At 36.4% G+C, this 144179-nt stretch overlaps 7 protein-coding genes across 7 annotated transcripts in view; 3 read left to right on the plus strand and 4 right to left on the minus strand.

Moving 5' to 3' along the window:
• Positions 1-9727: 9727 nt before the first annotated feature.
• On the plus strand, positions 9728-51841 carry LOC121319913 (metabotropic glutamate receptor 3). The gene is made up of 8 exons (XM_041257870.1): positions 9728-10122; positions 10357-10402; positions 11331-11444; positions 25909-26495; positions 28575-29430; positions 46342-47405; positions 50121-50295; positions 50765-51841. Exons 4-8 carry the CDS (start codon positions 25983-25985, stop codon positions 50839-50841), a joined length of 2685 nt encoding a protein of 894 aa, XP_041113804.1. The 5' UTR covers positions 9728-10122; positions 10357-10402; positions 11331-11444; positions 25909-25982; the 3' UTR covers positions 50842-51841.
• Positions 51842-53445: 1604 nt separating this feature from the next.
• LOC121319914 (endosome/lysosome-associated apoptosis and autophagy regulator family member 2-like) lies at positions 53446-84768 on the minus strand. The gene is made up of 22 exons (XM_041257871.1): positions 84467-84768; positions 76347-76467; positions 68251-68440; positions 67885-68032; positions 67482-67568; positions 65694-65799; positions 65200-65352; positions 64586-64674; positions 64057-64237; positions 62957-63085; positions 61633-61723; positions 61200-61302; positions 59922-60059; positions 58403-58666; positions 57966-58139; positions 56932-57121; positions 56284-56380; positions 56062-56163; positions 55304-55430; positions 54853-55031; positions 54089-54251; positions 53446-53513 (listed from the first exon to the last, which is right to left on the minus strand). Exons 1-22 carry the CDS (start codon positions 84614-84616, stop codon positions 53454-53456), a joined length of 3042 nt encoding a protein of 1013 aa, XP_041113805.1. The 5' UTR covers positions 84617-84768; the 3' UTR covers positions 53446-53453.
• A 7083-nt stretch (positions 84769-91851) lies between these two features.
• On the plus strand, positions 91852-108724 carry LOC121319915 (cyclin-D-binding Myb-like transcription factor 1). The gene is given in 18 exon segments (XM_041257873.1): positions 91852-91957; positions 98612-98727; positions 98910-99017; positions 99402-99496; positions 99653-99761; positions 100171-100247; positions 101506-101663; positions 102070-102102; positions 102247-102356; positions 102822-103050; positions 104393-104544; positions 104644-104841; positions 105127-105212; positions 105579-105737; positions 106045-106404; positions 106764-106908; positions 107159-107174; positions 107176-108724. Coding segments are annotated over 17 exon segments (2160 nt in total). The 5' UTR covers positions 91852-91957; positions 98612-98618; the 3' UTR covers positions 107192-108724.
• Positions 108725-109483: 759 nt separating this feature from the next.
• Positions 109484-120154, minus strand: LOC121319916 (transmembrane protein 243). The gene is made up of 6 exons (XM_041257874.1): positions 119325-120154; positions 118494-118648; positions 113995-114269; positions 113542-113592; positions 111766-111870; positions 109484-110414 (listed from the first exon to the last, which is right to left on the minus strand). Exons 3-6 carry the CDS (start codon positions 114070-114072, stop codon positions 110292-110294), a joined length of 357 nt encoding a protein of 118 aa, XP_041113808.1. The 5' UTR covers positions 114073-114269; positions 118494-118648; positions 119325-120154; the 3' UTR covers positions 109484-110291.
• Positions 120155-122791: 2637 nt separating this feature from the next.
• LOC121320264 (meiosis expressed gene 1 protein homolog) lies at positions 122792-125717 on the minus strand. Its single transcript, XM_041258516.1, has 3 exons — positions 125143-125717; positions 124587-124756; positions 122792-123305 (listed from the first exon to the last, which is right to left on the minus strand). Exons 2-3 carry the CDS (start codon positions 124737-124739, stop codon positions 123177-123179), a joined length of 282 nt encoding a protein of 93 aa, XP_041114450.1. The 5' UTR covers positions 124740-124756; positions 125143-125717; the 3' UTR covers positions 122792-123176.
• Positions 125718-134574: 8857 nt separating this feature from the next.
• LOC121319917 (heat shock 70 kDa protein 14-like) lies at positions 134575-140209 on the minus strand. The gene is made up of 14 exons (XM_041257875.1): positions 140129-140209; positions 139396-139476; positions 138978-139060; positions 138746-138794; positions 138415-138520; positions 137856-137946; positions 137615-137719; positions 136732-136893; positions 136345-136500; positions 136158-136260; positions 135725-135940; positions 135445-135618; positions 134947-135014; positions 134575-134690 (listed from the first exon to the last, which is right to left on the minus strand). Exons 1-14 carry the CDS (start codon positions 140183-140185, stop codon positions 134612-134614), a joined length of 1530 nt encoding a protein of 509 aa, XP_041113809.1. The 5' UTR covers positions 140186-140209; the 3' UTR covers positions 134575-134611.
• A 218-nt stretch (positions 140210-140427) lies between these two features.
• Positions 140428-144179, plus strand: part of LOC121319918 (mesencephalic astrocyte-derived neurotrophic factor-like) — a 5301-nt gene continuing 1549 nt past the window's right edge. Inside the window, exons 1-3 of the mRNA XM_041257876.1 lie at positions 140428-140578; positions 143293-143420; positions 143769-143910. Of these exons, the coding sequence (XP_041113810.1) occupies positions 140503-140578; positions 143293-143420; positions 143769-143910 (346 nt within the window). The 5' untranslated portion in view covers positions 140428-140502. The remainder of the gene's footprint in view (positions 140579-143292; positions 143421-143768; positions 143911-144179) is intronic.

Raw genomic sequence — 144179 nt, forward strand, 5'->3', positions numbered from 1 at the left:
GTACCAATAAAGTAGCAGTCAAGATGTATTGGCATTAAGGGAGCTTTTCTGCCTATCTAACTATTTACCCTTTGAGTACTTTTCAACAGTTTTATAATTTTCAATATTTCTTCTATGGTTATGGGGAAACACATCTCATAACAGGCCAGAACTGTCAGTGGGCAAATGACAGATGCCACCCTAATCTTTTTAAAGATGCATTTGTAACCAGCCAACCATTCAACAAGCACTGGCATCTAGTCATATACTAGTCTATTACAGACCTCTGGGTAAACAAATCTTGTGATTGATTTACTGTACAGTATTAGAAAAAGACACCAGAGAAAAAGATTCTCACTTCTTTTCAAAATGCTGTGAATTGTTGTAAACGTCTGTGTTGTTTGGGGGGGCATGAACAAGGGCTTTTCCCCCTACTTCCCTTCTACCAATAACATCTGATAATCCCCTATTTAAACCCCAAGCCCTGAGTTTGGTCTCTGTCTTGTTTTTCCACCATCTTCCCCTCCTCCCCCCACTACACCTTCTCTTCTGTTCGGCTCTCCACCTCTGCAACTGCACCATCCTTTGCAACGGTCTGCCTCTTGGGGGTAAGTGAAGCTCATTTCCCAACCTTAGAAGTCCAGCCGGTGCTTGATTTGTCCTCCGAGTGGAAAGTTCTCCGTGAGTCAAGGGGAACCCCCGGCCAAATTTAACTATCACTGTCATCTATCCATTCTCTCCTCTAGATCCCCCTTGGGGGAAGTATCGGTTGCTTCCCAGCCTTGGAAACCGAATGGTTCGGCCTCACCTCCGTGAGGGCAGCTCTCTGCGAGCCAAGGGGAATCTCCTTACTCTTCTTTAAGTTATAAGCACATATCTTCTATTATCAGTTCCGGAGGTCTCTTCCTCTACGCAGCCCTCAATCATGTCCAGTGAATGTCGGATGCTTAGTCGCACACTTTTTCCAGATCAGTTGCTCTCCAGTTTTACTTTGATCCATCAAAGACACCAGACACATGCTGAAAAAACAGGCAAGAGTTACCTAGGATGCATATTCCTGCATTAAAAATCTTCCATCTTCAAAGTGCCTTTCAGTCATATCATCAGTGAAGATTGACTTCTGAATTCATTAGTCTGATTATTTCCACTACTCTTTTAAATGGTGATTTTTCATATGATTCACAGATCTATACTTCCTGCTTTGTAGATGTTAAGCAGTTTGCCTGTGGTAAAACCTCAAAATCCATTTTTAGTCTGAGATTTTATGTTGCACACGTCAGAGGGCCAGTGTTGGGGTTTCCAGTGGTGGTTTTCTGCAAATGTTGCAATTCCAGAAACACTTGATGGACAAGGTTGTCAAAGCAGCCACTGTGTTGAGTTTTACGACCACCATGGCTACTGTGAAGTCGCATTTTTGGACTTTCCCATTATTATTGCATGGTAGTTCCTCACCCAATTTATATAAAGTAGGTTTAGACCCTAGAGGGTTACATGATGTGACAACCATGACCACATCAAGTTCAATATAAAACAGACTTGATGGACAAGGTTGTCAAAGCAGCCACTGTGTTGAGGGATGACGTTTTTTCACTTGTTTTACGACCACCATGGCTACTGTGAAGTCGCATTTTTGGACTTTCCCATTATTATTGCATGGTAGTTCCTCACCCAATTTATATAAAGTAGGTTTAGACCCTAGAGGGTTACATGATGTGACAACCATGACCACATCAAGTTCAATATAAAACAGACTTTCTCATTTACTTTTAATTTTATTTTGGCAGACTTTGTGGATACTTTTTCTTGAGCAAGATGCAGTCAAAAAACGTGACTGCTTTAGATAAGTTTCTAGGAAAGTCTCAATAAACATTGTATACAGACCTCCTCATTGAAATGCCAATCCTATAGCCTGCCCTCTGAACTGCAGATCTATTGTGATCATAGCTGAGTTCCTGAGTTGTTTGTAAACTAGGCAGAGTTCCAAAAAAGTCTCTCAGTAACACACTCATTAGATTTTAAAATACAAATATTCCCACCATGCATACTCTTTCTACAGATCAAAAAGATATAGATTTTTAATTGCACTGTAGTTCCTAAAAGTCTCTGACATAAAAGGTTTTCAGCCAACACAGAATCCTAGAAAGTCAAGCATTTCAGCCATTTTTGTGACTCTTAGTGATGAAAAAAAAGTGTTTGGACTTTCAAATGGTTCCCAAATAAGATGATGATCATATCATGTTTGACCACTATTGGACTGAACTGAACTTGGACATGAAAAGCTTCCTGTACTATTAAAATAAAGTTCCAAATTTTGTTAGTTCTTTCACACCAAGTAAAAAAATAAAAAAATCCTGTTTTCAACTCACCACTACCTGTAATCCTGTTTACCAGGTGTAAGTAATTTTAACAAACTCTCTACATGTTGTAGACAGCTGGGAAGGAGAGAAGATAAAAGAGAAAGTCAATCGAAGCTAAAAAGTCGTATTGTATTGATTGTGGCAGGTTCTATTATTTTATTGATGCAGTTTATTGTCAGATTGTCTGAACATCTGCTGTCTCTCATGGCATCATTAATCAATAATTCATGACTCTGCAATTAATATTTTATGAGGAAGACTGCTATGGTCAGTCATTAATGCATTGGCTGTGCTAAGCAGCTAGGTAGAAATCCAGAATGGAATGGTATATACAGATCAGTAGGATCTATAGTACAGAAAAGGTGTAAGTACGTACAATGCTTGGGTAAGGCTGTACGGTTCAGAGATCAGATATGGAGATACAGTATACAGAAGATAAACCGTTTCTCCTTAGGGTATAACATCTTCTAATACAATTGCTCCAGATTAGCGGTAACAAATTATTTAACAGCTTTCTTATTAGATTGCATTAGAATAATCCAGTTTAGGCAGGCCTTTTAGGTCCATCAAGGCAGTTTTTATGGCGCCCAGTGGCCTTATAGCTGATTTTAAAATGTACTAAATAATAAAAAAGAAAAAGAAAAACCCAACAACCGTGATAAAGTTAACTGGTTATTTTAGAAACTGTGTCCACCTGGTTTATCCAAGTCTCAAGTCCCTTAGAGAGCACATTATATAGGCTTAGAGAACACATTATATAGTTACTATCTTTTGACTGATAGTATTCTATGAATGACAGTAGAAAACTAGAAGGTGGTGGAAATATGTGAGAAAAAAATAGAAATTTAATATAAAGAGTAGACCACTTTGACTGCTTTTCTAATTTTAAAGTACATTATAGATCTTATGTATGGTTCTTTTGAAATTTAAAAGAACTACAGCATTATACAATTGAAAGTATAAGAAAGTATCTTGTTGAAATGATATTGCTTGTTATACACAGGTGTTGTGAATACACTATATACAGAAAGGTTGACACCATTTCTTCAATAGAACAATGAAAACAGGTTTTCCACTGAAATGTCAGTCAGCTCATTTTTCCTGGGAAAAATCATAGATGGCGGGTGTGACTTGCAAGTTTCCAGCCTGTGATCATACAGTTAAAGGCAACACATGAATCCACCGAACAAACTGCTTCCCCAAGGATGCCCTGGCTTATGAATACTCTGAAGAAGCCAGGCCTTATTGTGTGGGTCTACCTGTTATGAAACAGGCTTTGTTGGCTATTGCCTTACTACGTGATTTGCCTTTTAAAAGAATACTCGCACAAAGGTACAGTATATGGATATGTCTATATTTATGTTATATGGGAAGGGATGAGTTGCAGCTTGAAAGTCTTTATATACCTGAGGGAAATTATCTTCAAGTTAAACCACTTTGAGTACACACAGGCTGAAACCATTTCACTAATTTTGTGACCTTTCAAACAAATCATTTGCACCTGAGCTGATTTAGGGCTGCAGTAGCAAAGGGGTTGAATACCTATGCAACTGAGATAAATCTGTTTTTCTCTGTAAATCTGACTTATTTATATTCTATATGCATTTTTTAACTTTATCAATGTGGAGTAGTTTTTGTAGAGTCTACATGTAAAGTCTAATTTGAAAGCATCGTGGAGTACGCTCAGGTGTCAACAAAATTTGAAAACTTTGCAGGGGGGTGAATACTTCTGCAAACCACTGAATGTGTGTATGTATATATATATATATATATATATATATATATGAATACTTATGCATGCAAGATATTTCAGTTTTTTATTTTTCTTAAAAATATTTCCCAACATAAAATTGATTTTGAGTTTCAGTGTTTAAAAATAAAATATCAAACAGAACAAAATTTCAGTGTACCATTTGTAATTCAGTAATATGAGAGAATTGGTCAGGGGTCTGAATACTTTTGCAAGGCACTGTATATACATATACACACATGCACACACAAAAGGCTATGTGAGTTCAAATCTTACACAAAGTTTTTTTGTTCAATAGCTACACGTTGCTGAGTTTTGCATCATTCCCGATCAGATGAAGTAGTCTTGTCAGTTTGTGGACTAAATTATGGGATTGAAAAGGCCGTACAGGAAGTGAAATATAGTCTTGAATGTGGGAACTTTTGTTTCGATCTAAGGTTTGTGTCTTCACTGGTGTCTGAACCTTCTGTTGGCTTAAAAAAATCTTCTTTTATTGAAATGCTAATAGAATTGTTAAGTACCGTATTCAGCTGTGATGTGCAGAGCAAGAATTGAGATCCCACTGTGTACCTGAGGAGCCTTTTCGATTAATTGAAAATATTAGCATTTTAAGAGGAGCAGGATAAAGCACCACTGTGCCGTGTTTTTCATTCTCCCTAATTGCCTAAATATTAGGTATTGGGCTCTAAATAATTACTTAACCAGTATTTCCTTCTGAAGCAGGATCTGATCATTTAATTAGACTGTGTATTATTTCATGCTGAGCACTAATCTAATAAAATGGCTTAAACAATTGACAGTTTGTGCAGTTGAAACTTGAACTGCTACTGTATGATTATAGGGGTTTATATAAACTACTTTAATATATATTTTTTTATATTTGGTATTTTTTCGATCATTGCATGAACTGATGTTTTCACTAAAAGAACAACCTTTTATCTGTGCTTTACTGCTTAGGCACACCCACTAGTAGCATGACACCCACACAACTTGTACTTGAAAGACCAACTCCATGCTATATGCATGTGTGACAGGGTAAATTGAATTCCTGCACTGAAAAGTTCACCTTCCACCAGTAGGGGGGATAGGAGGCTGTGGCAACTATGGGGTTAATATTCTGTAGGGGTCAGTCTGTTAAGAGGCTTGGGGAGGGGAACGGAATAAGTGGCGGAATCCAGGTATACAAAAGGGCAGCCTCTCCACTGGTCGGAGCAGTGTTCCTGGGATCGGGGAAGTGCAGCCATGTATGTACTGACTAACGAAATACACTTTCTGTTTTCTTATCTCTCGCAGCCTAAGCAGGTATTTATTGCTTCAGAAGGTCACAGAGCAAATATTGTGGGCAGCAAGGATCCTGCATCCTGTCACCTACCTGAACTCGGTTCTAAATACTTTTGCAGATACATGAGTTTCTACCCGGGACCTGTGTATATACTGTAGATGCCGCCTATTAACAACTTCTCAGTTCCCAGCAAAAAGTTGTTTTCAAGTGTATTTACATGGAACAAAGATATATACTGTAGCTGTACAAATACGGCATTGAGATACATCACTTTTAAAAGCTGTAGTGTGAAAAAAATTAACATGAGAAACACAAATACCCAAACATAGAATTGTTTATTTCACGCATGTGTAAAACAAAAAAAAGAGAGTAGGCTTAAACTGTACTACACAACGATGTAAAGCAAACATAACAAATATGTGTTGCACTTATAATCAATTCTAAATAACACAATTTTAAAATAAGAAATTGTCCAACGTTGTCTGCTTTTTACAATGTACAACCTCCCGCTGTAAATCCATCTCAATTTTGCACGCTGTTTCATAGCCAGTTTCAAAGCACGATTCTGCCTCAGTCCACCAGAAGTACACAGTTACAAAGTCAGTGTGTTATAAAAGTGGCATGAAGTATGTGCATAAATCATGCAAGTTCGCTCTGTAGTTCTGGGAACTAGTAATAAAGTTGTCAATAAGCGGCGTGCAGTTGCTAATATCAGAATTCCATTAACATTAAAGTCTATGGGATGGGATTGGTTCCTGGGAAAATGTTGTTAATAACTGAAAATTGTCTTTATCAGGGTTGGTAATAACCAGCATCTACTGTACTGTCTCAATAGCTGTCTGTATTTAAAGGGGCAATACCCATTTTATTTTTGACCAGTGTTGTTTTGTTTGTTCTGTTGTAAATAAATTGTGGTTACCCTTTCGACTGCACTTTCTGTGTGTCATTTTGGGAACTTCCACAGCATGCTTCTTGTCATAAAATTCACTAATATTTCTCTCTCAATATACCAAAACACATTCACAGCTAGATTTTCTCTATTATACATTATTAAAACATATCAATTTTACTGATAACATGGGTCCTTATTTGACTGACAACAAGACATACAATCTGTCCCCAGGCTTTCCCTTTGTTTTATTGTGCTATACCTTGCCTACAATCTCCTCTCTCCACTGCTAATGTAGCCAATAACATCTCTTTTTGGTAAACCTTACAGCTTGTGATTTAATGAGGGTCATTTATATTACACATGAATACATAACAGGCTATTTTGTCATTTCTTCTAGTAGTCTCTAAAATGAAACTTGTTCTTATTAAGAAATACAACATCTGTATGCTCTTACATTTGTGGATCAGGTATTACAGTGTGTGTTTGAAATAAAGGACACCAAATATACATCATGGATTGCCCTGACAGAAACATTTTCCATGAGGTAAAATTGTTTTCAACTCCTGCCTCTAAAGGGATTATAGTGGGAAGCATATGCAGGGGAGTGATATGTAGTGTTGCCACGTATAATGTTTGTGTGAATGGGCCCTTAAGCCAAAACAACACAAGAAAAGCAGTCAGGAAAAAAAAAAAAAAAAAACTCAATGAGCTGCATCCAACCAAATAAATAAATATGTTTCTTATCAGCAACAACTTAAAATCTAATGGCATTTTTTTCTAATCAATGCAGAACATTCTGTGCATTTGTAGATAACACAATAAGGGGCCTGTTTCTGACTAGATGATGACCTCTGGCTCTTGTTTTTGTGACTCTCCACTCAGGTTTCAGGTTATTACATACCCTTTGGACTCATTTGTTAAGTAACCTGGGGGTGATTGATTGTGAATCTGTGATTAGTTTAGGATCCTTTTATGAAGTATAATTAGGGTATAGCAATAGGGTCTGACAAGCATATAAGGCAATACTATGACCCCTGTGGAGATGATCACCAAGACAGAATAACAAGATCAATAACCATTGAGAGTCATGTTATTGCTGATTTCCTTCATGTTATTGGATTCCTTACAATAACGACTTAGGAAGGTGCCTATATATATATATATATATATATATATATATTATATATATATATATGATAATATATACTAGATATATATTATATAAAGTTACATTGCACAAGCACAGTACTAAACTGTCTATAGGCCAAGGACTTCAAAATCACATAGAAATAGCTCACAATTTAGTATTGGTCACCGAACTGAACTACTTCATTGAATTAAATAGGAATGATAGTGTGCTAATAGTGAAGAATGTTTATTTGGAATTAACAACAAAATTACCTTTATAAATACAGCCTAATTGCATTCTTTCAATGTATGTCTTACAAACACTGTCCACATGACTGTCTGGTGTAATCCAAGAGTGGGGTGTGGGTTTGTTCTGAAAAGCTGCTTCTCACCAGGATGTTCTGATGGCTCTATACAGATGGATTCTCGGTATGAGGGGGAAGTCTGAAATCAACACACACCAACTTCTTAAACAGAGGAGCCAGTAGGGGACTTTGATTTGCAAAGTGGTGGCTCTATAGGGGTGTGACTGTTTCTTTCACATGAAATCCGAGACCCAAGTTAATGGGAAAATGTAGATCTTTTAGCCTCCCTCTGTATGTGGTAAGCCCAATAGAGAGTATGAGAGTACAAAAGAAGTTGTTCCGAGTGTCGCTGTCCCTGACAGGACTGAGCTGGTCTCTTTGGCTTACACGCTAGCTACAAGGCACAAAGGATCCATTATCCTGCAAGCCAACATTCCAGTAGTGTACAGCATAAGAGAGCTCTCTTTTGCCTAAAAGCAGGCTAAATTGTAAACATAGCATATAGAAACGTTAAGTAAGAGGAACAATGTGAACAACCAAAAAACAGCTTGCAGTGAACAATAAAGTAAGAGAACAATAAAAACTACTGGAAGTAAAGCAGTAATTTACCAGACAAAACTAGAGGCGAAGAGGTCGATTTTTTTAACCTACATTGAGACAATGAAATAATTGGACAGTGATATTTTACATCTGAAATTCTGAAAATCTGAAGTCATTTTTCGACAATTGTGTTGGCAAATAATTATTATTGCTCCTACATACATTTGAACCACAGACATTCACATTTCTCAAAATGTTCTTTTGATCACATTTGCACAAAATTGTAAACCCACAGTATCGTTCTTTTTTTTATCTAATTCATATTTGTACCAGTTTATCCAATAAAAACAAGAACTCTGATAATAATGTTGTCAATGTTTTAAATCCCAAAGGATAAAACCTAATCATTTGGTAAAGATATGGAAACATTTAAAAAAAAAAAAAGTATGTCTGATAGAATAAACAATATATGTATGTCCCAGTAAGGGGATTGCTGATATATTTTATAAGATTAGGGTACAATGCAATTGTGTTCATGTGGCTCAACTATTATCATCCTCCTCATGATCATCATTAATTGCTTGTGCTACTGCATTGTTCTCACTGTTTTACTGTTAATTAAATTAAATTGGGTTCACCACCTTCCAATAAGAACTGACAACAAAGGTATAAGTATAAGCTAGTGTGCCAACTAATGGACACTGTAGATAGGTAGACTAGGATAGACACATCAAGACTTACAGAAATGTATAACTTATGTTACTCTCAGTGGATTTTGTTCCCCCAAGACATTTGTGTGTTTTAAATGTGACTTTGATTTGGCCTTAGATACACGTTTTTATGTCTAAATAAATGAAAGTTAAATGAAAAATACTATGCAATCAAGTTACAGTAATATAATTAAACTAATAATGAAATGTAAGTATATACATATATAAGAACGAAGCCTAATTAAAACTTTAAAACAAGTCTTTTTGAGTGTTAACCAATTTCACATGAATGATTTCAATATTTTTACAAAATTACAAAAGCATAAACACACATTTATAAACAAACATATGTACAGTGCAAAGACAAAAAAACACATAGACCATTTGTATAAAATATGCACAAATAAATAAATAATACACTAACATTTCATTGCTGTACAGCACTAGTATATAGTGTCGGAATTGCTTACTTATTATAATTTCACTACTTAACTTCAAGTGATATAACATTTGTTTTTCTCTGTTTCTGCAATTTTGCCAAAATATGCCATTTACAACACATGGATACAAATAACTGTTTACACAACAAACATAAAGAATGTTGTGCTAATGTAGCAAGCTGGTCTTTGACTCTAAAACCTTAATATTTTGCTTAGTCTAATTGTAGGAGGGGCGCAATTTCCACATTGTCCAATAAGACATTAGATACTCCAGCAAAATTGATTGTTGTTGCTAGGATACAGAAGCATCCTCTAGATAGGCGCAAGCCTAGATCTGGGTGCTTTCTCACTTTCCTCTCAATCCTCTGTGAAGCTCATGCGAGAGGTAGCAGAGCTCTGATTTACGCGCCTGCCTCAGCACGGGTTTCAAAATGAAACTGCTAAACTGAGCAAGTAAATGGTGTACAGAACAAAAGAACAAATAAGAAAAAGAACAGCTTGTGGATAAAAAGAAACAAAGACAAGGTAGTCTATTGTATTGCACGTCCTGAAAATAAACAGCTATTTTTTAATTGTTTATATAAAGAAGAAATGCATTTGCTTGAATAAATGAAGAACCTGGTGGAAGCGCACGAGAAGTGTTGAGGTAGAAGGAATATAAAGAAAAATCCGTGCATTGAATACAGATCACCTGGAATACTAATCTACCGTTACTTGAAAACATAACTTCATTAAACAGGTAAACAAGGAATGAAATTGTGTAAGGCATTTAAATAAACTCCATTTCGAAATAGTAACAGCGAATAAATGCGTTTTTTCTTCATGGAATTGAATGATGTGTTAAAACTACTGATGGCAAATGACCTACTGACACTGCACACGATTACAAAACGTAATTAAACAGTTAGAATACAGAGGCTACCGCGTTTTCTTCAACTAAACTGTTTCTTTTTTTGATTGTTTGTTTTTTCAGAATCAAGGATGTATTATAGTGAAATATTCTACTGTCATTGATTCTGGTAAGTTAACTGGACGCATTTGTAACCTATTCGAGGGAAGTGTTTAAAATAGGAATATACAGTGCGTGCCCTGCTACCAAAATGCATTTGTTAAGTTGATGTTTTCTGGGATGTTTTACAATCTTGTTCCACGCGCGGAGACCACAGTTGCTCTTTCACTTGTCAATCAGTTCCTCTGGGGGCAGTGACCTGTAGCTGGACTACTATTGAACCTGATGTTACATTGGAGATGAGATGGTATATTGTATAAGTGCATTTTTTGTATCTTGTATCTGTAATGCATCTGTTCTACTGGTAGAATCAAATAATGATGTACTGATTTAGATTGTATAGCATTTTTACTGCAGAGGTAAAATGGTAAATCATTAAAATAATTCTACAGAAAATGTGCTCCAAGTCATGTTAACCCTGTTAATGAGATCTGTGTACAGCATTTAAAAGTATGCAGCATGTTTGCATTATAGCGTTTGTGATCTTATTCTGAACATAGGGTCTAGCACTCAAGGTATTTAGTCCTTTGTTGCTTTGTAAGTTACTTGACCAGTTTGTCTGTTCTTGTTGAAACAAGAAATGTAAATACAGTGACCTATACCTGGATTAATATGGTATTGTATGCATTAAACATAACTAGACCCAGCAATCCAGTCATTGCAGTATCTAAATTGAGAGATCTCTTAATACAAAAATCACATACAAACAAAAACAGTTGCATAATGAATCAAATAGGCAAAGTCACTATTTTAGGTTTGTATAGAATATGGACAGATAACTGTAATGCAATGGTGTGTATTTTGAATGCATCAGCAAACATCAATTACTTAGCAACAAATACAACACATGTTATTAATTTTAAAAAAAAAAGGAATATTATTAAGATATTCTAGACATTGGTCAAAATCATAATTGCCTTTACTTTGTTTTCTCTCAGTATCCTAGAACAATTTCTGGGTGCAACCTGCTTTGGATTGGAAAGATTAAAAAAAAAAAAAAAAAAGGAACTGGGAGAATCGCTCTGCATTAGAACATAAGAAATGAGCATGTGGTAAGTGTCACAGTTCTGTCATTAACATACCTTATTATTTAATAGACACAAAAACCCAAAAGAAAGAGTACATCATTGATTTAAATAGGGAGTACGTATATTTGTTTTTAAATATATAGTAAGTCTGGGCCATATCTTGTGTCAGTGTTAGTAACATGTGCACGGTATGGTGGCAATTACAGTATTTTATTTTGAATCAGTAAAATACTAAAAACAGACATACTGTGGCAAATAAATAAATAAATAAATCACATACACAATTAAAACATACAGCTTATTATTTTAGGATCTATAAAAAAAACGAAATAATACACACCCTGAAATGTTCTGTTTAAGATTAACCTGTGGTCTCACCTTTAATTTGGTCATAGCTAATTGGATACTAATATATATATATATATATATATATATATATATATATATATATATATATATACTTGCTGTCTGTCCCATCTCCACTCGGCTCTGAATGGCTGGGGGTCGCTGTCAGTCATCTCAGTGGTCCGTTAGTACTATAGTTTCACCGTGTTCTGACAGATCTCATTTACTGAAGCAGTGCTAGAATGTGCAGCACACAGGAATATCACCTAGAAAGTGTCCCGAGGGCATCAGATGATTCGTAATGGTTAGGTATTGGGTTTGAGGTTAGGCTTTAGAGCAGGGGTTGCTTAAGGTTAGGGTTGGGGTTGGGTTAGGGTCTGGGTGGCTTGATTTTGTAGAGTTGCCAAGCTCTGGAAGTGAAAGGTGGGAGTGTTTGGCAAATACTCGAGAATCATCTGATGCCCGCAGGACACTTTCTAGAGTATATTCCTTTTCGCTGCGCTAGGCAGCTCTCATTTGCCAGCTACACAGCACCTGTCATGCAAAGCGCCTTCTTTGAAATACATGGTGTATGTAAGCTTTTGCTTTAGGTATACGGTTACTAGTTTGATTTGAAAATGGGGCTCAAGAGAAAAGCACTTAATGAAGTCACCGCGGCAGGACCATGCGGGCCCGTCTGCCTTGCCTTCCAGTGACTCAGTCCGGCTGTACTGAAGCAGGAGAGGGGTGGAGCTCAGACTCCTAATAATAAGTGCAAATTAGTTCTGTTCAACTATCTGATGTTTTGTTCTGTGCATATTATTTTAAAATCTACGCTATAACGGTCTGTGTAATACACTTTTATATGCAGCATTTACTACGGTTTATTTGAGACCATTTTTAAATGTACAGCTCAGCTGTGACCAAATGTTTATTCAATTACCATAGTTTTGTTGCGTGTTGAATATGATAAATGGGGTTTTGCTAAATGAGACATTTTTCGATGGCATAAAAAGCCTGTTTATTTTAAAGCATAAAGGTCGATTTTACCCTTTCTCTGCTTGAATTAAAAAATAAAGATAGAAAAAAAAACTGTAAATTCTATTTAAAATAAACGTTGATATTAATCGTCGATTTGGCAATAAATAAATAAATCGACTAGTAGCAAGCATACAAAACTGATAATATTTAGCCTGTTAGTCATCCTGATAAGTAATGCATTCTATTTTCACAATATTCCCTGTATCCAATATTCATTTACAAATTGAGTTTGCAAACAGAAAGAGAGGTGCAGATTGAACATGTTTTTTTGATTGTGCTAAATGAACAATGAGCAATACTCTAAGGACTACATGCAGAAAACAGCTACCATGGAATCACCAATAAATATGTCTTATGCTGAGGTTTGATATTTTTCTTCTTTATGTTTAAAATTACAGTGTTTTTAATTTTGATTAAATGTATAATTTAAAGGTACAATAAAAGACTAAGGACCACATTCACAAAATATTTACCACTGTGCTAAGTTAACACAGGGGATCCTACATACACCTTAATTGTGTCTTGCTAGTAACATTACCATGTAACTGTAATCCCATGAGGACCTGAAACAGATTAGGAGTGCTATGTAACTATTCCTCAAAGAGGAATTAAGAATGAGGAATTACTTCTGCAAAGTGTTTTTGTTCAACTGTTATAGTTCAACTATTGCATAACCTAATATGTAATATAAGACCTAATATCTTCCTGAAATTCTGTCCAGAGTAAATTCTAACCTTGTACTTTGTGCCCTTTGGATGCAGTTAAACATCTTCACCATAGCTGCCTTTGGGTCTCAGGAGGTTGATGGTAAAGGCTTACGGTACAATATTTAAAATAGATATTAGAAAGATCATGCTTTGAGCATGCACCGTTCTTTTCCAAACCAATTACTTCTGCTGTCTGTGTATGGTTAGAAGAAGCCAGGGTCTTGAGGTTAGTGTCACTGTATGCTTTTGAGTTAAATTCACACACACACACACACACACTTCTCCAGGGAGATTGGTGATTGACTGAGTGTGCTCAAGAATGCCATTGTCCAAGAGAAACATTTCTTGGTGAACTGACATTATTTATCCTTTTCATGAAAATACTCAAGGTAAAAGTATATATGTATTCTGTAGATGAACACCACATTACACTGGTTTTAATTGTGGGAATTGCTGTACTCTAAAGTGCTAATGTAGCCCACATATTATTACACTAAGTATTTCCTGGATAATTTAAAAGCTTTTGGTTGTCAGCTTGCAGTTCATTAACACATACAAAAAGCCAGAAGTACAAGCTCCATAAATCATAGCTACTATTGCAGAGATGATGGAAATCATGTTACATATGGAAGGCTTACTCCAATTTATTTAACAGGCAAATGATCACAGGTGGTAAAAGATGTAGGTTGTTACAGTCATCAGCATATGTTTTCATGATGCGTATGCCATGTATCAGGTGACCCTTCAAGGTGACAAATCTTCTGAAGCCATCCAGCGTTGTTAGTGGAGATTTGAAACATCTGGATCTAAATGTTGATGAATACTTTTACTCACAAAATACTTTTTTTTCCATTTTTTTTTGCTTTGTTGAATAATTCACAAAATGAAGCTAGTGACAAACAAATACCAAATAATGCTTAATGAGTTTGAAATAGTCTCCTGCAGTATTTTCATTGCATTAGCCTCCCATTGGAAAACCTCTCAGCCAAGGCATCATAACTTGCTGACAGACATGGTTCAATGGCACATCACAGTTGGCTGTAGGAGAGACTCATCATAAGTAACTGAAGTGAATAGTCTATCTGCCTTGGCACATTTCAGCTGGTAGACGTGCTTAGTTAATTGAACACAGCAAGCGGATCTGGAAAGACTTTGCTTCACTGCCCTCTCTGCTGGACTTAGTAGCAAGATAAAAATAAATCAATAGCACACATACAAATATGTACCAGTATAAGATACTTTCTACAGTATAAAAGTCATCGTTCTGTTTTCTTATTGTTATTATTTTGTTATGGTACTGAATGTTCTTCGATGACCGGTTTGTGCAGAAGATGTACATACTTGTTGTATAACAGTGTTAGTAATGGATAAAAGTTATAGATCCCAGTGGGAGACTGATGTAGATATGAACTTGATGGATAAGTGCCTTTACAGTAATCTTGTATTTTCTCTAACAGGAATATGATCAGAATGCACCCAACATATTTCATTTTGGGTTTTTCCAAACAGTGCTATTAAAGGATGTTTAGAGAGGATTACAGAAATCTATTTTTTGTTAGCATTTTCTTCAACACTCATTTGATGTCACAGTGTTCAATTATATATGATGCTACACAAAGGACCGAGTCTTGAGTATATTACAGTTTCTTTTAAGTGTAAAACTAAAGGTTTACTAGGTATATTATTATGGGAAGTAGTGTCCAGCTGTAGGATCTTTAAGAACACTGAATACAAAGAGATTTATTTACAAATCAAACTAGGGAAGAAAGTATTGACTTTGTTCCAGCCTGTTCCTTATTTGGTATTGACCCTGCTGAGGATCAGTTGAATATGTACTAGCTACAGCTGTGGTCAACATTTTTGCAATACCATATAGAATTAACTCATTTTAAATGAAGCCTGCTGAATAAGGTCACTGTAGTTTCTTTGATTACATGATGCTAAACTTTTGGCCATAGTTGTAGTGTGAACAAAGTCTTGCCTTGCAATGGAATGAACAGAAAGAACGATGGTTGTGAACCACCAATAGAAGCTCCTTAGGATACCAGGGAGGCAGTGCCTCCTTAAAATTTCAATGTGAAAAAAAAGAAAATACAAATACATATACATATACTTATATATATATATATATATATATATATATATATATATATATATATATATATATATATATATATATATTGTTGTGTAGCATTATAATGTAATAATGTTCAATAAAACAAAAACAAAAATGGTCTAAAAGGCAAGAAAAAATGACATTTTAACTGTTACAAACTCCTATATGCTATAACCACACATGGTACAGTACTGGCAATGGCAGAGGACATACTCTGATCCCTGGTTTTAATTGGAGGAGCAACTCAAACCCTCCCACCCCCAATGCTGTAGGCCTGCTATGAGGGACTATGAGTGGATTGTTGAATAATGGAAATTGCATCATGATAAAATCTAATTAGATACGAATTTGTACGAGTATTATTACTAATACTGTACTCGTATTACACATACATGTAGTGTATACGTTTTGTTGATTTTAAATGCTTCTACCATTGAGTCATCTGAGGTTAGTTGTAGCGCATAATTCAAACCATATCAACGAAATGTAGACAGAACGGAAAGTAATAACTACTGTGTTCATTTAATCTGGTTTGTGTTTTGGTCTTTTAATACTGTTTTGATGTCTAAAAAAGTGCATTTAATTTATAATGCCAAAAGTTCACATTGGAACCATGACGATGAATAAATTAATATGCGCACATCTCAAAGTAATGCAAAATTTGGAATGTCTCGGGAAATGACAATAACATTTGCATGGTGGCGGATGTTAGCATGTTAGTGGTGTATCAACGTGATGTATCTTTACTATAGACTTTCCTACTGTTTTGTAGTTTGTGTATTTTATCCCCCAACCCCTATTGGAAATTTGACAAATCGCACTCTGTGACGTGGTCTTGAAATCTAAATGCTATATTAATGTTGTATGCAGTGCATTTTTAAATATACGCTGGCAGTGTGTAACAGTTACGTTTATTAGAATTAGCTATGATGGGCTAGTGTTTTATTTTCTCTGCCAAATTGGGGTCATATGTTAAGAAGATATTAACAGTGTTATCAATCAGAATACAACAATAATAAGATTCTACTGCTGCAGCCCAATGCCTTTTTTCTGCCTCCCCATTTTTTTTGCCTACCTGCCACCACTGTAAACTACTGAGAGGTTCTTTAAGCTGGGAGTGGTGTGACATGTTTTTTCTAGTATACTGTGATGCTGCAGAGATATTCCAGCATTTGGTGATAGTGTGGCATAAAGAGGCATTTAACTGATTATAGACAGACATGCAAATTAATGATTCCCTGACGAGTGAAAGCTAAAATGTTGCAAAACTTTCATATGCTGGCCCTTTCCCCGAGGAAAAAAAAAAAAAAATGGGAACATTTTACAATTGATTATAACAGATATTGTATGCAATTTTGAAAGATATGACTCCAAGCTGGAAAACAATACAAGCAATATGACTACATGTATTATTAGCTAAATTTCTCAAGATTTGCATTTACAAAATGGTGTTTCCTATTATCTCTCATAAACGAACAATTAGGTTACGCATGTAGGCTGAATATTTCATCAAATACTAAAGTGGTGTCACCACACAGGGATGAGAAATTAAAAATAAAACTTAAAATAAAAAATGCCACTTGAATGAAAAGAGGCAAATTTAAGTCTATGGGGTTAGTGGTCCATGACCCTCATCATCTTGTACATGAAAGTACCTATGAATAATATTTTGATGGCTGACATGTGTTAAGCTGAGAAAATGTGCATTATATTAGGTGTCACCTGGACCTGAACATTCTTAATTGTTAATGTCATGGTAGATTGCTTTTATACCTGGAGGTTTAACATAAAAATGCGGTTCCAGACAGAAGAAGAACCCCGAGGTTAGTTATAAACAGGAACTGTGGCCTATTTTGCCATGTAATTATAAAAAACAGTTTATCTGTACTGTGTACTGGATGCGCTCCAGAAATCTGCTGAGCAGGTCTTATTTTAGAGAAACTCAAGTAATGAAGTTTACATTCTTCATTAAAGGAAGAAAAAAAAGGCCTTGTAACAATTTTTGTACGGGTCAATTTGTTCAGATTGCGTTTTGGCTGAGTGTTTGTAGGCCAGTCTTATTGAAACGATTTATTAGACCTGATCCAAATACTGAATTATTTTGTATTTATTTAATTATCTTTTCATGATAGACACATGTATTTATTTTATAGAGTTTACACATTAATGTATATACACTGTGGTTAATTGTGAGTTCAGTGGTAGAGTATGTGGTCAAGTGACCCTTTTGATTTACTAAACAAGCACTGAAGAGATAAAAATAGCATGAACACTTTGTGTTCCATGAAAACAAAATAGTTAGGTAGACCATCATTGTCCTGTTACCATTAACTTATGTAGTACAGATGGTTCTTGAAGGAAATGTGAACCAGCAAGGAACTGGATGTAGAACATGAACACTTTGTGTTCCATGAAAACAAAATAGTTAGGTAGACCATCATTGTCCTGTTACCATTTACTTATGTAATACAGATGGTTCTTGAAGGAAATGTGAACCAGCAAGGAACTGGATGTAGAACACCACACTGTGGCATTAACATCATGCTGGGCGCTGATGCACACATGTTTGTGGGTTACCTCTACTTAAACAATTTCTCATGGACCTATGTTTCACATTCTACACCTGCTGTCTAACGAATTGCCCATTTAACTTAAGCATTTGTACATTTGGTAATTGCACAACAGAGGAAAATAGCACAAACACAGGAACAAAATAACAGTTTGAACAAAACCCTACACACAGAACTCTTCAAAATAAACAAAACAGCACCCAAGCCTAGCTATCCCAACTTAAAAAACATTATGCACTCAATGCAAACAACACGATATGAAAAGTACAATAATGTACAGTATATAACAGCCCGCACATAAACTTATTGTAATACAGAACAGTACGGTTAAACATAAACGTTAAACAGGTGTGTACGGGGGCTCCCGAGCGGCGCATCTAGTAAAGGCGCTCCGCGTGGAGTGCAGCATGTGCCCTATAGCCTGGAGATAACAGGTTCAAATCCAGGCTATGTCACTGCTGACCGTGACCAAGGGATCCTAGGGGGTGGCACACAATTTGTCAAACACCCCCCGGGTAGGGAGGGCTTAAGTCAGCACAGTCCAGCACACACCAGCGACCCCTGTGGCTGATAGGACACCTGCAGTTCTGCAGTGGAGCTATCGGATCTGTATTGTCCTCCTGCACTATAGGTCCGGTAGCCTTGCTGTGGATCAGCAGTACAAAAAATGATGGATTGGCGACAGCTAAAATAAAAAACAGGTGTGTACAGTACCTTACTATAGAACTTGTGACTACAATGTAGCAAAACAATATATGATGGAAGTCTGCACAGTATTCGGATTGTTGATAAAAAAAAAGACATTTCCATGGAGGTTCATAGTGTGCTGAGGCTTGAGTTTTACAGATTTGCTTTGCCATTTTCTGTTTTTCTTGCCGGCTCGAACATTGTTTGCATTATGCAATTATCCAAATTAAAATGCAATGTACAATGGACTTCAGGACTGTGCAGCTTCATGCAATTAAGTGATTTATGCATTTAACCGTATCATACAATCATAGAAAATGATGCACTAAAACACGGGATCAGCTGCATGCTAAGCAATTAAGCGATGTATGCAATTATCCAATACACAAATAAGTGGAGTCGACTGTGTGTGTGTGTGTGTGTGTATATATATATAAGTTCAATTACGGCAGATAAACCATTACAGATACCTACTGTATATTTTCAATCCGTCAGTGTTGATAGGAGGAAGGTGAGATGCTTTGTATTGCTAGGAGAGACTTGGACATTGATTAATCTGTTGATATGAAACATGTGCTGGAAAGAGCAGGTAATTTTTGATCAGTAATTTCATCAAGGCCTCCCAAGTAAACCACAGGGAAATCACTAATGAAACAACAGTGTTCACCCCTCACACACTCTGAGTTGGGAAATAAGATAGAGACATGTACCAAACTCAAAAGTAGAAAATGTTTTAGTCAGTCTTTCAGTTCCAAGTAGTGCAAGAGTGCAGGCAGCAAGCATATTGGTGTTTAAAATCATGAAATTCAATTTGAACACAATAAATAAATAAATGTATCTGTTGCAAGAATACTTTTATCAAGTGATATAATGGTTTTTGTTTTTTTTAATATATACTTGTATAAAGCATTATATAGATGTTATAGTTAAATATTGTGTGGTAAGGTAGTATAATGCTGAAATATAAATACATTTGTAGAGTACTACAGAAATACCCTTTTTTGAAAACATTTGCTTATAAGGTAAATATGCTTCGAACACTTTCAGGGTATTTACCCATGTTTTTTTTTATATTTTTTTTTTTTTTTTTTTATTATTTGTGTGCCAAAAACAGAATAATAAATATTATTATATTATTAATAATAATAATAATAATAATAATAATAATAATAATAATAGTGTTGGTGGGCAGGCCAACTTGTCTTTAAATTCTATGACCCCCCCCCCCCAAAAAAAAGCACACACATTAACAACTCCTCTAGAAATTGTATTTTGGAAAACACTTTACTATGGGCAGGGGTTAATTTATAAACCAGAAGTTACCAGATAAGCAAGAGGGACAGCATTATCTTTCTAGACCTAATGTACTGCCCTTGATTTGCAGTAGTTTCCACATATGCTTCAGGTTCTCATCTACTTGTGGTTTCATGCCTTATTGTTGGTGTCCTTATAGCTGCTTGCTGACCATTGCCTTGCCATGTTTTAACATAATAGTCAGGTTTGAACAATAGCAGTGGCGGGCTGACTAATCTGGTGAACAGGTTGTTGTATAAATGTGTTTTTTGGCATCCTAAAATATATCTTTACAGTATACTTTTTTATTCAGTTCATGGAACAGGAAAATCATGTTGTGTATATAGAGGTCTTTTTTACAACATTTTTTTTTTCTTTTTTTTTTCTTTAAATATGTTTAATTCTCACATGTCAGACAAAAGATATGGGGTCCATGGTGATCCGGCACAAACTAACCCTGGCTGTGGGTTTGAAGCATTCGATCAAAATGTACTACTTCAGTGTAAAAAGAAATCAAGTATTTGCAAACACCAATACCTTGTATTTTTAAGTTAAATTTGCTTTGTTTTTATGGAGATTATTCACAGTATTATCATTGTTCAACTTTATAGATTGTTGTTATACATCTGTAAGATTTTTTATTAAAGTTGGAAATTTAACTTCCAGTCCATCATTGTCAGAAGAACGGCATTGATGCCTGGTTATATGACTTCATTACAGAATGATGTCTACATCACTTTCTGTTACACAAAGCCACTTTTTGGGTTATTCTTGAAAGTACAGTAAGCACGATGGTCCTGTCATCTCTTAAGCTGCAAGTTATCTTGAGTCACACCAGCATTTATTAAAAACACCATTGTTCATGCAATTTAAGTTTACTGTTACATTTTCTAAGGTGAAAGATTCTCAGGAGAACCTTGTTATTTTTTATAATTAGATTTTTATGACAAAAGGATTTTTATATTGTGATGATCAAAACATTTTAGGTAAAACTACATATCCTTTTAACATTTATGATATGTGCTTAGTTGATTTGTTGTGATGTGTCCCTTAATAATAAGATACTGTGTAATTTGAATACTTAAATGGAAGGAGAGTGTCTACTAAGCCTACTATTCCTGCAAAATTATCATACTTAAATGACCACACCCTGCACTAGTACATGAAAAAGAGTTAGAGACATGTATATCTACGTGTCAAACTTCTATAACAGCTCATTGCCTGAAAATATTTGGAAAAAAGGGTTATTGATAGTATATCTTTTTAATACTTTAGCCATGATGCAATCCTATCAAAGCAGGGATGAGTTCATTTTTATACAGTACACAATCTGAACATTTCAGAGGGTTTTAGCACCTCATTGAGCTTTGTTCTCACTTCTGAAGACACCTACAGGTCATAAATAGTTCAAAATGAAATGGAAGGGAAAAGAACATGAATTACAAGAAAAGGGGATGCAACTGTGAATTTGTCTAACTTCAGTACATAAAAGGCAAGACTGTTTAACGTGCCGGGGTGTTATAAATACCCTGTATACCGTGCCTACAATGTACACCTTAGTTCCTGCATGTTATTTTGTTTTAAATGTTGACCTGGGGATTTAAATGTTCACCTGTGTGAAAATGCAGTGTTTTTAAAACAGTAGACATCAGGCATGACCTTAACTAAAGTACTGGTGATAGTGTTTAGTATTTTTAAAGAATTGATAACATGTCTGATATTTTTTCTGAATGTTGCAAACCTTATATGCTTTCTTTTTTATACCTTTCTAAAATAAGTCAATGTGTTTTTGTCACGCTGTGTAGAGAAATACTTGTTTTAGGCTGCTTTTTACTTAGCCACATCGATAGATGATCGGAAATGGGTCTCAAGATTTATAGAAAACATTGTATCACAAGGTTATATTTTATGGTGGCTCATTAAGATCATATAAAAAATATGGTTATGGTGGAGAGTTATTTTAGGATTTCGATATTTCAGATTGGTTTTATCGAGATCTTAAGATAATTAATCTCAGGATCTCAACGTTTTAGGATGAATTATTTTGTGATATGAACAAAAAACTATCTGAAATGTTGTAGGTTCTGGTGTCATTACAAATGTCTCCTCCCTGTTTCTTTTGAATACATTTGAACTAATTTTATCTCATACAGACACACCAATGGTGCTGGTTGATTTGTCGTTTTGGCGCATATTAATAAAGTTTGTAATATACTTTGCCATGACACCGCTGCATTGTTCAAGGAGAAAGAACCTTTCTGAAAAGGTTCTATGATTGAGGCTACTGTAACACATTGTGTCACAATGGGCCTTATTCATAAAAGTACTGGCCGACTGCCGTAATAAAGCAAATTTTGTTTAAAACTAACGAAAGTCGTCCATATTGCTATTCAAAAAACTCTCTATCTAAACAAGCTTGCGATTATCGCAAAGCACTTTATGAATGGGTATACAGTCGTTCAAGAATGAAAATCCGGCTAATTTGATGACATCATCAGCATTATTAATGTTCCCTGGGTAGCGTCAGGTCGCTGCTGCAAAAAGAAAACCGCAATCCACCGACAGTACTACCGAAACCTGCGTCAGCAGCTGCCAGTCACGGGCGGTTTGCAAAACCTGATTTCGATGCCCCTATCACGTCTGCCAAAAATTCAGGGCATGTCATAATTTAGAAAAAAAAAATTTAAAAAAAATTAATAAATACTTTGTATTTTCGTTTTGTTTGGCACCGCTGGTAAACACATTTTCATACGCACAAATAAGATTTCCATTCTTAACTGCAGGACCAAAATAATAATAATATAATAATAATAATAATAATAATAATAATAATAATAATAATAATAATAATAATAATAATAATAATAATAATAATAATAATAATATAATAATAATAATAATTTATTTACAAATAAAATGTAAAATTAATTACTAAGAATACGTCTTTAATATATCATATTATAATGATATTATTATTATTTATATTATATATTATTATTCTTATTCTTGTATTAATTATAATAATGAATAATAATAATAATAAACACTGCTTCAAGCAGGGAATCAATCAGGGGCAAGTTTCTGTATGAATCAGTGAAAGTTTCACGCTGTATTGCACACTGGACACAGAATGGATCGTTTTGGGGTGCGGGAAAAAAAAAAAAAGACTCCCATTCGATCAGCAGCACTGGTATACTGTATATTGTAACACATGAAAATAAACTGGTTCACACAGGCAGTATTTGTCCAGACTTTTTATTGTGAACACAGGTAAAAGAAATTAACAGAAAAGGACCACTGGCAGCCACGTTTCACGGCAAAGAAGTAATAATAATAAAATAACTGTCTATTCTCAGTCTCTCGCTTGCTCTCTGTTCACAGCGCTGTTTCAAAATGATTATGCCAGAGAATATGTTCTTGTGTGAGTATATATTTATGTTAAACATTTTCCTTCATATAAAGCTACAGATTTTTTTTTTTTTTTTTTTTTTTTTTTAAATAGGCAGTGTTAATCACAGGTATATCAAACTGTATAACAGTACAACAGTACAAGCGTAGTAATAAAATATGTCTTAAAATAGTCTGCCAAGGTTGTCATTAGTTTAGACTTGACTGTAGAAAGCGTTCAATGACTCCTAGTTATCGACATTTTGCTGTCGTTCACGCTCATGAATAGCAGGTTGATGCTCAGGACTGATGAAAACTTTATGCTAATGAGGTAATCATTAACCTTTCTCTCAATTCGTTAAAAACATGCCTTCGTAGACGAAAATCGCTGGGGCTTAACGACACATCTGAAATATCTCTTATGAATAGCAACTGGGTCGCTATGGATGAAATCCGATCATGTGCTCCTGTTTTCCCCTTACGACAGGCGTTAACCCTTTATGAATAGACCCCAGTATGTCAACCTCAATGGCTCAATCCATTATGAACAGATTGGGAGCAGAATGGTGGCGTTTTTTTGCCTTTTCAGGAACTCTGGGAATCTGGGAGACTTGATGGACACATTGGTCAATCCATGAAAATTGCATGAAAATGGTACTAAGAAAAAGTATGGGACAAATGGGAAGACAGAAAATAAAAACAAAATTGATCTCAATGTGGAGCTTTAAAATAATAGATAAAATAGATCTGGAGCAGGACCTCGTGGCATATATATATATATATATATTATATATATATATATATATATATATATATATATATATATATATATATATATATCTCATGAGACTTTTTACTGTTCTTTATGCACCACTCTAGAAACTCATAGGTTCTCCTCTGTTCAGAGTCAGGCAGTGACTTAAGTTAACACTGGCTAGCCATCTTAGCAGAGTTGCCAACATACCTTCTTATGGATTCCTATCTGTTGTTTGTCCTCTTTAAAATTAGCTGTCTCAAAGAGGCCATTTGTTTTGTCTCTTGAAATAGATATTATCAGTTTTTGGTTTAGAATTGCCTACTGAGACTTACTGTATGCCTTGGACAGATTCAATGTGCTGTGGCCAATACAGTGAACTGCATCTCTTTGAAAGACATGTAACTGCAACATGAACCAGTGAATGTGTGGAAAAGGATAAGAGATTAGGGAGCTGTGACAACTTCTAGATTCAAATACAAAACATCTATCAGATTCTGATCTGTGTTGATCCATGCTCCGCCACCACTCACAAAAACACTTTTTTTTTACATGAATTAATTTTGCCGGCATGTCAAAGTATTGAAGTATTCAATGAGCAAAAAAACATACTCCCTCATTAAATGAAAATAACATTTCTGTATGATGATCTGCTTTATAGATTGCTTAATTTTAAATGTGCATGCCTTTTTAAAAGTTTGAGTGAGGAAAAAGTCATTGAAGTGGATCGCTAATTGTTACCTTTTTTTTGCACTTTCGTGAATTATGCTGTGTCTCAGGCAGCAGCCGAAATGTTAAATTAATGAAACATGAACAAAAAAAATGTAGTTTTGTTTAAATTAAGACAGTTCTAATGTGAAAGATAGTAAATGTGATAAAATGTTTATTTGATTATATATATATATATATATATATATATATATATATATATATATATATATATATATATATATATATATATATATTTTTTTTTTTTTTTTTTTTTTTTTTTTTTTTTTTTTTTTTTTTCTAGTATGGCAAACTCTTTGGGTAAATGTGTCTCTTGATTGGGTCAAGACATAAAATCTACTTAAAAGTTTTCAAGTTCAATGATACTTTTTTTTTTTGTTTTTTTTTTTTTTTTTTGTAACAAATGTTCTGTAAACTGCCACCGGCATTTCAGGCAACATTAAACCAGCAGCCATGCATAGCACACCCGGATACACAGCAATTCCTAGTGGAATGCAATTAGCTCTTACCACTTAATTTTATATATTGTATTCATTATTATGAGGCATTGTGTTATAATTATGTGAGCTGCCCCATAAATCTTTTTTATATATATATTTATTTTTAAACTGAAAGTTATGAAAAGGTTCAAAGATGTATATTGTAGTATTCACTCTAATCATTGTAAGTCAATGGTTGTTTGTGTTTTAGTTCAAAGATAATAATAAAACAAAGTATTATTACAAGATATGTAATGTTTATGTTGACCTTGAAGACTCCCAAGGCACTTTAGTTTCCTGTTGATATCCCATGTTTTCTTAATTAAGTAAAGTATCTTATTTCCTTTTAAAGCCTTATTTGATTTTCAGAAATTCTGAACAGGTGTTATTGTTTTTCATAGGATTCTGGAGGAAACCTGTCTGGCCTACTTGCATATGCTCAGTTGGACTACACTTTCGTTTGACTTTCCAATGTATGACAAAAAGATTCAGTTCTTCTTCTGATGCCCTTCCAGGTCCAATGAAAATGTCAACCAACCTCCAGGCGCTTTCTTTGATTTTATTCTCAAGAGCCATTCTGCTTTCACTAAGTGACTCAAACTTTGTTAGAAAGGAAATCAAGATAGAGGGAGACCTTGTTTTGGGTGGTCTGTTTCCCATCCATGAAAAAGGTGCAGGGATGGATGAATGCGGACGAATAAATGAAGACCGAGGGATTCAGCGTTTAGAGGCTATGTTATTTGCTATTGATGAAATCAACAGAAACTCATACTTACTCCCTGGGATTGTGCTTGGTGTACACATTCTGGACACATGTTCACGGGATACATATGCTTTGGAGCAGTCATTGGAATTTGTAAGGGCATCGCTAACCAAAGTAGATGAAACAGAGTACATCTGCCCTGATGGGTCATACGCAATACAAGACAACAGCCCCTTAGTCATAGCGGGTGTGATTGGGGGATCCTACAGCAGTGTTTCTATACAGGTAAGCACGATTCATCTTTAAGTCTGTTTATGTAACTTTAAATATAGATTTACAAACAAAGAGAAACAATTACTTTTAAACGGAAGGTGCTATTATTGTTCCAATTTATATGCCATCATTGGAAATAAGGTGCAGATAGAAACAGTGCTTCTTACATTTTGTAATTGAGTGGTTACCAACACTTTAACACCTGTTTCTATATCGCAGTTGAATTGCAGTGTGTGCTGTGTTTGAATACCACAGGTACTTTACCTGTAAATTACCTGTGTAACTTTTTTATTTTCATAATATTTATTTACTTTTTTTTTTTTGAGGGACTAAAAGTGTAAACAAATTAGTTTTATTTCAATATTAGGTGTATTTAGAAATTTTCAATGACAAATTACACTATGTAACACAATTTTTGTTCCTGGGTAGTAAGTGTTATTTCCTAATTGCTTATGCCTCAAAAGTATAGAAAATGGCTATTATTCCCCACAAACTTTGCTTTTGTGACCAGGACAGTGATATTTACAGTATAATTGTAAATCTCGAAAAACTACTCACTTCTAAATCTTTTATAGTCATCTTTGTATTACTTTAGTATAAATACATGTTAATTTGAATTCATATGTTGTTTTTTTCTGACTTTATGTGAACAAAAAGACACACATTTGCCCATTTTCCCATTGGAAATAGTGATATTTTGAAATATCACTGTCCTGGTCACAAAAGCAAAGTTTGTGGGGAATAATAGCCATGTTCTATACTTTTGAGGCATAAGCAATTAGAAAATAACACTTACTACTCAGGAACAAAAAAAAAAAAAAAAATTTGTTACACAGTGTTATTTCTCAAGGTATCCAAGAGAAGGTACTTCTGGTCAAAACATTCGTCATTGAGTTTATTAGTTTATTTTAGTATTTCAAAATGTCTAAATTTAGCACTTTTTAGTATTTCATTGTTATGGATAACCTTACGTGTGTGTGTAGCATAGAGGGTATTGGGTGGAGATGGTATACTATCACTGTACTCCTCAAAACACCAATGTACAGTGTGATAAAACAGAGACAGCTATCTTAAAAAAAAGTACAACACAGCATTATAGCAATGTTCTATTACATTGCCACTTTCTGTGATAGACTTTCTAATTTATTTGCATATTTTAGTACAAAGCTTCTTACTCTGTTGGATGTGCTTCACAAAAGACTGATTTTCCTTTCTCTATTGGAATCCTAAATCCTTTTACTACTCAAGATTCTGGTTTCATTTCTGGAAGTAGGCCAAGCTGAATCTGACCTCAGCAGACTCTTTAGTTAGATAGCATTGTTATCTGTCATGTGCATTTCATTGCTCACAGTTATTCATTGTGGTTGCAGTTGTATAAAGTTGTGATTAGTTTCTTTGTTAAGAGTCTCTTTTTGACAAGTGATTTCTTAAAGGTGGTTATTAACCTGGAACATATGTAATTGTTAAATTATTATCTCACAATATCTATAAACCTTATAAACAGAATAATAAGTTATTTTCATTTCATTCAAGATGACAAAATGTTATGTACTATTGTTGTTTAGCAAGATGATGTACAAATATATTCTAAACCCATGTATTAACATTTTTAATAAATTAACTACTTCTGATAATGTGATTCTTAAAAAAAAAAAAAAACATTATACTGTATACCCATAAAGTTGATTTGTATGTTAGTGTGTTTTGTTCAACAGGATTTTACATACAAGTGTATGAAAAACGGACATGATTATAATAAAGGTTAACAAGTTATTTTGGTGACTATCAAAATAAAGTGCTTTTAGGGGGTTGATATTTTGTCATAAAACTGAAGTTCTGTGCCTACCGTTTAAGTCACTTGTACTGATGGCTTCAATAGTCGTTTCAATTAATATGCTCCTTTAGTTGAAATAATGACAATAAAAGTTAACTGTTGATTCAGATTCAAGCAAAAACACATTGTTATAGAAAAATTTCACGAGATTACAGAATTACTGTTAATAAAAGGAGCCATACAGCATGACATTGCTACAGAAATTAACTAGGTTTTACTGAAGGTTTGTATTAAAACTGAGTTTGTTTTTTCCTCAGGTTGCCAACTTGTTGAGATTGTTCCAGATCCCTCAGATAAGCTATGCCTCTACTAGTGCAAAACTGAGTGATAAATCCAGGTATGACTACTTTGCAAGGACAGTTCCACCTGATTTTTACCAGGCCAAGGCAATGGCTGAGATCCTGAGGGTGTTCAACTGGACGTATGTCTCCACAGTGGCCTCTGAAGGTGATTATGGAGAGACAGGGATTGAAGCTTTTGAACAAGAAGCAAGGCTTCGAAACATCTGTATTGCCACTTCAGAAAAAGTTGGTAGGTCCAATGTTAAAAAATCCTATGATACCGTAATTCGAGAACTGCTGCAGAAACCTACCGCAAAAGTGGTTGTGCTCTTCATGCGCAGTGATGATGCAAAGGAGTTACTGGCTGCTGCCAATAGGCTAAATGCATCCTTCACATGGATTGCCAGTGATGGGTGGGGAGCTCAAGAAAGCATTGTCAAGGGGAATGAGAATGTGGCAAATGGGGCAATAACCTTAGAACTTGCCGCCAGTCCTGTTAAGGAATTTGACAGATATTTCCAAACTCTTCACCCTGTGAACAACTTGCGCAACCCTTGGTTCAAGGATTTCTGGGAACAGAAATTTCAGTGTGCTTTACAAAATGGAAATGGCCAGTTGAAAGCTTGTGAAAAACACATGTCAATCGACAGCACTAATTATGAACAGGAATCCAAAATCATGTTTGTTATCAATGCTGTGTATGCAATGGCTCATGCCTTACACAAGTTGCAGCGGACCTTGTGCTCCAATACCACTAAGCTGTGTGATGCCATGAAACCCCTCGATGGGAAGAAACTTTACAAGGATTACTTACTAAAAATCAACTTCAGTGGTAAGTTTTTTTCTCTCTGATGTAATTCATTTTGACTATTATCTGGACTGATTACATTGCATTAAATTCAAATTAGAAGTGATTATCTATAGAAAAGCTATTGCATCTGAACGTGGGTATCTGAAAAACTCTTTTTCATGATATCTTGTAAACCCTTACACACAAATGCCATGGGGGTATCATTAGCTCCAGTGTAGTACCCTGCAGAAACAGTGGCAGATCAATCAGTAGCAGCATTTTGTGTTGGTTCCTACCATTCTACCATTGCAGCTGATCTTATGCTACCATTGTCATTGTAGTGCTGGTAAGTGAAGCACATCATGCACTGATCTCTGAGGTATGACTAGATCTGTAAATGTTAAACCATTTTGGAATACCTAATAACATAGCTATAGTTAATTAAACAAACAAATGTTTAGTGTGGTACATGACATGTTGCATTAGCCCATATTATGTATGTAAATACTTTTAAAAAATAGATTATATGATATATAACCAGATCAGAATTGAATAAGATACTTACCACATCTAATAGCAAACTATTGATAGTATAATAGTGCACACACCAAGTACTTTGTTCTACTTTTATTGTCACATAATGATTCCCAAGCAGGCTAATAGTGTGTTAAATTGAAAATATTTGATCTTGCACATTAAAGTCCACTACAAAAATATAAGAAGGGATTAGGCTGTTAGTATTTTGCTTTTTTACAAGCGATACTAAACCTGAAGTCTTTAGGGAAACATTATCAAAGTATTAATATGTTCTATTGCTCAATTACCTGACTATAAATAGACAGAGATGTTACACTGTTTTGTATACATTCAGATAAAGATAATACTGCCATTTATATATGTAAGGTATAAACCACGACGGGCCATGCGGTTCCCATGATATATACCAAGCCGAGGGCCTTTACCCTCCCCAGAAGTGGTATATATCATTGGAACCGCACGGCCTGAAGTGGTTTTTACTGCTTATAACATGACTACCTGTCATATGTGGGAAGAAAAATAATTAAAAAAATAATTAAAACATATTTTAATTTAATTCATTGTTCGCTTATTAAAAATAAATTGCACATGTTCGTTTATTGTGAATTTCTGCATCAAAAGTGCAATCTCACTAGAAATTAGAGGGCTGAGCACAAACTGTGATGATGGGCGGAGTTTCAGATGACACTAAGGAAGTAAGTAGAGCAGCTGCGATGGAGACTGAAGCCGGATCTTGAAGTGTGTACACAAATAAGCTTACTTGATTTGAAAAATGTCATGAATGATACAAGCAACTTCTTACTTTACTTGGTTTGAATAAATGAGTAGTACACAACAAAATATGAAAACTGAACATTAATTTCAACAAAACACAATGCCAACTTTTTAAGGAAAAAATAATATTGCAGCCTACTTCAGCAGAATCATTAGCTTACTATATTAAACCAAAACAATAAAAAACAACAACGATCTGGTTCTCTCTTGCCTTTTTCAATTAATATAATTTAATTAATAGAGAATGAAAACATAATATGATAACAACTACCTAGCCTAAGTTTAATGAATCATTTTTGTAATCTGTCAGCAGCTTCTGTTGCATACACATCGCTGATAATCATGCAGACTGTGTGTCAAACCAATGTTGTCCTTCTGGAGTCCTATGAATGCCTTTTAATTTTTTTTAAACCATTTAAATGCAAAACCACAACAAAACATGCATACAGGCTTTTTTTAAAAAATTACTATTTGTGCTGTGGTTGCCTTTAATTAATTTTTCTGCACGTACTACTACTTTGTATATGATTTAGAATACGTGAATGCAAACATCTAACACTAGTACATACAATACTCTTTCAAATAAACGTGTTATGATTTTGAATGTATGGTTCTTAGGGGGTTATTATTGTCATTGCTTGTCCCCTGGCACCACTTTCTTTACAAATTAAGCACTGGCGCTAGGGTTTATGACCATATTTCTCAATTCCTGTGAAACCTTTAGGTAGACTTTATCGTTTCAAACAGTACAACCTTGTGATCATCCATTTGATGATTTGAAAATATGATTATGATATATATATATATATATATATATATATATATATATATATATTATATATATATATAGATATATATATATCCCAACACTTTCCCAATGTTGTTTAACATACCTTTGTCAAGGGAAGGTGTGTTTGAAAACACACATTTATTTCTCTTTATATCTAATGTATTTGTGATGTCATTCACTATACAGTTGTAGTTAAAAGTTTACATACCCCAATGGAAATTTATTGCTAAAAATTTCTCAAAAATTTGTAAAAATTGTAACAAGAAACAATTCTTTATTCCAGCATTTTATTTATTTATTTATTTTTGCAAAACTGTTCATACCCTTTGATGCTATGACAGTATTGTCTACAAGTTGCTAGAAATTTCAATATGATAATGCAGAACCTAATTCTAGAAAAGTCTAGAAAATGCTGGATTGTAAAACTACAATTCTGGCATTAGTTCAGTCTCTTAGTATTGAAAGTAGGCTCTATAATATATGCTGGCTTGCTGTCCTTGTCTGGATGAGGCATGTCAATTGCAGAGAATGGAACCTTTAGCTTTGTCTCTGGCACTACAAAAATGTTAGTTTCCTGCAGTATTACACTGTTTAGTTTGTAGACTGAAATTATGCCCACAGTAACTATAGGGTATTCTACAAAAGCCAGCCAAAGTCATGTTCCCAGGTGTCATTTATTTCTTTACTTAAAAAATAGACTCGACCCAAGTGAAAGCAAAAATAAAAGGAAAAAATATCAGTAAACAAAAAGGGGCTGCTTTAAATTGCTATACTACTTGTGGTTAGAAAATGTGCCTTTAATTGAAATGGGTAAACAACATGATCTAAATGGAGAAAAGATATAGCATATGCAATATGTGAGACCAGAACATTTGAGAATCTTAAAATGCAATAAGAATTCAGTGACAGCCCAGGAACACGCATTTTTGCCTGAGGATGAAATTAGGCTAGGTTTTGTAAAATGGCACTGTTGGTGTTACTTTCATTGGGAAAAAGGAGTTTAATGTGTACAGAATAGAAGGCGAAGCATGGTTGTTTGTTGAGTATCTGGTACTGGACAGTGTAATGCTGCAGGAAACTGGCATTGTTGTGGGAACAATGAGTGTCAGAGACAAAGCTAAAGGTTTCATTCTCCGCAACTGACATGCCTCATCCAAACAAGCACAGACTGGATCTGATATAATTGGATGCAACCCAGCATATATTATAGACCCTCATTTCAATACTAGGGACTGAACTAATGCCAGAATTGTAATTTCAGTAGATTTTGTGGGGGGTTGAGGAGACTTTGAAGTGAAGTGAGCAGCTATATTTTTTTCCACGCAAAATGTTTATATTTTGCACCAAATTCCCTGATCAAATAGAGGCAGTTGAAAACATGTAAATCAACTTGAAATTCACAGCTGCTGGGTTCTTTTTGTTGTTCTTTCTTTTGCATGTTCATGTTGTTTGCATTTTAATAGTCATCCCAGAGCCTATAGATCTTAAGATTATAGATCTTGCATTGTATACACTTGAGCTTTTTATATGCAAAACTGTTATGGGTTTTAAAACCACCCATTTAAAATAATAAGGCAATTTCTATCTTTTTCTAATGATTCGTTCCAATATCTAAAATAAAATATTACTGTGGTCTGGGGTAACTGGGTAATAGTTAGCAGGAACTATTGTATATGTTACAGTTAATAAGACCATTATCTGTAATTTTCTAAACTTCAGACACAATGTTTGCGATATAAAATATCTACTGTTTTGTATAAATCTCCAGTCCAATTTAACACCCCTCAGTAGTGCCTGACATTTAAAACCTTTGGCCATTCCTAATAAACAAGAATAAAGCCATTCCAGGTTGCCTTGAATTAATTGTTTTCAAGTCACACTTCTAATGATTATCCATCAAGTAATTTTTTTAATTAAATTTCATTATAGAAGGCTTATCTAAGATATTGTGTATATATATATATATATATATATATATATATATATATATATATATATATATATCACATTTTTTTTTTTATTATTATTATTTCAAACAATAACTATAAAGTAATTGGCAAATACACATGATGGTGGTTATGCTATAACTGGGCTTGATACTTGTCGATATTTATCGGTAAAGCTTGTTAAACATTGAATTCGCAAAAAATGAGAGTTCGACTGAAATACATTTATATAGGATAAACGTCGGTAAAACCACTCGCTATTTTTTATTTTCGTACCAAAAATAACAATTTAGAAATAATCTATAATTTGTTTAGTTTTTATACTTCCTGTCTGTCCCTTCTCCAACCCACTCTGAATGGCTAGGGCTCGCTGTCAATCATCTCAGTGATCTGTTAGTATAGTTTCACTGTCACTGTCATTTCACCCAGTTCTGACAGATCTCGTTGACTGAAGCAGCGCCAGAATCTTCTCATTTGTTTAAATGACTGTAAATCATTGAGACTTGTACTGTGCACTTTCATTTGCTAGCTCAAGTGCTTCTCATTCAAAGCATCGACTTTTGAAATTAGCGGGTTAAGGTGTTGTGGCAGGCTGGTGAGTGGATAGAGGCCCAGAGTCTGCAGTTCAAAAAGATACTAATTTTATTATAAATAATACAAAATAAAAGTGCACAAGGGCAAAATAAAGGGATTTAAACACAAAAAAAAGAACAAAAAGCAAAACTTACAAAAAATAACAGTTTCCAGGCTGGGCAATGCCTTCACTGGATTCACAAATCACAAAAACCCACAAACACCAACCTGCTTCCTCAGCTCCCTCCCCCTAAATGAGAAGCAGAGGCCTCCTTTTATGTCAGGTGGCTGGGCGCTGATTGATCGTTAATTAACCTAATCAACTAATCAACCCCAGCCACCTGAACATAATAAACCCAGGCAGGTAGGGGAAATTAACCCCATCCCTGCCAATTTAAAAGGGCAGAGCTTTGCTCTGCCACACAACTCCCCCCATGTACAACGTACACCAGCCGCAATCGGCCAACTCCCCCCCCCCTCCCCCCAAGAGTCCAATTATGTCCCTTGGGTGGGCTGTTATGGTGGGTGGTGGTGGGCGGGGTTGATGTCGGAGCCCCCAAGCCTTCTTTGGTTGAGGGGGCCCCGGATGTCCAAGGTAGTACAGCGACGGCGGCCCGGCTCCCTCTGGTGGCGGAGGCGGCGACGGCGGCGGCTCCCTCACACGCCTCCGGGTGGCGGCGGCCCGGCTCCCTCTGGTGGCGGAGGCGGCAGTGGCGGCTCCGGCTCCCTCTGGTGGCCCGGCTCCCTCTGGTGGCGGCGGACCCTCGGCAACCCTAGAACTGAGCGCGGCGGCTCCTCCCTCTCGGGCTCTGAGACAGCAGGCAGCCCCAGGCGATGCGGAGCAGGCAGGCAACCCCAGGCGATGGAGGAGCAGCAGGCAACCCCAGGCGATGCAGATGTCCTCAGCTCTGCGAGCGTGGCATCCCTGGGCGGTAAATGTGTCATCCTCCTGATTGCGGAGAGGTGCGTGGCATCCATGTTGTCGTTCTCCACGGTTGACTTCCCCCTAAGCATCCATGGCTCACCCCTCTCTGGCTCTGGAGCGACGGCAGCTCCTCACCCCCCTCTGGCTCTGGAGGCTGCGTCGGGGCGCTACCGTGAAGAGGGAGAGCCGAACCCTCGGCCTCGCGAGGAGGAGGGAGAGACTACTGCCTCCCGCGAGGAATCCTTGGGCCACTCATCTCTCCCTCCTCTCGGGCTCTGCGCGTGGTGGCTCCTCCCTCTCGGGCTTATCAGTGGAAGGGTTGTATCGGCTTCCTCCCTCTTGGGCTCTGGGAGCGGCGGGTGTCATCCCTCTCGGGCTATGGGGACGACGGCAAGCGGCGGCTCCTCCCTCTCTGGCTCTGGGGAGCGACGGCAGCTCCTCACCCCTCTCTGGCTCTGGGAGCGACGGCAGCTCCTCACCCCTCTCTGGCTCTGGGAGCGACGGCAGCTCCTCACCCCTCTCTGGCTCTGGGAGCGACGGCAGCTCCTCACCCCTCTCTGGCTCTGGGGAGACGGCGGCCTCACCCCTCTCTGGCTCTGGCGACAGCAGACCCTCCTCCCTCTCTGGCTCTCGGGGAGGCGGCTCACCCCTCTTTATTGGAGTGACCGGGGGATCTCCCATGTCTACCGCCAGGTAATTAACCACCATGAGGGCAACCTCTGGGAAGGACGCTGGGTGGTGTTGTTCCTCCCATTGTTCCCACCTCTCCCCATCTCGACGCCACAGCATGTTGATAACTATGGGGAGATCGTGGACGAGGTCTGCCTCAGGGTGCATCAACCAGTCCCAGATCTCCTGGGAAGGTGGTGAAGGTCGTGGTGCTGGAGGTAGTGGGGTGGCCCCTGATGCCAGGGGTGAACATGGCACCTCATGTCTGGGCAGGACCGCCAACGATGGTCCTCCTTCCCGCACCAGGAACACCAGGGGAAGAGGCTGGCCGGGTCCTCCAGCGGTGGCTGCAGCAGCTTACATTTCTTCAGCTGCTGCTTGTCCTGCCTTTGCCGCGGTCTGCTCTTCTTTCCCATGTTTTTTTTTTTTTAAATTATCCCAAAAATTCCACAAAACAAAAAAAAAAAATACTGCTCTGAGTCTCTAGGTGGCACTATCCCACTGCTGACACCAAATGTGGCAGGCTGGTGAGTGGATAGAAGCCCAGAGACAGTCTGCAGTTCAAAAAAATACTAATTTTATTATAAATAACACAAAAAAGTGCACAAAGGCAAAATAAAGGGATTTAAACACAAAAAGAAAGACAAAAAGCAAAATGTACAAAATAGAGGTTTCCAGGCTGGGCAATGCGTTTACTGGATTCACAAAGCACAAAAACCACAAACACCAACCTGCTTCCTCAGCTCCCTCCCCCTAAATGAGAAGCAGAGGCCTCCTTTTATGTCAGGTGGCTGGGCGCTGATTGATCGTTAATTAACCTAATCAACTAATCAACCCCAGCCACCTGAACATAATAAACCCAGGCAGGTAGGGGAAATTAACCCCTTCCCTGCCAATTTAAAAAGGGCAGAGCTTTGCTCTGCCACAGGTGTATATACAGTGCCTATAGGAAGTGTTTACCCCATTGGATGTTTTGACAGTTTGTTGTCTTACAACCTGAAATCTTGATGCATTTAAATGGGATTGTTTTTCCTTTGACAACCTACTCAACACGTTCAATGTGTGAAAAAAGAGGGGGGGGGGGGGGGGGAAAAAACAAGTCAATTAAAAATAAAAACCTGAAAAGTGTTCATTAGATAATATTCACCCCCTTTGCTATGACACCTTTCTCTGTAAGGCCCCACAGTTGGGTAGTGCATTCAAAGCAAAGATACTACCATGAAGACCAAGGAGCTTTCAAAACAACTCCGGGATAAAGTTGTGGAAAGGCACAGATCAGGGGAGGGGTATAAAAATATTTCAAAGGCATTGAATATCCCTTGGAGCAAAGTCAAGTTGATCATTAAGAAGTAGAAGATATGTTGCACCACCCAGAATCTGCTTAGAACAGGCCATCCTCCCAAACTGAGCAGCCGGGTAAGAAGGGCATTGGTCAGAAAAGCCACCAAGTGACCAAAGACAGCTCTGAAAGACCTACAGTGTTCCATGGCTGAGATGGGAGAAACTGTCCATGTGTCAACAAATCTGGCCTGTATGGAAGAGTGGCAAGAAGGAAGCCATTTCTGAAAAAAGCCCATTAAAATCCAGCTTGGAATTTGGCCTAAATACAAAGCGTTATATCTGGCACAAACCCAACACAGCACATCACCCAGGTAACACCATCCCTACTGTGAAGCATGGTGGTGGCAGTATCATGCTATGTGGATCCTTTTCATCAGCAGGGACTGGGAAGCTTGTCTTGTAGAAGGCAAAATGAATGGAGCTAAATACAGGAAAACCTGCTTCAGTTTGCAAAAGACCTAACACTGGAACAGAGAGTCACCTTTCAGCAGGACAGTGACCCCAAGCACACAGCCAAAGTGACAATGGAGTGGCTTAAAAACAAGAAAGTGAATGTCCTAGAGTGGCCCAGTCAAAGCACAGACTTGAATCCGATTGAGAATCTGTGTTAAGACTTAATGGGTATTGTGCACAATACCCTGACTGACGTCTCCGTGGCAGAACAAAGTAGGTCTGTCTACCTTACCTTCCAGTGACTCCAGCTGTGCTAAGGAATAAGTGCTAGTTAGTTCTATTGTCTATTGTTTTGTTGCATATTGAATATGATAAAGGGGCTTCGCTAAATTAGACGTTTCTCAATGGCATAAAAAGTTAGGGTTTTTTTTTTTTTTTTTTTTTAAAAGGCTAAAGGTCGACATCACCCATTCTCTGCTTGAATTGAAAAGTAAAGATTGAAAAAAAGTTAATTATTTCTAAAATAAATGTCTGTATTAATCTTCGATTTGGCAGAAAAATACAAATCTAATAATAACAAGCCTATTTATAACCCCCCTAATATTTCTTAATTATATAATAATATGTTAACAAAATAACTATCATCACAAAGGGCAGAGTTGAAGCTGTTGACATCGATGTTTTAATTTACTTTTTAATAGCAATTTAATTGGGAGTATAATTTTCCTTGTATGCTCTGTAAATTGTTCGGCATGAATCTCCCAGACATGCTAACAAACTAAGATTAAGGCCTTAATTTAAAAATAAAAAGAAAGAATGTGTATGTTATTCTCCTTATATTGCAACCAAAATGTGTACCACCCCATCTCTCCTTATGCAACATATGCTAGACATGTCTGCTTTTATCAAACAGCAGTTATTGCGGATATTTTCCCCTGGGAATGGGCTATGAAGCCATCAGAGCAATTGCTTGCAAGTTGCTTTAAAAGTCAATTTTTTTAAAACTATACATTGTGGTATTGTTCTAGACAGGAACATGTTTTTGCTCTGACTAGGGGGGGAAGTTATTCAGTGACAAGCTGCAGGGAATTTCAGTGAGGTACAAAATATGCAAATTGGATGGGGTTTGGAAATGGTGGAGAACAGCCAATTGCTGTGCAATTTTTTCTTCAAATGACCACTGGATAAACCGAATGCTGTGCATTCAATTTGCTGTAGTAAAAACTGAGTTTTTTTTTTTTTTTTTTTACCTCTCAAAACCAGCTGTTACACAGTACAAATACATACATAAATAAATAAATAAATAAACAAACAAACAAACAGATACGTAACGATAAACAGATAAATACATATCCCACTGAAATGTCTGTGAAAAGGGAAGCGCATACCCTTTACCATCAATGTGACATAAACATATTATTAAAAAAATAGTACTGTACAAAGAAGGCCGGAGTGGGTGCGGGCACTTGGCTACATGTACCTCCCTTGTGCAAAGTACACATGGCCTCAATGGCCACCCCCCCTTAAAATCCCAAAGTCTCGCTCAAAGTCCTGGGCCAAGAACAGGGACTTTAAGAGGTTGATGGGCGGCAATGTTGCCAATAGCCAGGCTGCTACTGGCCATGCTGTCAGCAGACGTGCTGACAGTGGGGCAAATCTCTCCTCTCGCTGTACCACTGGCAGTGGAAATGCTGCCAATGGTGCAGCTGTCAGCAGACGTGCTGACAGCTCCCAGACTGACTCCTTCAGCCAGGGCAAGTCCAGCAGCAGAAAAGCTGCTGGGGTTGGTGGTCTCCAGACCTCCCCCAAGATCTCCGGCAGCGAAATTGCTGTGGGAGAAGGTAGTTTCCTGACCTCTCCCACCTTTTTCATAGCCGGCAGCTCCCTCTGGGGAGACTCCAGCCACACTGACCCCTACGGCCAAGCAGAGCAGACTGCGACCCCTGGCGAAGCAGTTCCAGCGACCCCAGGCAATGCGGAGCGGCTGGCAACCCCAGGCGATGCGGAGCGACAGGCAATCCCAGGCGATGCAGAGCAACAGGCAACCCCAGGCGATGCCAGGCAGGCACCCTTGGGCGAAGCGTGGCAGGCATCCTTGGGCGAAGCGAGGCAGGGAGTCAGGACAAGCTGGGGTGCGGGCGTTGGCCCTCTTCTCGGCCACTGCGGCCGGGCGGTTATTCCCTGTGCTTCCCTCAGCAGCCTATGCAACTAGTCCTGGTCGTTCTGGTGAAGGGAGAGACAGCTCCTGCTCCTCTCCCCCTGATGGTGATGGAGGCAGAGGCAGCTCCAGCTCCTCTCCTCGTGATGGTGGGGGAAGTGATACCAGCAAGCAATCATCCTCTACTGGTGGGGAAACTGATACCAGCAGGTATTCATCCTCTGCTGGGACGGGAACCCAGCAGGCATTTACCCTCATGGTGGTGGACAGGGACCAAGCAGGCATTCACCCTCTGCTGGTGGACAGGGAGCCAGCAGGCATTCACCCTCTGCTGGTGGACAGGGACCCAGCAGGCATTCATAAGAACATAAGAACATAAGAAAGTTTACAAACGAGAGGAGGCCATTCGGCCCATCTTGCTCGTTTGGTTGTTAGTAGCTTATTGATCCCAAAATCTCATCAAGCAGCTTCTTGAAGGATCCCAGGGTGTCAGCTTCAACAACATTACTGGGGAGTTGATTCCAGACCCTCACAATTCTCTGTGTAAAAAAGTGTCTCCTATTTTCTGTTCTGAATGCCCCTTTTTCTAAACTCCATTTGTGACCCCTGGTCCTTGTATCTTTTTTCAGGCTGAAAAAGTCCCTTGGGTCGACACTGTCACAAGTCCCCGTCCATTCACCCTCTGCTGGTGGACGGGGACCCAGCAGGCATTCACCCTCTGCTGGTGGAGGAGGCAGAGGCAGCTCCTGCTGCTCTGCTCCTGGCGGTGGAGGTGGCAGAGGCAGAGGCAGCTCCTGCTACTCTGCTCCTGCCGGTAGAGGTGGCGGAGGCTGTGGCAGCTCCTGCTGCTCTGCTCCTGGTGGTGGAGGAGGCAGAGGCAGCTCCTGCTACTCTGCTCCTGCCAATGGAGGTGGCGGAGGCGTGTAATCTCCTGGCAGCGGAGGTGGGAGTGGCATGTAGTCTCCTGGTGGCGGAGGTGGGATCGGCGTGTAGTCTCCTGGTGGCGGAGGTGGGAGCGGTGTGTAGTCTACCCTTATTACAGGGGACTGGTGCGGCTCTCTCTCACTTGCAGGTGACTGGTGTGGCTCTCCCTCATTTGCAGGGGAAGGTGATGGAGGCAGAGGAAGCACCTGCTCCTCTCCTCCAGGTGGTGATGGTAGGGGAAGTGATACCAGCAAGCACTCACCCTCTGCTGGTGGAGATGGGAACAACTCCCTATCGGGCTTTGGATCCCCGCGGTCCCCTTGTCTGGGCGCTGGACTCTCGTGGTCCCCCTGTCTGGGCGCTGGACTCTCGCTGACCCCCGGCCTGGACTCTGCAGACCCTGCTACCTGGGCTGCTGTTCTGTTTATAGCAGCCCCCAGGTAGCAGAGGACAAACTCCACACCTTCCTCCAGGGAGTTTGGGGTGTGTTCCTTCTCGTACGCCTCCCATCACTCCCTGTCCATCAGCCACAGGACCCGGATGGCTATGGGCATGGACTGTGCCTCCAGTCCAGCATTGTCCCGGATCCAGTCCCTCAGCCTGATGGCATCTTCTGACATTTTTTTTTTGGTTGTTGTTTTTTGTTTTGTTTTTTTTTTTAAACAAGAAATTGCAGTTCCTGCTCTGGTCTGCGTCTAGGGGGCGCTGGTAATCTGACTTCTGACACCACATGTCGCAAAGACAGCCGGAGTGGGTGACGTCAGACAATAACCAGGAAATAAACAACAAGAGAGATGGAGTTTGGTGGAGCTGAGCGAATGGTCTCGCTCAGCATTTAATGAATGAACAAACAGACAGAAAATAAACGGTTACAACAAACAAAAACAGGACACGACACATTCGCCAAAATAAGCAGACAAACAAAACGGACTAAACAAAACACGGTGAGCAGATATTTTACTACTACAACTATGACTACTATTATTATTATTCGTATTACCTCCGTCTCCAATCCCGTTCTCCACTCACCGAACACACAACCCTGAGTATGTGAAAACATGTTGCTTTTATGCATCTGTACCGAGACTCGACTGCTAATCAATCACTCAGTTGGAGTCGCGGTACAACTGCACATGAATTAATAAAGTGCAATTCTTCGTGCTCACATATTATTACTTTTTTTACTTGCACATGAAGTGCTGTGCAATCCTCATGCCTAAATACAAATATACATTTTAAACACTCGTGTTACACAGACCAGTTTATATCCCATGTACCAATGACTATACACCAACATTAACACACAACACAAAATACACACAGGGGTGGGCACTTTGCCACAGGGACATAAAGCCATTCGTACAAAAAGGCAAAATGAACACTGTACCAAAACTATCAAAGAAAAGGTGCCGTGATGACGGTTCACGCTACTTCACTAAGAAATGGAGGTCCTACTTAGAAACCTGTCTGCTGTACTGTGTGGGATCTACAAAACTAATTCCCTGTCCCTCAGGCAGTTCACTCAACTCCAACATTGGAATATACACACGATCATTGGTTCATCTCCGTTAGAGCAGCCTAGATCTGTGTAATGAGGACCCTTTTATTCCTGGTGCTCTGCTGTGAGGCACCGTTTCAGACAAAAGCGTGTCAAATACGGCGAGTGAAGGGTCACACTGTGGCCAGCAAGGAATCATGTTGAGGTGCGATGGGTCAAAACATGACCCTTGCGCAACATAACCTGACCCCTCCCTCGCCAACCGTGACCCATTGCTCCGGACCCTGATTACTTGCATTCTGAAAATGACCCTCCAATTGTGGTATTTGACATTATTTTGTCTGAAACAGCACCTCATATTCTGCTGCACCATGCCTACCTGCTGATTAAACACACAAACAGACACACACACACACACACACACACAGACACACACACACTGCTCATTCCCACATTCACGGTGTAGAAATGTTTATTTCACAAGTTTTAAACCGGGAAAGAAAAGAACGATGAGTTTCACTTCTACGTTTATTGTTTAAAATATGGTGATGATAACAATTGCATTAGACAATGTTTCACACTCACCTGGAACTATCTTATCAATGTTTCAATTGCAGCACTCTCAAAAATGAAACGCAGCTAACGCTGACGACAGTGATATGATATGAATGCATGTTAGTTTAACATTTTGGAAATAACAATCAAAAGGGCCTTAACTAGCTTCCCAGGGGAAGTTATCTGTTGCCTGTTAATAAAAAATAAGGTTTACTGTTGACCCCAATGTAAAATGAATGACTTCTGATTGCTCTCTAGTCTCTACAGTAAGTTTTGAGCTTGTGCAAGTGGGAGAAATTCAGCATATTACATAAACAATGCATGCCCATGATTTGTTCCTACTAACATATGCTTGCTGAATAATCTGGCAACATTTGACATGGTAATTTCGCCTTGCAGCCTTTTTTGTGCTTGTGCTTGCCCTGCTGTCAGAACTCGGCATTGACGTTTGTGTTGCAAAATGCCTTGATGCGCAGTTATGCTGGGTTTGATCATTATTATTTCTTCCTTCATTGTTGTTTCCATTTTGTTTTAAATTTAGATCAGCTTCTTGCTTGTCGGTCACAAAACCGTAGTATCACCAGGGGTAGAAACCTGACTATATCAAGAAACAGTATAACTGTAATTATGCCTATGTATAACTGAGCAGGATTTACAGTGTGTACTGTATATGGAGACAACGGAGATGATAATTAAAATATGTATGTGAGATCATGGGTCTATAATTACTAGTGTACACACACAGTATTGATACACTAAGTGAATACAATGCAAAAGCCTGCAGTTTGAGCTCAGGGAACCAAGGATTATATAACACAAACCTGAATGTTTATTTGTTACTAGTCCATTTTTAACTTGAGCTGTTATAAAACCAAATTAGCTTCTGGCATTCCAATACCCTTAAAGAAGCCATTAGCTTTAGTGTTAAAGTTATCTCTTAATTGCTGCAAAAGACACAAACACACACACACACACACACACACACACACACACACACACACACACACACACACACACACACACACACACAAATAATTCTACAGAATTTACAGAGAGTGTATATAATTGTATTTCTTACAAATTATTATTATTACCTAAATATACCTGGCATTAGTTATTTTTCTGTAGTTCGTTTTTGTGGTTCATTTACAAAATGATGCAGTACTTCTAGGTACAAGTCTTCCACCTAGTGGTGTCATGTCAAATTGCACATAATTGTAATGCTTGGAAAACAAAATATGATTATGATCAATCAAGTATTTGTTTTTATCATGGCTAATTGTTTGTACTGTTTCACATTACTGTGCAGTATTTATCTATTTGGCAAATGTCCACAAGTTCATTGTGCTAATATTAATGTTGGTCCTATTTCTAAATTGTTTTCTACCTTTTTAGTGCTGTTTAGTCCTTCTGATTGTTATATGTCAATACTGTAATTATATTTTATGTTGTACTGGTGTGGAATTTTCAGTATTCTCAGATATAGTTTCTTTGTTTTAGAGACAGTGTCGTCACCCATATATCTATATATATATATATATATATATATATATATATATATATATATATATATATATATATATATATATATATATAATTAGAGATGTACAGTAAACATGTTTAAAATATATGAAAGATTTTCCAATTCTATAATAAGAAGAAATGACATAAAAGAACATGATCGGAATTGAGCAAAAACATAAATGTGTATTATAGGTTCCCAGGAAGCATACTCAATGACTAATGATGCTGTGAGTTACAGAGATAATAAACCTGCCACACTAACATTCTGCAGACCTTTTTTTTTACCTCAACTGATGGTGTTTATCTACCTTACCGTGTTATGCTGATCATTTTAAGAGTACATTTATATGCCCCTACAGGGAAATGGAATTTAGGTCCCTCCTGAAATTTCATTTATTTTTATTGATACACCTTTAAAAAAAAAATTAAGAACACATTACTACACAGTTTGGTAAGACATGCTTATAATTTAAATCATTGGAATAGTATGAGAGCATCAGTACCAAGATAAAGTAAATTTCTATTAGCTGGCTTTTTTAAAATTATTTTACACACTTTTTTTCATGTTATTTTGTGTGCACAGTATAGTTACTTAATGTATTTGATACATCTCAATTTAACAGAGCTCTGCTGATGAACATACCAGGAAACACATGTTGTTAATTTTTCATCATTATGACAACAGATGCTGCCCAAGGGGAAAGAAAATCGTGTTCATTTGTTAATGTGTTGGAGAAAATTGAGGACATTACATAGCTATCACTTTGCCTTTTTATCTAGTTGCCTTATTATTTGCTGCTCTCTGACAAAATTAAACCTGAGTATAATGGCATCAGGTACGCTGCCAGCAATTACTCCCACTGATGCCAAACAGATCCGTGGTTTGCATACATGGACATAAATGGACAATGCAACTGAGACACTTTAAAATACTGTATTGTTATCCAGAGATTAGAGACAGAAGAGCCTGTTAGGTCAAAAAAATCATGAAAAACTAGCACTGATTTGGGATTTCGGTCACCCCCTCATTTAAGTTACCTACACATAAACATATGACGAAACAGATACTCTTGACAATTTTATATCTAAGTAAACTCCCTGTTTGGCAATATAAGCCCAGCCTCAAGTCCTAAAACATCCCCCTTCATTTTGAAATCTCTCCCAATGTGGTGTTGTTGCTGGTTTTGCTTTCTCGCTCGCACTTGGCTACGTATATAAAATAAAAAATAAAAAAGATTGAACAGACACTTGCACACTTGGATAATCAGTTTAGAAATGCATATAATCACCTTGTGTTTTAGTGCTAATAAAGAATTGCTACATTTTCTCAATGATTTATGGAGCTTATAAACAGAAAGCTCCACAATAATGCCATGGGGTAGGATGGTTGCTTGTCATTTATGAAGTTAATCTGAATATAAATCAGAAATAGTTAAATCTCATAAAACTGCCAGGTGAAATATTATGAGAGACAGTTATTATAACCATCTTGCCTATAGAACAATCAGGTCTGAAAATTCAGCCCTTGGTTGACTGCTAAGGTTAATGTGACTTAATGAATTTAACATTTTAACCCAGGAACAAAAAGAGAAGCTGGTTAACTTTCATACCTGCTGGCTGATTGAGTAACTTCAGGCAATTAAATACATTAGAACAAGTTTAAACTAATTTGAAATTTCATACAACATATAACACTGGTTATATTACAGTGATGATGCTATTCTTGCTCAAAGGTAGGTTATGTATTAGTAGACTACAAACATATTACAGTATACTTTGCTACTACACTTACATAGAAATAACCTACTCATTTTGTATCAGCCTTCAATGGTGTATTGATTAGGGGTGTGCCCAAGTATGAGTATAAACGAGTCCTCGTTAGTCAGAGAAGAAGTACATGTAAAAAAAATGCATTGAACCAGCTCCTGGCTCCAGTAGGGCAGTGATGACTGTCTAAGGGGGAAGGAGGAGGGAGCAATGTGACTCAGTCTGTAATACAGTGGTGCTAAACTTCATTATGTGTTGTGTGAGTTTGTAAGTCAGACAGACTGAATGTGCGTCTCTGAATAAAACTTTTTTCAGAGATATATTACTTTCACTTAAAAAAAGGAAGAATATCATGTATTATCATTTACTTGATCATTGTGGCAATCCAGTCTGTGCTCTATCTTTGAGTCCACAACAAGGAAGGTGCCAGTTGGTATTAAGTGTGAGGGTCATTAAGTGTGTATTATAGGGACATTTAGCACAGAATGTTTTGATTATACTTTGATGGAGTTTTGAATACATTCATATAAAACTAAATTGCATATTCATTTAACCTTTATTTATTTATTTTTTTTACAGCCCCTTACTGGCCTCCTGATGCAGACAACATTGTGAAGTTTGATGCTTATGGAGATGGAATTGGCCGCTATAATATATTTAATTTCCAGAAAACTTCTGGAAAATACTCCTATGTTAAGGTTGGCCATTGGGCAGAGACTCTGTCCCTGGAAAATGAACTGATCCACTGGCCCAGATACTCAGTCCCCACCTCCCAGTGCAGTGAGCCATGTGCCAGAAACGAGATGAAGAACATGCAGGCAGGGGACTACTGCTGTTGGATTTGTATCCCCTGTGAGGCTTATGAATACTTAGCTGATGAGTTCACATGCATGGCCTGCAACCCAGGCCAGTGGCCCTCCGAAGATCTGACAGGCTGCTATGATCTCCCTGAAGACTCTATCATGTGGGAGGATGTCTGGGCCATTGGACCCATCAGCATTGCCTGCGTTGGCTTCATCTGCACCTTTATGGTTTTGGCAGTCTTCATCAAACATGACAACACACCACTGGTTAAAGCCTCAGGCCGTGAACTTTGCTACATTTTACTATTTGGTGTCTTTATGTCCTACTGCATGACTTTCTTCTTCATCGCCAAGCCTTCTCCTGCGATCTGCACCTTGCGCCGCCTAGGCCTTGGAACCTCCTTTGCTGTGTGCTATTCAGCTCTTCTCACAAAAACAAATCGCATTGCCAGGATATTCAATGGTGTGAAGGAGGGGACCCAGCGGCCCAAGTTTATCAGTCCTAGTTCTCAAGTCTTTATCTGCATGAGCCTGATCTCAGTCCAGATTGTGTTGGTATCTGTATGGCTCATGTTGGAAATTCCTGGCACTAGAAGGTTTACTCTGCCTGAAAAGAGGGAGACTGTTATATTGAAATGTAATGTCAGAGACTCGAGTATGTTAATTTCATTGACATATGACGTAGTGCTGGTAATCCTGTGTACTGTGTATGCCTTTAAGACCAGGAAGTGTCCCGAAAACTTTAATGAGGCCAAATTCATTGGCTTTACAATGTACACCACCTGCATCATCTGGCTGGCTTTCCTTCCTATCTTTTATGTGACCTCTAGTGATTACAGGGTAAGTAGTGAGATTATTAGACATGTTTATAGTCATCACGTAAAATAAAGTAAGTATATTACATTCTAATTGACAGCACACAGGCATATATACATTCACTTTGACCTACCCTTTTCAGGAATTGTAACATTTATTCTGGATGTTATGGCCACACGTACAAGCTAAGATTAGGGATCAAAGACACTTTTCTAATTGTGTAATACAATGTACCTTTTGTTAATGCACAAATAACCTTGGAATCATGTTGTTTATTCAGGAAATAGTAAAAGTACTAGCTGCTTGAAATAGTTAGGATAGAATAATACAATATGTTGATTATATATATATATATATATATATATATATATATATATATATATATATATATATATATATATATATATATATATATGGGGGACAAATATCAGAATATTTGAACAAATATTTTTTGACATGTTTTCGGATACAAAAATCAGTTGCACTTATTTACCACCTCACCAGAAGTTGGGAACAGCTTAAAAAATGGTAAATGAAAAAGATGTGATATGTGAGATTAATGTATAAAAAAATACAGAGTTTTGCCGTTTCCGTCGGACAAGTGCTTTTTGTTTCTTTATTTGTCCTATGTTCATTCTGTTGCTAGAAAGATGCTCTGAAGCTGAGTTGTGGAAGTCTAGCACCGAAGCACACACATTTCAGTGGAAAAAAAAACAGGCAGAAGCTATTTTTATATTTGAATAACTTCCAGGTGTTGCTTATTATAGTTGTACTCTTATTATGTTACTTAAATGTACTAGCCAATGTGTTCTAAATTGCAATAAAATGAACATTTCCTTAAAGTATGTTATACATTTGTTGAGGTGAGGTGGGGTCACAGGAAATCTTTTGTGTATCTTGAAGAATTTAGTGAACCATTCAAGCTACAAGGCTAGATCCACCACTGTTAATCAATAATGGATTGATTGCTTTGACTGTTAAATAAAAAATTGTGTGTTTTGCAGGACGGGTAGTGGGCAAGTAGATTTTTAAAAAGGCCAAGTAGATTTTTCAAGCATTTTGTCTTAGATAACAATTTTTTTTTCAAAGATTGCACACCTGTTTTTATTATGCGCAATAAAACATTGCATATTTCGAAAGGTACGTCTTAATTTAGTAAAAAGTTTAATACAGTAATATAGTATATGCAGCATATAAGGCAACCAACTGAATATAACAAAAAAATGTGTGGGCTTACCTGAAAGATTGATGAATTGAGTGATGTAATTTGTAGAAAAAAACACCCATCTGTCTTTCTGTCCAGCAAAATGGATACGTTCAGCTTAAGTCTTATTATGGGTGGTGGAGTTTAGCCACAAACTTATATAATGTAGCCAAAAGAAATGCAATAAAACAGAGGGTGATTGAAGGTGGAATACACACAAAATCCCACCCATTTTGAGGCTACAGAAAACTCAAAATGGGTGGGATTCTGTCATGTTAGCCAATAGCAATACACTAGACCTTGGAAAACATGACTTAAGGGTCTAAAATATATGAAACAGAGGCTAAAGGAAACCTACCCACAATACATGACTATCACAGATCAGTATGGTTATTGCTCTGCGATTACTGTTAAAGTAAAATATTGTTTTTTACTTTTACGAAATTACACGTAGGCTTAGCCTCCGAAGCCTCTTATGACGACCCTATTAAGAGAGTACGTTTGTATTAAAATACTTTCCATTAGTGAAATTCAATGCTGCAATCTTAAAAATCACAAGCAAAGGCATTACTGATTGAACTACATGGAGAGTTCACTCACTGTTGAGATTTCAGTGCTTAATATCAGTCTGGTGGTGTGCATATCTCAACTACATAACATATTTGTAATTTTTATTTATAAATAAATCTATATACAGATTAAATAGTTTGAGGCTACTCTGGGAAGCCTGTTGTAAAATTCCTGTTTGTTTTATTGGCTCTTGGGTTATATGTTCTGAAGTTGTACTATAAGCATTTTTAAACAAAAGATTTGCAGTGGGATTGTGGGAGATAAGGAAGTGTATTTCTGTCTCAGTAAGATGAGGATTCTTCCATTTGTCCCTGAAATTGTATGCATTATGACCCATGGAACAATGTATTCAAACCAAATTTCACTGACCTAACCCCTGCCAGTGTTCCACGTTGGCAAATCTCATCAACAAAAACTAGAAAAGTATAGTTCAATGATGATATGATGATGTCAAGAAATCTAGAAAAATCCATTCTTGGTGCCTAAAGTCAGTGTAAACATAGCCAGTGTTTGTTTTGTTTTGTTTAAAACTCATATTTAACTGAATTACATACAATTACAGTTTTCCCAAGTTCAAGATAAAATAGAGCCTTGCAAGAATTACACTAGGCTAGCCTTTTCAAAACATAGAGGATGGGCATTTGTCAGTTTTAATTAATTCAATTTCCAGCTGTGCTATCCAGTTTTTTTCTACACAAAACTTAAGTAGATTATAAAACCAAGAGACTTTTTAAAGTATGATCCTGCCTCCTTCTGTAAGAACCCTGAATTTCTCTTAAGGGATCAGCAAGCTTTGTTGAATTCTACGGGGTCTGTTGAATTTCAATGTACCTGATCCTGTTCTTATCATGTAGGGAAAAGGGCCAGAGCTAAAGATTATGTAAATCTGTGCAGTTGGTGTTTCTGTGCAATATATATGTTTTATATTCAAGGATTTTAATATGCGCTTTATTTTATCTTTCTAGGTCCAGACCACTACCATGTGCATCTCTGTCAGCCTGAGTGGGTTTGTCGTCCTGGGCTGCATGTTTGCCCCAAAGGTGCACATCATCATGTTTCAGCCACAAAAGAATGTAACCAGTCATAGACTACATCTGAACAGATTCAGTGTTAGTGGTACAGCCACCACATACTCACATTGTAAGTACCATATGCACAAACATAATTAATCTAATGTGCACCCTGACATGGTTTGTTTTGGAGTGCACACTTATTTGCAACATGATATGATATTATAAAGCTCTTGAGCTTTTGACTGTAAAACCGCAAGAAAAAGTATCATATAGCAGAATTGATACTCAAAGCTTTGGAAAACAAATATTGAGGCGGTTACTGGGTTTAAAGAGACCCATTAACTTTCAGTACAAAGAACGAACTTTGGGTCTGTTTTAATTATCTAACAGTGGTGGAACTTAATACCTCTGTCCCAAGAAAGTATACACCAGGATTTTCAATGTGTTTTTTATTGTATGCAGTAATGTTATTAGGTGGATGAATAAATCCCAATATTTAGATCCACTGCTGTTTAGATCTCTGAGATTCTGCAAATAATTTTTGTTTTAAGTGTGCCTTTTCCAAATTTTCCAAATGTTTTACTCCTTTCTTTCAGCAACTGTGAGTACTCATTACGTCCCAACCATCTGTAATGGGAGAGAAATCGTGGACTCCACCACTTCATCTCTGTGACTCGCATTAAACCACCTGATCTCACTTTCAAACTGTTAAGACTGTTAGAAAACATATGCACATATTGTGCATTTCAAGTGGACTAGTATCATTTATGTAGAAATTGTGTATTAAATTATTTAAGCAGTGTACATATAACTGACGTTGTAGAAACCTGTATAGAATGTTTTTAGCATTTTGTGTTTTTGATAGTTTTATTATACTGTGTAAATAACCATGAGTTGCTTTGTCAGTTTTACTTAGCAGTAAAGGAATGATCTATTGCATTTGCAATATTAGTTTTCATCCCCTCTTTTTTTATAGGCTTCCTTGATGTAATTTATTTAGCATTATACACATGAGGTTCATTACCGTAAGTTGGTTGTTTAAACAGCACAGTGTTACAGTATTACAGCGATACTATTAATAAAGATTGAATAGATTAGTATTCAATTAACATGATTTTTAAAAAATAGGGTTCTTGTGTTAAATATATTTTTTGCTACTTCATGCAGAATTTTAGTTGATGCTTACTGTAACCGTAGAATTAATAACCACAGGTAACAGTTTCAAGTTTAAATGAATCCGTAATATTAAACACTTAAATCATAAACTACATAATAAGAAACTCAATTACACATGATTAATAAAATGTGCATTGTATTCGTGTGCCTGAATTCACTCAATATTGTTTGTTACAAATGTGGTTATGTGGATCCTTGTTGACTGCATGAAGAGCAGAGAGTGGTATTATGACAAGCTAGCAATTTTCACCTTTTCACAATTGACTGATATTTGGACATGAGCAAGTAGCAAGCAGAGTTATGTGAACATGAATAGGTCTCCGAATTACTCTGATATGTACTTACCAGTCCAATGTACTACCGTAAGCAAGAAATAAACCTCTTTGATTGATGCTTGCTTGATTAAATTGCAGATACCCAAAGCTGTAAATGTTTATATTCAAGGCAGTAGTTACGCTTTTGTCAACTGATAATATGAACTATGATAATAATAATAATAAAAAACTTTGTAACAATGACTTAAGTATTCCCAAAGCCATTCACTTTTATTAAAGAAACATGACACCAATAACAATGGACAATTTGATTTATATATATATATATATATATATATATATATATATATATATATATATATATATATATATATATATATATATATATATACACACACACACACACACACACACACCACATACATATATATATTATTTTAACAATACATTTTTACAATTCAGCAGAAAATATTCACCACAATACAAAATATACAAAAAGTATATTCACATAAAGCCATATCAGCGTACAAGGATATCTTTAGAAATTACTTTTCCTCTATCTATTGCTTTTCAGTGTAGGAATAAAATCAGAAGAGTTAATTTTGTAACCACATACCTTTAAAGATTTGTTTAAAGATAAAAATAAAAACACACGTTTCACATAGGTTTCTTCTCCCCCCAAAAAATGTATACAATTACAATAAAGAAAAGACCCCCATGTCCCAACATACTATAGAACAGGAAGCAGTGTGTTGTCATCTCAAGCCTCTAATACATTTTTTTATGTCAACACACATTCACTTTTTTTTCCCCGTATATTTGGTTAATCAAGTTTGTGTGCTCCTCGTTCATATAGCTCCCTGAGGGTACAATCTACAATCCACATTATTAACTTAAATATCTACTTGGTTTTACTGAAAAATATCAGTAAGGAGTACGCAGTGCACTGTTGACTCAAATATGTCAGTATCATAATTTCAAACTATATGTACACATTTACTAAGGTACATTTACAATAACTAGTAAAAACCTAAATCTTTTTTTTTCCCAATTTCTTTTTTTTGGGAATATGTCTTAGTGCGGGACATAACATAAAAATGGTGCTTTTGTATCAGAGATGAATGAACACAAAATAGATCCAGTAAGAATACACCTTACACAATACATTCAGCAATCTTGATACAATATAAGGGACTATTGAGGGGAAGAAAAGAAGCATGGCTCCATTCTCAACCACCGCCCGAGATGAGCGTCTGTAGTGAAGCCAAGAGGAGAGAAGCATACAGAGCTGCTGATGACTAGACTAAGAAGCCCATCTTTCAGACAGACTACTGCAGAACAGCTAAAACCAGGCATAATTTCAAATAAGTGAGAAAAGAGAAACATGTCAATCAATCTGCAGCCCTTATGTCATGTTCACTGTAGCTGATATATATTTATGTTAATAGTGAATTGTAATATAGTAAAACATCACTTGAGGTAAAAAGCTGATTTTACAGAATGAGCATTATTCCAATTTACTAGCAGACCATATAAAAGTAACCAATATGCAAACAAAAATTAAAATTAGAGCAGTCAAATCTCGAATTACTTCACATCACAGATCTCTTCCTGAGTTGAACTTATCACCAGACTGGCAACCATGTGTCCAAATCATCTGGAAAGGTATGCATTCCCAGTAATAAGGCAACCAAGCATGTATTTATATATCTGTAGCAATCCTGCTAAAGATCCCGGTTCACAGATCCTCCAGAACACAGTAAACTTCTAGGTGGTTTTGTGCACGTGTTTCTTAATATTCATTTCGTAGGGGGGGGGACTTTTTTAAAAGTCTTCATATATTGTGGGATCTAGAGGACTTCAGCTGAAGAGATTCAAAAATGTCTCCATTTCCCTAAAAAAGTGAATACATGAGTTTATTATTCAAATCCGAGTCAAAACCAACAAAAAGCCCACAATACAAGACTATAATGAACGATTGTGTCTGTTCTCTACTTGATCAGGAATGGGTTGGGGGATTTGTCATTTAATAGCATGCTACAAGCAATGGTACTGCATCTTATAAACATGTATTTGTGTTGCCTTAAAATCATACTGATGATTAAAATGTCTTGTTTAAGAGAGCAATGTGAAATCAGAAAAGTTCATTTGGGAGAACAAGGAAGAACTTTGAGAATAAATAAGGAACAAAAGATTTTGCCAGATATTTTAACTTACAATGGGGATTGACAGGATGTTATATTGACATATATATATATATATATATATTTATATATATATATATATATAATATATATATATATATATATATATATATATATATATATATATATATACATACATACATACACACACACACACACACACACACACACCAGAGAGAGAGAGAGAGGGGGGGAGATTAGCATTTTTAGAAGGGGAAAAAAGCAATTAAAATGTTCTTGAACCTATTAATCTGTGATAACTTACCTTTGTGGCTATTGACTTCAGCTTTCCTAGTAAGGATGGCTTAGTGGAATAAACCACATCTTCTTCATTATCCTCCCCTTCCATTATAGCACAGCTGTCTGCAGCAGGGAGCTCGCATTCTTTATTTGCAGTCATCACGAGTCTTGAATACTTGTATTCCAACCTGTGTTACAAACACAGCAATATAATTCTGGCTTCAAAACATTTCTAAATTAAAATCTGGTTTTGCATAAGCATTTCAACCTACTTGATGTTATACAACTTTGCTTATTATATAACTCTCACATATAAAGCATTGTGTAATAATTTTTGATCACTCTATATATATTTGGTCTAGGAGATCTGCTTGTCTCAAATAAATGATGTAACCATTCAAAAATAATACAATCCTTTTCTTCTAGGCACAATAAAAATAAACGTTAAGAATGACAGTAGACAGAGTTAATGAAAAGTGATTATGAAATATGTTGGTCTGTTTACTGTAAAACAGAATGCAATGTAAGCCTTCAACTGAGTACGGCCTCACAAGCAGGTCAATTTATTTAAAAAAAAATGAGAGGTTACGAAAAAGACCAGATAAAAAAAAATTTTAGATTAATTATTCTTTTTACATTTTACATGCAACTGAGCAGAGAAATGCATGCTAACCTTTGACCTCCTGGACTTTTGTTTAGAAATCCTGAACTTGTCAGACAATACTACTTTTTTTTTTTTTTTTAGGAAGATATTCTCCAAACAAAGACACATCCCAATATGTAACTTACTTCTTGTTCTTCTTCCAGAAGTAACAGGTTAGGGAAATCAGTAGCACCGCAGTGAATGCCCCAATCCCTGCACCCACTTTTAACCAGAAATCGACAGCCTCGCAAACAGAGCTCTTTCTTTCAGGGAGGCTGACACCTTTAGTGCAAAGTTTTGGCTCATTCCACACATACAACGTGTCCTTAAACAGAATGCAAAATGTGTAAGCGTGTGTCATACCACTTAAACACAGGGATGGATAAGACTCCCACTGCATAGCAGAGACATTCCACTTTCTAGTGGGAGCTTGGTTAGGCTGTATGGTTTCCCTTGTTAAAGCACAGGTATGACTAATTAAGCTCACAGTAAAACCTGAAACCGTTCAAACGGCTAGCCAATTGGAATCTTACTTCCATTAAATGTAAAATTTATATAAAATAATTGTAAAATAATTTACAAAATCTATGCAGGTACCTGGATTCCGTTTTTGCATGCTCCCTCTATTTCATGGTAGTCCTTTTCTGTACACAGGGGGCAGGCTTCTGCACTTTCCCACATAAAGTTGAAAGCACAGCCATCACAGGTTCCTGCTGGGCATTTGCTAACAGCCAGAAAAAGAGAAATAATAATAAAGCAATTGCTGAAAATTATTATATTAGCTAGACCCCAAGGAAAAGGGATAGTGATGTTAGAGCGCATGCACATGTTACCTGGAATTGCATTTAATGCTGCAGGCTCTTATTTTATTGTCATGAGACCAAATCTCATTCTAACCCGTTATCAGCAACACCTATTTAAACAGTCATACCTAGATTAAAAGGTCACCTGCATTTTTCTTCTGCAATGGAACAATTCCATAAAACTTAAAAAATAGCTATAATAATGTATCTGACAACTTCCCTTCTGTATGATGGACTTATTGACCTGTTTACAAAGTATTGGCTGCTGCCAAATCAGCCACCTACAACAACACAATAAGAATCACAGGGGCCAAGAGAGAATTTTACTGTGAAGCATGTCACGGTTGTTTTTCTGTTTGATATTTCTCTTTTTTAAAAGCAACTAGAAGGCGCAGCGTATCACAGTCCATCCTTCTACCAAGTAATAAAGTGGAATAGTTGTATGCCTTTGTCTTATGTAGGTATTCACTTCAATTCAGCCAATAAGATTTCAGTTTACAAAAGCTCCCTCATTTTGAAAACTCAATGTTGACAGGTATGAAGACCTAATACCTTGGTACTGTAAGTTCTCCTGGGTAACTCTTCTCTGGGTTACAGCGCAATGATATGACAGAAGTGCGGCCTGGGTCACAGGAGGAGGTGGCTTGAGGAGACCTGGGGATAAAGAGAAGTCAGAGCTGCAGACATGGTCCAGTCACAAAAATAAAACCTTTTTCTGATAGAGCCATGCTTAAAACCACCAAATATACTGTTACAGCAATGCACTTCACTTACCTATAAAAGAAATGGACATCTGGTAATTTTTTGGATGTGTCAGGGAACAGATCAGGTTTGGCAGTGATGCCATCAAGGGCGGTGTCAATGGTGGCCCCTGGAAATTAAATTGTCAACGTTTTATAAGTGACACACAGTAAATATACTTAAAATGTGTTGATTTTGTTGAAATTCTGAAACAATTACGAATATTAAGAAGGATAGTGAGAACTGTTAAACATCCATGAAAGACTCAGTTTGGGAATTGATGATATATATACTTACTCAGAGACCATTACGGTCCACAAACCCAGCCTTCTCCTGTTGTATTCTATATGCGCCCCTTTAACACAACACTGTACTCTTTACCCTTTTATCCTGGACACACATGTACATTTCTTTTGTAGCAACAGGATATTTCATATTAATTTTCTATTTGTAGTGTTGATTGATGCACTAAAAAATAGTAACAGAACAGCCACTTCAACCACTGGGGGTGTCAGGAAAGAAAAGGATTAATGGATGAAACAAGCACTAGATTTGCTCTAATATGAATTCAAAACCTTCTAATCTTAGAGGTGAGGGTGTTAGGACTCACTGAAAAATAAATGCTGTAAAGTATTGAAATAAACCCTGAACTGTGGTCAGGCTCAAAATAAGTGTCCTCACCTATGAATATATCAGCAAGGCTGATGGATTGAGAGGATAAGGCAGTCCTGAATCCCCTCCCATCTGATGGTATGATCGTTGATTGGCAGATGAAGGTTTCCACAAAGTTAGTATCCTCATTTGATTCGTTCTGCAGATCCTTTACTGCCATATCGGTTACATTGTCTGTACAAACAGCTTTCTTTTTTCCCTAAAAATAATACATCTTCATAAAAACTGTACCTAAAACAATCACTGGATCTGAAATACAATTAACTCAAACATATAAAGTATAGGTTTGTAAAGAGTCTCTTTTTTGGGGGGGGGGGGGGGGGGGGGGGTTGTTTTAGAATTATAATTTAATTTTTTCCCCAAAAAACAATACTATTGACACTTTGGAGTAAATTGCTTTTAGAATTTGATCTTCAATTATTTGATTTAATTTCATACCAGTACATATCACAACATTTATTTTTGGAAATATGGGGCATGCCTAAAGTTAATAAATAGTCAAAAAAGAAATCGAATAACTAATATCCCTAAATAACACAGAGACCACAGAGTAATAATGTCTTCTGTATACCCTGGAGTCCTTGGCTACTAGCCTCCAATACCTACTACCCAGTCATTGTCTTCAACAACTTGACTTCAATAAAGGCCTCTTTTTATCCATCTTAAGTTCAGCATGGGCCCATAGAACAGAACAGAACAGCCTTATGTGGATAGAACTGGAATTTAAATACATCCAAAGCCTCATATTAGCACTGTATAAAGCATTACTGAGACGAGTCAGTCACTGAACATTTTCACCAAGTTTGTGGGCATCGATTACAAACATCCTCTGACAGTACACAATAGAACTTCACAGTGTGCCTTTATCTATCCTCATAATGTTTCATTGTAGGCCGCCTCGGTTTATCAAGCAGCTGAGACACTTGAAAAGGTAATCTTCAACACTTTCATGCTTGTGAAAGAGTACAGCAGTTACACTTGGGCAGAGATTGTTTTTCTTCTATTGAATGATTCACACAAGGGGGCCATAACTTCAGTCTTACCTCATCCCCACACAAGCTTATGTTGAAGAAATGGTAATATTTAGTTCCTCTGGATGTGAAGCTTGGTCCATTCATTATTGATCCCACAGGGCTTAGCTGACTAAAATCATACGACAAGGTCTGATTTTCACTGGCATGGTTGAAGATGCAGTCACTGAAGCAAAATGAGTGGTCCTGGGGAAAAATAATAATAAATTAAGAATACATCAAACATGAGCTACACTTTACTTGGTAGTAAATCCATTATTCTCTATATAAGACCCAAAAGCACCAACAGTGTAACAAAAAACTTAACAATGCAAACTGCAATATTCTTTTGCCACTTGGTGGTGCTGTTGGGGGCTCTTGGTGTAAAATGGTCTCCTTCATATAAAGAACAGAGACAGTAAGACACAATAAAATGACTTCAAGTTTAACCTGATGGACACTTAACATACCTTATTGCTTCTGCTTCCAGGCCCACAGGGGATACAGGCCTCCTTGCCAGAAAGCTGATGTACAGAGAGGTAAGTGTTGGCTGGGCACTCTTTACACTGGTTGCTGTCCTTATCAATGTAGTTGCCAGGTGGGCAGGGCACACAGGATGATCCAGACTGCTGGGGTCCCAGGGCACAGGCAGTGCAGGAAGAGGCAACTCCATCCAGGACATTCGATACAGTTATGGAGTATATCTTCACAATGTCATTAACAAACCTTCTCGTCTGAAATAGTAAGGATAACGAAAGTGAACGCAGGGGTTGAATTATGGGAAAAATGGGAGCGACAACCATAATATTTATGTTATAAACAGAATAATCATGATTATAAAACAAACGTTAAAAGCACTTTTAATATCAGGAAAAATGACTCAAGAACATTTCCAGGTAGTTACAGAGACTCCAATTAGCACCAATCCTGCACTACTTTAAAGTACTTAATAAGTAAGTAGCTGAGTTACGAAAAAAATAGCTTTACATGTCCCCAGGTGTTGCTATAACTACTTAAATAACAATGAAAAGAAAAATTACAGGTACGTAGACATCTTGACAACTTCTTACACTTGTAACTTTAAAGTCTGATTCAAAGCTCTTTTCAAAATGGCTGCTCTAGTGCACGGATAGTGCAAGGATTATAGCCAACATTGTCAAACAGGTTATACAGCAATAACAATCCATGATGTGGTACGGAACAGAAAAGCCAGAGCATTGTTGTTATGTTTTTTTTTTTTCTCCCTGCAGGGATTTTAAAGACAGATCTCAAACCCCAGTGCACTAGAGCGGCCATTTTGAAAAGAGCTTTGAAACAGATTTTATTATAAGAGTTGAAAGCTGTCAGGATGTTAATAATGAAAATGAACAGGTGCATTATTTAAACACATGAGGATGTATAAAGCTAGATATTTCTGAACTCCACTTTAAAGTAATGTAGGGCCAGGATTAGTGCCAGACGGGGTCTGTGAAACCAATTACTACACTGTGGACTTTGCTTAATCTACAGCAACTGCAAGTGATTTATATTCGTGGGTGTGGCAGGATACGTCGGGAATGAGACTTTGATATAAGAAAAGCTGCAGTTTAAGTGATGTTACACATGTTTATTAAAGAAACACAAATACAACAGGAACAAACAAACAGGGCACAAGGCCCAAAATAAAAGATTTAAACAAAACAATACTGACTGCAAACAAATGTCAGGCTGGGCATTTGCCTTCACTGACAAGCACAAAGTACAGCGCGCACTCACGCACATGCACACATCTCCCTACTCTCCCAGACAAAAATGTTCTCCTCCCTTAAATACATGTGGCCACTCCCCAATTAGCACTCTATTACAAAAATGGGGAATGGCCACACCTGTGATTGTGACAGATTTAACCCCACTCTTGACAAACTTACATTACCACACCCACACTATTTACATTAAGGGCTTTAAAATGGTCTTGTGAGATTGAAATACTTTACAGGGATTTGCACTTACCTCTTGTGCCTGGTTTGTCCTCTGGAACGCCCAGGTGAAAGACACAGAAGAATTTTTTGTCACAATGTGAGTGTACGACTGTTTTTCTTTGGTCCCTTCCCATGATTCCACCACACTGGTGCTCTTTCTGTTCACATCCTGAGAAAAAAAGCAGATAAAAGATTTATAAATAATAATAATAATAATAATAATAATAATAATAATAATAATAATAATAATACTGTATACACTGTATCTAAATAACAACAGTTTCGATCCAGTGTTTAAAATGTGCTCCCTTTTGTAGATACCATGGTGGATCCCTTTATCTCTTGGCTACTTCTGTGAATGCAAAATACTTTGTCAGATTTTATTTTTTTTCATGCTTTGTTGCAATCTAAGTTACTTAAAAAATCCTGGGATTTGAACCTATACCTTCTGGCGAGATTAATACCTGGACACATGTCCTAAGATCACAAGACCATCCACATTTCCTACATGTTATGCATACTTGGCTTGAGTGACTAATGTGGATTCTGTCCCTTCATAACGAGTCTAGTGGCAATGATGGATACTAAACATTTAACCAAATGTTGTTTTGCAGGTGGTGTTGAGAGTCTGTATCTGTACAGAAACATGCGTAGAATTGCTTTAACACAATTAGGATAGTTGAGTGGACATACCCTATATTACTCTTTTGACTTTGGTTATGAATCATTTTAAAACGTGCTCACTTGCTGGTCTACATCATATTGTACAGGGTTCTACAGTGTTTTTATGTCCTTACATTTCTCCAAGTCAGCAGTTCTATAACTACTTGATGTATTTTTCCCCTCGCAAAGCAGTAGGTATATAAGGGACCCATACAAAAAAGAAATCTAAATCTAAATATTACTGCTGTATTGCCACTACTAAGAGTCAAATACATGACAGTAACATGTTTATTAAGTAGAACTTCAAAAAATGACTGCATTTACCACCTGAGGCTGTCTAATTTATCAGCAACAGTTAAGTAATACCCCAGTGGCAATCAGTAATATCAAAGTAGTGCTACTGGGTACTAGAGCACACCGCTTATTTTTGACTACTTAGATACTCTTAAGTTGCACTAGCACTTAGTAGGAGAACAATGTATACACTGCAGACACTGAAGAAAACCACTGACCTGTTGCTTACATTAGTTGGTCTAATGAGGTCATTGCATCAATATCACGTTTAATTTTACAACCCTCAAGTTTATTCTGCTACTTGTGAGATGTACATAAACATGCATGTTTCAGATGACATTGATGAACTTACCATCATGAAATAGAGTTCACAGTCTGCAGAACAGATGGTCTCAAAAACAAAGGTAACCCGACCTACTTCATTGCCAGAAGCCGCTGTCAGTGAAGTTGGAGGTCTAATACATGGAACAAAGACAGCAACTATTACTTTCCACAATGCACAAGAAGCATGAAATCCAAAACGTGTACTTAAATCTAAACTGGGAACAAACTGGATGAAAAAAAAAATCCACTATTTTGAAGGCAGCCAAAAATATTAATAAATAAATAAATACTCTATATGTAATCCATCAGGAATAAAGTTTTAATTTGGACATTCTGATTGGAAATTAGGTAAATATCTGAGATATAAATGAGACTATTATGAAAAATCATCACTTTGTTTTTTTTTTTTTTGCCAGATAAAGCAGAGGATAAAATTGATTCTTTCACAAAAGCAGCCTTACTTAAAACCAGGGACTTGAAGGTTTAGAATGAGGTAGTCGTTGTCAGAGCCACCTGATCCACTATGGATGTGATCCCCTGCTACTCCCCAGCCTAAGAGATAAAAGGAAAAAGCACTCAATAGTAGTTTAATACTTGATAATACAAATGGTACTATTAGGTGCAATTTACATTGAAAATAGGATGGACTTTAGGATTCTGCACACTGCACTACCAATGTGACCAAACACTGCCCTCTAGTGTCTACGTGATAGTTATGCAGTGGTTTGATTAGGTGGACACCAAATCATAAAGAATTATGCTAATTGCATGTATGTGCCTAAAGGTAAATTTACTTCAGCAACAACAGTTAAAAATCTCTATAACTGACTGTCAAGACATTCAGCTCACATTTTTTGACAGGATGAAGCCAAATCGGGTACAATGAAGCTTCCACTAAGACATGTTGTGCTGTATAACGATTGCTGATGTGCCCAGAGAGCACGACTTATTTTTAAACAAATTGTAAGAACTTCAGTAACATGCTGAACCCCTAAGGTGCACATTTTAATCTAAAGTACTCGTTTCCTGCTGCTGCTGTGCATAATCCATTATTGCAAGTAAATGAACATACCCAAGCATGCCAAAACACTGTAAAGCCTGCCCAAATACATTCAAGCCCTGTAATTCACATTTCAATATGCTGTCCTTCTCTCCCTCCTACACCAAAAAAATGTAAAGGGATATAAAATTCAGTGGCAGACTCCAGCAACTTTTTAAGAAAGAAATTCAACTTGAGGTGCCCCAAGTGGCTCACCTAGTAAAAGCACTACCACTGGGGTACTTCACAAGAACGTTACCCAAATATTGCCCACACTACATTGCCTTTGCATGCCCATGGGTTACATTGGAGAAAAAAAAATGATATATATTATTTGTGTTTTTATATATATCACAAAATCTGCAAGAGGTCACATCATGTTGATTAAGCGACCCCTACTGGTTATGCACTTGATGGGTCCAGGAGGAGACTTTCCAGGCAACACCCAAGACTTAGGTTTGGCAGGTGAAAATAAACGATTGGTTTAAGAGCAAGAATGAAGGCTGTCTGGCTTCAGTCCCCCTGATCGGTTAATGAATTACAGTGACGAAATGACATTTGAATAAACCATTTCAAATTGGGTAGAAAACCAGGTAAAATATGGTAAAAAAAAAAAAAAAAAAAAAACTTTATGTAAATTAAGAAATAGAATTTTACATGAATTTCAAGCAACTATGTTAGCACTAGCAGTCGCTGTGTTTGTAATGGCATGGAGTCGAGCTCATTTAGAAGAAGACTGCGCTCACCACTCATTCCATCACACTTCGTGTTGCCAACGTTGAAACAGGAAGTCTTCATGTTAGCAGGCAAAACATTCCACCACTTGAACTCGTAACCTATAGCTGGTTCTGTTCCAGCAGGGCAGGTCTTGCATTCTTGAAAGGAGGAAAAGGAAATACACTGATATACGTCAAGGTTCACCGTCTATTCCATTTTCATCATAAATCTTGCATAAATATGTTTTCCTATTGATAAAAACATTTAATTCTTCATAAATCTTGTGTTTGGTATATATTATCTGTTTACAAATGCATTATTTATTTTATTGTTCATTGCAGGTGTTGCTATTTACCATATTTTATATATATATATATACACATACATACATACATACATACACACACACTATATATGAAAACACATGTTACAATATACAAAATAAAACATAAGGAGTATCAAAGCAATGTTCAAGAAAATTGAAATTTGTCTCTAAATCTTGGATTCCTCAAAATAGCCACCCTTTGTCTTAATAACAGCCTCACAAACACAAGGCATTCGGTTAACAAGTTTCATCAGGAAATCACCGGACATGTTTTCCCAGCTCTTCTGCAGCAATTCCCAAAGATGTAGGGCACTTGTGGGTAGCTTTGCTTTGACTCTTCTGTCCAGTTCATCCCATACAAGTTCTATGGGATTGAGGTCTGGAGACTGGGCAGGCCAGGTCATTAGATTGAGTTGTTCTTCACGTTCCTTCTTCGCCAAATAGTTCTTGCACAACTTTGAGGTGTGTTTCGGGTGCTGAAGAATGAAGGACTGCCCAACTAGCTGTAATCCTGATGGAATGGCATGCCTCTGAAGTATGCTATGATAGCCATGCTGGTTGAGCTTGTGATGGACTTGGTAAAGATCATCAACTCTGTCACCAGCAAAGCAACCCCAGACCATGACACTGCCTCCTCCATGCTTGACAGTGGGAACCACACATGCAGAACTCATGCGCTCACCCTCTCTGCGTCTTACAAATACTTGGAGGTTGGACCCAATCAGAACATAATGTAAAGATTAGATCCAGCCTTGTCAGACGCCTGTATACTGACTGCACTGATGAAGGTGTAGGGTTGCATACCTGTCATTCCATCCGAGTATGTACCAGGTGGGCAGGGAGTGCAGGTGGCCATGTCATTGTTAAAGAATCCAGGGTTACACGGCGGGCAAGCTTTCTTCTCCCCAGAGGGAGGGAGCTTCACTGCATTCTGTACATCCTCTCTGCAGATCTTGGGTTCTATCCACTTGTACATGATCTGGGTCTATAAAAAAAATAAAAAACTGGGGTTCTACAGTGAACGTTTACTAAAATGTCAGGTGATCAATTAAACAGAAAATGAAACAAAGTTCATTTAAACAAAAAAAAGAATGCATTAGTAGGGTTGGACAATATAAAAAAAATATTAAATTATCGTCTAAAGCTTAAATCATTTTTAACTTCACGAAAGAGCGACATCACGTTCATATAAGTTATAACAATACCTGTAAGATGTATTGGACCGTGCTGTGCTACATCCTATCATCACAGATCACTGCTTCCAGCAACTCCAATCTATCCTAAAGATTGGTGGTATGTCTACATTCTTATAATATTTGTGTTCAGATCTTACCTTTCCATCCTTATCACAAGGTGTATGAATCTGGAAATAATCTTTGACTGTACAAACTGGTCTTTCTGTGCAACCTGCTGATCCCTCTTCTAATGAATGCAGACAAAAAATTACAATTAAAAATTGTATAAAATGTTTTGAACATATTTACTAAAAAATTACAACAGTGGGGAAAAAAAATATCAAAAAAGACAAAACTGTATAAAAACCTTTATATATTCTTACTTCTCAGGTGTGATATCTTAATTCAGGATAATAGAACACAAATGGACTTCTATTCACCTGTAAATAAGCTCAAAGCAATGTTGTTCCTATGTAATTGTCAAGCAGAATACTACTACCGGTACTAATAAATCACAGTTCATTATTGAGGAACTGGTAACGCTTTTGACCCAAAGCAGAACTAGGACTTGGAGATTTCTCCCACTGGTTGCTGAACAGGTGCTGACTTTGGGAGTGTCTGCATATTTGCTGAAGTATGGCCCTGAGTATGTTATAAATATGAATGCCATTGAAGCCAATGACAACTTGTATTCACACAGTCTCTTTAAACCATAATAGTCTGCTCCTGAGGAAAAAAAAAATATATAAAATAATGTTTTCTGGAGTCTCACCTGCATACACTAGATTATCAATACACTGTGTACATGAGCTCGCCCCTTTCCCAGAGAAGGTGTTCCGAGGACAAACCTCACAAGACTTCGAGCCAGGCATTTTACTGAAGGTGCCGGGTTTGCATGGAAAACACTCCGATGTGTAAGCAACTCCTGAAATAGAATGAGACAATCACCAGAAAACAAAAACAAATAGCACTGGTCAAAGCCACCATGTGCCTTTAGAACTTGGAACATTTTTATAAAGATTGTAATTTTGTTTTCTAAAAAATATTTTTCACAATTAATGACAATAACTAATGCTGACTCAAATGATTGTTTGTTAATGAAGAATCAATGTATGAAATGCATAACAAATACATTTTCATAGGTCTTCTAAAATTGGATGTTTAAATTCAGAGAGCCAGATTCAATAGATCCAAAGTTTAATAAAGATTATACTATAAATGTCAGGGTTAATAATGGCAGCTGTGCAATGCTCATTTGTTTATTACCTTCAATGTGTATATTCTTCAATAGGACTGGCTTCACTATTTTAGACCCAAGAAGGATTCCTGTAGTCCGCCAGTAAAGGATATTTGTGCCGGTCTTCAAGTTTACCTTTAGAAACAAAAAGGTGTTCATTGAGGTTTATAAAACACTGAAATGCAAAGATTTACTTGTAGCGAAAAGTTGTGTTTAATTAAAAGCACAGCACACTTATTGCTATGGTGCACTACTATAGGTAGGGTGACCAGACATCCCGGTTTTCCATCAGAGGTCCCAGTGTCCTGACATTTTGCACAAAAGCCCAGTTTTCAGCCACTTCATGTAGCATGACACACTCTAAATCCATCAGGTTAAGTCACATCAACAACGTCAATAAACAGAGCCTGACGTGGTGAGTAAAGAAAGGAAGAAAGAAAGAAAGAAAGATGCCAAAACATAAATGTATTTTTAATGATTAAAATTTTGTTTAATTTATCAACATAAAAGTTTGCAATAAGAATAACACAATATGGCTACTTAAACTAATTAGCCACAAATTATACACAGAGGAGTGTACTGAAATTAGGTAGCTGCTTAAAAAAAAACACAAAAAATGTAGTTTGGTATTACAGCATCCACACTTCTGACAAACCGCACTACCTGACGCGATCTAACTTAGAATCCCGAGGTGGTCTCGAGTCTGGTTCTTGAGTACGGTATTAAACACTGCATATTGCAGACACCAACCATATTTAGCACTTTTAAGCCAGTTAAAAAGGCAACTAATACGGTCTAAAGGCATAGTGTGGACAGGGCCTAAGTTAATCCCCACATGGAAATATTAGGTCAAAAGTTCAACAACATATTTTTGGTAAACCTTGTACGTTTTATTGTGTGCGGCAAAAGTTACACTGCTCTTCTTTGATATGCACATGACACCCAACCTGGAACCTGTCTTATCACATGGGGTTCAAACATCGCACCCTAGAGCCTCCAGGTATGTGTCTTCTGACCCAGATAATTTGTTGTAAAAAAGTTTGTTGCTGAAACTTTCATTATTTTACTGTATTTTGTGGTAATACAATACTGTAATGTATATGGGTACATGAAACAATCTCTGCACATTATACTGGACGAGTAGTCTTTTTGGTTTTTATTTTCAAATGTTTTTTTTTTTTTTTTCAAGATAATGGCATTACAAATACCAGTATTCTCACACTAAGCACTTCAATTAAAATCAGCAGTCAAACAGTTAACAGGTACCACAGCATCAGAGAAACAGGGCGGGGTTCAGATACCTGTAGAACAGTAGACCTTTGTAGGAAACTTTGACCTTGAGGAAGTACTTTTATTGATTTATTTTACTAGTGTCGATGTCTTTAGTTGGAAATAAAAGGAAAATCCATCTGACGACACCTCAACACTTATACTGAAGCGGATAAATATATATATTTACACTAGTGAAGCACTAGAGGGCATGGTGAGATCTTGAATTGCCTTCAGTTTCCATTGTAGAGTTGGTAGTATTTTAATTGTGGGCAACTCTATTAGTGTCACACAAGATAAAACTATTGATCAATAGACAATATAGAAAGACATAGATGCAGTAGACAAAGAAAAGAAATGATAATCCATTCAGAGAATCATCATTATGTTCATTTCAATGGTAACTTTTAGAACAGTTAGTGCACTGAATTTTATACGGTTATAAGTTCTGAATGTTATATTGCATAACGTAACAAAATATACTTGCTGCATAAAAATGTACCCCAATTACAAAAACAGTATATTAATTAGGGTACGTGAAAACTTACAGTGTGTGTTTCCCATTCCCCGTGGTCTGTAAGCTTTATCCATTTTTGATCAGATGTGTCCAGTTCTTGACATTGATCATTTTGAATCTGTACCCAAAAAAATGTTACGATCATTAATATTATTGAGGGATTGCTTTTTTCTTTTCTTTTCTTTACTTATGATGATTCTGCAACACAATAATCCAATACTGTATTACCTGTATTTTCCACAGCAGGCAAATTGCCCAATCCATAGTAAAGTGTGACTTGGGGTTTTAAAATCAATAATTTGAAACACAGAATCAAAGCGCTGCTCAGCACTGACTATATTTTTATCTTCAAATATAGCAACATTATACTGCAGAGGGAAGCTCTTACTCATACTTGTTAGGTAATAAAAAAAAATGTGAATAGGAAAACTTACAAAGAACTCAAATAGGACATTGCTGTCCACATACTGATATGAAAATGAGACGGAGCCTTGTTTCTTCAGGTGTACCGCATAGATTAAAGACACGGTACAATCATCTCGGTTAGACTCCAAATAATTTCCTTTGGGGACCCAGGTAGAGCTGCAGAAACAAAAGAAAGTGTTTTAGGTAGAAAAGTAGAAAAGGTGCAAAACACACACACACACACACACACACAAACACATACACACACTCTATTTGTATTTATAGTTTGCCTTATAATTAATTTTAAATAAACTAAGAAGACTGCTTGTTCAATATAATGTGCAGAGATTGTTTCATGTGTCCATATACATGATTTGAGGGTAGTAAACACTCACTTGTCACAAGAGACTGTCTCTTCAGACCCAGGTCCATTGTCCATATAGGTTGCCAGATTGGTGAATCCAGGTGGCAGGTCATCCCACTCATCAAACAAGATGCCACTGCCCAGAGAATAGGTGCCAGCAGCACATGGTGTACACTGCTGGGTGGACATTTCCAAGAATTCACCCACTGCACAAGAGAATGCTGAGGGGAAAAAAATGCACAGTTAATATTTCAAGAAAAGAAATGTAGCGTTCAACACTTGGGGAACCAGTCTACTTGGAGAAAAAATCCTCGAGCAGGTTCAGAAGCATTTAAACTAGAAAGGAAGGGGGGAGAAATCAACAAAAAAACAGAAGGGAGACCGTATCAAAACAAGAACAACAACTCAGGTAAGACAACCATTAAATGTATTTATCTAAATGCTAGAAGTATCAGAAACAAAATTCTAGAAGTTGAAGCTACTGCACTAACAAGTAACTATGATGTGATAGGTGTTACTGAAACTTGGTTGTCAGAGTGATGGGACGAATATAATATTTGTGGGTATACACTGTATAGGAAAGACAGGCAGGACAGAAGAGGAGGAGGGGTAGCGCTATACATAAGAAACAGTCTTGAAGCCCAGGTGTTAAACCTGGACAAAGAAAATAAAGCCGAATCAATATGGGTCAGAATAACAGACAAAAATTCAAAAGGCATAATAATAGGAGCATGCTATAGACCGCCAGATTCAGACAGTGAGCACAATAATCTGTTATACAATGACATTAGAAATGCGTGTAGCAAAGGAGAAGCCATACTAATGGGGGATTTCAACTTCCCCCATATAAAATGGGAAAACCCGGTGGGTAGCAAGAAGGATGAAATAGAAATGGTGGAAATGACAAATGACTGCTTCCTAACACAATTTGTCAAGGCACCGACTAGAGGGGAGGCTTGCCTTGATTTAGTCTTTTCAAATAACGAAGACAAAACGGAGGTCAGAGAACCACTGGCAAACTCAGACCACAACATGGTCTCATTTTAAGCGTTTTCTAAAACCCCAAAAGTAATGACTAAAGCTAAGGTTTACAATTTTAGAAAAGCAAACTATGAAGGTATGAAACAGAGACTAACAGAAGTAGATTGGAGTAAAATAGAGAAAACACCCACAGAAGAAGGATGGTTGTTCTTCAAAAATGTAGTACTAGAGGAGCAAAACAATTACATCCCTAAAGTAGACAAATCTAAATGTAAAACTAAATTGCCAAAATGGTTTAATAGATCAATTAAAAAAAATATTCAGCGAAAAAAGGCACTTTACAGAGCATTAAAAAAGGACCAAAAAGAAAGTACGCAGAAAGAGTACACGGAACTGCAAACGCAAGTCAAAAAGGAAGTTAGAAAGGCCAAGAGAGAAATAGAAATGAACATTGCTAAGGGAGCTAAAACCAATTCCAAAATGTTTTTCCAATATTACAACAGCAAGAGAACATTCAAAGAGGAGATTAAATGTTTAAGAGATACAAATGGCAAAATCATAGATGAAGAAAAAAAATAGCAAATATATTAAATGATTACTTTTCACAAGTTTTTACAAAGGAAGATACTGACAACATGCCCCACATGTCATCCAGTTCCTATCCAGTTTTAAATAACTTTAGCATAACTGAGGCAGAAGTGTTAAAGGGACTAGGAGCTCTTAAAATAAACAAATCCCCTGGGCCGGATGAGATCCTCCCAGTAGTACTCAAAGAAATGAAAGAAGTAATTTACAAACCGCTAACCAAGATCATGCAGCAGTCTCTTGACACAGGGGTGGTACCGACAGACTGGAAAATTGCAAACGTAATACCGATCCACAAAAAGGGAAACAAAACTGAACCAGGTAACTACAGACCAGTAAGCCTGACTTCTATTATATGCAAACTTATGGAAACTATAATAAGATCCAAAATGGAAAATTACCTATATGGTAACAGGGTCCTGGGAGACAGTCAACATGGTTTTAGGAAAGGGAGATTGTGTCTAACTAAACTGCCTGATTTTTTTGAGGATGCAACATCGATAATGGATAATTGCAAAGCATATGACATGGTTTATTTAGATTTCCAGAAAGCTTTTGACAAAGTCCCAAACAAAAGATTAATTCTCAAACTGAACGCAGTTGGGATTCAAGGAAACACATGTACATGGATTAGGGAGTGGTTAACATGTAGAAAACAGAAAGTACTGATTAGAGGAAAAACCTCAGAATGGAGTGTGGTAACCAGTGGAGTACCACAGGGATCAGTATTAGGTCCTCTGCTATTCCTAATCTACATTAATGATTTAGATTATGGTATAGTAAGCAAACTTGTTAAATTTGCAGACGACACAAAAGTAGGAGGAGTGGCAAACACTGTTGCAGCAGCAAAGGTCATTCAAAATGATCTAGACAAGATTCAGAACTGGGCAGACACATGGCAAATGACATTTAATAGAGAAAGGTGTAAGGTACTGCACGCAGGAAATAAAAATGTACATTATAAATATCATATGGGAGATACTGAAATTGGAGAAGGAATCTATGAAAAAGACCTAGGAGTTTTTGTTGACTCAGAAATGTCTTCATCTAGACAATGTGGGGAAGCTATAAAAAAGGCTAACAAGATGCTCGGATACATTGTGAAAAGTGTTGAATTTAAATCAAGGGAAGTAATGTTAAAACTGTACAATGCACTAGTAAGACCTCATCTTGAATATTGTGTGCAGTTCTGGTCACCTCGCTATAAAAAAGATATTGCTGCTCTAGAAAGAGTGCAAAGAAGAGCGACCAGAATTATTCCGGGCTTAAAAGGCATGTCATATGCAGACAGGCTAAAAGAATTGAATCTATTTAGTCTTGAACAAAGAAGACTACGCGGCGACCTAATTCAAGCATTCAAAATTCTAAAAGGTATTGACAGTGTCGACCTAAGGGACTTTTTCAGCCTGAAAAAAAGACCAGGGGTCACAAATGGAGATTAGACAAAGGGGCATTCAGAACAGAAAATAGGAGACACTTTTTTACACAGAGAATCGTGAGGGTCTGGAATCAACTCCCCAGTAATGTTGTTGAAGCTGACACCCTGGGATCCTTCAAGAAGCTGCTTGATGAGATTCCGGGATCAATAAGCTACTAACAACCAAATGAGCAAGATGGGCCGAATGGCCTCCTCCCGTTTGTAAACTTTCTTATGTTCTTATGTTCTTATGATTACAAAAATGACATTGAAACAAATGGTTTTCACTTTAATTGGAGGCAATGTTATAAGTTGGTAGATATGTATTTCAAAAGAGTAGGTTCTTAGAACATTTACTGGTAAGTACAATGCAGATCTATATACTTTTCCAGTCTTATGAATATGACCCCATAACGTCAAACATAGTATAACCTCCGGTTAATGTGAGCTGTATTCTTTCAGAAGATTCCTTTATCTGAAAGCAACGTGTTCAGAAGACAAGCAGCTGGTATCTGACAAGTCTCTATGTAACTTCCAAAACAGGGAGTCTGCAAAGCTTATTTTGGCACAGTGTCTGATGAGCTAGTGAGAGCTGGCTTGTTTTATTTACCCCTTACAAGGTTAAAGGAAATGATTGTTGGCAGCAGCCACACAGCATCAAAACCATCATTCATCAAGAAAGGAAATACACGCCTGCCAAAAGAAACAAGGTATATCTACAAGACAATAATGTGGATGTCACAGAAGCAACGGGACTGGCAATGGCATGTAAATGCTGATCAGTTTTTATGATACAGCAAAGTCAAATACACACATTAATAAAATATTGTTTCTAAAATGTGTTCAGTCAGTTTCTCCAAGTTATCATTATCTTCATACCAGCAAGCTTGTAAACTTGTACACTACTAACTTGTACACTTAAGCAGAGGGGCCGGGGATCTTGTTAGCCAGTAGAGACCAGATCATTAAAGTTTGTTACTAGCTGTACATGTCAGTGAATAGTGGGTTTGAAAAACTAAGCGCTCTCTCAAAGTAAATGCTAACATTTCTGGGCAAAGTGGGCAGCAAAGGGCAAACCTTACTTCCATGTTTCAAAATATTTAGCCTAAAATCTTAGAATATCCTCATGTATCTTCTGACTTGGTCATTTGTAATATTCTGACATTTCAATAGATGTCACCATGTCACCATTTTGTCACCGACTAATTCAGCTATAAGCTCCACAGGGAAAAGTCCATGCTAGTTAAATGACTAGCATAAATCTTTTTCGGTAAGCTGCAAAACTGAGCTCGATTTCAAATGTACCATTCCAACATCAGAAATAAAATGCACAATGACAGTGAAATACAGGAAAGATATATTAACTATCCTGGATTAAATCACATACTGTATTTAGCAGATCCAGCTTTGCAAAAACTGCTATGGGGCTAATGCCAGTAACAAAGCCAAAAAAATAAATACATTTGAAGTGACTCTCAGCCCACTTCTCCTGCAGCACAGAGCTGGTCTAGATGTATTGACTTTGCCATCTGGTGTAGACCACCTACTGCCACAATCTGTCACTTTCACCAGTGCTTTTTTGACAAGATTCTGGAAATCTTTACCAGAGCTCTAAATAGACCCAGACCATAGCAGAAGCTCGTATTTGACAATGCTAGCACACATTCAGTCATTCATACTCTGCAACTTTATATGATTTTTGTTGAATAATGTATTAATTGATTGCGTTTTTACATTCCTTTCTTAGTCCTCAAATAAGCAATTTGGACAGTTTTCAAAACAATTTTTGCTGTACTTTTTTAAATACACACTTTTTATTGTAATTATGAGAAGCAGAAATGCAGCATTTTAATAGAACTTAAATAACAAAACAATGTGTTTACAATTATAGCATTATAATATAGATCACAACATTTTTTTTTTTCAATGGCAGCATTATATAAGTATATATAATAACATTTTTTTTTTTTTTTTACAATGGCAGCATCATTATAACATTATAATACTTGTGCAGGCATATCATTTTTTTAAATGTATTTTTTGTTCGATAGATTTCAAAGCAAACGCACTTCAAACCCTCATCAATGCTAACGTCTTTATCTAGCACATATACATCAGAAAACTAGTGTCGCAAATTTTCACTCACATCATATACAATATCTTCCCCAGTTTCAGGCACGAGTGTATAGCTCTGTTATATGAATTATCTGTGAAATGCAGGTACAATAAATAAACAGGTCATTTTGACCAGTACCAAACCGGACAAGGCTAACACCAACAAATAAATAAAGAAATCTCCTTGTTTTATTCTCTGTAGACAAACAGGCATCCATTTATCACTCTCAGCTGTGTATATACAGATGACCCGGTCTGTCAAGCACATTTTTTAGGGGCTGCCGCTATCTGCCAGGAAAAAACAAAACTGCATACACTTTTACAATAGTTTTCTTACTTTTTCATTGAAGCATGTTAAAAGGGCGTACTAAACTTTGCAGATGCACTTATAAGCACCCGAACGCAAATTTGGGCTGGCATGTGCTCCACGTGGAAATCATGGGATAAGCAGCTGGGTGCTTAAGGGAAGGGTACTGGGTGATACATATATTGTGAAATGTAATAACCGACAAGGTATTGCCAAGTTTGCTTGTTACAAGTCAAGAGAGTTAAGGCTGCCACACACCAGACTCCCATGTGATTTTTTAATTGGCAACTAGATACTCTCGCAGTGGCATGACCACACACCAGAAGCGAAACAGAGGCGATGCGCAAGGTTTGAAAACTGCCAGATCTATACAACTGTTAAAAATTGCTATTGACAAAACTATGATCAAGACCGGTGCATATTCATCAACATGCTGTGGAAATTATGAGCGTCTTCTCTATGCGGTATTTCAACACATGGCAATAAATAATCCTTACCAGGCTTATGCAGTTCCTTCAAATGGACTCCAATATATTGTCTTGCAAATCTGTATCTTTAGAATTGTGATGTCCTTTGTCATAAAGCTCTGGGTATTTTTTTGACAGGAAGTATTATTGTTTCCTCCGTCATTTTGGATACTGCTTCACCCTGCTGGACCACGTGCATTGAAGCTGTTCTCCGATTACTCAATGTCCTAGTTGATACGTGACAAATCTCACAAAATCAGATTGAATCCTATTTATTTTGCTGTACCATGGTGCCGCTCCCACGTCGCCTCTGGCGTGAAAGATACTTATCAGAAGTACAGGTTCTATTTATTTTGTTGCACTACTGCACAGTTCCACTTGCTGCATCGCATCTGGTGGGTAGCATCCTTTAGAGTTAATGTTGGAGAAGATGAGAGTTGAATTGATGTTGGTGTTCGTGGGGTATAGTTGGTGTTAAGGTGAGTGTTGGGCTGCGTTTACATGAAAGTGGTGGCTCAGTCTTAAACCACACTGTATTTAAAGTGTTTAACAGTTTATGTTGGCCACCGTACCTCTTATTTTGTTCCGATGTTTGTCGTTTTATTAGTTATTAAATGTGAACACTAGTGCTTAAAATTGCAGCTTCTGTATCGGAGTCTCACTTCCTGGTAGTAACAGCCTTGCCAGTGATACTGCCCTGTTCACAGATGGTCACCGGAAATAAATTAAAAGCAGTTTAGTATTTAAAGCTAACATACAGCACAGAAACATTAGCTTGCTGATACAACTGGGGTGCTGTTTATCTTCATAGCTACAGAGATGTTAGTGTGTGGGTTTTTTTTGTTTTTCTTTTATAACACCTGCCATGCACTTACAAACACCATGTGAACTTAATTGCAGAATTGGATGCTGTGAGAATGTTAACTGTTTTTTTTATTATTATTATTTTGGTAAATATCATTTTTATAATAAAAATTCCACCTTCAAGTCAGTGATAAGTGCGATTACTGAAAAAAAAAAAAAATGGATGGTGGGTGTATATGTTCAATTAAATGTTTTACATAGAGTATTCTATTATAGATTAAATTGTAGCCGTATTAGTCCAGAGACGACAGCCAAAGAGAAGGAGATGTGATCCGTTTTATTGGTCTAACTAAACAATAATTATTCACAAGCTTGCAAGACTTCAAAGGTCTCTTAGGTATTCTATAAAGCCGTTCTCTCAAAAAGGTTTAAGTGATAAATAATGATAAATACAATATTTTAAATGTGTAATTCCCACAATTTTAATATATACTGCATAATGACAATACATATTTAGACTCCGGTTTGTACCACTCCTCCATTTCAAACTTATAAATAAGCATTTGTTTGACATCACATTTAGATTTCTCCCTGATATTGTTTTTTTTATACAACAGATAAATGTTTTTAGCATTCAGAGTAATGTGTATATGCTAAAACAAAATATCTTCTATAGTAATACCGTATAGCACGTCCTAAAGAGGCACAGTCAAGGGAGCTATCTTAAAAGATGTTTGTTGTTGTATAATTGTAAAAAGTTTCAAATCTATACATTAAACTGAGCTGTTTAGTTTGTTAGTTTTTGCACACCTATCAGATACAAAGTGAAACGGAAATACTAAGACTAGCCCATAACTTTTGATAATTATAACTGTATAGATTATTTGGTTGGGGTATAAACAGCCATGATAGTTGCATTCTTGTTAGCTCAAATTTTATGAAGATTTGGAGTCTGTGCCCGAAGATTTTGGGCATTCTGTTACCCTGATTTCATCTTTATTTGCATGAAGAGAACAGACAGGTGAACAGAAAATACAGATATAAGCAGGTATCAATGATTTACGTTTACAGATCAGCTTCAGACAATTCTCATTTCAATCTGAGAGACAAGAGGTGCCACATTTCCTGAATACAATGGACAAAGCAGATGATTTAAGCTTAAAATGTAAATACAGCTGAAAATACTTCATCCCTGTAGCAGATTTCTGTTTGACATCAAAATTAATTATACATCCTAAGAATGAATGAAATAGTCCAAAGGTGAACCAAGACGACCTTAAGTGATGCCAATAATCTGACGTACATTCAATTTTCAGAACTGAACATCTATGTACCAAAAATGCATTTTGACAGTTGGATTATTTTTGTCAATTAAATAGCCATTTACAAAATCAGAAGGATAAGGGTAATCAAAGGGTTGTTTATATTGAGACCTTAAAACATTCACTTACTGCATTTTGTGCCTTTGACTGGATCAGGTAATCCTGAACAAGACCCCTCATTTATGGGTATAGCAACCCTCCACCGAGATCCTGTGATGTCACACTCTGTGTACTCAAAATAATAATCTGTCTGCAAAACACAATCGGGGAAAATGTCAGGGATATTTGTCAAATGTAGGAAAGGTGATTATAACCACGGGTTCACATAACTGGTAAAAAAATGCAGGCTTCCACATTGTTCTTTAAGACACAAAGGCATACCATCAGTAAATTTTTAACAGAAAAGCGTTTTTCTTAAAGGCAGCGGCGGTGCTCATGCTTTATCTTCATGTGTGCGTTGCACAAGGGGGAGGTGTGTGGCAGGGCAGAAGCCCTACTGTTGAAAATAGTGTGTGTGTGAGAGGATATAAGGTTGGCAGGGATGGGTTTAAATCTGTCCCTGCCAACAATCACAAGTGTGGCCAATCCCATTACGCCGGGAGCCAGAAATCGTGTGCATGTACGTGCATGTGTACTTTTTTGAGATAAAATGCCCAGCATATATTGTTTGGTGTAAACCTTTTGTTTTGGCCTTTCTGCCTTTCTCTGTGTTTGTTTCTTGAATAAATATGTGCTTTGAGCTTTAAACTGCAGCTTCTGTCTCCGAGTCTCTAATTCCTGCTGGTAAAAGCTTGGGCCTTGGTGCTATCCTATCACACACACAGGAGATCACCTAAGCAGTACCTTTTTAGCAATCCTTGTTGATCCAGGTGTTTCACTACAAGTGTGTCTCTAAATCACACAATCACATTTGGTGTTGTCACGTTTAATGCACTTCGAACAGTTTTACTGTACAAAATAATCTGTAGATATTATTCACTGAATGTTTAGAAAGGGTGTTAATTGTTACTGTGTGTGCCAAAGTGATAACCTTTAAGGTGCAGCAGTTTAAAATAAAAGGACTTTCTTAAAATCAGGAAATGAAAGTTCACACAATGCATTTGTACTTATCAAGCCAAAGAGCTGAATGCACAGAAAACATTTTTGAAATACAATTCTTAATTAGATTTGAATAACTGCTGTATGTAACCTGTAAAGAAATTTCCCTGAATACTCGTTTTTATGTTGAAGAGCATTTTTAGATTATAAATATGGGAGCTGGTATTGATAAAACTGTAAAAGCTGTTAAAAGGAACTTTGTTACAGACCGAGTTATCAATTTTCCAGATACATCACTTTTTTCTTTTTTGGACCTTTTTGGAAGCTGGTGTAAATCCATGAGTGCCACCAGCTGAGTGAGGGGATTGCTTTAGTTTCATATACATTGCAAAGACGCTATGAAGAAGAATGCTTTCCTGAAGTCTAATCTTTTCTTACAACCCATGAGGAATGCATTTCAGCTGTGTCAACGGCAACGACTCACTCAAACATAACCACAAGAAAAATACTCACAAGCTTATTCTCTTCTGAAACTAAAGTATCAGAAATTTAACTCCGCACTTGATTTGCATTTGATTTTCCCCAAATGTTTTGCATTTATCCATGTACAAAATGCAAAACAGCTTTATCTTACTTTGATTACTTGGGGAATCATTTAGGTTGTTTTGAAATAAGAAAATCCTTTTAGACTCTGAATTCTAGAATCCACTATCGTTTGTTTAAATAATACTGAATTACAGTGCAGTTCTGATTTTACTGTGGAAACATAAGATATGATTAGGCTTTTCGTATGACCCTATAACCCCTAAAATTGTACCCATGATGACATTCATTAGAAACCCTACTTTATTTTTCCATTTTTAAAAATCAAAAACATAAACTAGAAAGAATAAACTGTAATACCTTGCACTATGTTTATAAGAATCACTGATATACGAATCAACCGCATATAGTGATCAAAGCCACTGGGACAAAATCATTCCTATACTAACCAATGTAAAATACTTTGCTTGTAAGAATCATTTCGGGAGAAAAAGACTACATGTAATATGTATATAAAGCTGTTTTTGAAATTGAATTTGATCATATCTCATGTGATTAGGCACATATGAAGCACGGATCGTACAATGATGTAAGAAACACTGCATTGTTTGTAATCAAACATATGTAGATATGTTTTTTGTGTTCTCTGTTAGTGAAAAGTGAATACACAGTCATTGAATACATACTGAATACAGCAGTGTTATTGTGTGATATGCATGTAAAGGAAGGGGGATTATGGAGCGGTGAGGGGAGGGGAGGGGGGGAGAGAGAGGGGGATTGCAGAGCTTTGCATCTCTGCTTAATGAAAAACTGTGAGATTTACATAGCAACAGAAAAAAAGTAAGCCACAGATGGTTAAATGTAATGGTAGTCCGGACAGTAAAATACAGTACTACAATGTCTAGGGCTCCAACGAACGGTACATTTTGACCTTCGAAGGTTCGGAATACATTACCGAAGGAAGGGTCAGACCTTCGATGGTACTAATTTGCATAATTTATTGGTGACGTCACCATAGCTACTAGTTTATATTTGATGTAAAATCCTATTATTTTACAGGAAAGCCCTATAAATGGAATAAAACATCCACATGTAGTTTAAAAATAAGTTGTAAAAAATAACAAGTATGTAGAACAGTAATTATGTTTTCATAATTTAAATAAAAACACATGTTGTTTATTTACACATAATTGAGGCTGCTTGCAAGTTTATCAATCACTGCTACTAAAGATATTAATAATTCTACTAAAGATATTAATAATAATAATAATAATAATAATAATAATAATAATAATAATAATAATAATAATAATAATATGAACTTACGCTTGTCAAGTGACCCCAGAGATTGGTTATGCCTCCATGATATGAGTCACTTGCAGTTTGCATTCAACTTTGCTTTTGGTCGTCTGGGCATTTAACAAAAGAATCCCAAACAGCAGCAGAGGGTTTCGAGACATTTCTTTTAATACAGATTACGCTATAAAATGCTTTGCTGTCGAGATGGAGAATGAAGAAATTAAAGCTCTGCCTCTGGATAACACAAGCTGGGGGGGACAGTGCTCAGTTTTCAAAATTAAAATTATTATAACACATTCTACCATAGCACTTCTTTTATACTGTCCTGTACACTAGGTATTCAGTACACATTTTACTGAAGCACTACAACTAAGCTTCTAATAAGCACTTAATTGGTCCAATTAAGTAATTTAAGGTACAGTTGGAACAAAAACCAGGAGGATGTGGCTATTATTTTCTCATCTCATTATATCATTTTTTTCTTCCAAATGGCCTCTAACCCTTCTTTCTACATGATATCGTTCCTTACAATACTGCTCTTGTGTTCTAGTTTTAAAGGCAAAACCTATTTTCCTAAACAGATTTTCAGCATGGAATAAACCAAACCTTGTTACTTTTGAACACTGTCTGCTGACGCAGTGTTCACCAGAGATTGGTATTTTACCCCAAACGTTTTTTTAAAAAAGCAAAGAATGTTCCCATTTATCAACTAAAAATGAAGAGGTCAATATAGGAGGAAGGAAATGGGAGACTTAAGCAGGATGCTGATGATAATAGACTCAAAGTGCTAATGAGGCAAACGGATTTTGTGAGCTGGTTAAAAAAAAAACACTCTTCATAGAAAAAGTGAATTAAAGCTTTTTTTTATATTTTATGTAAAAATGGTACTGTCAGTAAGCATGGTGAGAGGTTGTACCACAGCTCTGCGAGTTACAATCCTGATTTGAACACTAGAGGCTGGTTTCCCACACACAGATTAGCACTAGTCTTTAATTTCTTACCTAATCAGGGTCTGTGAAACCAGCCGTAGACCTGCTAGTTGTACTAAACCGTGTGTTGGTTTTAGTTATGTGTACTACGCTGGGTTAGGTTAAAACCGCTATTAAACAGCTATTTCAGGTGTCTACTGTAAAACTGGCATGTCTTGTTGGTTGTTATAGTCTATGTTGAAACACAGTTAAAACTGATTCATAGGAGTGTTTCTTAACCAAAAAAAAGTCAGTTATTTCCAGTTAAGGTTTGAGCTATATAATTTGAACTAACGCAATAAGCATCAAGTTGCCTGTTGTAAATCAAAAGACCTGAAGCATGTCCACAGGCTGCTTATGAATATTCTGTTTTCCTGTCTGTTAAGAATCCGTAAATTGTGAAGATAAAACATATGTTATGTTATACACAGTGTGTGACATCTTCACAACTACATGTGGGATCCTTAGACGTGACTACACAAGCTAGTATTAAATGTACTTGAAAGATGGGAAATAACCCATTAGAACAGAAGTTGCATCCTATCCCTACCAAAGTGATATTGTTGTAGATCAATTACACATTCTAAATTTGTGTAGAGACAATCACTGTGCTGATCCAATCTACTTTCAATGGAGGTAGAGGGAAATACATTGTTATACATTCATTATCAAATGAGCTTGCTAAAGTTCCACCATTTATTAATTATTCTCCCTGGCCACTACTATGCTGTAGCTTTGTGATGAGTGTATGGAATGGGCTAGTGGTAGTTTTAGGTAGAAACACTTGGATCCTTTAAGACAAAGTTCTCAGATCAATCAGCTGCTAAGAACCAGACTAGCTTGGATGGTCCAAATGGCCTCCTTTTGTTCGTAAATTTTCTTCTATGTTGATATGTTCTGCTAATACACACAATCCTACACAAGCAGTGTCTACAGACAACCATTAACCAAGGACAAACGTCCTTTCCTCACACAAACACACATAATGGAAGTACCAATCCACACCCTTTTCTGTAAATACTACTTCAATTACAATTTACTTGATTATTCAAGATACAATATTGTCATATGTCTGTTTATTTGTGGTAACTGAAGGTCAAACTTGTGTAGCAAGCTGGTTACTTTTCAGTTTTCATAGTTTTGACCTGCACAAACAATCTTAATAAAATCCACTTGTTTGTGTATTATCATATACTATATATGTTATGCAATGAATTAAGATTAATAACTGGGTTTGTTTAATGTTTACTTTCTGTTTTCATATGTATTTATTTTTCAAAATTATTTAACCAGGGCTCACTTGTACTAGCAGTCCTCATCTGAACACTGGAAAAAGGGGATTCTTAATTAAAACCAATGGGGATAAAGGTTCAGTTTCTGATCTTACAATATCCTGATGTGCTGTCATCACTTAAACTATACTTCCAATTAATAAGATGACTTACCATCTATGCTACATGTTCCTGGGTATAGAATTCTACATCTACAGTAAGCACATGCATGAATATGAAATGAATAAGGAACGAGTGGGTTGTTTACCTCACAAGGGAAATAACCAAAACACTCTACGGAGGTTCTGGTACAAGTATAATGTATGGAAAAGAAGGTGTCATTAAACCTATATTTTACAGCTCTGAGAGTTACCTTTATATGCATCTGTTAGCAATGTGGTGAAATTTGGAACAGTGAAAGTGAAATGAAATTCGGTAAAAGCAAAAAGATTAACATTGGCAAAATAAAAGGGTTTGTGAGAGACGAAAAATGGAAATCCAGAGGCTCACCTAGTAAAAGCACTACCCTTCTGGAGTGCAGGGTTCAAGAACGCTTGAATCCTGGACGTGAATGGCCATTTGTAACACTGAATATTAGGTTTCTTCATTACAAACCATTTTGAAGGTTCAAATGTGTTGACTAATTTCTAAATGTACAACCAGGATGCATGTGAGCCAAAGAACAACAACATTACTAAAATGCTAACTTTCTTTTCTAATTTCCCCTACCTAAGCAACTTGTCATGGAAATGCACTCACTTCTAGAAAAAGGAAAGTTGATTGTTATATAATCTGACAAATAAAGATGCTTTTGGCCAACAGAAAAAAAATAAAAATACAATGACAAAGATGATTAAATGACTTCATGTTCAGAAGGCTCTGTAGCCTCAGTCATTTCTACCATTGAAGAATGGCTCTGTGACGCCAGCTGTAATCAAGTCTACTTTCACTGAGCTCTGTTTAATATAACCAGTATCACTTGGACACCCTCCTCCCTTGTGGCCTTGCATTCTTTGCTGCTTGAATGCCCTGGATTTACATACACACGAAATAACCTCCGTCGTACAGATAATCACAAGGCTCTATTAAAACCATGGCTTCCTAACTGTCCTGTTTAGATTCGCCAATACAAATAAGCAGTCCAAATGAAGAATGCCTTTTTCAGCAGTTCCCAGTGTTAACTTTTCAAAAACAGCTTCTGTAGGTAATTGTGTCCAAGCTTGACATAACTGGCAAAATTGAATCTAGGTTAAAAATAATCTACATAGTAAAAGGTAATTTTGGAAATAATTATATCTACAATAGTAAAATGCAGTGGTACAGGAGCGGGGTGAATAATTACATCTCAATACCCTGTGGCTTACCTTACATTTCAGTTCAGTTATCTGTCCTATGCAGAATTCATAAACAAAAGAAGCAACTGTGTTTTTTAGGTTTTTAGCTTTGGTACGCTGTATGGAGATATTATTCACAGATATTAAGACAGCGTTTGGTTTCAGTACAGTGGCACACAGATAACACTAAAAGAAACCATAATATCCAGTTGCTTATAGTGCGCAGCAGTTGGCACTCCTCTCAAAAAACAGGTGCGTCCACTTTGCTTTCATGCTTCATGTAAAAATGGTCCCGATTTAAACAAACACCAACAGACAATGAAAAAAAAATAACAAAAAAGTGGGCAACATAAAAGGAGGAAATTCTATCAGATATTAAAACAACATGGCAATGAAAGGATTAATTATCACTGAGCAACAGTACTTAGTGTAAATGTTGAAAATATATTTTTTCTTTGGAAGTTATCTATAAAACAAAACACCATGGAGATCTTTCTAAATGTCTGTTTTACTTTGTAAGCTTAAAATATCATAAGCAACCCCTACAGCTGCAGGTTGTGGCAGATGAATGTCTGGATCACACCAAAACTGCTAAGCAGGTTGTGTGTGTGTTGCGTGTGCATGTGTGTGTGCAGAGGATGGGTGACTTCCGAACTTGACACACAGAGCTGAAATGTAACCAAACTGGATCGTCAACTGGGAATTAAAATCATTAAAAGAGATCTGTTTTTGTGGAGCACAGCCACTTTGCCAATACCTCATAGTGTCTGATGCTACCAGATAAGCTTTAATAATCCTTACTTTAAATTTTAGATATTTAACCTGTAAAACAGGAGCTCATGTGTTAATGTGGTGTCTCTACCATACCCTTCTGTGTGTCATGACATCAGGAGAAAAAAACAAGTAACCAGAGAAGGCGATAATGTCATCTGCTGATGCAGCCAGTTTAAATCCATAAAAGAAGAGATCAAATAACCCCCAAGGTACAGCATCATCTGTGAATTTGATATTGGTTACCCCCAGCCCCAGAACCTTAATGTCATGCTTTAGATCCAGAAACAGGGACAGACTTACTTTCGATCAATGTTTCTTAGTTTTTTCCCCCCAATATAATGTTTATACAGTAACACGTACTGTAATAATGTACCAGTATATATTTGCAGTATTCTTTAATACCTGACTTATTTTGTGTACTTCTTTTGTCAAAGCTAAAGCCATCCCCCATTAGTGAAGTGCCATCTTGAGTAAGAAAACGTACCATTGGGTATGGGTTTAAAAAGCACCCAGACAAATCTGAAGAAGTAATTGCCATGCAGTCCTGGGACTATAGTGAAGTCACTTATTAATTAACGAGCCTTCATTTGGGAACCCAACACCTAGTTTTATTACAAAGACCATCATAGGACGCTATTGACTTTTATGTCACCCTCAACACAATGGGCGGAAAAAGCTACACCTGTATTCGTAATTCTTACTTCCTAGACTAGAGCGAGTTAAACTTTTGTATCGGATTACGGCTTTTACACTTCAATGTAATGTGGCAATATCCGATATCACAGTTTCTACAAATTTAGCATAACAAAAAAAACGTACTTCAGATACATGGACAAATTCATGTACCATGATAATAAAAATAATATTGTTCAGATTGCATATTGTATCACGGCTTTAAATATATACGTGTACCACTACCTTTTCTGATTTATTGACTAAATCCCTGCATGCAAGTTTACACGCATTTAACACATGAAAATAAACAATAATGACAGATTGGAATTGCTATTATTAAGGTTTACCTCTTTGCACTGAGGCAGGTCCTTCGCTTCCACAATCACCCAATGGAGCAGCAGAGAGCTAAGCAGTGCCCAGCAAATCCCGGCGGAAAAAGGCATTAAATAAAAGGCTGGGAAAGAACTGTGCCTCTTCATATTTTGCTTCTGTTCCATTACACCACGGACAAATAATAGCTATTTTAAGAATACATTAACGAAATGTGTCTTTATCAACGTTTTTATTTCTATTGTATTGTATTCTGTATTTCATCCACCTTCCTTCATCCACTCCCCTGCTGCGCAGTTCTGCCTTCTACACAGCAGGCTTTGACACGCACTGGTCGTGACGTCACTGGGATTAGCCAGGAGCAAGCGCATCTGTGTTTAGTATTATGCCTGATTGCAGCAGGTGTATTGAAATAACTACAGGTTGTCAACCACTTCAATACATATAAAAAGCGTTGCGCTGCACGCTGAACCCCATAGCCAAGTAATGCATTGCACTGATGTCTGTACAACTTCCTCACAATCAGCCTTTTCAAGAAGAATTTCTGCGTTCTTAGTGTACATAAATGCACTAGAGACAAGAAACTATCAAGTGATCTTTAGCAGACATGAAGTGCAGCAGTAATTTGTTTTAATTTTTCCAAAGGGAGAGCCAGTAACAAGAGTCCAGCAGCAAAGCATGCCCCCTTAAATGGGATTTCCCTGGATGCATTACACCTCATCTAACTAAATAAGCAGTTTTCTTCATAAATACCAGCTCAGTCAACTACACAGAATTTACTTTGTGGAGCCCCAGTATTAAAGGACCAGACCACGGCAGGCCCCAAATCCATAGGGCCTGATCTATAAATAGATTTAGAAAACTGCAAAGACAATCAAGGCTGTAAGCAGGGATCTTAGCGCCTCTTTCAAGAAGATACCATGTGCCTTAGTTATTTTTATAAACTATATATATATATATATATATATATATATATATATATATATATATATATATATATATATATATATATAGTACATTTTAAAAACAAATGATGACCAACACCAATAACTTCTGACATATTTCTGAACAGGATTATGAATTTGCATGTGGCATGGGTTGATGTTATTACCCAGTATTGAGCCAGTTACTGTACTGTTCATATTAACGTAAGAGCCAATCCACTTCATACATGCTTGAGCAAAGGAATAAGGTGTCAGAAATCTGAACCTCAACCAGGGTCTGTCTGCTGTCTTAATCACACATGGTAGAGCATTTAAATCATTGATGAAACTATTTTGAAATGGTTTGTTATTGTAATTGTGAAATTACTGTGCTAGGTTTGAAAAGACTGGAGCACTGCTGTGAACAGAATTTTAAATTGCTGAATCTAATTTTTGTTGCACAAGCTATTTGTGTATACATTTGTTACTTGTACAAGAGGAAAATAAGGAGACTTCAGAATTCAGTTGACATGCCCTCAGTTTGTGATAGATAATTGGCTTGTGCAGAGCTGTTTATTATGACACAAATTTAGTGTCTCTCTAGTATGAATTCCATTGCACTACAAAACTCCAGAACATTATATAACTGATTATCCAAATAGATAATCCTCTGGGGTTTCTGCTACTGTCACTGGTGGATAATGCACCCATGACAACAAAGAATATGTTTAAACGAGGCACTACCTGAATATTTATTGGTCAGCAGTATGCTGACATGACGTGGTAGTGTTCGCGGGAAAGTCACTCTCAGTGAGAGAGCAGATGTACAGTACACCCTGTTGGGGTCCAAGCCTTTGTTCGTTATATCGAGAACTTAAAACTCATTACAAAAAGCAAAAATCCCAAATTGAAGCTGAACTTTTATTCAAGATCAGTCTGACATGAATCGTTTCAAAGTGTACCAAATCTTAATCCAACATGCAAGACTCCCAAACTGAGTTTTTATTCCAAATCAACCTGACATGAAAAGTTTGACATGAAAGAGAAGTTATTAAGATCCTCAAGTTTTTTTGTTTGTTTGTTTTTGTTTGTTTGTTTGTTCTTTGTTTGGTTTTGTTATTTAACGATCAATATAGTTTCCAAATTTGTTGCAACATAAAATGATGTGCGTTTCAGAGGAATAGTTACAGACACACTCTTATTAAAGCAAGAGAGTTGACTTCACTGTCCGGCGTCATCACGTGCGTACAGACCAAGATGTTGACAGTATGGATATATTGTAACAAAAATCCTTAACGCTGTAGGAATGAGCCTTCAGTCGATTAAGGGCCAAACTCGATATTTATTACACTAATACATGATCAAAGATAATTTGCCAATTGACAATTAACAGGTCGCTGTGGAATTATTCTGTCTGTTTGTTCGCTTCACAACAACAACAAACACTGCCCCTGTTTTTAGACCCAGCTAGTCCCGCCTCGTCCCACTCACTGCCAATCATCAGCAGCTCCTCTGGTCCATGCCTGTCCCCCATAGGCTTTTCGACCGTTGTGACACAGCCGCTCCTACTGCAAGTGTCCTGCACTTCACACAGTATAAGTTACAATATAATCATATTATTATTATTAGGTTTGTTTTAATGAAGGGCGTTATAGCGAGGGTTCCTGTATGTTCAACAACTGACAGGTAGCTACAACGCAATCATTTTAAATTGGTCAGAACGGACATTAAATGGTCTTGTTTTTAACATTAATGTTAATTTGATTTTCCTTTCCGTTGTTGATGTGCTTCAATTTTGACTTATGTTGTCGAGTCTTACGATAAAAATCTATATGTGGCGTTGTGGCTACAATAAATAAATGATATACAATCTTTCTATATTTATAATAATTATCCAGTCTACATAATTCACTACATAAACTCAAGCATCATCACAGCATTTTATGCAGGAGTTGGTGAGAGAGAGAGAGAGAGAGAGAGAGAGAGAGAGAGAGAGAGAGAGAGAGAGAGAGAGAGAGAGAGAGAGACAGAAATTTAAGAGTAAAAGCAAGAAATTAACTTAAAGGTGAAATATTCACTCAACAGGATAGGCAAGATTAACATGTACAACTGGTTCACCTTTGCGATGCAAGGCTGGCAAGATTGCTTTTAAGCATTAATGAAAACTAGCTAAAGGAAACTAAACATTTATTTTGCCAACATTAGAAAATAAAGTGAAACCACGATTTGCATTGTGTTCAATGTTACACTGATACATAATTTTGGTCAACATATTTTTTACTTATGTAAAATAGTTGAACAAATAGCTAGTGTGCTCCTGGCTGACAGGTGGGGTGCTAAGCCATTGTTATTTTAGTGACTCGTTTCATTCCTGCCTCAGTGGCTCTTAGCTCCCTGAGGGTACTGTACTTTGGGTGATACAAGGCAAAATGGCAATTGATTTAAAACTTGTTTGCGGACAGGTCTTGATTGATTAGAAAACTCTCCAAAACTGTATCTAACTTATTTTTCTACTGGGTGGCTGTAAAGCCATGCTGTGCTCCTGCTATGGAAAAGTGGTGTGTATTGATGTGAAAATTCTGAAGTTTTGAAAATGAATTTACTTGCAACAAATGGTGGCCATTTTGGCAGTTAATGCAAAAGCACTTCCACCAATGACCTGTGGTGCTTATCCCTGAATCATGTTGCCCATCTGCTTCCTTTTGCTGAGTTATCTTGCTCTGTATTCCACCACTGTAATTATTTTGAAAAAATGTAAACCGTGTTATAGCACTCCATATTCTATGAGCATTCAATAATGAACCAACATATACAAGAGATCCAGAAATTACCCTGCAGAGAATGTTAACAATTCAAAATAATTTTACAAAGACTTTATGTGATTTATAGAATGTTAGGTTACTTACCGTAACCCTGATTCCCTGAAAGAGAAGAAGACCACCAAAACATTACATATGGGAAATGCATACCAGAGCCGTCACGAGGGAGAAGGAACGGCAGAAAGGTTAGCGGTGTGAGCATGCAATATCAAGGACTCTAATGAAGGCAAGGAAGGACCTATCACGTTAAGGCGATAGAACATAGAGAATCTATGTGGTGTAGCCAAGCTAGCTACATTACATATATCAAAATACTTCCACTTGTAGGTGTACAACAACCTAGTGAAATCCGCCCTAGCATTCTGCAACGTACTCACAACCGCATCTGACCAGTGTGGCCAGACCCAGAGCTAGAACTTGCCCAGTTCCAGGTGCCAGAGAATGCTTCTTGTCTGACTGAGGAGATCCAGGCGAAGTGGGCTCTCCCAATGCTGGCCTTGTAAGAGCTGGCACAGGGCCGAGAATCAGATTATCCTAGGCCACCTGGGGCCACTAGGAGAACTGTCACCTTCTCTAACCTGACCTTTCCCAGAAAGGCTGGGAGCAACAGTAATGGCGGGAATGCATATAGCAGCGCTCTGGGCCACTCGTGGGCTAGGGTGTCTACGCCGAGTGGACCGCCTAAGCAGTGGAGGGAGTACCATAGGGTGCAGTGTGTCATCTCCACCGAGGCGAAGAGATCGACCTGTGCCTTCCCGAACCGTTCCCAAATGCGCTCCACCACCTGAGGGTGAAGCCGCCACTCTGACTGATGCTCACCCTCCCTCGAGAGGAGGTCCGCTGGCCAGTTCACCACTCAAGGGATACGAGTCGCCCATAGGGATAGCAGGTTCCTTTGAGCCCATGTCAAAAGCCGGAAGGCAATGCGATGCAACCCCGGCTACAATAGGCCACCCTGGTGGTTGACATACGCCACCACTGCTTTGTTGTACGTCCAGATCAACACGTGTTCCCTCAGCACCGAGAGGAAGTGCTGGAGGGCAAGGAAAACAGCCTGCAACTCCAGCATGTTTATGTGCAAGGACATCTGGCGGCCTAACCAGGATCCACGGACACCTCTGCTTTCCCAAACTGCCTCCCAACCCAAGTTGGAGGTGTTCATCGTCACCTCTTGCCGGTTTAACACCACTCCTATCCGCACACCTTCACGCAGGTGAGAGGTCGTTCTCCACCACCGCAGGGCTGCCGAGCACGTGCGAGACACTGTCAGCCGATGGTGTCTGTCGCACTTGGGATGCAATTGAAAAGCACTGAGCCACGGTTGCAGCGGGCGCATGTAGAGTAAACTGTAAAAAGTAAATAGAGTGGCTGCCCTGGAATTGCCTCCTGGAAAGCTGCTGCGTGGGCTCGCTGCTAACAGTTCAACCAACCCCACACCAGAGTGCGATGAGGGAGTAGCGTGGCCACTTGCGTTCTCGTTGGGATCGCTGCAGGATCTCCCCCACAGTTGGCCCAAAAGTATGCCCCAAGGATATCGGTGCATCTAGCAGCTCAGCCTTATCTGCGTAGCGAACCCTAGCTTGCAACAGCCACAGCAGTCTACGAGACACTATAACACTTGCCAGGCTCTGGCCCAGGGCTTGCCCTTGAAGACTCTATGGCTCTTTCTAGCTGCTTTTGATGCACCCGAGACTGAAAAGCCGCACAGATGTGGCAGGCCACCTCACTTCCATGGGCCAAGGTGGTGTGTTGGATGCCCAAGCATCACGCACACAGGATATGCCTGTCTTCCTGAGGGATATTAGCCCTGCAGGACGTGCATGGAACCTGGCCTTGCCCATCATTATGGTAAAGTATCGCATGCACCGAGTGCTGCATTACTAGGCACTGAAGACATACCAAGAGCCTCGACCGCGAAGCAAGTCGAGGTGGTGGACTTCTCTCACAACAAACACAGTGCACACTTAGTGCAATAAGCACCGCATGCACCAAGTGTGTACCATGCTCCCTTACACTGAGTGCTGCGTGCAGCAAGTGCCGTGTGCACCAAGCAGCATGCGCGTTTAACCCTGTGCGCACTGAGCAGGATGCGCACCAGGCACTATTTGAACCACATACCATGTGCACCGCATGCACCGACTACGGCGTGCACCAGGCTTACCTATGCACACCAAGACACTAGCACTGTTTGTGTTGGGTGCCATGGGCACCAGGCACCGTGTGCGCCAAGTGTCGCATACACTACGTGCAGCAAGTATCGTGCAGAAGTTTATGCATGTGCACCGATTGCCGCGAGCAATGCATGCACTGAGCAGTGCGTGCACCACAAGCACTATGTGCACCGAGCACCGTGTGCAATGAGCACCATGTGCACCATGCACCAAAGTACCGGGGGCTGAGCGTGCACTGAGGTACAGAAGCACCAGGGGGGAAGCTATGCAGCGGTGCCTACCCTAATCACGTGTGGTCACACACCTGGGGTCAGCGTGCAGTGTACACCAGCGAGACACAAGGGCCGAAGCCGCGGCGGACGAGCTGAAAAACAAAACGCAGCCAAAACACAGCAAGGGGAGCACACTGTTGTTTACTGTTATGAAGGCCCAACACACCGAGGTGGGCAGGCTGACGCAGTTGGAGAGGTCTACTCTACAGCGAGGTATATGTAAATACACGGCCCAGTAGAGGAATACACAACTGGTTGGCTGTTGTTGTATATAACAACTGCGCTGCAGCTAATCCACAGCACGACCCAAACAAGCAGGGTTGTGCAGTCTGGTATACAGACAGGAGGACGTGCAGCAACAGCCAAAAACAAACAAGGTCCAGTCCAGCTGCCCAGAAGGCAGCGAGGCCTAGTCCCGGTGGAGGAACTGTTTTCTCCCAAGAGTGTTGGCTAGAAAAGACGTACACACGCACTCCTTTAAATTAATACTGCACAAGCAGTCGCTCACACACGGCAAACAGTAAGGAAAGGCAAGCTGCAATGCAAGTAAGCAGACTGCTGAAAGAAGGAAAGAAAAAGAGGCTTCCATTTTGGAGCCACTGATTCCAGGAAAGCGGCAAGCCAGATTTAAGCACGAATGCAGGGGAACTGCAGTCGACTCAGAAAAGCTCTTTTTCACAAAACGCTTAGTTCAACACAGGTCTTACCTTACCGTCTTGAGAGGCAAAAAGAGAAATGGCTTCTGTGGAATGCCAGTTTTAACCCCTCGGTAGACAGGACCGAGGTTTCCATTCAAGATGGGGCCTATCGGCAGCTCTGGTATAGACAGCTCAGTGACTACCTACCAATAGGCAGGAATATCCAATACGTAATGTTTTGGTGGTCGTCTTCGAATTGAAAGGGAACAGTATTTAGGCCTGTAGACTTTGGTTTGTTAATAAAGCAATTTAATTTAAAAGTTTGCATAGTGTATTTTGCTGTCAAATAATAATAACAAAAAAAAAAAGATACAACATAAAAAAAGATATTACTAAGAGTATTTAACCGCTTAGCATTTTTTATCTCAGTTTTTTAGTGAATATATATTTACCAATGTCAACATGTAATGTTACTACATGCACAAAAATAACAGAAACAGTAGTTCATTGGGGGGGGGGGGTTATGAACAAATGAAATATTTGAATGCAGAACGGAAGTGTCCAAAGAAGGGCTTATAGCCGTTCATTTCCTGTAGCTTGTGAAGCGGTAGGTTTGTGTTCCTCCATCCTGGTATTTAGCGTCTCCATCCTGGTCTCTCCGAAGTGCCCGGACTTAAAACAGGAAGTAAGTAACAAAATCAAACCTAAAAATTCACCCTCTCAATGGGAGACACACAGCAATAGTGACCCCGGGGAGATTCGAAACTTTACCGGACTGACATGAAACTATGAGACGAAAATACCGAGCTACATAAACAGCAGCAACAACAGCTGCGCGAATATGGCGTCTAAGGGTTTTTACATTTAGAAAGAGAAAAAATGGCGACTTTGACGAATCAAAATATTTCCATCTTGTTCGTGTTTATATAATACACACACACACACACACATATATATATATATATATATATATATATATATATATATATATATATATATATATTATATGTGAGTGATTTTGGGGGGTGGGAACGACCGTTTAAAAAACTCAACAACTACAAAAGTAAATAAAAATTTAAAAAAAGGAATCAACAAAAGTACTTTTTAAATGAATGTCTGCAGTTTATTCCATCCGGCGTATGCATAGAGGACATTGAGCCTGTGTTGTAATTCATAAGGACATTCTGCGAATAAAAGACGACGTTTGTTTTGCAAATATCGTAAATGTGAACAGTTGACGCAATACTGTATCTGACTATTACGAAAACAAAAAAGCCTAAAAGCATATAACAAACATGAAAAGTCTGCTCTGTAAACCTCTGATGTGCAAATTAAAGCACTTTTTATACTACTTTAAATTTATTGGCAATGATATTTTTTAAATGAAATTTCCCGGTATTGTTCATAATGAAACCTTAAGGGTAATAAAAAAAATATTATTATTATTATGATAACAGCAGTTTTGTATTTAGTAGCGTCAAGGCGATCATTTTCTAAAAACTTTGCATAATCCATAATTTCAGTGTGAAAAAGATTTGTACAGTAAGGAAAATAGGCCTACTGTATGGGTATATAAAATATATACAAAATCCACCCAAATCTTAACTACAGTCTGCTGGAAATTGCCAGATTAATATAATACATTTGATTACATTTTTACAAGTGATAACAGTTATAATGACCAGGTAGTACTTAACATATATCTGGTTAAACCGCTTTTAGAAAGACAATATTTTACATAGTAGTTACTTGCAATAAAATGGACACCTAATACTGTGTAAGTGTTTATTATTAGATGTGTCTGTTGCTTATATTTAATAATGCTGGGACAAATGTTTTCAAGCAAACATTAACTGACCCGAAATAAATAAATACATCAATTCTATTCTTTGTAGTATAATTTGTTGTGGTACAGGCTGTAATTTACTGAGTAAGATATTCTATCAATGATAGTATTATAATAAAAAGCACAATAATGTGTTTATAAATTAGCTAAAATGTGAAAAGGCTTGAAACAGCAAGGTTAAGCATCCAAAAAACATTAACTAGCAATTACCAACTCTGTCATAAAGCTGTATTGTGAACATTTACTAGACTTTTTGTCTATTATTTGTTTAAGATTTGTCTTCAAGTGTAGTCAAAGCCAACTTTAATGGGTTAAAAAAATACCTATAGTTCAATTTGTTATATATTTTGCATTCTCACAACCTGGGAAAACGTGTTAGATTTTACCTACAGACTTCCTTTTTTATCATTTATGTTGCGCTAAAACTCATTTGTAATGGTTTAGCATTAATCTAGCATGACAGGCATTTGGGTATATGGACCATATACACCTTCAGATCTAAGAAGATTTAATGCCTTGAGTGTTTATTCAGGAAAGACAACAACATACATTACCACACCCTCCCCTCCCCCCATTCACATTTTAATATGGCCACCTGTTCAACATGAACTAATCTGGGACCACGTGTCTCATTAATACAAATTAAATCTTTCTGATTCATTGCTGTGTTGGTTTCCATTTTGCCAAGACTTTGTGCAAAACATTCAGTAATCATGTAACCATGGGACCTCATAAACTGATAACGCCATTTTGAAATCCAAAATATCTAAGCTATTTACTCAAAATGGTCATTAGGGCATTTTTTTCTGAAAGAAAAAAACACACCCGATAATGTTACTGAACCAGAAATAAACATCTTAGACATTTCATTTTGGGCTTGCAAGCAGTTGTATGTTTTTTTCTTTCTATTGATTAAAACACTTAGATAATCTAGTTCGAGTTTGCTCTTAGCCCTTAAAGTAAGGCCTTGTGGTTATCTGTTAAATAGGCAGCAAAATTAGGATGATGCAAACACAATCATGATGAACATGACCTTTTCTGTTTGAGCTGCCTGTGCCAAATTACAGATTGTAACACCACCCCTCCTTGGAAATACTGTTTTAGTTTATTAATTACACAAAGAGAAGGAGAGGTGATACGTTTTAACAGTAATTAATTATAAGCTTTCAAGACTTTATAGGCCTCTTTAGGTTGCAGCAGAAACGAGAGATTGATGTTTACAATTACGTTTATTAATTGGAAGACAGAAGTAGTTGTTCTACATTATGACTAACTTAAGAAATACTTTTTTTTCCATTTTTCTGAATTATGTAAAATCTGCAAGTGTTTCCAAACTATCTCAGAAATACTAGGCAGAAGTTTAGAGTAAATCATTACTAATGGGACTCTCCTGACCTTTTTATATCTATTTTTATAATCTAGTAAATCATCTCATTTTAGTTTATCCACTTTTCTTAATTCTGTCTCTATAATGCTGTCTTTATATCTTTTTTTTTTAAGATTTGTTTTTAATACATTTCTTTGTGTTACATAGTCACTTTCTTTTGAGCGTATTCTTATTCCCTTTGGGATTGCCCTTTTAGTGTGTATTGGATATGCAGAGGGCATGTGTAAATACTGGTGCATGTCAGTAAATTTACAGAAGAGGTCAGTCTCAATTGAACCTTCAAGTTTTACTATGGTATCAAAAAATGATTTTTCTTTTCTTGTCCATCGTAGGTCCACCTTAATATTACTGTGTATTGCATTTGCCATTTTATGAAACTGGAAAGTAAATATCATCTACAACCGAATGTATTTTATAGGTTCTGTTTCTGATTTTCTAAGTAATTGTTCTTCCCATTTCCCCATGTATGTATTGGCAGAATGCATTCTTAATTTAGATCCTATTGCTCTACCATCGTTTTGTTTGTAATTCTTATCAACAAATGTAAAATTGTTTTGTTTTCTAAAACTGCATAGATCATGTTCAGCCCTCTGCTGTTGGTACTGATTTATCTAGTCTATTATCTAGTGCTTTTTGACAAGCTTCTAAAGTTTCTTTACGAGGGACACATGGGTACAAGGATTTTACATCCATGCAAAATAAAATTGTATTCTCTGGAAGGTTGTGCTTTAGTGATTCAAGTCTTTTTAAAAATTCTGTTTTGTCCTTAACATAGCTTGGTAATTTCTCAAGTTGTTTTTCTGCTATTTCAGATATTTTGTGTTGGATTATCAATCATGCTGTCTGTCATTCACATAGGGTGCATTTTAGGATTTCCTCCTGCTAGGACTGTTCTTGCATTATGTGGCTGCATGTATTTTTTAAATTATTTTGATATAATGCCTTTACTGTATAGTCTCTTCTCAATTTCATTAACCTCTTTTACTGATTTAATGATCTTATTGCTTTTAACTTCTTCATGTGTATCCATATTATTTAATTCACATTCTAAAGATTTCATATAGCCATCTGTGTTCATTATCACTATTCCCAAACCTTTATCTGCTGGTCTTATACATCATTTAACAACTCAGTCATAGCTTGTTCTTCACTATTGGTTCAATTAAGTTTACATTTTTTCTTTAGGCCTACTATAATTCCTTGTTTAATTACTTCAATATACATATCTTACCATTTATCTCTTCCATCTGGAGGAGCCCAAGTGCTTGTACTATTAACCTTAATCCAATTGCTCTTAATTACTCTTTGAATCTGAGATATTTTCACTGAAAAAAATATTCTTCTAATCTCATGCATCTCTTCTACTCTTAATTTGTTGGCCAGTTTATCTTTATCAATGTATTTTTTAGTCAGTATAAACTTGTCCTTTTCTCAATACTGCTTTTTGGGGTGTGGTTAAAGTTTTACTTGATAAATTAAATACTATGTTTTCTGTCTTTAGTGTATTTGGTACAATTTCCATTTTTGGGTCTGCTGTCTTTCTGTTTTGAATTCTCTGCCCCAGTCATGTTTAATTCTCTATTTTGCATTTTATTATTTACTTTAAACTGGTTTATTTTTACTGTTTTAGATTTATTTTGTTTATCTTTATTATGCCACAGCATTCGGATTTTCTTCTGGTTTCGTTGTCTTTAAATGTCAACTATTGTACTCGCATTGCTCAAACAATCTAATCGAAAGTGTTTCAGCAGTGTTTTCCTTATTCTCGGATTTGTTTTGATTTTAAATTTAAATTTTTTCCAGACCTATTTCGTAACCCCGGCTGACCTATTAATTTCTGTAATTTCATTAACTTTTTGTTGTGCAAATGTTCTAGTTTTTTGTTCTCAAGGTTTTCTACTTTACAGAGTAACTGGCTAATTTCTGATGGAGGGAACATACAATTTACGTCATTTATAACTATCTCTATTTCATTATTTATTTCTCTAATTCGTCTTGCTGATGTCAGTTTAGCTTTCATGTCTGATTTACATTTAATCGGGGTTCGAAATTAACCATGGCCCGGTAGCCCGGTGGCCCAGGGACGGTAGAAAGCGCAGTTTGGCCGGTAGTTATGAAGCACCACAGGCCCAACTGGGCCGGTTACATTTAACTAGTGTGTGTGTGTGTGTGTGTGTGTGTGTGTATAGTGCATATGACTTCCATTTCATGAATCCAGGAAAACGGGCTAGTGTGTCAAAAAGCTGAAAATTAATTTACAAACCATTTTTTTAGAAACATAACTACGAACTAATCCTAACTTTCCCGCCGCGCGTATATTTGCTGTACAGTCAGTCAGAATCTGAGATTGCATACCGAAGTGCTGTGTTGGTACTCGTTCCGCTGCAAATCTTTTACAAATCGGGTTTTCTACAACTGAGCAACCAATAAGCCAATAGGAAAGCGCTGAAATCAGTAAATCATAGAGAATGTAATTATGAAAAAAGATGAAGACGAACATTTAGAGTGGAGGCTTCATTATGAGAGGAAAAAAAGTAACGTTCTGCCTTGTTTGGTGTCAGTTTCCCAGACTTGCAGATAAAACAGCAGCTTTGTTGTGAATTCAACATTTTGTTTACGTCATATCCAGTCTCACAGTAAGATGAACCGATGGATACCCAGATAAGCAATCGGGTCAAAAATGCCGTTCAGAATCTTTCCAGGACTCGTTGGTATCACTCAGCAGGATTGGCGCTGACTTGGGAGAGGCTACACAAGCGACAACGCCCTGAGAAGGATTGTTATTATTTTGTATTATGAGTATTGTTTTGTGTATTATTAGAATTAGAGATGGGAATTTTGAATAGTTTCCTATTTGAATACACAGGGTGCAACCTCTTTGTGTATTCGATTACCTGAACTCTGGTCCCTTACGCTCCCAAGAATAAAAGGCAAATGCGTGTGCACAAGCAGACACCATACAGTTTAAGCCGGTTAAGTTTAGCCGGGTTCACAAAGTGTTCAAACAATGTCCAAGACGAGATTTCTTCACTCTGTACCCTATTTCCTTGGGCACAAGTTTTTTCTTTTGTTTACTGAATTAAAATACACTGAACTCAATGAGCAGCAACGTCACAGCGCGTATCTCTTCCAATTAAAGCAAAAGTAGCATAATTTTGTGCAAACCACCAAATAATAATTTTTGCAGCAGTGTATTCAGAATAAAATAACACCTATCTTATAGCAACCTAAATATTCTACATCTGTTTACAATCTTAGTGTAAATAGTGTTACCTGGCCAAAATAGAAAATTCATTCCAACATTACAATAGTTTAACATTACTAATTACAACTAGCCATCATGTACTGACATCAGATGAAGCGAAGTCAAGCTACTTTGTTTATTCAATAACCTGTGTATAATTCAAAACAAGGATCCCTGGTTGTACTTTAGTGGTCAGTGCAAATGTTGCCGTTACTCCTTCTATTCACAGAAAGTCAACGGTGGATGTTTTACACTGAACTGCAGACCAGAGTTAAAAAATAAATAAATAATTAATAACTCCTTTCCAACTCCAAGTATCTTGCATTTTCTTATAGTTACTGTGTTTTTTTGCTTAACATTTAGTATGTTCTTATATTCATCATGATGTTAAATTACCTTTCTAATTTCAATGTTACCCAAGTTTGGATTACCGTACTTCTTTTAGCACTTTCTATATACATGTTAAATGGCTGAAGTAACATATATTGAAGGGCTTTGTTTAGCCACTTTCTTTTGAGACGTGGGCTCTCTTTGGTTACCAAACAGTTAGAAACATACTGAAAATAAAAACCATCATGAAAAAAATATATAAATATACTGGACCAGATAAAATTGTACCCAGGCTAGTAAAAAATCAAAAATCTAAACGCAGAGCCCTGTTAATCTTTCATCTTCATTAGCCTTCATGTTTACGCTTAGTTTTATCTTAAAATGGTTGTACACACAATACATTGGCTTCCAAGAATTTCAAACTTGTAGTCTTGGTTATTGTTGAATTACATTGTAATATTAATGTTTATGATTTTAAAGCAAAAACAAATAAAAAAATGAAAGAAAATGTTGAATTTTTTGTGTTCTTTAGATTGAGTATGAACACAATTGAGGATGAGTCTGGCACAGTGACTTTGGAAACAGTAAACTCTGTTACATTAACTCAAGACACAGACGGGAACATTATCCTTCACTGCCCTCAAAATGGTGAGAGAATATCTTTAATTACTACAATTAGAAGCATCAGAGAACTGGATAACAATCAGTGATTACAGGGTTAATAGAAACATATACAAGTCTCATCGGATAATCCTGACAAACTAATGTGCTGAGACAGTATGTGAAATTCTTAAAACGTAAAACTAATAAAATGGTTGTTTTTCACTTAGCAGATACTGAAGAACTGGGGTCGGATGAATGTTTAGACCCGGCTCACAAGAGATTGAGGTTATCTACTGAAGATGACACGTCAAGGATTTCTGTTGTCACACTCCCAAGTAAGAAAACACAAAGAAAGAACATACCTGCTTTGACGCAAAATTACCTTACCTGCTCATCTAAGCATATCACGACTTTATTACAGCACCTTATTTTGTCAAGCTAATTTGGATGAATTGTAAAAAAACAACATTCAAATAGCTTAATGTCAACATATCCAAATGTCCTTTAAAATATCTTCAGGGTAACATTTTTGGGGGGGGGTTGTGCTAATTTGCGTGTCATAAAATGTTTTATAATCAGATCTAATCAAAATAGTTGCTCTGAAGATTAAATGTTAGTTCTCAATTTACTTGAGTGTATATCAGTATTTGTCACTGTGCTTTACTTAAATGCACATTTCTGACAGTAACTGGAGCTTGGGAAACCTTTGTGTTCTTAAGTTTCAGAAAATGATGACAGTTTTGAGGTGACAATGACTGCCACCACAGAGATGACAGAAAATGAAATCGGCGAAGGGGCTGTTGCACAGATTCAGGTACATGTTAGCATGTTGTTTTTTTTTTGTTCATTAAATACTCATGCATAGAATATAGATGTATTTAAAATTCAATGTAGGTTTAAAAATAAATAAATAAAAAAAATACCTTACATCTACAATAATGATTTTATTTCAATTCATGTTGCTGTCCAGATTATCCAGAATGATGGGTCCTTATCTCCCAACACCACTGATGATGTGTCCCCAGTTAGCCAAGCTTGGTTTACAACAAAGGAAGATAAAGATTCCTTAGTGAACAAAGGTAGGAAACATCTTGTGTATAAGTAAGTATATAAGTACTGTTGTATTTATATATGGCTATTTTATTATAAACTTTTGAGAATACAGTATCATGGTTGCCAAAAAAAAAAAAAAAAAAAGTATGTACTACATTTGGCTTCCGAGCATTTCAAACTTGGAGTCTGATTATTGTTGAATTGCATTGTAAAACTTTTAATCTTTTGTATTCTTTAGACTGAGTGAACTTGCCTTCAAAACTGCCTGTTAATTTAAATAATGGAGGAGTTGTGCACAGATCCAAAGCAGAAACACGCTTTGTAGGTACATAAAAAAAAGTTACAGAGCCAAAGCAGAAACACGCTTTGTAGGTACATAAAAAAAAATTGCATTTATATTTTCATAAAGTCAACTGCTGCTTTTTTATTTTAAAGGCCACAAGTGGAAACAGGGAATGTGGTCCAAAGAAGAAATAGACATTCTTATGAGCAATATTGATTGTTACTTAAAGGTATGTAGTGATATTAGTGACATTACATTTACCAGAGTAATTGTACAGTAGACAATTGTAAACTCCCCACCCCAACTGTATGTATATGACATAGATATATATATGATATATATTATAATATATATAGAACTACTATAACTATATATATAATATAATATTTATTCACACGCGCGTATCTATGTTTGACATAAAATGATGGACATAACCAATTGTCGTCAGGAGACTTGTAGTTATATGTATGTTCGTGTAACGAACTAAACTTATCTCAAGCGTTACGTTCGGATCTTGACCTAGAAATCGCAAGTATACCTAAACGTTGTTAAACTTGTTGACACATTTCATAACATAACGGGACTGAGTATAAAACTTGTTTTAGACGAAGTTTTCATAAACCGTGGTTTTACTTCAGTAAGTGCTTCAAAAGTATTTGGCACCAAAAATGACCCTGTTCATATTCATTCATGGAACATAATTTATAAATGACTGATTTATCAAAAAGATAGAACGCGTAGAAAACCAATGCATGAATGACGTCTGAAATAAGTAACACACATTCCACTGTAGAAAAGAGTGCATTTTCTCTCCTCTCTAATAATTATTTTACTTCTGAGCTAATCTGGGATTATCGTACTGTTCCAGCTAATTCAAAATGAATTAATATTTTTATATTCATAAACATTTTGAAGAATGTTCAAACCTGAGAAACCAATGTTCGTCCCATCACTAGTTCTAGTAGTGTAAGGTTGTGGTTGAAAGAATTAAATGGGGAAGTCATGAGTCCAGTTAAAATATATTTAATTATATCCCTTTTTAGTTACAGAACCATAATCGTAATAGGGCTGAATTTAACTATATAATAACCAGATATTTGCCATTTTCTTGCAGCAAATCTCTAAACTAGTAAATAAGTAGAAACGGAACGCTTATCTGAATAAGGCAGGACTCCTCAGACTCGCATGCGGCACCATGTGGCTTTCAAGAATTATTACAGCTGTAACTGGCTGATAAATATCATGTTGTACTGTTAATAATAATAATAATAATAATAATAATAATAATAATAATAATTTGAAGCACCCACAGGATTTAGTACAGTGGACTGAAGAAAGAACAATGCAGAATTTTAAAAAAGTTTAAACTCTTGAGGGAAAATAGATTGATATTGATAGATTGATAATACTGTTGACTTGCTGATGTAATAAAGAATTTAACATAATATAAAAAAAATAAATAAAAAAAATGATGTGTGTTTCTGTAGAATCGTGGGATCCAGGACCCGACAGAGATTATCTTTGAAATGTCTAAGGATGAGAGAAAGGATTTCTACAGGAGTATTGCATGGGGCCTCAACCGCCCCCTGTTTGCTGTTTACAGAAGGGTCCTCCGCATGTATGACAACAGGAACCATGTTGGAAAGTAAGATGAAGGCATTCCTGTAACTCTTGCTACACCATTATCATGTTAAATCGTTTATGTAATTACTTTATCTGCACTAATTGCTTAATATTATAAATCTTTCAGTGTTATAATGGTTGGCGAATTCACTGTACATGTCTGGAGTGAGGACTCCACCCCTGATTGGTAGAAATGTGGCCTCTTAATGGTTACATTAAGATAGGTGGGTGTGAGCTAATTATCCACAAATGGGACATTAAGCTTGCAGAGGTGTGATTGGCTAATTAGTCAAATAGGCAAAAGGCAAGTAGAAATAGACAACAAAAAGGTAAAAGTAGATAATATAAAATAAAGATATTTGAAATAAAAAGATGAGAGGGTGGGGGAGGACTTTAAATAACTAGATGTTCTTCCCATTGTTACACAGGTACACCCCTGAAGAAATTGACAAGCTAAAAGAGTAAGTATTGTGTTTTATAATGATAAGCTCTGCAGAAAATAACTGCTTACCAGTATGGAAACTGCATTTGCATTAACCTTGCAATGTTTGATGTTGAAATACAGAATCGAAAGGAACCAGTTAAAGACAGCTTTTTCTTTCCAGACTTAGAGAGAAGCATGGCAATGATTGGGCTACCATTGGTTCAGCACTGGGAAGAAGTGCATCCTCTGTGAAGGACAGGTGCAGACTAATGAAAGATACCTGCAATACAGGTAAAACAAATGCACACTTTTATTAATATCAAAAGCCACATAAAAATAGTAACTAAGGCCTCAGATTTCCACATCCCTTATTAAGTTGTGTTGAAAATGCCCCTTCATTACAGATAAACATTCCAGTAAAAGGGACGTGCAATAAGAAAATGTAAGGAAAAATAAGAATATGTAGGAGGAAAATACGAGATGTGTAATTATAGAATGTGTGATAACAGCTTATTTTTTTACCTTGCTAAATAAATCAAATAAAAAAGACATATATTATTATTATTATTATTATTATTATTATTATTATTATTATTATTATTATTATTATTATTATTCTATTAATTAAAGATGTAGTAAAATTGTTCCTATTTGAGGCAAAACACAGTTTAAAATCTTTCCAGTGTAATGTAAGGGTGACAGGCTTGCAGTGTTACGTATATTCTGTTGAGGACCTTAATACTGCTCTGGTGCTAGGAAAATGGACAGAAGAAGAGGAGCGGAGGCTAGCTGAGGTGGTGCATGAACTCACGGGTACAGAGCCTGGTCACACAGTCACCCAGGGGGTATCCTGGGCCTCTGTTGCTGAGCTGGTGGGCACCCGCTCCGAGAAGCAGTGCCGGTCTAAGTGGCTCAACTACCTCAACTGGAAACAGAGTGGTGGCACAGAGTGGACAAAGGAAGATGACAATAATCTGATCAAAAGGTACAGCCTTTTATGAGATACTGTACTGATTCCAGGCTATTAGGTACGATATGTATCTAATAAATGCAAATACCAGCAAAGATGGTCACTTACAACGTCTCACCCAAAAGTCGGAGCACAAGGAGGTGACTTGCTCAGGGTCACACAGTGAGTCAGTGAGTGAGCCGGGATTTGAACCCGGGACCTAGGTTATAAGGCCTTTTCTTTATCTACCAGACCACACACAATACCCAACAAATATCATGCTGGTCCAAAGCTTATCACCTACCAGCACCCATCCTGAGTGGCTGATGTGCTCTTTATATGTTCGTGGCCATCTGCAAATTGCACATGTTCAGCTGGATGAGGAATGTTAACCCCATCCATGCTGCAAAACAACAACAATGCCCGGTCACAGGTTCTCACAGGTTGGAAGTTTGGAGAAAGAAAGTTTCACGGAAAGAGCCTCAAAAGAAGAAGGTGCTAAATCATACCACTCATTCAAATCATTCAGCAAAATTTTGTTTTTAGTGTAAACGGAAAACAAATAACGTTAAGAAACTATACACAGAGAGAGAGAGAGAGAGAGAGAGAGAGAGAGAGAGAGAGAGAGAGAGAGAATTCTGTTTATATAACAAGTATAATTATGGACAAGAAAGTATGTGTAAACCTAAATTAAACAACTGAATTTGGATAATTATTTTCTTCAGATGAAGCTCTGCATGAGCTTATCAATTGAAACAATGTGATTCGCCAAGTCACTCTGTTAGATTTGAAGGACATCTGGTTAAAAAAAAATTAAAAATCACTTAGGACTACCGAATATGAAAACATGCATTCAGTGCTGGATATCTCAACGTTTGTTGTATACAGAAATGTAGAATATCTGATTCCAGACTATTATGTGCAGTATTCATCTACTAAATGATGTCGGGTATGTTGGACAAGTTAGATGTCCTGCATAATAGAAATATTATCTTATTTAAAGTAGAAACAATTGATTTAACTGTAACTTAATCTAAACCAGGAAACTGGTGGGGATTGTTTTTAAGGCTCAAATGCTTACACAGTTTATAATTCAGTGTAACCTAGCAACTGCTGTTCTGTGTGTTCTATGGAAAATCCATTGATATAGTTTTTAATTGATATCATTCTGATAGTGAGCGAGAGCAGTATTTTTAAAAGAACATTTGTGGTATAGAATTATTGAGGAAGCTAGGGGGTAATGTGGGTTTTATTACCACTTATTCTATTTTTTTATTGCCTCAAACATATTATAATTATAACAGAATTGTTCCATTCCGGGAAAAAAAAAAAAAGTTCCCTGTTTTTTGCAGGTTACTGTACTTTGTGTTTCATTCAGAATTGCAGAACTGGGAGTGGATGATGAGAATGACATCAACTGGGACATCCTGGCTGGGGGCTGGAGCAGCGTCCGCTCTCCACAGTGGTTAAGAAGTAAATGGTGGACCATCAAAAGACAAGTGACCAACCACAAAGATCTTGCCTTCTCCGGTAAGAAGCTGTCACTTAATGCACAATGCACATCTTCACCAGCTAGCGACTTTCCCAGCCACAGCACAGATATTTTGTGACATCCATTATATTTCCCAGTGCTCCTGAAAGGTCTCCAGGATCTGATGGAAAACCAGTTGCCAGATAATAAGTTTGGGGTGGGGCCCAGGACTGGCTGCAGCTCCCCCTCTACAGTTCAACAAGTTCAGATCAGAGTTGCTCGACTGGAAGAGACCAGCAGTGCGTCTCAAAACCCAATGACAGCCCTGCAGATACCTGTGCAGATCACACATGTCTGTAAGTTTTGAAGGATAATAATGCAAAAAGATAACTATATATTTAGAATGTTTGTTGTAGTTTTAAATCAGAAAATGTATTTCTTCACAACTTAGGCATAAAGCCTTTTTTTGTTGTGGGATGAAACTTTTTTAAACTATACATACAGTATAGATCAAATTCTAAGTTTCCTTATTCAAAAGTTTTTTTTTTTTTTTTGCTCTGATAAGCATTTTTATTAAAGAGGCATCTTAAATTCAGTACAATGAATTACACCTAATGCTTCCTTTGTCTCTCTATGTGCAGCCTCTAATGATTCATCTACTGCTGCCACTGACACAGATACAATAACTCTAAATTCTGGGACACTACAGACATTTGAAATCCTACCCGTAAGTATTGCTGTTAACTAACCTAATCGTAAGGTGGTTAGATAGTTTGCATCAACCTGTATGGTTGCGATTGGCAATTCCAATATAGGAAGCCCTTACTTAATTTGCATAAGATTGTGATCATGGGCAATCTGATATTATATAGATGTTGTTATTGTTTTATTTATTTATTATTATTATTATTATTATTATTATTATTATTGTTATTGTTATTATTATTTAAGAATAGTGTATTTTATGTTATGTGAATCATTTGTAAATGAAAATCTTGACATGTATTTAAATAGATATAGATATGGAGGAGCATCTCTAAAGGCAGATGGTGTTATATTAATATTATTTTATATTTATAATTTTTTCCTTCAGTCATTCCACTTGCAGCCTACGGGAACCCCAGGCACCTATTTCATACAAACGGGGTCAAACCAAGGTCTTCCTTTAACACTGTCGACTAGTCCAACGGTTACACTGACAGCAGCAGCATCACCATCGTCTCCAGATCAGATCATTGTACATGCACTGTCTGTAAGTTACGCTTATATTATTATATTTATTTTGCTGCTACGGCAAGTAGTAAGTAGATAGAAACAATACACTCTATATCAGTGGTTCAAAACTGTTACTAATATGGCTTGAAATCTACCATGTGGTGCTGTTGTACAAAATATATCAGTATAAAAAAATAACGCCAACCAAAACAATCCAGAGCTTAACCCTTTTTTAGTTCTAGGTTTGTCAAGCACCTATGAATAGAATCATGAAACCCGATGTTCAACCCCACAGTAAAATTTTTAATTGTTTGTAACACACTTTTTTCTTTATCTTACCATAGCCAGATAATTTGCTTAACTCAAGCGACAATGTTACTGTCCAGATGTCCCATCCCAGTGTCATTATCCGTGCTGTAGCGTCAGACGATATTGGTTCCCCAGGAACCCAGGCAGATTTGACTGTGGACCACCCTGACATGACTGACCCCCAACAAACACTGGAAGTGAATTCCTTCAGCAGTGACATCCACCAGGACAAGTTAGATGAAGATCAAGACAGCCCCCCTACAGATCCTGGAAATGGGTCAGAGCTCAGACACACCAATCAAAGAAAATTTCTATATAGCACTACATCGGAACCAGAGATTGGTCTCGGACAGGAAGAAGAAGTGCAAACAGAACTGACTGCATACACAGATGAGGTATTGGGGAGCTGTGATCACATATTTAGAAAACATAGGGATGACAAATGACACAGATTCCAGCTGAAAAAGGGCTTGTAGTCCAAAACGTCCTAATTATTTCTTGTTACGTTACTTTTTTCTTTCTGATTTTGCTCCTTTAGGTACACAACATTTTTTCCTTTTTCAAATGCATGTATGTATATGTATGTGGGTAAATTTATAATAGACAACAGCAAAAGAAACTGCATTTTACTAAAAGGCTCAATATACTTAAGGTAGGAAGGTGATTAAATGTTCAGCCGAGATGTATTTGGAGGATTATACTCTATATCGGAGGGGTTATAGATAAAAATATATAAAAAAAAATATTTTCTTAGGCACTTGGATCTCCAACTATGGAAGAACAAGTTGGTGAGTCAACAATAGCAGAAGGAACTATTCTTGTTATTCCATCCCCCGATGGATTTATGCAGACAACTGATCTCGACAATGACTCTGTCTTACCCTTGACAACACTAACAGGTAATTTGTTATAGATTTTTGAATGTATTTATATTAATATGCAGAAATATAAAAGCTGCTTTGTTTCTCTAGCATAGCTTTTATCTGTAATTAGAGTTCAAGAAATCAAGCAGCATGGTACTAAATGGTGTATTAATTGATTAATACAAAACTGTCCTTTTATTTCTTTGAGTTTAGTATTTTAATAAACGCTGGTAAATGCAAATAAGGATTGGATGGCTTGTTTAAAATGTATTTTATTTAATTTCAGATCCTATACTAGATCATCAGGGAGAAGTCTTAGACATTTAATCCATCACTTGACAGCCCTGATCCAGAGGACTCAAAGGATTTGTTGACTGTCAGAGTTAAATCACTAGTGTAGCTTAAGATCTGTACTTGCTTACATTAGGTGGTTTCAGTAGTTCTTGACCAGCCTAGTAATTTAGTGTTAAAAGCTTAGCTTTGTGAGAGGTTTAGAAGTACCTTCATATGCATGGTTTTGGTAAATGGTCGTTGTATGTTGAGCAAAATTCTCAGTCTGCTCCCTTTTGGTTCACTTTTGTAAGTTTTATAAGTGTAGACCACATTATTGGGATCAAACACAAAACAGTAGAATATGGGCAAAAAAATGCACTGTACGCATATTTTTCTCAAAGGTTTCATATTTCTTTTTCAATGGAGTATACAAAAGAGTACATAATATGAATAGTATTATTAATATAGATAGTACTATGTTTACTCAATATATGTAATTCACTCCAGATTATTCACATTCATGTCCCTTTGTCAAAATTTTCTATGATTTAAAAAACAAATACCATGGCTTGGACCCTTAAATACCCCCCTTGCTTATTACTTGATGTTTAAAGAGGTGTTAGCCAGTTCCCACAGCCAACATTTCCACTGCACAGGCTTTCTTTACTGATGCAGGACAATTAAAGATCACGCAACCCTTAGCACATGGCAGCACATGAAGATTAAAAAAAATATATGATTTTACTAGCGCAACCACCAGTGTATTTTTGGTAATCGCCACATCAGGGATAGGTGTTCTTTATTATAGGTTTGGGTATATTTTGAGAATAATTTTAAATTGGGGGGGGGGGGCAGCTTTCCAGTGTAAAACTTAAAAGCAACAGTTATCTAATGATGAAAGACTATTTCTACAGTGTCTTATGAAACATAAGTAATGCAATGTCATTTGTGCAGCCATTCTTCTTGCTCTGTGCTCTTCACCAGAAGATTTTGGGTTGCATCAAAAAGCTATTCAGCAGGTTTGAAGCCTGACTGAGTAACATGATGTAGTTATTATTGATAGGAGCTGCTATGTTAATTTATTGCTTTATCTCACCAGTTCATGGAGTAAAAATACCTCAATGTGCACTTTTGGTTTTTTTTAATGTTTTTTTAACCACAGATTATTTCAGGTGTACTGCTGTGCACATCTAACTTTTTATTCATACAGGTTTGCTTTTTAAGCCACATTACATCCTTGTCCATTTGTAATATTAAAAATAGATGATGACATCCCACATAGCAAAGATGCGGATTACTTCAGTTAGCATTTTATTTTTAAACATATATACAAAGCTTCTTAATTTGAAAGTCACAAGAGAACAGGGAAATAATACAGTTTACTAGTGTGTGTTATTACTATTATTTTTCTTTTTGCATTCTGTCAAATGGATTTACTGTTTCATGTAGAAACAGTAAGTGGATAACAGGAGCACATGAATCAATATTTATTGTTCGTATATTACATTTTTTAAACAGGATTCAGATCCAAGTGTTTTTGGAAATACTAGATTAAGTTAACTGTATACAAGTGTTTTTTTTTTTTTTGTTTGAATGGGTTTATATATATATACTATATTTTATATATATATATATATATATATATATATATATATATATATATCTCACACACATACACAGTAAATAGTGTAGTCCAAAAGTATTGTGTCCCTATTTAATATGTTTTATCAGGGATCCAAATCTTGCACCAGTCCTGTGACTGTTACAGGATTTTACTGCCAGTCAGCTACATCCAAATGCTCATTTTGAGTCGAGTAGCTCTTTATTTAGGAGCAAAATGTCTCATTTTTTTATGTATTTTGTGTTTATTTATTAAACAAGACTTTGCAAAACTGAACTGTCTACTTTTGTATCAACTCAGTTGATGTTTTTAAAAATGTAATGCCTCCCTTTTTATACTGTATGGTAGTTTTAATGCAATTCTAAAATTTGTCTTTAAACAATTGTTGCAACCTGGAATTTAGTGAACATGTTAGAAAAAACAAAGGTCTAGGACAGGGATTTTGCCTACAAGTGATGGCCTAAAATGAAATATTTATTGATAACCATCTTAGTGGACTAATCGCAATCTCTCTACATAAATGCACTATACTAGCACTTGACTTGTTTGAAGCAATTTGGCTTACATTGCTGTGGATAGACATGTACACCGATAATATTTCAATACTATTTAGTTCTGCGAGTACTAATTTAAATTGTGATTTTTGTTTTTCACAGCTTCATTGCTATTTTGGCTCATAAACCAGATCTAACTCTTAACAATTGGTGCAGAGTGCAATGATTTCAAAACATTTATTTCAACTAAACAAATCCAAGACTTGTAATTCACATTTTCAAAGCATATTTATGAAATTTATAATAAAAGGAATGTGAAGTTTTATTTCCAAAAATGCAAAAAAGAATACACCACCTTAAAAACACTGGCAAGGTTGGAATGTACACTTGCATATTTATTTTTTTTAATTTTTTTTGTGGTTCATGCCTTTCGTTAAACTTTGAACAAATCTTCTTGTTTACATGTATATCACAAAAAATTATTTCTGATGCAAGCAGAATAGCGTTGGCCTATTATTAATGCAGAATCACAATGTAATTAAAAATCAGAAATAAGAGTATACAGCATGGTCATGACCAAAAGCAGAGGTATCTTTGCTGGCTTGCAAGGTAGATAAAGCATAAGCATCATTTCAAAGCAAGTGTCCAAGTTTTAATTATTTGGATCAGATGCTTCCTTCTACCCAAAACTGTATTACAACTCTGCTACATGCTGGAAAAACAATACCTATGACAAATGAGTCCATTTTTTTTTCCTTTGTAAATAATAAGCAATTAAAGCATATGTTACCACTTACGTAATTAACCTTTTCAAGTTTACTATAACAGTTATATACTTTAATTGGTATAGGCATTTTAAAAAGGTCATCCTTTCCCACATCAACTTAAATTAAATGTCAAATCATTTTTGATATCAGGAAACTATTCTTCTATAGCCTTCTTTGCTTGTATAAGGTATGTTCCTGTTGACCTCCTTCAGGCCCTTGTGTTTATTTCTTCAGTGCATTAGCTATAAGACATAGTGCTGTCAGTCATTTCCCCACATCATGGAAGTATAAATTGGCACATATACACAGCAGGACAATTGAAAATAAAATATAGTAAATTAGATTTCGGAATTTAGGCTCCAGATCTCCTTGACGATACCAAACAATCTGTAAAGAATGGGAGAAAAAAAAGATACTGAAAAAGTTGCCAGGGAATTTCACTGACAGAAGGGTTTGGGTTTACACTGGGTTTCTACAAGTACACACTTAACATTAAAGCTAAAGTGAGGCTGCAAGTGAAACGTGCAAGGATACATTTCTACTTGAAAGAATGACGCAACACCTATGATTCAAGTCAACAAAACTGACCATCTAGATATTAAGGATGAGTGTGATGGATTAGTATGCTGATCTTAAAACATCTTCCTATAAAGTTATCTTCTGAACGCTAAACTTTATATCTGTAGCCAGTTACACATTAAACAAAGTACTCAGTTCAGGAAAGAGAACAACTTAAATTTAAAAATAAAACACAGTTAAGTAAAACACCTAACAGACAAGAAAATGTGGGTATATCAATTATGTAGTATACAACATAAAAATAGATAAATACAAATAGTTTATTCCACCATCTCAGAACACTGATGTTAAGCTCCTATGTACACTTCAGTCAACCACAGAGACTGGGAGTTTGACTAAAATCAGACTTTGAAAATTTGATATATAAATATTTCTATATATATATATATATATATATATCGTATATATATATATTTATATATATATATATAGTATATAGCAAAGTATGCGTCTATGATATAAATGCTATTTGTTTGTATTTGTTTTGTATATTGTTTGTGATTGTGCAGTACGAAATATTATGCATAATCTATATAGATATTATGTATATATATATTATATATATATATATATATATATAGTATATATATACGATATATATATATTATATATATTGGGATATACATATATACCATATATAAAACTATGGGGATTAATTTAAAAATAATCTTAACTGGAAATGCAGGCCCAAGTACTGGACTAAGAAGTGCAAACTAATTAGACCTTTTTATTGTTAAACTGAACTTTAAAACCCTTTGACAATGCTTTCAATTTTTAGTTAGAAAGCATTTTAGTAACTGGCAACTCTGTTAGCTTTTGATGTTAAGCAGAAAACATTATAGAAAAGGTTATAAGAATAAGCAATTAGTGGTTAAGCTTCAAGTATTAATATCCCAGGATAATATTTTTTTTCCCAGGAATTAAGCAAATTATTAGTTCAGTTAAGGGTCTAGTAAAGTAATTAAGAGCTCAGTTGGAATGAAAAGGACTAGGGTTGGGAAGCCCTGATGTATATCATGATAGGTAGAATCTAATGCCACTTAGTTAAGTGACAATACACCAACAGTTATACGATTATTAAAATAGTGGACATTACAAATATGTTAAGTTAAGTAATTAAAATACAAGATGTGTTTTATCCATATCCCCATATACTTACAAGTATAACAACTGAGATGCAACTCATAATGATACAAACAGCGAAGAATGCATTCACAGGTTTCGGAGGTAAGTTAGGGAAGACAAAAGCACTAATAATTGTTACCTGTATAAAATAAATAATAACAGGGGAAAAGATAAGAATATTATGACATCACAAAAAGAGTGAGATAGTCTTATATATAATGAGATAGTCTTGGCAACAGAATAAAGCGTTAGGGATCAGGAGAAAACTTTGAAACAGATGTCTGGAATGCATGTGGAAAAAATGCTGCAGGACAGACAATAAATGAAATCTCAAAATTTCATTAATATAAAATAGAAAAGCATAAGTTAGATTAATGCTAAACAAAGTTATACTGCAGCATAGCTCTGACACCCTAAGTATCGATTCATTATAAGTACTGATTTTGGCCCGATGTCGTAATCAAATGCCAACGAGAATACAAATTGTGGTATCCCAAAACCTTGTTTGGACACCCTCTATTAATTTCTATGTTATTTTGCAAAATCACCAACTATATGGATCAATCCTGTGTGTAAAAAGCATTTAAAAAAAAAAAAGACTAAGCATCAAATATTTCAATAATAAATGTTCCAGAAATATTTTTAAATTGATGGCTTATGTTTATATATATATATTATATATTATATATATATTATATATATAAGTATTATTAGTGTGTGTATGTATTAATGTACTATAGTGACATATAATAGTCCACAGCAAAACAACACACACACATACATACACTCGATATATTGCAGGTGTCGGGTTCCAATATAAATCTGCTATATAGGGTGAGACCCATAGAAAAACAAACAGGCTAACAAATACTGTACAATCACTCCCTCGTTTTATCGGGGGCATCAGGGTCCAGTACAAATCCTCTATGCAACCCACTTTTTCTCATTTTTCGTACAAAAAGCAACACACTGTTTTAATTTGTACTGTGGAGGGTAATTGCTTCTCATCAACTTAAGTCTCCAATTAATTTCATGAGTATTCCTCTCCTTTCTCAAATGCACAAACCCGCTGCATTTAAAGAATCTATTCCCAACATAGGAGGCTTGTTGATAGTGGGCTGATGTCACTGCCTTGTGACTTTTGCTAGTGCATTGCAGCTGCCACACGTGAACACCTCACTGGCTAAAATAAAAACCGCTCCAGCAAGTAGATATTTAATTTGCTTTGTGTTATTGTGCAAAGCATGCGTATATGATATTAATGCTTTGTTTTTATTTGTTTTGTATATTTTTGTTTGTGATGTGCAGTACGAAATAAAACGAACAGTAATTCTAAGTGCCTCTGTATATTGCAGCTAAGGAATGCGCAGTTAGACTGTAAAAATGGGAAGCCGACTCCAGGCCCATGATATATCTGATGATATATCTGAATCTGCAGTATAGCGAGGGGCGATATATATATATATATATATATATAGCCATATATATATATATATATATATATATATATATATATATATATAATATTATATCGCAAAATTTTTTACACATGTGTTTTCAAAAATGTTACAAAAAGTTTTTAAAATCTTTTAAAAGAAGTCGACAAAATTTTTTTTTGGTGGCTGTTAAATATATATAACATTATATATATATATATGATATATCTATATATATATATATATGTACACACACCCACACAGTTATATATATATTATATATTAATATATAGCTATTCTATATACTCTCAGTTTGCTAACTATATAACAAAAAAATACATTATATGGTGTGTGAAACCACACACAATACTTACTAGAACTAACAAAGAAGTGAGGCCACCAACAACTAAGTTGATTATTCGATCCTGGAACAGAAATAATTAAATCAGATTTCCAACAGGTGTTTTTCTAACATAACAGAAGTCCATGTTTGAATTCATTTTGTAAAAACCCTTTACCTCATTCAATTCAAGAGACACAACCCACGCCTCAGATGTGCCGTGTCCCTCAATTACAACCCAAGTCTTCTTGTGTTTATTGGCCTTACAAAATGCATGCAATTATAACTTCTACTGTTACTACAATTTGCCAACAGATATCAGGCTTGTCTGCTTTAGTTTAACTACAAGTGTTTTTAGTTTTGTGCACTGAGAATAAAAGGGTGGTATTTCATTTTGACATGGTTTTTGAATTCTGCATCTAGAATAACGCACACAAGACCTGTTCCACTCCTAATCAGATAAGCTAAACTAATAAGTGAAACATACCCTAGCAGAGGTTTCTCCAAATAAAGGTCTATTGTCCAATCCACTGGTTCCATAAGTTCTGGTTGTAAAATCCTCCATTGCAGGCCTATTGCTGTGCAAGCCCTGTATAAGAGGCTCTCACAACAAACACAATCCCATGTGTGGATGCCTACAGCACATATTTGATGTGAACTTTCGTTCAAGTAAACAGCATTTCTCTGCAAGAAAGCTTAAAACTTCTGTCGGAACCTTGAAGCTCTTATCTTCCGCACATTTTTCTTGCAGACAGATGTTTTCTGTGGACAAATAAACATTGCGTTAAACTTTGAATCTGAAAAGTGGAATAATACATAATTTACATATGCTCCAAGGTATATTTAAGGCATTTAACAAGAAACTATTCTTACAAGATTAAAGATAAAAGCAGTAACCATTCCAGGTACAGTGTGTCACATGAGGTGTGGGAGATACTGTATGATAATAATGTGAGAATATCCATTAAGTCTACGGTAATACGGGATACCATCGCTATAAAACACCCTACACACACTGTCAACATCCCGGTCTGTAAGCATGGGATGCCACTTCTGCAGTGAACTATATTGATCGTTTGAAAGAAGCAGTAACGCAGGCATATATCACATGTTGGATGTTGGTTTAAGATTTGGTGCACTTTGAAACGATTCATATGAGACTGATTTTGAATAAAAGTTCAGCTTCAATTCAGGGATTTGTGCCTTTTCTTTCTTTGTACTGTGTTTTAATTCTTCAACGAATAGGATAAAGCAAAGGCAGAACACTCCATACATGAGAAGAACAGGTATATGTAATTCTACTTTTGTTCACAATCTCATCTCATTAACTTACTCCAACAGTGTATCATTCACTCTGATTGTCCTTTTGCTGTAATGAACCCCTCAACATAACGAACTAAAGGCTTGGACCCCACAGTTCATTATAGCTAGGGTGTACTGTATTAAATGGAAACGTGTTGCTTTTTTGATCTGTTAAATTAAACAGGGCATCCATCTCACTGCAAGTTAAAAATGGCCACATATTATATGACTCAGCAAGGAAACAATTAGCCACTTAACAGCTACTTTTTCAGAATGACCTAGAACCATGTGAGCAAGTGAACTGCAGCACAGAAAACAATACAGTACCAGGTCCCTCCGTTCACATTGGTTAAAAGAAAATACTAAGACTACAGTGGAAGAAAGATCAATACACTTCAGCAATGTTGTAAACTGAATTGTCAATAATACAGAAAAAAACTCCTTCTATACTGTAAAGACCTATTTGTAAAGTATGCGCCACTTAAACTTTTAATTAAATGATTGTAGTCACAGACACCAGGGCTGGGTTGCACCAGCTATGCGTAAGTTTGTCCGTAAATTAACATCTAAAGCCTTCACTGTGTGCTTAGTAGTTACTAGTTAATTGATAACTAAATTCTATCCTATTTTCAGTTGCACCACGCATACTTAAGGCAGAACTTAGCTAGTTTGTTACTAAGAGCAGAGACTCCAAGTCGATTACGTGCCCCCTTTACAGTAACCAATCAGCACTTAGGATGATAGAGCAAATGCTGCTGATCAAAACAACTCTAACGTAATAAACTTGAACGTACAACTGACTAGTCACAGTGCCTGGCTTTCAACTGTTATTAGCACTAATGGCGACCGATTAAAGGTACCGACAATACACATTTGATTTAGTTGGGAATGTTTTATATTAAAGATTCATTTATTACAATTATTAAATTTAAATCAGTGCATTTTGAGTCAGGATACAGGTGTTATGTAGAATTCAGTGCCCCAATGGAAATCAGTTTCCCCTCCTTGTTGTCCGAATATAATCAAGTGGTCTGGCGATTCGTCTTCTGCACTTTCGCCAAGGCTTGTTTTGGCCGAATTCTGAAGTGAACACCTTTTTCTAAGGTTAAGGTTAGGTTAAGGGTGACAGTTAGTCTATATTCACCCGATTAAGCGATGAGGCTAACCTTTTCTTAATTCTTATGTAGATTATTTTAGTTTTTCTGTAAATATTAAAAACAGCACAATTGTGTAAATGTGTAATATTTTAATGCAAGATGGTTTGTGTAGATTACAGTCATGTATAATAAATGGGGCTGCTATACATATATTATATAGGGCTTCTGATTTTCGGTTTTAACCGATAAAACCCGATAAAAAACAACTGAAATTGGCGGATAGCCAATAAACACCGGAAAAACTGTGGAAATGGTTAATCAATTCACAATGACTTTACCCTTTTCCTATTGAAATACACCTACTACTACAAAAATAACAATAAATACATTTCCCAGTGCTGTTGGGCAATGTCCCGCTTTCCTGACTTGCATCTATCATTGATTCGTTCTGAATACTGTAAACCCGCCCCAACTACTGAGTGACAGCACATTCCTATATTTCCATTGGAGACTCCGCTTGTGAGACTTAAAACGAGATTACAATCAGGATTAAGGCTCGTTAGCAGGATTTAAAGCTGTATTACAGTTAAAATACAGGTGATTTAAAATACACTTGGGGTGAAATGTGCAAAAATACCTCCACCCAAAAGCCTCAGCAGAATGTGCCCGTGACCATAGGGACTTCATTGTGGAAGACAGCAAAGGAAAGAAGGTACAATTTAAGTGTGCAAGTACTGTCGAGTTACTATTATACATATTTTGTGAGAAAAAAAATGCTCAAGCATTTTGAAAAGTAATGGAAAACACTAATTTTATACAGTGTATCAAAAAAGCCCCCCCCAAAAAACGATTTACATAAAACTAGAAAATAGCTAAAAAATAAGCACAGAAAAATACAATTAATAAAAAACAAAAAAAACAGAAGCCATATATATATATATATATATATATATATATATATATATATATATATATATATATATATATATATATATGAGAGAGAGAGAGAGAGAGGAGAGAGATTGTAGTGTTGCTGGGTTCCAGGATGAATGGAGTCTGACAAGGTGGGTGTTTTAAAGTCTTGAGCCCATATTTATTTGAACAATAAAATACATACATGCAAAGGAAGAGTATTGGGAACAAATACACATTAAGTGGTTATTTGCTATTTCTTTGTTTTCATTCTCTTTTCTCTCACTCTCCTCACTTTAACTATCTATCCTGTCACTCCTACCATTCATGCCAAGGATGGTGGTCAGGGGTAATGCCTACAGTCCGTATCCATAGCAGTGCAGTCTAACACGTCTGAATAGACGTCTACAGATATATTCTGCATTATGTATTGGTATAGAACTTCTGACAAACATACCAGAGATATTAGTCAGTGTTACATACATAACCAACCTGTCTCTAGGCAAATGTGTAAAACCAAATGTGTAAAACTAAAGTTAGTAAAGACTTACGCTATAACTAAGCTAAGTAAGAACTTACGCATAGCTGGGGCAACCCAGCCCTGGGCGTTATTTACATCCATCAATAAGAAAGTAGAAACAATGTGGTAAAATCCACTTCTAGATTTGGGCCCTGAGTGCACATCATTAGAAGTATTGTTAGTCCCACATTTACTTCCTGGCATTTTTACAAACGCGAGTTATTTGAGTGCTTTCACATTTGCAGTACATTTTCCCGGTTATATGTTATAGATTTCATTAAGAGATCAATAATACAAAGTTGTCTGTTTCTGAAATGTCTTCTCGTAGAAAGAACTCACTTACTGCATGTATGTGCAAATGAAAAAGCTCAAATATAGCCATGCATGCTACCTGCTTCTCTTATTATGAAATCCCAGATACAGCTCATGTCAGAAGCAGTACACATTCCCTATGTAAAAAAAAATAAAAAATTCTAACCAGGGAAGTGGCTACTGGGTATTACCAAAAATAAATAGAGAAAAAAAAAGTGTTTCATTTAAATTGCCCTATTTATATTTATACACCCCCACAACATCACATGTTTATACCCACTTCCTCTCAGGAGATCGTCAAAAACACCTGCATTGTACGATGATGTTAATTACACAATCGGCCCTACTCTAGAAAATGAACAGAATCTGCCTTTCGCTGCACTCCTGTGGTTTAAACCATACATGATGAAAAACTGTCCAAATGTTATTTCAGCGATGACTTGAAGTTGTTAAAAAGGAATATACAGCCTATATTTTATTACGGTTTACAGCATTTAAAGCGTATCTGAATACAAAAAAAGGCTTTGTATACTTAGGCTACTGTTAAACAAACATAAACAGCCCAGTTACCAACTTATGTACTATAATTTTTAAGCAAAGAAAGCATCTATTTACTCATAAACTTTGCTTTTAAAGACAGTTAATGTGTTAACAAGGACCTAAATATTTACCTTTGGATTACGTTGTCTTAACTACAACAAGAGGATAAGTGGTAACACCAGCGTTTGCTGTCCTGGCGAGATACTTAATGCTAATCCGGCTACTTAGTAAATTTCTATTCACAGTAAGTAAAACAAGCAAAGGTATTAGCTCAATAGTTTAAAATGTTCTATTATTTCTTACCTTATTATATACCCAGACAAGCCTTATCTCTGAGGTCTGTCGTTAAATTACGTGTAGGACTACCACACGACTGTGCATTAATAATATTACTGCAAATGACCTTCTCTTCCAAGTTCTTCGGGTACTGGCCGCTTTACGTTCCAAACCCCCGATTCCTGCACAGTGTAAAATAAATACACATAACATCATTGTAGACCTTTACAAATAGATTTTATTCACCGCTGCCATGTGTATACAAAGGTAGTTATCTTTGTTCTAACAGTGTTTGTCATCAACGAATACAAGTAACAAAACTTTTTTTTTTTTTTTCTACGTGGAGAAAGAAAATGTGTTTCGTAGTGCGACTTACTCACTCAGTCACCGAGTCCAACCAATCTGCCACATATTGAGAGGGGATTAATTTACAGTATTATTATTTTGAGTTGATAACATTTCCAATACTAATGCTAACAAAACATCAAATATACATGCCATGTACAGAATTTGTAGTAAATCACGAAATATTATTTTGTTTTTTAAAGCAACTATTGTTCAGATTATGATAGTGCCTACTAATGTTTGCAAATTATACAACATTGCCTTCGAAACCCACGATTTAAAATTTACTTTAATGGAAGAATAGTACCAAAGACATAATACACACATTTAAAATGACTACATTTTGGCACATCAGTGGTTTCATTTTCACCATCCCTACCACTATGTAAACAATGTGACAGTAGCCACAAACGTAAATTCTAAACCCATAGGGCTATTCGCAAATTGACAATATAATATAGAGATAACACACAATATAAAAATATATTCGACATACAACAAAAGTCAACCTACCAGAAAACAAAAGCAAATTATGTTTTTTATCCACTGCTGCTGCAAATCTCACAACTCTGCAGTAAATGAGGTCAGTTGCGAGATTAAAGGGAAGTGCGTTTAAAGAACACTCCGGTGTTCGTAAGGTTTTATTTTTGTCGACATAAAACACGTAAAGAAAATGAATAGTCGTCATACTTTTTTTTTTTTTAGCTAGGATTTGTACCATTTAGCGACGTCAAACAATTCAGTGTACGAAAGATTAAGGCCATTTTGCCGAAACGTTGCTGTGTTTAAATAATAAATAATGGAATTTGATCTTAGATCTATGATGTTGCACCTCTATTTGCATCAATCTTGAACAATGTTGCGATATTTGGGAGACTGATGCCGGAGGTAGCATCCAGAAATGGAAATACCGATAATTACTGTATATAAAATAGTCAGCGTGAATCTATAAAACTAACATTGTATGTTGTAGTTTTTTTGTTTTGTTTTGTTTTGTTTTTTGTTGTTTTTGTTGGATTTTCTGAAATCTAACCAAATATTTTAAGAAACTCTTTAGAATTATGCAGTAAGAACAACTTTATTTTGCCGCGTTTGACAGCTAATTCATAAATAGTCATATTGAATATCCCTTATATAGAACAGTATTGTATTTAGTTGAGGGGAAATGCAGTTATGGTTTAAATAAGGCATAAATATCCTTATATCCTTTTTTTGCTAGCAGTAGGATCTATTTTGTAGTTTGATCTGCTCTACTCTTCTAACAACCATTCCTTCATGTTTTCACAGTTTATTGCAATATTCATTACAATTCATAAAGCATGTTCATGTATCAAAAACTTAAGTTTCATTTTCATACATTCTTTTGATTTCTAGAAGATTTTCACTGTTCCCTTTCTTTTCAATTGTTGCAAAACTTTTATCATCAGGCTCAAATGAGAACAGCTATCTTTCCCCAGCAAGTATCCATTGCACAAAGATCTATCACTTTGAGATTATGTGTTACATGTATTGGCAGATCTCACCAGCAGGGGTCTGCAATATCTGTAACAGAAGTGTTGAAGAACCCTTTAAAAGTTTACCATAGTAAAAGCAAGAATCAGTGAAAGCACATAAGAACTGTAAAGTGCAGGAAGGTGAAGCATATTAAAAAATAAAAACCATGGCAAACTAAGGTAAATGCATAGTATAACCACGGAAAAACTGCTAAGTTATTGTCTAAATGTACTGTGGCAAATGCTATTATAAAGGGAGGTGTAGTAAGGGGGATATACAATGTTAGGTCACTGAAAATGCCCCGTTAGGTTATTACATTGAGCTGTTGTAGTTGTTAACAAAGTTATCAACAGGATGCACCTGTGCAGCATATGCCTACAAGATACTTATGCTTGAGATTACCTTTTCACACCAGTGGCTACATATACCCTAAATTATACAGTGACCACATAATTTGAATACATAATTAGGTTAGGACAGCCTTATTTCATGCTTGTATGAAAAAAGTACACACTGTACATATCTGCTGGGCTAAGTTGTGGGTCTTTAATTAGCCTTCAATTGCCAATAAAACCAAAACACAATTTACAGAGGATACAAATAAGTTAAATAAACTTAGCACGCCATGACCTTGTAATGAAAAGTATTCTCTTAACCTAAAGTACAATGTATGGGGGAAAAAGTATTTGAAATCACAATTGACAATTTAGAGAATAAATACTGCATCTGCTAAGGAAAATGGCTTAATTTGAAACACTGTGATTCACCCAGCCACCCTGTCATAAATAAATACAGACCCTAATATATATCACAGCCCTTAGTATTCAGACTCCTGACCAATTCTCTCATATTACCAAATTACAAATGGTACATTGAAATTTCGTTCTTTTTGATATTTTATTTTCAAACACTGAAACTCAGAATCAATTATTGTAAGGTGACATTGGTTTTATGTTGGGAAATATAAAAAAAAACTGAAATATCTTGCTTGTATAAGTATTCAACCCCTGTGCTGTGGAAGCTCACAGTTTACACCGATGAAAGAAATTACCTTACCATTGGCCTCCACCTGTGAACCATTAAAGTTGCTGTCACATTTTCTGGATAACAACCCCACTGCTTAAGGATCATTGGTAAGGCTGTGAATCTGAAGGAAAATGAAGACCAAAGAGCATTCTACAGAAGTTAGAGATAAAGTAATGCAAATGCATAGATTAGGGAAAGGGTACAAAATAATATCCAAGTGTTTGGATATCCCAGTGAGCACAGTTGGATCAATAATCAGGAAGTGGAAGCTGCATCACACCACCCAGGCACTGCCAAGAAAAGGCCGTCCCTCAAAACTCAGCACTCCATCAAGGAGGAGACTTGTGAGAGAAGCCACAGAGGCCAACAATCACTTTGAAGGAGCTACAGAGTTCAGTGGCTGGGAGTGGAGTAATGGTGCACCAGTCAACCATATCAAGAGCTCTGCATAACACTGGATTGTATTGGAGGGTGGCAAGAAAGAAGCCATTACTCAAAAAGTACCATCTGAAAGCGGGTCTAGTTTGCCAGAAAACATAAAAGTGACCCAGCTGTGATGTGCGAAAAGGATTTGTGGTCAGATGAGACCAAGATAGAGCTTTTTGGCCAAAACTCAAAGCGCTATGTGTGGCGCAAACCTAACACTGCCCACGCTATGGTGGCAGCATCATGCTGTGGGGATGCTTCTCATCAGCAAGGACTGGGCATCTTGTTACAATTGAAGGAAGAATGGATGGAGCAAAATACAGGAAAATACTGCAAGAGAATCTGCTTCAGTCCGCTAAAAAACTGAAGCTTGGGAGGAAATTCACCTTTCAGCAGGACAATGATCCCAAGCACAAGGCCAAAGCAACATTGGAGTGGCTCAAGAACAAAAAGGTGTCCTACAGTGACCCAGTCAAAGTCCTGATCTCAATCCCATTGAGAATCTGTGGCACTGTTTGAAAATTGCGGTCCACAAAAGTCATCCAACCAACCTGAACAACCTGGAGCAAATCTGCCAAGAAGAATGGGCCAAAATCACTCCGACACTGTGTGCAAAGCTGGTACATACTTACCCCAAAAGACTTAAAGCTGTTATTGCAGCGAAAGGTGGCTCTACCAAATATTAATGTGTGGGGGTTGAATACTTATGCAAGCAAGATATTTCAGTTTTTTTATTTTTCTTAAAAATATTTCCCAACATAATACCAATGTCACCTTACAATAATTGATTTTGAGTTTAAGTGTTTAAAAATAAAATATCAAACAGAACGAAATTTCAATGTACCATTTGTAATTCAGTAATATGAGAGAATTGGTCAGGGGTCTGAATACTTTTGCAAGGCACTGTGTATATATATATATATATATATATATATATATATATATATATATATATATATACACAGTGCCTTGCAAAAGTAGAACGTTGCATACGGAACGTTTATTACGGAACGTTTATATATATATATTATATATATATCACTAACACTGTAGCACTGAAATAATTCAACCCTGCCTGTATAAAACAGTATATTCAGAGCTATTACTGCTTAAAATAATAAGCTGCATTGTTTTTAAGGTTAGAAACTCATCATTTCCCTAATCTCACAAATAAAGCATTTCATTTGCTAATGCTTATTAAAGCAAAATAATGTACTTCAATATTTATTTTAACACAGTGTTTTTGTATTTGGGTGTAAATAGTTCTGAGTGTTTCTAGCACTTCCATTTTTCTAAGAGGCAGCTTTGTTTCCAAATAATATTGACAAAAAAAAAACATTCTAAAATTAGATTTAATTTTCCCAAATTGTACAACATGGTACCTTTTAAATATATTTTTAAAAAGGTCGACTTTTGTATTTAGTAAGCATACATTTTCACTTTATTGACTTCTTTATCTTCACATTCTCTTTTTCTGTTGTAGTAGTAGAAAGTGTTGTCTCGCCGTTGGAGTTTCTTCACAAATCCTGTTTCTGGCCAACGATCAACCTGAGAAGAAAGATTAAATAATATGGTTTACCTAATCTCACAACATGAATTGAAAAGAGTGTTGTATAATGTCTGCTAAAATACAGCACAGATAACAATATTATACATGTTTTTCTGTTCTCTTTATGATAACAGAATAATGTAGCTGGAGATATTGTATTATTTAAGATATTTAATATGTGTGTATTGTTGGCATCCGGCTGCAATCTGCCTGATGCCTCCTGCAACAGTGAACAGAATGACTATCGTGCTACACTTTGCTACGCCCCTTGTACTGGTCTGTGTGTGCTATCGTAATAAACATGAATTATGTTTATTTCACTTGCTAATTGTGATGAATACCCAATTTAGCTATTTAATAGGTTTTAGACATGTTTCTATTTTATTAGATATAGTAGATACAGTAGATATGATTAACCAATAACACTTTTTTTTTTATATTTGTGTAAAATACCTATGGGAGTTACCTTTATAATGTAGATCTTGCAGAATATATTTGTTTTGTTAGACATACTTACAAAACTAATTTAATACCAGATCACATTTATATAAATAATTTACAAATGTGTAATAATACATGCTGCAAAGAAAACTTAACAAAGTACGCTAGTTTATTAGAAACAGCAAACCTGAGTGTTGTTCTCCTCCACTGTCAAGGTGACACTATCTGGGCTGCAGGTTTATTATGATCAGCAGGTACATCTTGACCCCTGTTCAGCCAGCTTGACCTCATCCAGCTGGCTGTGACAAATGCTAGGCTGCACAGATCTATAAGAATCTGCATGACTAAAATGCTACCAGTGAGTAGGTGGGTCCAGCCAAGTTAAAAGGCTACTTCGTAACATGATTTGAGTGCTATGAGGAAGCCTGTTCAATCCTAGGTAGAATGTCCCAGTCTTGCAGATAGGTAAAGACAGATGTTGAAATAAATGATGATAAATTATGACTGGATCAGCTGAGCCCAGGTCCACTTGACAAAATTACAAACCCCATAAAAAGGCACAGAAAAGAAAAGATGCAACTTATACCTGCTCTTTGATAAATTAACTCTGCTTTTACCCCAAAATGGCAGTTATCCTACTGTAGAAAAAGTCAAAATAACTAAAGTAACCTTTTAACGTTCCTGCATGTTATCAGTTTCTTACAGCTAAATACAACACAATAAAATTAAAATTAAAAACTGATGAGCAAAAAATTACTAACTTATCATATTCTATTTCAATTACATCATGAGTATTACTTTTATTCAAATATACAAAATTATTATTTATTTATTTTTACCAAATCAACTTGCTTCACTTGTTTGTATTCAAATTCATCTCTGTAGCCAGCCTGTTGAAATCTGTAGAGATTTTCCACCTCACCAGTCCACTGTTTTGCACGGTTTACAGATTTTGGTTTTGAACCAGCATCACCTTGGACATCAAAAGACATTTTTTTTCTAAAAGATGCTAACAAAAAATGAAAAAAAGTTTTTTTTAAAAGATTACCACATAAAATGTATATTTTTAAATAAACTGTCACATATTAAAACCACTTAATCTTTAACACAGTTTTATTTTATTTATTTTTTAAATCTAGCTTTTTTCGTTGTCTGTTGTTCTCAAAGTACGTGTTATAAACATTCTATTTATTTATTTATTTATTAAGATTCCGTCCTTGCACTTCAGACTAGGGGCTGATAAATCCCACGTAAAGTGCGAATATGGTTGTCTACTTTTTAGCGAAATAATTTCCAGTAAGTAGTTGCTCCATTGTAATATTTCCAGTAATTTTATTAAAAACAAAACGTTACATTACTACATTTTAATAACACCATGAGCACGATGGTACTTACATTGGTACTGTGTTTTCAGTTCAGTTTGAAGAAACACACCAAATTATTTTTGCCCGATCAGAAAGCTTTTTACGGTTGTTATGACGGCGTTGTACAATGGTCTCCCAGCAACTGTTGATGCAACAACGTTTTTTTCTTCTTCTGATTAGACGAAGTTGGCTCATGCCATCTAATAATGATGAGCGCCCTCTAACGCCCTTCTACAGTATATTCGTCTGGATACATCCCTCCTTCAATATACTGTCTATTGATAAATAATCCACCTCTAATGCCTTCAACTGTATTATTAATACCTCAATTTGTTGTTTGAACCTCAATATGTTATTTTATTAATTCTAATATATAATGTTGTACTGTTTCTAACCTTTGACATTCTCCACATAATTCATCTACATCATGTTTCCCTATGCTGATGCTGACTCAATGCTGTACGTCCGATTCTCAATATGCTCATTACAGCTTCTTCCGCCCCATTCAGTTCCCCTCTAGATGTTTCACTCCTCCCTAACCTGACCTTTGGCTGTGTATCGTAATAAAAGCTTCTCTTGTGATTGTGCTCCCATTGATTTTGCCATAATTCAATTTTTTTTTTCTTTAGTTATTGCATTTATTTCTACAGGGAGTACCATATCCACTTCCTTTCTCAATAACAAATTTTACTACCAAATAATCTACCTGTTCATCACCAAGCACCCCAGAATGGCTTGGTACCCATGCTAATATAATATCTATGTTATGCAACAACGTCAAAATCAGTGGTTAGTTACATTCCCTGTGTTTAAAAAAATGGTCTTTGTGATTTTTTTTTTTTTTTTAAAGTGGCCAAACAAAACCATGCCCAGAGTTAACGAACCCACAGCCGCAATGTATCTGATTAAGTTTTACACAATTTTCGAATCCCTTAACTAGCTGTAGTCAAATATTAGACAATATATTTTAATATAAATAGTTAAATATACTATGACAGGATACACTATTTCAATAGCTGCCTAAACATTTATTCATTTAGTACCTAATTTACCGAGTTTAATAAATATTTATAAAAATAAATAAAACAATAACAATTAGTTACTGCCGAAACTGAAATACAGATTTAGGAATGCAATACCATTCAAAAAGTAAGCGAATAAACAGTGTATTTATATTAAATAAGATAGAAGATAAAAACTCCGGCCACTAGAGGCCTCTCCGCTTACTCATTGATCCTAGTTGTGCAGTACTTTCTGTTCTTTTGTCTTTCTTGTTGTTTTGGGAGGAAACATTTGAAGTGGTTTTTCGAAGCAGCACGCAGGGATGGTCAAATACAAACAGTCTCTGGATTTGTAAAATTAAACATGAGTTCATTTGAGGGTCATTAGATCGATTTGACAAAGAAAATTTAAATGCCAGAGCTTATTTTTTGTCTCACTGTCATAAAGTTAAGATTTAAATAATATCGTCGCTAATAAAGGTCTGTGAGAGTGACTGATGTGCCAGAAGCCTCTTTAACAAAATACTTTTACAAAAGCAATATTGAAAACTCTGTGAAAGTAGCGTAGAATTTGATTTACTTTGTTGAACTCTTGTTGCTATTAAAGCACTAACAAAATACTTTTACAAAAGCAATATTGAAAACTCTGTGAAAGTAGCGTAGAATTTGATTTACTTTGTTGAACTCTTGTTGCTATTAAAGCACTAAACATTGCACGTAGTCTTACTTTACAATTTTACACTTTATTTCATGTAGATCATGAAAGGGCTGAAAGCTCCAGCTGTGAAAAGGATACTGGAATGCAGGTGAACTCTCGCGTGGGGGTGTTGCGTGTCAATACTGTTAATTGTTACCAAAGCTCTTCAGTGTCCGTTGTCAGCGATTATCACAGACTCCTGCATATTCTTTAAGTGTGCATTTTCTTGAATCTGTAAGTACATCACTGACACTTTTAAGCTAAAAGGATACTGGAATGCAGGTGAACTCTCGTGGGGGTGTTGCGTGTCACATTGTTACCAAAGCTCTTCAGTGTCCGTTGTCAGCGATTATCACAATTCCTATTTCTTTAAGTACCATACTGTACATTACCCATATGTCTATATATTAAGCGACCCCTTTCATATGAAAAAGGTCACTGGAGATGCAGGTGAACTCCGCGGGGGTGTTGACGTTGTCAATAATGTTAATGTTACCAATAGCTCTTCAGGGTCCGTGGTCACGATTATCACCATTACGCTGTCTTTACGTAACATACTGTAACATTAACATATCGGTCTATATATCGCCCCCCCCCCAACTGAAAATGTATACGCTTTTTGTTAAGACTTGTATGTTTCATGTCTAGGATTTTACTGGATCCATACTATCAACAAGGACGCGCCATCATAGGTCATACATTTGGAAAACATTAAACGAAAAGCATATTATTTTTATTTTAAAAAAAGGGTACTGGTTTCTGTAGAAGGAAACTGAAATATTGGCCAAATTACCCTTTGTAAGTAGAGGCTGAAAATAAATCCGCTACAAAGGGTACAGCAAAACCATCTTTGAAGGCTACCACACCTATCACGCGCCACATGTTCTACACTGCAGCATTATAATATAAACAAGCTTTGTTAATTTTAGGATCCACCACTATATCGCTCTATTAATTAAAATGTTTGTTTTTTGTCTAATTTGACGGTTCGCTTATACTGTAAATTAGACCAAATAATTACTGGTTTTGTACTTTTTCTATTTTTTTTTTTTTTTTTTTTCTATTTACTTAAAATATTAAACTTGAATCATCTTTGAGTGTGTTCAGGTATAGACAACAGTCCTAGGTTTGTTTTTTTTTTTTTTTTTTTATTTATTTTTTGAACCAGCAAACCCTGCTTTCAACCTGGGTTTAGTCTCTTGACCTACCAGTTTCAAACCAGCAAACTAACAGGTCTGACCAAAATAGCCCAGTGATGTTCAATCAGTACTGGTATTTCCATCAGGATATGTAGTTTTTTATACAAAATCAACAGCATTATTAGTCGCAGTAGTGTTACTATAATTTTATTATACCTGGTGCATGATAATTTTCATGTAAACTGCAGTGTTTTAGTTTTATTACACATGCTGGTGGTGGGAGACCCATGTAAAACAAGATTGTCCGTGTATAATTTGGGTTGATTATAAAACAGCTAACTTCAATTTTGAAAAACAAACTTTACCACACAACAAAACACTGTGAATAACAAAACAAACAGGAATGGCCTGCAGATTTAAAGTTGTGGAAGGGCAGAATAACGCAAGTGCTATTAGGAAAAAAATAAGTGGCATACATTTATAAAGAATTGACCCTCTATAATACATATTCATGCCCTCTATGAGATGTTAGGCAGTGTAGAGGCTCTTGAGTGACAAGGAAAAAAAAAGCTAAGGCAAATTTTCTACAGATTTCCAGTGACATTAATAAATCACTCAAGCTAGTGCACTCGTGATTTGTATGTCACCAGAAACCCTTGATAGAATTACAGCCTTATTGTGCACATCTGGGTGTATATTATTCCTTATGTTATTATTATTACAGGTTGCCATTGAAGTGGAAACACCAATACAAATTTCATTAATAGACGAGGTATCAAGAGAGGTAATTAGTAATTATATTTTATGTTTTTAGGGTCCTCGTTCAAAATGTGGATCTGCATGCACTAATCGTGGCCATCAATTTGTTGTTTTCAGATGTTTGCTTTGTACCAGCTACATAAATGTATTATAACCCTTTTGTGGCAAAAGCTGCTCTAATGAACTGTCAGAACCTCGGAGACCATTAGTGGCACTGACTATATATTCAGCTTATAAACACTATATTCTAAATGTGTGTTTGATCATGACCTCTGATGAGGCTTCCGTACTGAGGTCATGTGGGTTTTGGGGTTTCTGCTCTATGGTACACAGCTGTATTTTAGGATTTACTCAGTAAAGCTCTATGAGCGTCCAGTGTTGTCCAGTAAATTGGTCACTTAATTAAAATAGCACGTTGCATTGATAAGTTATCATCATCAAACCAATGGAAAACCCATTATTTTTGTAGTGATTGCTAGGTTTCTACAGAGTGCAATGCACAGAACTGTGATAATCAAAAAGAATTGGGCTTGCCAGCAGTCTGACATTGATAACTTTGGCAAATTAAGTAACGTTGCATTTTACAAACATGCTTTCACTGACACATTGTTTTAAATCTGGTTGTATGACTTCTAGAGATTACATGAATTATATCCATGAATTATTTCATGTTTACAATATTTTATTAGATGCAATTTCCTTACATAACAGTATGCCCCCATGGGAAGCTTTGTTTTGTTCTTAGTAATAAAGTAAGTCAAACACCGATAGAGGGAATTCTGTTGTAGTTTTTTCACCTTGTTTATTGCCCAGGGTCAGTCATATAAGTACTTGTATGGAGGCATAGTAAAGGCGATTATACAAACCACTTGCTTTCAGACAGGGTCTGTAGAGATTTTTTTTTTTCCACATATCGATTTTACTTCATGTTTACAAATAATTAAATCTGATATCCCATCCCCTATATTATGTCCCCAGTCATGCTTTCCTTTTGTTATACTTAATTGTCTGATGTGGTTTTGCCTATCGTCTGTTGTAGGTTTCTGTTTGAAGGTAACAATGGAACAGTCCACTATACAGTAGATTTCAGAATGGCCAAGGGGGAAGCTGCTCGATTGGAACTTTTACACTCTGGGGACAGGTACATCTTGCATGTTTTTTTTCAAAATCTCTAGTTTGGTTAATTTGTGAAAAACTTGAGTTCACCATCTTTGTAAATGCGAGTCTCCATACAGTGCTTAGAGGCAAAAAATGTGAGTTTTAGCTGTTAATGAACCATGTCAGCAGCGGACCATATTTTAATTTTATAGGGGAAGCTTACCTTAATTTTGATTAATATTCCTTCAGATGTATATGTAATTCTAGCATTAAAATGATTTTAAGCATACCTCTCTCCAAAAGCATGTCTTACTCTGGTGTAAGCACATGCAAGTGGACTCCTTAGCGATCAAGTGGGTGTGTTCATAATAACTCGGGTACCACAGAGATTATTGACAGACAGATCAGCTAAACCTCATCATATCAGTCATGTAAGTACCTTTTGTAGGGTCTGTGCTTCTAAAATATATGTACTGAATATTATGTTAATGTATTTTAACTTACAGTGGCTTGCGAAAGTATTGACCCCCCCCTTGGCATTTTTCCTATATTGTTGCCTTACAACCGGGAATTAAAATTGATTTTTATTTGGATTTCATGTAATGGACATACACAAAATAGTCCAAAAATTCTAAAAAATAAATAACGGAAAAGTGGTGCGTGCATATGTATTCACCCCCTTTGCTATTAAGCCTCTAAATAAGATCTGGTGCAACCAATTACCTTCAGAAGTCACATAATTAGTCAAATAAAGTCCACCTGTGTGCAATCTAAGTGTCACATGATCTGAAAGGCCCCAGAGTCTGCAACACCACTAAGCAAGGGACACCACCAAGCAAGCGGCACCATGAAGACCAAGGAGCTCTCCAAACAGGTCAGGGGCAAAGTTGTGGAGATGTACAGATCAGGGTTGGGTTATAAAAAAATATCCAAAACTTTGAACATCCCACAGAGCACCATTAAAGCCATTATTAAAAAATGGAAAGAATATGGCACCACAGCAAACCTGGCAAGAGAGGGCCGCCCACCAAAACTCACGGACCAGGCAAGGAGGGCATTAATCAGAGAGGCAACAAAGAGACCAAAGATAACCCTGAAGGAGCTGCAAAGCTCCACAGCAGAGATTGGAGTATCTGTCCATAGGACCACTTTAAGCCGTACACTCCACAGAGCTGGGCTTTACGGAAGAGTGGCCAGAAAAAAGCCATTGCTTAAAGAAAAAAATAAGCAAACATGTTTGTTGTTTGCCAAAAGGCATGTGGGAGACTCCCCAAACGTATGGAAGATGGTACTCTGGTCAGATGAGACTAAAATTGAGCTTTTTGGCCATCAAGGAAAACGCTATGTCTGGCGCAAACCCAACACCTCTCATCACCCCGAGAACACCATCCCCACAGTGAAGCATGGTGGTGGCAGCATCATGCTGTGGGAATGTTTTTCATCGGCAGGGACTGGGAAACTGGTCAGAATTGAAGGAATGGTGGATGGCACTAAATACGGGGAAATTCTTGGGGGAAACCTGTTTCAGTCTTCCAGAGATTTGAGACTGGGACGGAGGTTCACCTTCCAGCAGGACAATGACCCTAAGCATACTGCTAAAGCAACACTCGAGTGGTTTAAGGGGAAACATTTAAATGTCTTGGAATGGCCTAGTCAAAGCCCAGACCTCAATCCAATTGAGAATCTGTGGTATGACTTAAAGATTGCTGTACACTAGTGGAACCCATCCAACTTGAAGGAGCTGGAGCAGTTTTGCCTTGAAGAATGGGCAAAAATCCCAGTGGCTAGATGTGCCAAGCTTATACATACATACCCCAAGAGACTTGCGGCTGTAATTGCTGCAAAAGGTGGCTCTACAAAGTATTGACTTTGGGGGGGGGGTGAATACTTATGCACGCTCAGGTTTTCTGTTTTTTTGTCTTATTTCTTGTTTGTTTCACAATAAAAAATATTTTGCATCTTCAAAGTGGTAGGCATGTTGTGTAAATCAAATGATACAAACCCCCAAAAAATCAATTTTATTTCCAGGTTGTAAGGCAACAAAATAGGGTGGTCAGTACTTTCGCAAGCCACTGTATTTGTTTGGGATGTATATAATATAATGAATAATTAATTTGATGAGACGTGCCAGAGATGCTTGAATACATGTTAACTTTTTTGTCATCTTGCCTGTGTAGTACTAGAAGATGAAGCTTTTATCTGACTTTGTACTGTACTATAGCCTACTAGTGCACATGCAACAAATATGCCTATTCATAGACAAATAATATCATTTTGTCTTACAAAAATACAGGAGCTATATGTAATTAATTGTATTTCTAAGCTATTGGTTTACTTTAATACCTGGATAAAACATAGAGCTCAGAGATTGACTGTGGCTGGATGACAGAAGAATAGTTTACAGAAGGAATACTGTGTGTTTATATGTGCTACCAGCTGCCACCAATGTGATACTTTGTACTATACCATGCTACAGTGTAGTGCAACGTTGGATAAATGTAGTAAATTACTGTGCACGTTGGCTGTTTCCAGTCTCTGGGAGTGTGTTAATGCAAGGTGTAGTGAATTGCTACAGTTGCAGTTTTCATTAATATTAGTGCATTTTATAGATTTCTTTTTTTTAAAGAATCCTAAATTCTATCCAATTTTTTTCGCACATGGTTACAGTCACACCAGTGAGGTTTAGCTGATCTTTCAATAATCTTATCTCTACAGTACCTGTCTTGTGCATGCCCACCTGATCACTAAGTGTCAGTTTGCATGTGACTGCCATGGCTCTGCCTGCATCAGCAACTCATTACAGCACAGTTATAAACATCACACTGCCATGCTGTTGGAGAGAGCTTTTTTTTTTTTTTAATATTTTTTTCAGAGATGCTTAACTCATTTTAGTGCTAAAATTGCACATACAAGTCTAAAGAAATGGGGTAATTACACAAAGAACGGTAAGCTCTGTTTTGTTCAGCTCCACACTCTTGAACACTAAGTTTAAGCCTTACTCCAGAGAGGTAATAGGAATAGGAATCCACTGTATAATCATGTGGTAGTCGGTACAGTTAACTCATTATCCCAAAGCCACCAGGGAATTGTAGTTTAAATTAGAGAAGCATGTAATAATGTAGAAGTTGTCAGGGAATGTGTATTGTTATAGCTTAATTATGTTGTTTTTTTCTTCTTCACAGAGTAAAAGACATTAAGAGTGTTTATCTTGACACAACTTTTTTTGACCCCAGATTCTATCAGATACCAAGCAAGCGGAGTATACAAAAATATGGAATTTAGAAAGAGCTAGAAATACTATGGGCTGAACCAGTTTCTTAAAATGTGCTGAATTGTTAGTAAAATTTACTAAAACCTGCTAAATTTGTGTTTTTTTAAGAACACACAAACAGTCTCTTATATGTACTGTACATCTATTGTGTAGCTTTAACATACAGTGTGACCTTTTTGGGCCCAATTCACTGAGCTTTAATTCATATTAAAATATATGTATATTTTTAATAGATAACATATATTTATATATTTATACTATGTTCATCAACTGCAGTTTTATAAATATCCATAAATAGTTTTTGCTCTAAGTTACAAATACATTTCAAATGTGCTGTTTGCATAGCTCTGGAGCTCCTAGGAACTACAATATCCCCAATCCATACATGCAGCCTTCAACTAAGTACATATAGCTAACAACATAGTTCCAGTAAAACTGATCTAATATGTAGTAGTATCACTTCCTCCAATTCTGAATTTCCCTCTACTTCTGAGTCTGAGATACCTCAAGTATAACAGTTAAAGGACTGGCAGCAGGAGAGCCAATAGCAGTTAAGAACAGTAAATACACAACCTAAGAATATTTTCAGTACAAAAAAATCCAGAAAACAAGGTTCACGTTTATTTACTTTTAGGTTCCAAATGATCGCTGCTGTTGCATTGTCACTTACCGTAAAAAACAGAGCATAAGGTCTGTCCCCCGCCCCCTTTTTGAGACAACAATTTCAGGAAAAAGCCTATAGGTCACTTGTAGAAGTCACTCCCCCCCTTTTTTAGGACCCCCTAAAAATACCCAGAAAATAGACTTATACAAAGGTTTTTACAGTAATTCTATTCAAAAGCCTCAAGTCAAACAGTTCAATAAATACATGTTGCAATAAATACATGTTCCATGCTGCTCTTGGCTACATGAGTCTGAACACAAATTATATCTTAATTCCATCACAAATGGTTCTATCAGGGCATGTCAATTAAAGTTATGTATGTCAAGTTCTTTCCCTATATATGTATTTTTTATTAAACTTTGTCTGAAGGCTTTGTGAGTTATGTTAAAGTGATTTGTTCAGCAGATGGCTGAATCTAGTTTCAAACTAAACTTTATTTTGTAAGCAATTATTTAAAGTACTTTAATTCCATAATTTGATCTTTTTTTCTTATGCTAAGATAATATTTACTTGTGGTTTATAAAACAGGCTTTAAAAATTGGCATGAATTAATGTAAACTCGTTTTCAGTTGTGCTTCAACTTGTTCAACAATGTTTAACATGCTTAAACCCAACAGAATTGTATGAAATGTACTAAACATTCATATTACAGATATATCTGAAAATGAGCACAACAGTTCCTCTACATAAGACATTACCTAGACTTTCTGTAAATAAATAGGTTACATGTGTATTACTAGTGTATTTGTCTTTTGGTTATAATAAATATCATGTTCTGTTTCTAACTAAATGTTGCCTTTTTTTAAAAAAAAGAATATGTTAGAGCAAAACATCTCAAACTGTCAGTAAAGGGTTTTATTCTGAAGTTATTTTAGGATGCAACTTCAATTGTGATGGCTTCTGATTTTCCAGTTCCATGGTCAGTACAAGTGACATGTAAGGACCCATCCCTAAAAATAAACGTTAATAAACATTAGGATCAATACAAGGAAATAAGCATATAGTTCAATGTATTCTAAAAGTGAATCTAATACAAAAGTAACAGTTAATTTTTTTTATTTTTTTTTAAATCCAGCAATGACATAGGAAAAACATTGAAGTTGACAGAGAACTGGCACAGTGGACCTCCCATACAGTTTACTGCTGCAAAGAGCCATCATAAGCTACATGTTGAAAGACTGTCAATTAAAACAAACAGTACAGTACCTTTTCATGGTAAGAACTGTTATAATGTCACGGGGTTCTTCTATCTTCTCTAAATCTTTAAGTACAATCTGAAAAAAAAAAGTGAAACTTGAGTGAGAATAATCTGGAAGGTAGAACAAGCCATTATCAAAACTGCATACTGTACCTAAAACAAGATAAAATGTACACAATTTCCCTTTGGATAAAAAGTATATATATATATATATATATATAAAAAATTACGTATGCATCTTTATAAATATGACAATTACTTAGTAAAAGGGAAGTGAATAACACTGATAATATTCGAACATAGTAACATTTACAACCCTCCCTCCCTCAGAAAAAGAGACTGAGTTTAAAAATGGCCGATAGCAACATCTGTTAGGATTTATGTTATCAGTAGAATGTACATCTTTGTTCTCAAAGTTAACTTCTTGTTTTGTCTACATCAGGAAGCAAAAACATCAAAACTACCATATTACTAGGTCACAGTTACTGTTCTATTCGGAATCTTACCTGTGCAACTTTATCATCTTCAGTGGCACAGTTCTTTCCAATGGACTGGTACAGCTCAACACACACTGAAGAAACATTCCCTGGACTCTGTAGGGTGTGATGTCGCCTTGCTGGCAAAGGGGTGCCAGATGGTAGCAAAACTGTGTATACATCAGCCCCAGAGTCATCAGATTCCTAGGAAGGACAAAATTCCATTCAAGTGTAACAGGCAAGAATGTAAGTATATAATCATGTAATGAAACAGTATCCAGCAGAGTCAGCGCTGCACTAGTATAGTTACCTTCACCAGGATATCCTTTGCACAGCACTCCACTACAAAAGACTCCTCATCCAGCAAGGAGCTGTCCTTTCCAACCAATATGCCTGCCTCTATGGCAGCTCCAATTGGGATCACTTCATCGGTAGGGATGGAGTTTAGGAGCTCCACATCTGGAAACAGATCCCGGATCATCTGTTGAAGCTTGGGGATGCGAGCAGAGCCTCCACACAGCACCACCTACAACAGAAATTGAAAAGCAAACAGGCTTCTAGATTCTACACAAGTTCCTTTTAATTTTGTAAATAAAACTGTTGTAATTCAACACCATTGTTTATTCTCTCAGCTGTCTGGAAAGCTGCATGTCTAAATCTGAGATTTATCAGACATTTTGATTTACCTATTTTTATTATGACAAAGACGACTAACCCCACAATATGTTTTATTTTTTCCTTACCTTACTAATGTCATTTGCTGAGAGACCAACTTGGTCCAAAAGATTCTTAATTGGCTGTATACTCTTATTGAAGAGTAAAGAACATACAAGTTCAAATCTAGCCCTGAAACAGAAAAAGGAAAGGGTTAATAAGCTACAGAACCATACACCATTCTAAAAGTAGACAGCTTCCCTGGCTACCATTTACCTGGACACATTACAATCGAAGTCCATTCCATCATAGAGTGAATCTACAAAACAGTTTGAACTCCCCAGTGTGGACAAGGTGTGCTTTGCAGCCTCTGCACTGTTCATTAACTTCATCATCGCTCGGGGGTTTCCCCTTACATCTTGCTTATAGGTCCTATATGAAAAGAATACAACACTTAATTATTATTTAAACTTGTGTGTGAACCATTATGCATGTATTATCACAAATAAAGGCTCCTTACAATAAGAACAACTGGTTTTAGTTAATGTGACTGTATCCAAATGTTTAAATAGAAATTCTTCTTGACTCCCCCCCCCCCCCCCCCCCCCAAAACTGGTGTCTGTTCTCTTTGTTTAGCAAGAAAAATAATCTATTCAAACTTGCCTCTGAAATTCAGATGCTAAATGCTGGGCAAGAGCCTCTGTAAAACATTCACCACCAATGCTGTCATCTGTCTGTGTGGCAAGCACTCGATACATCCCACTGTTAACCTCCATCACTGTAACGGAAAGGGATGTTCCTCCAAGTTTGTAAACCAGGACATAACTGCAAAATTAAAAACAAAAAAAATGAAAAATTTAAATATTAGATAGGTCTAAACAAGTATGTACATTTTTATTTTATTTTTTTTAAGTCTGTGAACGTGGAATAAATATAGTATGTACAGAATAGCACAGAATGAAATATTTATAACACTAAATGACATTCCGTATACCACCAGAATCTGACAATCAAGCTAAACCATGTTAATACCAAGTTTCATGACAATTGGATAAGCCAGTCTCCTGATATATGAAAAAACAAAATGTTAAGGCCCACATATAGCTGTTTCCACAATATCCCCTTTGCGTGGGGATTTTAATTGAATCTGGTCCAATTGAGCTTGGTTGTAGTGTACAACCAAGCTCAATTGGTTGTAGTGTACAACCAATTGAGCTTGGTTGTACACTACATTTTTATACTGACTTCATACCTTGATAAAAACAAACTAACATAAAAACATGCCAATCTTGAATTGTCATCAATGATGGAATTAACCCTTGCATTTGCTAGCCTAAGAGTTAGGTAAACACGAAATGCTGGTACTAGTATGAAAAAGTTCATGTACATGTACAACACATCCTATTAACAGGTTTCCACAAACATACATTACATAATAGATTATCTAGGACAATATATTATTAGATATATATATATAATATATATATATATATTATCTATATATATATCTATATATATATTGCATATTTTTTTTTTTTTTTTTTACCTTTTTCCAGTTGGTGATTCTTGGCCAATCCCATAAGCTAGCAGTGCAGCAGAGGGTTCATGAATTAGTCTCAACACATTGAAACCAGCTGCCATGGCAGCCTGTCTAAAAATAAAATAAATGTTTCCATTTTCATGCAGAATACTTGTTGACTAAACACAACATGGCATTACAGTTAATGTACTCTGTATAATAAACAGGCATATTTTAAACTGGGTCATGTCATGTACTGATGGCTTACCTCAGAGCATTCTTCTGTTTCTCCCCGAACTCAAAAGGCACGGTAATGACTGCATCGTTGACATCTGAACCCAGTGCTGACTGAGCAGTTTCTGCAAAAAGCAATAAACAAAATACTAGAATAGCAAACCAAAACCCATGGTAATTTCATCACAGCTTTGGACTTCTCATTATTGTCTTCTTGTTACTGCTTCCCCAAGTGAAACATCTGGTAGACTGTCTGGTCTTGTGTACCAGCTTGAACATACAATGTCATGAGAATCAGTGGCTTTATGCTGTCTAGTGAACTGCAGACTACCCATTTTTTTGCATTTTTCTTATTGTGCTATTTACTAATGTATGTTCTACCACAAACAGTACAAACTGCATGCCAACAGCTGGAAGAAACACTTAAGGGTGTCCAGCATTGAGAAAACACTTGTGAGCACCGAGACCCAAGGGTTGTTTCTGAATATGACCAAAAGTCTCTAACTTTCCAGGTGGGAAACCATTCCTGTAAAGCAAGAAACCTGTTTTGACCACCCTGGTTCCTCAGCTTTTTTTCATTCAGCAACACTTACCCTTCATCTTACTGAAAATCAGCTTTGCTACTTCTTCAGGGGGAACAAGTTTGGTATCGTCCCCAGTATCAATCTCATATCTGGGCTTTTGATCCTTATCAATAACCTACCAAAATAAATAGAAATTAAAAAGAAAAATAGCTCCTGAAGAGCAAGATGTGTATTTATTTCAATATATTAATACAAAGATGCATTTGTTACAAAATAAAAATTGACAGATAAATTTGTTTCCCATACATACTTGAACAGAACCCCAGGAGACACAATTTTTCAGACACACTGCAGCCTTTTTAAACAAGGTCTATATTGTCTTTTTTCTTTACATACTTACCGAACATTTACTCTCGGCAATGTGTTTCTGGGCCTGTGGGTCATCGTAACTGGAGAAAAAAACAAATAATATATAAATATGACAAGAAACAGCTCCCTCAGAGTGATTTAGTAAAGTGTATGAAATAACAGATCTGAGACTGGTCTGGTCTGAACCGTTCTCTACTGAACTGAGATCGTTGTGATCTTAACACAGCTATTGATGTGTTTTTGTTTTCTTTTGTCAGAATTACCTTCTGCCAAGGATCTGCTTCACTTTTACCACAGTGTTTGAGGCGTTTCTTATTCTTCCTTGCTTTGCTGCCAGACCAACAATCTAAAAACGAATATACAATTTTACTCACAATGGAAAAACAGAACCAGAAACAAGTATGATTAAACCGTCACCTCTAATGTATTCTAATAATGCATCAGTTTAAAATACAATTACCGTAAGCTATTTTACAATCTTGTCCAACCAATAAAACACCTACCGATTTACTGACTCAATAATTTGTGACCCAAACAAAAATGTGCAAATATGGTCACCATATTTTAGGTGAGACCAACGTATTCTGTTTTAATCCCGTTAACAAAAAAAAAAAAAAAAAAAACGTCAAGCAAAGAGACCTTTTTTTTTTTTATTTTTTTTTTTTTTTTTTTAAATCTCACCTGTTCTCTTTCTCTGTACGCGACAACAGCCGGGGTGACTCGATCACCTGAATCATTTGCAATGACATCGGCTCTGCCATCCTGCATATGGGAAAGTACAATGACATTTTTAAACTCTACGATACCCCCGCCTTGACCATATGTACTTTTACATTAAACGAAACAATTGCGTACTTGCACAAGAAACAATATCTTTTAAGAACATAAGAAAGTTAACAAACGAGAGCAGGCCATTCGGCCCATCTTACTCGTTTGGTTGTTAGTAGCTTATTGATCCCAGAATCTCATCAAGCAGCTTCTTGAAGGATCCCAGGGTGTCAGCTTCAACAACATTACTGGGGAGTTAATTCCAGACCCTCACGATTCTCTGTGTAAAAAAATTGCCTCCTATTTTCTGTTCTGAATGCCCCTTTGTCTAAACTCCATTTGTGACCCCTGGTCCTTGTTTTTTTTTTTTTCAATAATTCAAATAAAAAGGGACACAACACTTATTGGTGTACAATATATCACCACAAACGTCTACCGGTATATGTGACTATATTTCAAGAGTTGCGGGGGAGTGGAACAAACAAAACATATTTATAACATCATTCATTCACAAGGGCTGGCTCTTTTGAATAAGCCGGTAGTCCGGGGAAAACTGACCAGTTATCCTTTATTAACATTTTAGTAACGCGGGACACTTTCCCTACCTTACGCTTTTGTTATTTAATCTAATTAATTATAATCCTACCTTAAAAACTGCAACACAAGCACATGTGCAACCAAAATGCACTCCTATAGCAGCCATGCTTGTTACCGTGCGTAGAACAGGAAGTCGGGTAAAAAGAGGTAGAAACTGAGGACCAATCAGAACAGTCTGACGCCAAGCAAGCCAATCATAAATTGAGCAGAACCATAAACAGAGGTTTCGTGACAGCCAATAATAATAATAACAACCAAATAGTATGCGTTTGAAAACCAATAAAAGCCACCTATCTTGAGAGCCAATAGGATAATTATACCGAATTAATTCTCAGATACAGCGTTTGATAGTCAAGTGGTGTAGGTGTTGAACTGTGTTTTGTCGTTACAGTTAAAATAATAATAATATAATAGTAATAAAAAATGCAGTTAACATTAATTACAGCTGGCGTGTTTTGGTGTACTGTTGTTGAAATAGCTAATGCAGGAGAATGTGAAGGTGAGAGTGCTTGCTTTGCTGTGTGTGTGCTTCTTGCTGTCGTGTGTATAAATAGTACATGCCTGCCTGTGCTACTCCGAAGTTTCTACGTGAACTTTGAAGCATGTACATATTGCTTATGTTGCAACCACATTTATTGTTTGAGTTTGATTTTCAAATGTTCTATAGTAAGAAAATAAAACAAATAATCAATATTTTTACTTCAAATTACTTTAGTAGAATTACGTTATTTATTTATTTTTCTGAGCACAATGTATTTTATTTTAATTTAAATGAGTGCACATATTTGTTATTACCCACAAACTTTCCTTCCAGTCAAACAGTACATTCAACCAAAATCCACTGGCAAACAAATATGCTTTTAACATAACAGCACACGCTAGATTTACATGGCATTTGCTGTAGACCAAAATACATTTGCACCGTTTTTCTTTCTGAAAGCTTCAATGCTGTAACATTTGAATTATCATTCACTTCTACAATGTATTGCAAATTTAAATAATTTAAATACTGTACTCCTAACTGTAAACCCACAACTAACACTACCTAATGTAAATGAAATGTAAACCGTGGAGAGTTGTCAATTATCAAAATAGACCTAGCTCCTGGTGGGGAAAAGGGCTCCTGAGCCCTTGTATAAAGTATAGACTATCAACCCCTGACAGGGAAGTGCCCTTATACAGTACAGTCTAGCCTTTAAGATGTATCTCCACATGTTTAAAAAAAAAAAAAAAATAATTCTCAGGACCTAGTGCTTTACAAAAGATTGTGTTGGCATATACCAGACAGAATTATTTGTCAGGTAATGTTCAATAGGTAAAAAAATAGTGTGTGTGTATGTGTGTATATATATATATATATATATATATATATATATATATATATATATATATATATATATATATATGTGTGTAAATAATTTTAGAGTTCTACTGTATGGAGTGGATGCATTTGTCTTAACCTGCAATAGCATTCTCCAGTTTGCGTGGAGTTATCTTTCATAGATTGCATTTTAGTCTTGTTTTGAATATTTTGTTATGCATATTAGTTTTATGTGTTCAAAAATATGGTTCAGCATCTTCTTGGCATGGACTGTTGGTGGCAGCATAGTACAATTGATACAAATCCTGAACCAATAAAAATGTGAAAAAAAGCATTGATAATAAAAGCTTGCCGAAAATGGTCGGATTCATTCAGGTTTCACAGGAAACACTTCATTTGGATGAAGTCAATAAAGGTAAACAATTAAACTGAAACAGATGGAAAATGTATTTAATATGATATAAATACAAATAAGTGTTATGCAATGGCTTGTATATCTTATTTGTATAGGAACTTACAGATGATAAAGGTGACAAGGATTTCCAATTAAATTATACTTTCTAAATCAACATGCAATTTATGAGTGAGGGAATTACAGTTTAAACCTGTGTTCTGTTGTGCTATGCACTACATATTAACATTTGCTTTATTTTGGGGTTTGCCATTAACTGCTACAGCAAGTGCTTATTTTCTAACGGTGACCCTGCTTGGAAACTGACCCTCTGCTTTGCTGTGTGATAATCATTAGAAAGTAAGTGTGAAAGTTAATAATACTCTATCAACATATTCTAAATAATGTATTAATATTAATGTCAATATATTTTTTGATAACTTTCAGTTATGTACATTTGTCAAGTGGCTATTACCACATTTGCACCATAGAGGACATTTCTTTTAGTTCAGGTATGAAGTTCCTTCTATTCCCATGTAGGCAAGACTCTTCTCCCCTGCCTGAAATGGAGAAAGTGACTAAATTGTAATTTAAATGAGGTTAGACCTGACAATGTTATGACCCCTTGAGTTACTGTATACTGTAATCCAGAGTGTAACCCTTTTAGTTGAACCTTCTAGTTTTTCTCTCTCCACCACTTGGGTACTTCATTAAACTGAATTGTCTGTCCAAGATGTTGATCACTAGTACCAAATGATGAACTGTAAGTAAAAATATTCAAAGACAATGCACTGTAGCCCGATTGGGAGGAGAATGTTACAGCCATACAGTACAAAAATAAATAACTTTTTAGATGAATGTGTTCTCAAGTAGGTAGATAGCATGCTTGGTTAAGACCCACTGGATGTTTTGTCAGCAGATAGATTGCAGTCTGTCACATTAATTTGTCTGTCTGGGGTTTCATTTAACTCACAGTGCTTACTGAAACAAGCAGATATGTGATGTGTCATACAATTTTTCATGTTGAGCACCACATTTGTTCCAAACTAAACTTAATGTAGACAGAGCTACTGTATACAGTAGAACCATGCTAGAAATCAAGGTCTGTTCAACGGATCCAAAGGGTGGGGATCTATATACTACCAACATTTTAACTATTACAATAGGACTCTCCTTGTTGATTTACATATTTTCCAACAGAAATACACCAGAGTTGACAATACAGTTAGATAGCGGATTTTTAGAACCTTTATACACAAATGACCCTTTATTCGTAACCTTAATAATGCTATTTAGACCCACTACAGTTTAAATCATTTCATTAAAAAGAGCACTGAATTGAAAAGCTCACATACAGTATGATGGAATTGTACCCTCTTGTATATAACATTTCCTGGTAAGTATATAATGGATTTTCAAATAAATAAACATAAAGTTGAAACATATAGCTTAGCATCCAATGCTTAACTTTTATTTTGTTTTTTTGTTGTTGTTATTTTAGTATGCATTGGATTTTTGGGTAGGTTTTACCAAACATTGAAAGCCAAGCCTGCAGACTTCACACCAGCCGTTGTAGAAAAGGAGCTGATTTTAGCATGCAGGGATGCCAAGGGAAAAGAAAACAGACTGGTAAGCAAACATATTTTCAAAAAAGTGCATTTAACTATGATTCTGGTGAGATATCTAGCTCTCTTTTCCCTAAGAGGCTTGGCTGCTCTTTGCCCGTGAAGGCCCACCCTGGTTCTTGATTGATTTACAAGAAGAGCTAATTAGTAGTTATAATCAAATCTTAGCTGACGATGGCTTGAGGAAATTAGTTGAAACGTCATTGAAGTTATTTCATTTGAAGACAATTGGAGAGAGACATGGACAATCCTCAGTGGAGCAAAAAGAAAAACAGATCTTTCAAATAGTATTTGAGTTAATGAAAGGAAAATGATCCAATAATCTTACAAGGCATATCATTATTTTTTTCAGTGTTATTATTTGGGAGCAACAAGTGATGCAGCTACAAAGATGACCAGTGAAGTGACCCGTCCAATGAGCTACCATGTGCCTGTACAAAAAATCTGTGAAAAACTACAAAAGAAAGACAATCAGATATGTGAACTGAGATATGGTATGTTTATACTTAAGTAAAGAATAACACCATAACAAACATATTCAAATAGACTGCCTTCATCAGTACAATTACAATGACAAAGTGTTACACTGATTTTTTTCTCCACTTGAGTTTCACCACACTGATGTTTTATAGTTCTTCTACTGGAGTTTTTAAAGATACGGATAAAAACAAGCCATTTATAGCAATAATTGCCTCGTTCAGTTTGATCAAAACAGATCACATCCTGTGAGGAGATTGTGTATTATTGGAAGAGGAACATTCTT

The sequence above is a fragment of the Polyodon spathula genome, chromosome 8 (genome assembly GCF_017654505.1).
Source record: "Polyodon spathula isolate WHYD16114869_AA chromosome 8, ASM1765450v1, whole genome shotgun sequence".
Lineage (NCBI taxonomy): Eukaryota > Metazoa > Chordata > Actinopteri > Acipenseriformes > Polyodontidae > Polyodon > Polyodon spathula.

Excerpts from the sequence above, each read along its gene's own strand:
- LOC121320264 (XM_041258516.1), bottom strand. The coding sequence starts at position 124,739 with ATGTCTTTTGATGTCCAAGGTGATGCTGGTTCAAAACCAAAATCTGTA. Across the intron at positions 123,306-124,586 it reads AAGTGAAGCAAGTTGATTTG|GTTGATCGTTGGCCAGAAAC; the intron begins GTAAAAATAAAT and ends CTTTCTTCTCAG.
- LOC121319914 (XM_041257871.1), bottom strand. The coding sequence starts at position 84,616 with ATGGAACAGAAGCAAAATATGAAGAGGCACAGTTCTTTCCCAGCCTTT. Across the intron at positions 76,468-84,466 it reads ACCTGCCTCAGTGCAAAGAG|ACAGATTATTATTTTGAGTA; the intron begins GTAAACCTTAAT and ends TGTGTTTTGCAG. Across the intron at positions 64,238-64,585 it reads CTTGTGATAAGGATGGAAAG|ACCCAGATCATGTACAAGTG; the intron begins GTAAGATCTGAA and ends TTTTTTTTATAG.
- LOC121319913 (XM_041257870.1), top strand. The coding sequence starts at position 25,983 with ATGACAAAAAGATTCAGTTCTTCTTCTGATGCCCTTCCAGGTCCAATG. Across the intron at positions 29,431-46,341 it reads ACTAAAAATCAACTTCAGTG|CCCCTTACTGGCCTCCTGAT; the intron begins GTAAGTTTTTTT and ends TTTTTTTTACAG. Across the intron at positions 47,406-50,120 it reads TGACCTCTAGTGATTACAGG|GTCCAGACCACTACCATGTG; the intron begins GTAAGTAGTGAG and ends TTATCTTTCTAG.
- LOC121319916 (XM_041257874.1), bottom strand. The coding sequence starts at position 114,072 with ATGGAGGATTTTACAACCAGAACTTATGGAACCAGTGGATTGGACAAT. Across the intron at positions 113,593-113,994 it reads TTGGAGAAACCTCTGCTAGG|GATCGAATAATCAACTTAGT; the intron begins GTATGTTTCACT and ends TTTCTGTTCCAG. Across the intron at positions 110,415-111,765 it reads GCATCTCAGTTGTTATACTT|ATTGTTTGGTATCGTCAAGG; the intron begins GTAAGTATATGG and ends CATTCTTTACAG.
- LOC121319917 (XM_041257875.1), bottom strand. The coding sequence starts at position 140,185 with ATGGCTGCTATAGGAGTGCATTTTGGTTGCACATGTGCTTGTGTTGCA. Across the intron at positions 138,795-138,977 it reads AAGCAGATCCTTGGCAGAAG|TTACGATGACCCACAGGCCC; the intron begins GTAATTCTGACA and ends TTTTTTCTCCAG. Across the intron at positions 137,720-137,855 it reads AAACAGAAGAATGCTCTGAG|ACAGGCTGCCATGGCAGCTG; the intron begins GTAAGCCATCAG and ends TTTTATTTTTAG.